At 39.8% G+C, this 115,291-nt stretch overlaps 1 protein-coding gene across 1 annotated transcript; it reads right to left on the bottom strand.

Moving 5' to 3' along the window:
• Nucleotides 1–23,664: 23,664 nt before the first annotated feature.
• On the bottom strand, nt 23,665–96,637 carry DNAI3 (dynein axonemal intermediate chain 3). The gene is made up of 22 exons (XM_065887658.1): nt 96,574–96,637; nt 96,129–96,167; nt 83,186–83,367; nt 82,488–82,592; nt 79,748–79,897; nt 78,496–78,695; nt 73,009–73,125; nt 63,163–63,353; nt 62,279–62,403; nt 60,098–60,187; nt 58,145–58,231; nt 57,197–57,325; nt 54,684–54,757; nt 50,071–50,218; nt 48,628–48,715; nt 42,333–42,463; nt 36,972–37,035; nt 32,515–32,645; nt 30,649–30,853; nt 28,926–29,017; nt 27,534–27,656; nt 23,665–23,808 (listed from the first exon to the last, which is right to left on the bottom strand). The coding sequence occupies exons 1-22, from the start codon at nt 96,635–96,637 to the stop codon at nt 23,665–23,667; spliced, it is 2,679 nt and encodes an 892-aa protein (XP_065743730.1).
• Nucleotides 96,638–115,291: the final 18,654 nt, after the last annotated feature.

Here is a 115,291-nt window from a genome sequence, read left to right as displayed (position 1 = left end):
AAATCGGAATGTATTTTTTTAAACTTTTATACCTACAGAATGTGTAATTTAAAATTATTAATAAAATTTGAGTTATCAACTTAAAGATGTAGCAGCCATTAAAAAAACTGACTCCTTGATGTTTTTCTAAATATTATTTAACTATTTCTATGCAATATACATTGATAAGTGGAACACCTTGTTATTTAATTTGAAAATTTACTTGTTAAAAAACCAGATAAATAACTATTTTTATATGAAATTTTCATTTTTAAAGCTTTGTATAACAATTCAGAAGAATCCCAAAAGAATATGTGACAGATATATATATATTGAGTAAACAGTCAATAGAAATGTACCTAAATATTTTGTAAGAAGACTGTCAGTCTTCTTCCTTTTGTTTGCTATATCATGTATATTGTATGAATTACTCAGTTGTTCCAGAAATGTAAAAGCTTTATTAAAATATATAACCTTGGTGTCATGCTATTAATTATTATAATGATTTTTAAGGGTCACTTATTTTAAAGTCATTCTTTTAAAGCGAACATGTTAAAGTATTGGACCATCATATATTATCCATAAAAAATATGTAATAACGTTTTTTTGTCCAAAATTGAGTTTTCCAGAATCTGCAGTACTTTAAGGGCCACACTTATTTTGTTACATTATTTTGAATGGGAATAGTTTTAAAGTTAATCTCTGCCATCTTAAGTAGAAAATACTAAACGTTGTTTAAGTCACTGTCATAATAAACCTCTTTTTTTAAAATTTTTTAAATTAATTAATGAATTTATTTATTTTTGGCTGTGTTGGGTCTTCATTGTTGTGTGCAGGCTTCTCATTGTGGCTTCTCTTGTTGCAGAGCACGGGCTCTAGGCACGTGGGCTTCAGTAGTTGTGGCACGTGGGCTCAGTGGCTGTGGCTTGTGGGCTCTAGAGCTCAGTCTCAGTAGTTGTGGCGCATGGGCTTAGTTTCTCCGCAGCATGTGGGATCTTCCCGGGCCAGGGCTGGAACCTGTGTCCCCTGCATTGGCAGGCGGATTCTTAACCACTGCGCAACCAGGGAAGCCCAATAAATCTTTTATTGACTCTGCTGTATTCAGAAGTGCTCAATAGGTAGATGCCTTTATTTAATATGGCCTTTTACTTCAAATCTATTTTGAGCTTCTATACCTCCTTTTTGTAATCTCGTGGGATCTTCCTGTACTGTTAGACAGTCAACTCTCATTCCTGACTAAGCCTGCCAGCCCTAATGGTTTTTAGGATTAAAAACAGTTTTAGTGCATGTACCTGAACAAAAATTTTAAAAAATTCAGGTAGATGGAAAATAAAAACTAAAAGTGTTCCTCTCTGACATCCACATCAATCCCACTTCTCAGAGGAAACAATCACTTTTTATTCTTTAGGTAGCTTCCTCTGTTACTCTAGGTTTACTGCTGCTGTTTGTTGATTTGTCATTTAAGCGATATCTGTTGGTTGTCCATTATGAGTGATAAGCAATTTGTCTCACTCCATTCCTCCTCCCCATTTATTCTTTTAGTTTTCCTTTTGGTTTCCTCTATAACTTTGTTATTCCTTGATCCATCAGTTTTAAACAGTATCTCTTGACTCCATACCATTGTGGAAATGACCAACCCTGTACTTACTTTCCAAATCATTACTGCCCTTTACCTTCAACTTCCATAAGTTATACTATTAGTTTATATAATCAATCATTAATAGATGTGTATTGTTTTGGGGAACTATACTTGACGTATGTTTTTCCTTTATATATTGATGCTAAAAACTATAAATCAATAACTAGCAGTTGTGCTAGATTGTGCAGAAGTATTAATGGGTAAACCAGGTGATTCTACAATATCTCTAATCTTATATTCTTAAGTCTATCTACTGATTTAAGCAGAATACAAACTAAAGGTCAAATGGATTATTTTACCTTATAGCCATCAATTTCTCCAAATCATACTGTGTGTTACTTGCTTCATAATTGGGTCATGGCTTTTGAAAATTTTAATTTTTCCTGGAGTAAGAAATTACCTTTTTTTTTGGGACAGAAGAAAAATACTTCCTTTACTATAATACTTGCTTTATCATTGAATTACCAAATTTGTTCAGAGTGCTTTTAGCTCTCATCCTGAAGTGTATTATTGCCTTTATTTTCTTTGACAGAAGAAAAATATTTTCTTTACTATAAACCCTGAGATCATTTTAAGCTTCTTAATCAGCTTTATCACACTTGGGCAAAGTGATTTTTAGCTGTTATCTTGGGATGTATTTTCTTTGCACTCCTATGTGCTACTTTTTTTGTTTCCTATTGTTTCGTGACTTTTTTTTTTTCTTTTGGTCTTGCCACATGTCATGTGGGATCTTAGTTCACTGACCAGGGATCGAACCCGTGCCCCCTGCCGTGGAAGTGTGTAGTCTTACCCACTGGACCTCCAGGGAAGTCCCTCCTATTCTTTCTTGTTTTCATTTTTTTTTGTTTTGTTTGCTGAAGTATATTTATAAGTAACCCCCCCCACACACACACACACACAAACCTCCCAAAACAGGGCGCATGGGAGATAAACTTTGAGTCCTTACCTGTCTGACAAGGCCTTTATTTCTTCCCCATACTTCACTTTGATTGGACTTGCAGTTCTAGGTTCAGACTCATTTACCTTTAAAACTTTGAAGACATCTCTCTATTATCTTTTAGCCTCCAGCTTTGCAGTAATCCAGGCAAGAAAGAAGGTGATTCAGACCAGGGAGGAAACAATAGAAGTGATTGTATTTTCAATACTTTTTGAAGTAGGAGCCAAAGAAACCTGCCAGTGCACTGTGAGAGAAAAGAGTAAGACCTGAGCAACTGAAGGATGGAGTCACTATCAAATGGGACTGACATGACTCTACTGCATTTTTTTAAATGAGTTCCTTGTAATGGATGTTGCTATTATGAATACAGTGGTTATGGAAATGCCTTATAAAGTCCTGTTAACTATAAGTACTAATGCTTCTGTACCTGGTGATGATGCCCATAGAGTCACTTCAAGAATAAAAAAGCAAGAAGACTTCATATATATCTAAGCAAAGTCCCACATCATAACTGTCTTTGGAAATTTTCAGATTGTGTAGCTTTATATTAGGGATCCTAAAGAAACAGGTTTGGGAGTAATACGGTTCCTGGAAGGAATTTAGTTCCAAACCACAGAATGGCTTTGAGGCTTAGGATTTTATAACTTTAAAGCATCAATTTTTAGCTACTTGGATAGAGATAAAGTTGTAGTATGTTTAATAATCAACAGCAAGTCCTAATTTGGGTCTTGCTGACCTGAGGAATCTGGTACAAAGAGGAATGCCCTTTTCTCTTTTCCCTGTCCAGTGTTCACTTTGAATTCAGTAAGGCTCATACGTGATTAAACATTGAAGTGCTATCATTCCTGATTCAAAGTCTGTGACAAAAACATCAGATTGTGCCCCAGCTTCCAGGAGTCAGACAGTAATTAGTCAGCATCGTTTCTCTGAAACTTACACAAAGGTAAATTCTATGAAAATAAAAGAGATTTAGAGGCTGAGCAGTGACAAATGTCCACAACAGTTCCCTAGGCTTCATCTCGCCCTGTTGCCCCAAATGTGCAGTCTTTCTCTTACCCCTTATACACAACCTGTCAGCAGTTCTGACTACGATATCTCCTGAACTGTGCACTTAAGATTGTCACTACTAACACCCTAGTCCAAGCCACCATCATCTCTCAATCGCTTCCTATTTCATCTCTTTGCTATCACTCTCTGCTCTCCACACCCACAATCCATTCCATCTATTGAAGCTAAAGTAATCTTTAAAAAAGATAAACCACATCCTTTCCTGGGCTTTTCCCCTTGCTCTCTGTGCTTCAGCAATACTGCAGACCTCATTTCTGTCTTAGGATCTTTGCACTTGCCATTCCCAGTGTCTGGAAAGCTCCTTATCTAGATCTTACTTGGGTGGCTTTTTTGTCATCTCACATCTCTGCTTAAATGTCAACCCAATCAGTAACTGCTTTGAGAATTGGGAGAGGAAGAAGATGGAGATTTCTGTTTCTTGTAACAAGTATAAAATAGTTAGGCTATTAAATGATTAAACTATAGACATTTATAACTTTGGAAAATGTTTCCTGCCTTATTTTTATCAAGACGTGTATCAATATCTGAAATTACCTTGTTTATTTGATTATTATCTGTGTCCACCCTTCTTGAATGTAATTTCCGTGGCAGTAGGGACCTTGTATATCTAGTTCATTGTCATAGGCCTAGGACTTTTAACATAGAAGATGTTCAGTTAATTATTAATAAATGAATGAACAAAAAGGGATTCTTAGAGAATACTTAGAGAACGCTTATCTTTTTTAAAAATTTATTTATTTAATTTATTTGTTTTTGTCTGTGTTGGGTCTTTGTTGCTGCATGCAGGCTTTCTCTAGTTGTGGCGAGCACAGGCTGCTCTTCGTTGCGGTGCAAGGGTTTCTCATTGCAGTGGCTTCTCTTGTTGCGGAGCACAGGCTCTAGACTCACGGGCTTCAATAGTTGTGGCACATGGGCTTAGTTGCTCCACAGCATGTAGGATCTTCCCAGACCAGGGCTTGAACCCGTGTCCCCTGCATTGGCAGGCAGATTCTTAAACACTGCACCACCAGGGAAGCCCTGAGAATGCTTATCTTTTGTCAGGAAAAGACGAAGGACTATGTGATGCAATGTCTCTGTAACATTTCAGATATTCACTCCTGAGCAATAAATCATTTGTGGTTAAGAAAGTAATGCCTTCTCTCTCTTTCTTTCTTCATTTCTCTCTTTCTTTCTTTTTCTTTCTTTTCTTTCTTTCTTTTTCTTTCATCTCTCTCTTTTTAAAATAATTTATGTTTCTTTTGGAACTAGAGTGGCATTGGGGAAATTAGTGACTTAAAGTTAGTGGATTGGTAATTTGGGGTAATTTTTTGTAGTAATTTTTTGCTGCAGAGCTCAGTAGAACCAATTATTTAAATGATGTGTGAAAAAGTACATCTCACCATAAGAAAGGAAGGTTTCTAAGAAAGCTTTTGCTAAAATGCATCATTTATTTCTTTACAGAAATCATGGTGAACAACATCCTCTTAATTTTTGTGCACTTTTTACTAGAACTAGAAAAACCTATTCATTTTATTAAAAAATATTTTCATAAAGTTGAATGAACCCTATAAATATTTAGAATTCCTTTTCTTTAATTAGAGAGAATAGCAGAGACCACTGTGGGAGCCAGGCACTACATTTAATGTTTTTATTTTTCTCAAACAAGTGCTTGTTTTAACTAAGTGAAAAAATGCCTAAATATTGCCCCTGAGTTGGGTTAACCTAATCCTTATTTGTTTGATAAGGCCATTGGCATGCTTTTAAGTCAGTTGAGTTAATCTTTCTTTTTTGGCTTAATGGAAGTATTATGTAGTGAAAACTTCGTGTTGGCCTCAATATTCTACATATTTCTTTGACTGGAAATTCTACTCTTCAAAATAAACTCTTCCAACGAGAGTTTAAGATTCCAACTTTAGAAAAGTACAACGGATATTAAATCAAGAAAAGGGAAAGTTATTTGCATTCAAGGTGTTTGTGAAAGTGATGAGCCTGCAGCTCACATTTTTTCACAGCAACAAGATACTGAACAGTGACCCCTTGTTCCTGACCTTTGTTCAAGAAAAGGGATCTCTTTGCATCTCTTCTTGCCTGACTTTCCCCCCTGTCGCCAGTGTAAAGCCCACATTTTAACCCAAGAGCAAGTTTGAATCATCAGGTAAGTGAAAACAGCTTGTCTAAACCAGGTAGATGAGAAATGTCAGAGCATGAAGTACCGTCTGTCCTAGGTTATGAATCTGTGTTTGATCTGTACATGATGTCAAAAGTCACCTGTAAAGTCAATCAATCTACACATAAAAGAAGGCACATTAGTATCTTTTCCCATCAACATTTTATTATGAACATTTAAAGTATAAAGAAAAGTTAAAAATTATACAGTGAACACACATATCTATCATCTAGAGTCTATAATTGTAAGCATTTTGATGTATTTGCTTGATCAAATATCCATGTATCCACCATTATCTCTCTTAATTTTTGGTACATTTTACAGTAAGTCACAGAATTCCTGTACATGTCACAATGTGTCATTTTGGACGCCACAAAAAATTGAATCGGAGATCAACTTTGTGTGATTATAATTAACCTCTAAACGAGTCATGGAATATGTGAATTCACTGCAAATCCTAGGTTTCATCATCATTAGAAAGATCAATTGCTATGAAAATCCTCTAAAAAGTAATGCGTACTTTGGATGTCTTGTGTTCCTTTCCACATTACTTTTAGCTATCCCAGACTTCCATCATTCACAGACAACCTCTACAATTTCTGCCATATTCAAGTACCATGTGTAATATTATTTTCTAATTTTCTCTAAAATTTTTTTCAATTAAATTTATTATTAAAGTAAAACTTCATATTGCTACCATAAATGGAAAACCAGTATCATTTGTCATAAACAAGTTAACTACATATATTTTTTCAATACACTAAAACAAATTCATAATGTACACCTTGGCATGCATACCACACTTAGGGCAATACTGAATTATAGTCCCTGTTCTATCCAATTTTCCTACCACAAATATTGGGACACGCAAAGTCAAAGCTGAATTGGAAGTTGGACACACAGATGACACCAGGCTGTTCTCTTTTTGAGGGACAAAAGCACCACATGCAGATTTGCCCGAATCTCACCTTGAGCTGGCAATGAGAGGGGTGAAGGGTTTCCTAGCAGGGCTAGGAAGGATCTGTCTGCAGCCTGTCTGACATACGACCCAAGCAGGATCCATTCTTCATGAGCCCTATGCTGTCAACCCCAGTGGTCCGACAGTACCCACACCAGCAGGAACAGAGCTAAAGTCCAATCCTTGCAGCCTGAGTTCCTACTCTGGGGACTTCTCAGCGCTGTGGCCCTGACCACATTTTCCATTTTGTTTCCTCTTACACGTTTAGCCCTCTCCTGCTAGCACACCTTCCTCTCGACTACCTCTGCTAACATAGGTGAAGTAGGAGACCGTCAACACGCCTATCTTTCCCTCCTGAAATTAGAGCCCATCAGATTCACTACTGATAAAGGCAAACTGGACAATGTGACTTGGGTCTATGGTAAACTGGGCTTCTTTCTACATCCCTGTGATCTGATTGTCCCCACCAGTCACTGGCAGCATTGGTTAAAATCAAGCCTCCCCTGGCAGAGGTAGAGATATAAAAACAAGTGCATATTACCGACAGGCTGGCTCTGAGCATGAGGGAACAGGGAAGCACCCAGCCAAGGAGGCTCGTGTCTTGCTCCACTCCCCACTCGGATAAGTCCATCTTCTTGTGACTTGGGGAACAGTAAATGAGGGGCAGAGAGAAGCTGAAGAGTTCCTCCCGTACTCTTTCCCCTTGAGAGGTGGGGAAGTTCCCTCCCTTTTATGGAAACAGGAGAAGAACAGGATGTTATCGCCCAACAATTACCTCCTATTGCTTCCTCCTCCAGTGACAAATGTCACAGGATGAACTTGGGGACCCTTGGTCAAATGGAGCAGGAAATAGAAACTCCGAACTGCATGTTGGCAGCCAAAAACAACATGTAAAGATTTTCCGGGTAATGGCTAGGAAGTTGCTGCCATTCAGCACCCTGGTTAATCTGCACAGTGGCCGAAATTCGGCATATTCTCGCCTCTCTTGATCAGTCCTTTTCTCCTCAAGGCCCTGAGGCCGTGTGCCAGCTCCGGAGCCTCGAGCCCCAGGGGCCCAAGCAGTCTTGCCCTTCCCCCCTGTGCCCAGAAGAATCTGGTTCCCCCTCCTGCTCTGCCTCCAGGGAAAAGTCACCTTCCATCTGGTCCTACAGGCTCACCTGGAAGTATGCAGTCTCCTCGACTGAGTAAAACACTAGGGTGTTGATGACAGGGTTTAATCTGTACTTTATTTTAAAATGACAGCGGGGGAATTCCCTGGTGGCCCGTGGTTAGAACTTGGCACTTTCACTGCTGAGGGCGGGGGTTCAATCCCTGGTCAGGGAACTAAGATCCTGCAAACCACGGGTGGGTTGCAAAAAAAAAAAGACATTACTGACTGTAAAATGAGAGCTTACTAAACCCCTTTTTAAACAATATGTATAAGAAAATATCAGAGGAACTCTTTTATTTTCTCTCAGTTCTTTCTGTTGACTGTGGGCTCCCTTGCTGCTGCTGTTACGCTTCCAATGTCACATTCACTTCTGGAAGATTGTCAGCTTTTGTATGAGCCGTCTCCCTTTCCCATATCTACTTACATCCTCAGCCATCACAGAAGAGTACTTAAGCCACTATCAGCTCTATCCTTAATGCATTTATACAGGGCCCAAGTCACAAAGGGCTTGGGTTTCTAGCAAATCACTTAATGGAAATTTTATGAAAGTCAGAATTGCATATGTAAATTAACATATGAAGGTCTAGGCTAGCCAAAACAACATTGAAAAAAAAAGAACAATGCTGGAAAACCAGTACTACCTGATTTTAAGATGACTTATAAAGTGATAGTAATCAAGACAGTATAGTATTGGCATCAGGATAGATGAATAAATCCATGAAACATAATAGAGTTCAGAAACAGACTCATACATATATGGCTGACTGATTTTTGGCAAAGGGAATCCAGGGGAGAAAGGATAGGTTTTTTAACAAGTGTTGTTGAAACAACTGGACATTCATATGCAAAAAAAAAATCCCACCTTCAATAATATATACAAAAATCAGCTAGAAAAGTATCATATATCTAAATGCAAAGCCTAAAAGTATAAAACTTCTAGAAAAAAATCTTGGGTTATGCAAAAATTTCTCAGGTCACCGAAAACATAATCCATTAAAAAAAACTCAAATTGCTCAACTGAAATTCATCAAAATTAAAAACTTCTGCCCCTTGAAAAACACTGTTAGAATGATAAGATAAACCAGAGCGGGAGTAAATGTTTGCATGTATTTGGTGAAGGACTTGTATACAGAAAACTCCCAAACCTGAACAGAAAAAGAAAAGAATGAGCAAACTATGTGGACAAACATTTCATGAAAGAAGATATGTGGACGGAAAAGAAACACATGAAAATAAGCTCAGCAGCATTAGTCATTAGGGAAATGCAAATTAAAACTACAGTGAGATACCACTACATCCTAATTAGAATGGCTAATTTTACAAGACTGACCACGCTGGTGAGAACGTACAGGAACTAGAACTCCCATCACTGCTGGTGGCAGTGTAAAATTGTTTGGAAACATTTGGCAATATCTTAAAAAGTTATATCTATCCACACCATATGATCCAGACATTCTACTCCTGGATATTTATCTAAGAGAAAAAAAAAAAACATATGTCCATAAAAAGGCTTGGACAGGAATGATTGTAGGAGAATAATTTGTAATGGACCCAAAGAGGAAACAACCAATCCAAATGTTCATCAAACAAATTGTGGTATATCCATATAATGGAATACAATTCAGCAATGAAAAGTAATGAACTATTGATACACACACATGGATGAATCTCAAAAGTGAAAGAATAAGACAAAATAAGTATATACCATACAACTCGATTTATATAAAGTTCTAGAAAAATACAAGTTAACCTATAGTAATAGAAATAGCAGATGAGCTGGGAACTGAGGGGAAGATGCTAGAGGGAGCTATTAAAAAGGAGCATGAGGAAACTTTGGGTTGATGGATGTTTATTTCTTGATTTTGGTGATCATTTCATGTGTGTATACATACGTCAAAACCTAACCAGTTGTATATTTTAAATATATACAGTGTGTTTCATGTAAATTATACCTTAGTAACACTGTTAAAGGTGTGTATGTGTGTATATTTGTGTATTGTACATATGAGATTCAAGTAGCACAGTATTCTGAGATTCACAGCGTAATATGGCCTGTGAGAGCAGGAACTCTGGAGCCAGTCTTGGTTTGTGCCTCATATATCTTGGAACAGTAACTTGATTTTTCTATGTCTCAGTTTTCTTGACTGTAAAATGGGGATGGTACCCACTACTTCACAGAATCGTTGAGGGGATTAAAATATATTAAAGCATTTAGGGGTTTCCCGGGTGACGCAGTGGTTGGGAGTCCGCCTGCCAATGCAGGTGACACGTGTTTGAGCCCTGGTCCGGGGGGATCCCACATGCCGCGGAGCAACTAAGCCTGTGCGCCACAGCTGCTGAGGCCTGCGCGCCTGGAGCCCGTGCTCTGCCACAAGAGAGGCCATGGTGATGAGGGGCCCACGCGCCGCAGCGAACAGTGGCCCCCGCTCGCTGCAACTAGAGGGGGCCCGCGCACAGCAGTGAGGACCCAACGCAGCCATAAATAAATAAATAATAAAAATAAAGTGTACAATTCAATGGTGTTTATTAAAAAATAAAGCATTTAGGAGCGTTTAGTAAGGGTTCATGAGATGTTAGCTATCGTTCTTAGTAGGATGGCATCAATGAACAGTTTTCAGCAGTAAAGACAACCACTGTCAAATCATAAAGGCCCTTTATAAAATATTCAAGTGATACAGACCTCTTAAAAAATGTCCCTTTGCTTCAAAAAATCTCGAGTGACGGGTATAATGGATTCAAGGAGATGAGCCATGTAGCCATTAATGAAGATTAGCTGTCTTCATTAAAGCGGAATGCTCACCCACTTCTCCTCGTCTCCTGTTCCACCCCTGAGAAAGATTTGGGATGGGGAGATGTCCCTGGATTATCCAGATGCACCCTAAATCTAAACACAAGTGTCCTTATAAAAGGCCTAGGGGGGTCTGACCACAGAAGAGGTGAAGGGCAGTGAAGGTGGAAGCAGAGCTGAGTGACGAGCTATGAAGGAGGGATGCCAGGAGGAGGAGAAGCAGGGTCTCCACTGCCTCCAGAAGAAAGCCGTCCTGTGAGACCCAGTTCGGACTTCTGGCCTCTAGAACCGTAAAAGAACAAATTTCTATTGCTTTAAGCTGCTAAGTGTGTGGTAATTTGTTAGGAAACTAACACAGAAGTCTACTTCGCAGTCTTTTGCGATTAAGTTTTGCTATTTTTAAAATTTGTTACTTGTTAATTGTTTTGGTTAGCTGTTTTTCTCTCAAAGAATGTTTTGCAGACTTCAGAGCAAAATTGTATGTTGAAAAATGTGATGAAAATATGAGTTTATCATGGCGTTTTATGACATAGGTAGTGGCTCCCTTACCTCCTAAACTCACCTGCTTCTTGCCTTCCCTGTCCCCACTCTCCCTGCACCAAGCTGCTGGGGCGTTGCTTCACTTCTGTCCTACATCTCTGCAGTGAAGTTCCCGCTCCAGAGAACTCCCTGCTTCCCTTCTAGCCCAGTGGTTCTTGGGATGAGAGGTGCCAGTTTTGCCCGCACTTCCCCCACAGGGACAGTTGCAATAACTGGAGACATTTTTGTTGTCACAACTGAAGAAATGTTATTTGCATCTAGTGAGTAGAGGGATACTGCCAGACCTCCCATAATACAGATGACAGCCCCTCACAGCAAGGAATTATTCAACCCCACATGACAACAGTGCAAAGGTTGAGAAACCCTGTTCAGCTCCTCCATCCCAGCTCCCCTTCACCTGCCTAACTCTTCAGGCCTAAATTTAGAAGGAGCTTCCTCAGAAGCAGCTAGAATAGATGGCTTCCTGTGATTGCTTGGTTCTCCTATGTCTGCTGCTTTTGACCAGTGATTCTTAACCCTGCCTGAGCATCTGTCCTTTTATAGTCACCGCAGGTCATTTTCACATGCAAGCCAGGCTGAGAACCCCTGCTCTAGGCTGGGGTTCTTCGGGCTAGTTGGTGGCAAAAATAAAGCAACCTGGGTATGTCCAAGCTTAGAATGCTGTTTTGCAAATGCTTGCAGGTATTCATTCCTTTCTAAGGCACATTTTGCTTGAGCAAGAGTTTTGATACTACAAAATAAAGTATTCAAAGTCATCAGAAATATTTCTCTAATATCTTTTATTCTTGCATGATATTTGTTTAAAGCTAATAGATTTTTTAAAAGCTGGCTTTGGGCTTCTCTGGTGGCTCAGTGGTTGAGAGTTCGCCTGCCGATTCAGGGGACACGGGTTCGTGCCCCGGTCCGGGAGGATCCCACATGCCGTGGAGCGGCTAGGCCCGTGAGCCATGGTCGCTGAGACTGCGTATCTGGAGCCTGTGCTCCGCAACGGGAGAGGCCACAACAGTGAGAGGCCTGCGTCCTGCAAAAAAAAAAAAAAAAAAAAAAAGCCGGCTTTGTTTCTTTTTAATAAGAACAGTTTGCTTTTAAAAATTCAGACAGTATGAAAAGTACAAAGACGAAAGTAAAAATTATCTGAACATCCGAAATATGGATTGGTTACATGTCGGTGACTATACTTTCAGACAACTCAGAGTCCATGTAATAGTTATGTAGTGACATATATGACATCTTACAAAACTGGGACCATATATGTAGTGTTCTATACGTATTTTTTAACTCAGTGTCGTATTCTGTGTATCTTTCCTGGTCGATAAATATAGTTATACATCATCTCAACATCGAGAAGAGTGGTTCCTCCGCTGTCTTCTTCTTTTACAAAACTGTTTGGGCTAGCTGTTTTAACCATATTAGCTTGGGTGAGGTATGGTGAGGGCAGACACAGATCAAGAGAGAAAAAGCACAAAGAGTTTCACCATTGTTACGCTCACGGTTCCGGGGAGTGAGGGGCGAGGCTGGGGGATGCAGCTACCACGCACGGCCGCTCAGGGGAAGCACTGGGGTAGGTTGTGAGACCCGTGGGCAAGAGCCTTTATTGTGATTCCTGCTGGAGGAGTGGGTGAGATGGGGTAGGCTGGCTTAGGACTGGCTAGGTGCATTTGAAAGTGGCACCCTGCAAAATTTGTGTTCACTGTGACTGTTAGAGCCTATTGTTCAGAGCTATCTCAAATCTCCTGATATTTTGGGGTGGACCAGGGTTTACCTGGGAACAACTGGTAGCCATTTTGTAGATGTCAAAGCATCAATTTACAGAAGTTAAAAGTATAATTAATACACTATCCCAGAGTCTTTCCCTTATGATATAAACTTTAGAATAAGCTTGTCTATGTCTACAAAGAAGCTAGCTGGAATTTTGATAGGAATTGCATTAAATCTGTATATCATTTGGGGGAGAACTGACATCTTTACTATGCAGGGTCTTCCAATTTATAAACGTAAGCCTATTTGTCTTCTTTGATTTATTTAATCAGTACTTTGTAATTTTCAGCATAGAGACCTCCACATTAGAGAGCAATTGTAAATGGAAATCATTTAAAAATACATCCTGTCAAACTGCTTTCCACTCCTCTGCTGTGCTGCTTTCTCTAAAACTTCACCAATACTGGGAATTATTAATCTTTCTTTCCTAACCAATGTACAGGCAAAGAAGTACATTTAAAAACAAAATTTTTACATTTAAAACCAAAATTTTAAAAAAATGTACTTCTTTTATTTGTTTTTTGGCCATTTGTATTTCTACATTTATAAATTGCCAATTTTCTACTTAGACATTGTTTTCTTATGAATTTATAAGTTATTTGTGTTTTAGAGGTACTGATCCACTGTCTAGTTTGTGTTGCAAATAATTTGTTTTGTTTTTTTTTTTTTTTTTTTTTTTTGCGGTACACGGGCCTCTCACTGTTGTGGCCTCTCCCGTTGTGTAGCACAGGCTCCGGACACGCAGGCTCATAGGCCGTGGCTCACAGGCCCAGCCTCTCCGCGGCATGTGGGATCTTCCCGGACCAGGGCACCAACCCGTGTCCCCTGCATCGGCAGGCGGACTCTCAACCACTGTGCCACCAGGGAAGCCCTTTTTTTTTTCTTTAAATAATTTTTCAAATTAAAAGATGCTTATTGAACTAATGCATGCTTGGGTAATTGTTACATAATTACACGGGAGTATACACAACTAAAAACAAAGTCAGCTGCATGCTTACAATTTGTGCACTCTACTGTTTGTAACACTTCAGTAAAAGGAGGATAGTAAGTAAAGAAATGCATGTTTCCTGTAGTAATTCCAACAATACAGAGGAATATGCAGTTGAAAGAATATTCGTTTATGCACCTCTTTCCCCTCTTTACTTGCTTAAAAGTAATCCTACTCACCAGAGGTTTGCACTACATATAGTTTGATATTTATTAAGGACATTTATCAAATTTTAAGGTGCATAGCACTTATTTCATTCTGTTTTCTATTGTAGTCATTTGAGTATATAGTTAATAGTCTTACTAGATTATATGTATTAAAAGCAGAGACACTATATATTATGCTTCTTATAACCCTTCCTTGAACAAAGTAGGGATAGAAATAAATAAATATACTATTTTGGAATAATTTCCATAATTACTGACACATTATAGGAAACTAACATTATTGAGGATCTACTATGCTTTGGACACTGTACTAGGAATTTTTTATGTTTTATCTCATTTAATCATCACAAGAGCCATATAAGGCGGTTCTTCCCGTTATCTGTAGCTATGTAACAAACCACACCAAAACTTAACAGCTTAACGTAGTGACAGTGTTTACTTTGCTCAAAAATCTGGTCTCTGGCAGATCTCGGCAGGGATAACTCCTCTCTCTTCCATGCAGCATCAGCTGCGGTAGTTCGTCGGCTCAGGGCTAGAATCATCTGAAGTCTCATACATTCACATGCATGGTGGTTGACGCTGGCCTTTGGGTGAAACTTTACCTGGGGTTGTTGACTAGAACATCTACATGTGCCTTCTCCATGTAGCCTGGACATCCTCACAACATGGTGGCTGGGTTCTGAGAGTGAGTGTCCGTCCAGTGAGAGTGGGCCAGATGGAAGCTATATCCGTGTTGCCCTGTATGACCTGGCCTCAGAAGTCATGCAGTATCATTTTTGCTGCATTCTATTCTTTGAGGCAACCACAAAGCCCCACCCAGTTTCAAGGGGAGGGGAAATAGAGTCTATCTTTTTTTTTTTTTTTTTGTGGTACATGGGCCTCTCACTGCTGTGGCCTCTCCCGTTGCGGAGCACAGGCTACGGACGCGCAGGCTCAGTGGCCATGGCTCACGGGCCCAGCCGCTCCGCGGCATGTGGGATCTTCCCGGACCGGGGCATGAACCCGTGTCCCCTGCATCGGCAGGCGGACTCTCAACCACTGCGCCACCAGGGAAGCCCCATTTTAGAGCATTTTTGAATTCTTGGTAGCTTTTTATCCGTGGAAGGGGAATAGCATTCTCCAGGAAGCTGAGGTAAGAGAGAGCACAGCACTTGTGGAGAACAGCATGGATTGCAATGTCTGGAGGGGAAGTGAGGGAAGGCAAACCTGTAAGATTGAAAAAGCAAGCAGGCTGTGTCATTAGCAGGCAAAGAACTTAGACCCTATCCCGAAGCCAATGAGGGCCAGCCATTGAAAGGTCTTAAGTGGGCAAGTGATGGGGCTCAGATTTGATTTTTAAATGACCACTTTGGCTTTAGTGTTGAGTACTTAAAACAGGAGATTTGGAGTAATATGTAAATCCCAATTCACCCACTTACTGAATAAGTTGGACTTTGCTTGGAATATAGTGTACTCTTTCAACCCATAGACCCAGGTAATTTCCAATTTAAGACAGTTTTCTTTCTTTTGATATCTTTAGTTATGGCTTTTTAAATTTTCCTAGTGTCTTATTAAATGTGCACAGATTTAAGCCCAGTTCCTGATTTCCAACTAACAGTTATGCACATGTGTTCTAATGAGACTGTCCTCTCATTCATCTGACTTCATCAGGATGGGCTAGGCTATGAAGGGGTAACAAATAAACCCTGATGTCTTGGTGGTTTGATACAATAAAGGTTTATTTCCTGCCTGTGGGAAGTCCGAAACAGGTTGAGAGACTTTTCTCTATTTTATAAATATGGCGTCTGATACACGTAACAGGGGAAGGTACAGTCAGAGGATTTCATGAGATGAGTTAAAGCAAAGCCTGGAAGTGGCTTCTACCATTTCTACCCACATCCTGTTGCTCAGAATTCAGTCATAGCCCCAACCTAAATGCAAAGGAAGCTGGAAAATATAAAGGTGCATGTGGATGTTTGACAAGCACTGGTGGTGTCTGTCACCCGTTTCCCGCCCAGATGACTATGAATCAATTAAAATTAAGATTCTCATAATGAACTGGTGCAGAATCTATTTGTTTCAAACTCTGTCTACAGTGTGTCATTTCTGGGGACTAGACCCTTCTGGATGCACAGCCGCACCACCAGGGCTCCCTAGTTAGAGCCCGGGTGTTTTTCTGGGGTTTGCTCACTCTTGAGGCTGGAGAAGGGCAGACAAAGAAAATTCTGATAGTCTCAAAAAATAAAACCCATGCAATTGAGTGATTGGCGACATGGCTCTCTGGTTGACGTGGATGGGGTTGAGAGGCACATACAAAATGTCTTCTGACCTCTTAAACAGGTAGCTCTCTTTCCTAAGATGATGTCTAATTTTCCCCTAAGTTTCAGACTTTAAGACCCATTTAATTTTTAAGCCAAATCAACTGGCTACTAATACAGATAAATTGTTTATATTTGGTGGGGTAAGAGAATGGAACATCTTGGTTAGCTAAATATTAATTAAACACTATCAGGAATTATAATGTAATAAAAATATACTACAGTAAACATAAGGAAACTTGTTTGATGAGTCACAAAATCACCTTACAATTCTGAAATAGTTCACTATCTATTATTATTATTGTACATATTTACGTTTAAAGCAATTAGATTTTACAAGGAACTTTCATATGTTTTATCTAACTATAATCTTCATGATAATTCTGTGCAGTGGGAATTATTATCCTTCTTTACTAGATGCAGAAATGGAGGATCAGAAAGATTATTTGCCCAACATTACAAAGGTTGAGAGCGGCTGAGCTTAAACTCTACTTGGCTGTCCCTATACTAATGACCATCAGAAATGATTGTTCGGGCTTCCCTGGTGGCGCAGTGGTTGAGAGTCCGCCTGCTGATGCAGGGGACGGGGGTTCGTGCCCCGGTCCGGGAAGATCCCACATGCCACGGAGCGGCTGGGCCCGTGAGCCATGGCCGCTGAGCCTGCGCGTCCAGAGGCTGTGCTCTGCAACGGGAGAGGCCACAACAGTGAGAGGCCAGCGTACTGCCAAAAAAAAAAAAAAAAAGAAAAAATGGAAAAAAAAAAAAAAAAAAAGAAATGATTGTTCAGGGGACTTCGCTGGTGGTCCATTGGTAAAGAATCCGCCTTCCAATGCAGGCGATGCGGGTTTAATCCCTGGTCGGGAAACTAGGTTCCCACATGGGGGTGGAGGGGCGGGCAGCTAAGCCCACACGCCACGACAACTGATCTCTCTCACGCACCTCAGCTAGAGAGCCCGCGTGCCGCAAACTACAGATTCCACGCACTCTGGAGCCTGCGTGTCACAACTAGAGAGAGAAAACCGGCACGCCACAGCTAGGGAGAAGCCCACGCAAAGAGCCCATGCGCCGAAACGGAAGATCCCGCATGCCACAGCTAAGACCCGACGAAGCCAAAAATATAGAATAAATTTTAAAAATATATATTAAAAAAAAAAAGAAATTATTGTTCCGTCCTGCAGACATGACTGTCTGAATCCTACTGATATTTGCATGGACCCTGAAATTGGTCGCTAATAAAAAATACCTAATAATAAGACATTTTTTGTGTGTTTTGTTGTCAAAAGTGTTCATTGCCAAACTAGAACACACTGAAGTTCTAGTTACTGGTTAGGTTTCTGGATAATTGAGATAATGTATTCTGTTTTTTTTTTTTTTAATTTGTTATATTTAGATCCATACAGTCAAGAAACTTCATTAAAAGTGAAAAATTGGGCTTCCCTGGTGGCGCAGTGGTTAAGAGTCCGCCTGCCGATGCAGGGGACACGGGTTCGTGCCCCGGTCCGGGAAGATCCCACATGCCGCGGAGTGGCTGGGCCTGTGAGCCATGGCCGCTGAGCCTGTGCGTCCGGAGCCTGTGCTCTGCAGCGGGAGAGGCCACAACGGCGAGTCCCACGTACCGAAAAAAAAAAAAATAGTGAAAAATTATTATCAGTTTCAGTGGTTAATTTAGCTTGTTTATTCAGGCTGAAATAAAGCAGACACCTGCCATATATTAGATTCAATTTAGAGTTGTTTTCTTTTTTTAGAGTGTTTTTTTAAAAAGAGAACTATTCTTCTTAAAAATATGGCTTCTAAAAAGGACTGGAAGATGTATCTTTAGTTGACAGGGAAGAATATGAAATCTATTTCATATCTTCTTTCCTTCTCCTCTTTAATAAAAGTATAAAAACAGTCTAGAATATCACATGTACAGGTGACTTAGAGAAACCTTATTTTCTGTCAAGTTTAGAATGTTGGCATTATTGCAGAGAAACACAACCTATATTATTTACCATACTCGCTGCATATATTTTTAGTGTCATATTTGTGAAAAAGAAAGCATTTGGAAGCAATTACACAATTTTTTTAAACCATCAATTGTCCGGTAGATTTCCATGGCTGGTTTCTTTGATGTTTGGGATTCTACTCTGATGGTGCAAAGTTGTTTTACATGAGCCTGTGACCCTCAAACAGTTCACCAGCCATGGAAGGAGTGAATTTATCACACAGGGTTTAATTTGCCCTTCACTGAGATATTTAATTTCTGTCGCGGGGGGCCTTGCTCAGTCACATAGTATCTGACCTGGCAATGGCAGCCTAGCAACTGGGTGCAGAGAAGCTACCCCAAGCAGGCTCTGGGGTGCAGGGCACAGGGAGATGTTAATTACTTACAGTGGTGGATTAGTGAGGCTGTGGAAGTGTGGCGGGGCCAATGTGTGCTAGAGTCAATGGCCTTTTCCTCCAAAGCGCACACACACAATGTGTTTATCTGAGGGCCTGAAAATACACTGGTTTAATTATGCAACATTTCTTGGTGGGTAAAAAGCAGTTTGTACAGCTGAATGAATTACATTTAGGCTAAATAAATCAAGTCTTATTAGAATGATTAATTTTCAGAATAGTCATAAGCATTTTAGTTCTACAAAAAAGAAAGCTACCATTCAGATTTTAAATACTATGTCTAACATGTCTCGTGCTAAAATGATCATAGGCTAATATTAAACGAGGTGTGCAGAGCCCCCGCTTAGGTCATATTTGGGAGTGAGAGACATTCTCATTATGGTTAATAATAACAAAAATGGGGACTTCCCTGTGGTCCAGTGGTTAAGACTCTGCACTTCCACTGCAGGGGGCAAGGGATCAATCCCTGGTAGGGGAACTAAGATCCCACATGCTGCGCTGTGCGGCCAAAAAGTAAAATAATAATAACAAAAATGTGAAAATGAGAGATTATTACATAGGACAAAGAGGAAACACTATGGTTTCTCTGGTGTGTGAGTGTGTACACCTGACACCAAGCAAGAAAAAGAGGCACCATTTATTGAGCACCAACTATATGCCAGATGTTTTATATACATTTTTGTTGTAGGAAGTAGGTATGATTATTATCCCCATTTTACAGATAATGTAAACAAGACTTGGGGGACAGAACAGTTCGCTTAGGGTGAAGAAGCTGGGATTAGCACTCAGTTCTGCTAGGATCTCAAGACCCCTTTCTTTTCACTATACTGTACACCAGACCAAAAGACTTAAGCGCAGACAAAGAAGACTGGGTTGATCCACAATGCAGTAGGGGAAACGGCTAGAGCTGTGGGAATTGAAAGGAGACACAACTCTGTTTTCATTCACACCCAATATTCCTACACTTTCAGCCAGAGCTTCCCAGCTTGAGTCTCAACTGTGTTCTCTGCTGGGATTCAGCAGGTCTGACCTTGTCTGCCAAATGGAGGATCCAAGCCAGAGAAAAAGGCATTTGTTGGAGGAGCTGAAGAGCCTTGGAGAAACTCATCCCAGGGAAGGAGGAGGCAGCACAGTGAGTGTGCCCAAATTCCAAAGCCTCAGTGAGCATGCTGGGTGGTCTGAGACTCACCCTACCCAGTTCTCTTTCCTCCCCTCTCTCCTTCCATGGGTAACAGACCTGCATTGAGGTCTGAAGGCTCTCCCTGGCATCTCCTGCTCAGTCTCCCAGTAAATCTCTTGCACATCTAGTCCTGCCTTGGTGTTCGCTTCTTGCTGGAACTTAACTAACACAGAGGCACTGACCCAGAACCTTCCTCCATGTCACAGGCCATTAGCATCTCTAGCACATTGGGAAAAGGGAGTCTTGAGTGCCTGGTGGTTGTGGGCTTGTTTTTAAACATATGACTGTACTTTCATTCCTGGGACTACAGGACATACCTGGAGGGGCTTTGCAGAAGGATGAGATACCTGTTAAGCAGGGGGGGCAAGATTCCATGAAACATGGGCTATGGCTATGTGACTCCATTGGGTGCCATAGGCTGGTGAGATGACGAGACCTGGAAAAACTGAGGTTATAAACACACAATAAAAATATCACACTGAACTGATAATAACTGCTATCATAGGCAAGATGAACCCTACGTTTAGTTTCTATGGCAAGAATATTATAATAATATTGTGTTTATAAATTAGATAAAATAGTAGCAAAACATATTTACTGCTTGCTATATGCCAGACCATGCTAAGTTCTTTACTTGATAACCCTAAGGGAGATGCTTATTCAATATCTTCTATGCTAAGAAAACCTTGATTTTGTTTGAGACAACAATGCACCAGCCCCAGGTAACTCCTGTTCTCTGTAGTCCCACCTTCTTTTGCACTAAGAGGTGGCCACATCTCTGTCCAGGAGACCGAAGCAGAAGTCTGCTGGGGTTGGGAGGTGGGGGGCTGGGTTAGGAAACATGCTTCTCCTAGAAGATGACAGGGCAAAACTCCTTACCTTCTTCAGGTCTTTGCTCCAATGTCACCTTCCCAGTATGACCTGCCCTGAACACACTGTTCAACTATATACTTCAATTAAAAAAATAATAATAATAGGGCTTCCCTGGTGGCGCAGTGGTTGAGAGTCCGCTTGCTGATGCAGGTGACACGGGTTCGTGCCCCAGTCCGGGAAGATCCCACATGCCGCGGAGTGGCTGGGCCCGTGAGCCATGGCCGCTGGGCCTGCGCGTCTGGAGCCTGTGCTCTGCAACGGGAGAGGCCACAGCAGTGAGAGACTCGTGTACCGCAAAAAAAAAAAAAAAAAAAAAAATTATAGAGCCTGGTACATAGCAGGTACTCAAAACATTTTTTCTCTTTACCTTTGAGGGAACACGTGAAAATAAAACAGGGAAAATTGCTGGAGAAAGCACAGACCAGCAAGCACAAATGCCCTGGGACAGAAACATGCCTGGCATGTTGGGTACGTAGGAGTCTGGCATGATGGGTGGTGCGATGAGAGGAGGAGAAGGGGAGATGAAACCAGGATGACAGCGGGGAGGCTGACCACATGAGGGCTTGCAGGCCCAGGAAAGCTTTTGGCTCCTACTCTTACTCCAAGTGAGCTGAGAAGCCCAGGAGGAGCTCTGAGCAGAATGACAGCCTCTGGCTTCCATTTAAAACCACCACCTGGCTGCTGTTGAGAGAGACTGAAGGAAGAACCGTCAGGCCACTGTGAAAATCCGAGCTGTCGATGATGGTGGCTTGGACCACGGTGGTAACAGTAAGGAAGGAGAGACATGCTCAGGTTCTGGGTGTATTTTGAAGATGTAGTCAACAGAATTTGCTCACAGATTGGGCGTGGATTGTGAGAGAAAGAGAGAAATGAAGGATGACAACAAGGTTTTTGCCCAAGCAACTAGAAGCAAGGTGATTGGGAGGATTGCAGGAAGCATGGGTTTTGGAGGGAAATTCAGGCACTCAATTTTGGACGTGTTTAAATATGAGATGCATATTATACACCCAAGGAGAGACATTAAGTACTCATATGAATATACGGTGCTTGATTTTACGGGAAAAGCCCAGGCCAGGGATAGAGGTAGTATATAAAGCTACGAGACTGGATGGATTCACCTAAGCCATGGGTGTGGATTTAAAAAAAAAATAAGGAAAGAAAAAAAAAGTTCAAATACAAGGATGAGCCATGGGACATTCCAGTAATGACAGTGACATGTGCGGGGCACCACCACCTTACATGCAGGTGCTCATTTGCCCTTATAAAATGTTACAAGGTAAACACTCTCAACCTGACTCCATAGACAGGGAATGTTTTACAGCTATGCGTCATCTGTCCAAAGGCACACAGATGGTTAAGAGCTACTACCTACCTGACTTCTGTGTACATAGCTTTTTTTTTTGTTTTGTTTAATATTTACTTATTTGGCTGTGCTGGGTCTTAGTTGTGGCACGCGGGATCTTCTTTGCTGCATGCAGGATCTTCAGTTACGGCATGTGAAGTCTTAGCTGCGGCATGTGGGCTCTAGTTCCCTGACCAGGGATCGAACCCGGGCCCCCTGCACTGGGAGCGTGGAGTCTTAGCCACTGGAACACATTTTACCTCCTCTAGCAACGTATAAACCTTGGCATCATCCTTTGTCTTCCCTTCCCCACCCAATCAGCCTTTCATTTTTTATTTTCACATTAAGCTTCAGGACAGGGTGCCCTAATCTTTTACCTTGAACTATTACAACTGTCTCCTAATAGGATTTCCTGCCTTGAGACTCTCCCACTCTAATCCGTTCCTTATCTTCCTGAGTATAAAGCTGATCGTGTCACCTTCCTGCTTAGCCCTTTCATTAATTCCCCAGTATCTGCAAGCTCTAATCCAGCTTCTTTAGTTTGGTTTCCGGGAGCCTTACCATCTGGCTCCAAGCTGCTTCTCCAGTCTCATCTCCTGCCACTCTCCCCACCACCCACCTCTCACGCTAGTCACTTTCCTGTGACGTTGAATCTGTTACTGAGGTACATCAGGCTCCTTCACAACTCAGTTTCATACGCTCTTTCCTTTTTGTGTCCACACGGTTAAACCTTCAGTACAATATTGACTAGAAGACACGACAGTGGGCACCATCTCGTTCCACACTTCTGAGGAAAACTTCCAGCTTTTCACCATTAAGTATAACGTTTGTTGTAGGATTGTTTTAGCTACCCTGCATCCGATTAAGGAAGTTTCCTTCTTTTTGTAATTGCAAAGAATTTATTATCATGAGTGGATGTTGACTTTTAAGGAATGTTTTTCTGCATTTTTTTGGTATCATAAATTCCCTCCTTTAATCAAACATCGATTTATTTTCTATGTGTTATCCATTTCTATGCGTATATTTCTGGATTCCATCAGCTAATATTTTGTTGAGCACATGGCCTGACGATCTGTGCAGTGGCCCAGTGGGAGCACTTTTTGGTGAGGTGACCAAAAGCAACCTGATAATTAGGAGCAAAGTTTGAGCTCCACTCCTGTCTGGGATTAGGGGCTCTGAATGGATGTCAGGTGAGGACTGAGGGTGGATGTCTGAAGCTCTGTATTATTACAGGAAAGTGAAAATTTCATTATCAATAGCTTTTATATTCAGTACAAAGTTTAGTACATATTCAGTCCCAAAACGGAAACAGATCTTATTGTTTAATTCAAAAGTTTTAATAGCAGTGAAATAAAAGCTTGATATGCGTAAGTAAACCTTTTTCACATTTAGTTTTGCTAGTTCACCTTACATAAAAAATGATGAGTAAAGAAAAGCCCCACAAAGCCCTCAAAACACCCCTACAGAAAGCTTTTCTATATCATTTCCATGTTTGACATTGTCTCTTCCACTTTGATCAGACCAAGATTGGTGAGGATGTTCTTTTCCAGTTCCAAATAACTCTCGTAGTCCATTTTCAATTTGGCTTCCAATTGTTCTTTTGACTTCTGATACGTTTCCTAGGGGGGGAAAAAGCAAGTCATTCGTATAAAACTCTGGCAGCTAGAGATACCAAAGGCTGGGAAGGGGCTATTTTTGAAAGTCTGGCCTGGCTGCTGTTCTCTGGAAGGGCTGTGAGGGGCAGAGGGCAGGGGGGCATCTCTTGCACAGTCAGGAAGAGAGGCTGCTGGCTCTGAAGGGGAGGGGCAGAGATGAGCGGAGCGGTGTGTGCGGACTCCAGGCGCCTCCTGGTGGTGGGGCTGACCCAGTCTGCTGATGGACTGGATGTGGGCTCTCGGGGGCAGGGGCAATCCAGGCTGGCCTACGGGCTCCTGCCACTGATGCAGGGAGGAGCACATTGAGAGGGGAGAGAATAACAATGAAGGGCATTTATTCAGCTAATTTACCCAACACCACTTGCTGAATAATCTGAGTCATCTGTTTTGTTCTTTGATCTGTCAGTGTTCACCTGAGTACTGCTCTGGTTTAACAATTGGGACATTTTAATTTATTGTAGTATATGCTGGGGCAGTCATTACGATTTTTAAGATTTTGTTTTTTCTCATCTGTGTCTTCTTTCAGAGGAACTTTAGGGTCACTTCATCTTGGTGTATCATCCTGTGTTGCTTTTGTTTTCTCTCCTCTTGTCCTGTCCCAATCCTAATGTCTTCCTGTGCCTTCTGATGCCTTGTCACAAAGCCCTGTCTTTGTGGATTCCATCAAAGGGACCGGAACTATATGTTATTCTAGTTTCTTTAGAGAATAATTTGCAAGAGGTATTTTCCTCTTTTGAATATTTACAATGACTGATGTTCTCTTCCCCTTCCTCTGCCATATTCTTTCCATATGTTTGCTTTTTCCCCCTCTCTTAATATCTCTGCTTTCTCAGATTCCTCATGTCTAATCATTATAACTCCTTCATAGCACGGTGAGGATTAAATGAATTATTAAATATGGCAGGTCCTCAGAATGGTACATGCACCCAGTAAGCACTTGTTAGCTACAATAACCAATTCACAAAAAGAGCACGACTTGATAAGGTGAGAGTAGAAAAGTGTTATTCTTCTAACCTTTGTCCTTTACAACATATGTGACAGATTCCATAGCACTTCCTATCATTTTTAGGTATTAGAAAGAGTGTCGTTTTCAGGTATTTGAAGACTCAGGCCAGTCCAATATCCAAGTGAAGGCTGCCCCTTGTGGCCCCCACTGCAATGCCCCCCTGTGCACCTCCAGGCTCTTTCTGTAGATTGCCTCACCCAACTTAGAAAGTCCTTTGGGACACCTGATTTGAGCCTAGCTACTTTCAAGTTTCCACCTGGCCCCAGGAAAACTTACCACCCTCACTCTGCCATCAGTACAAGTTCATTGCCCCTGGTCCTCTCTCCACCCATCTGTCAGAGCAGTTTAATCCAATCTTTTGCCTGCAGACTTTCCAACCATAGGAGTCAGGTCCCTGTCCCTGAGTTTCCTAAATTCTCCCTGGACATTCTGCTCTGGTCCCTTGGTAACTCCTAGCTCTTGGATTTCTGTGGCTCAGGAAGCCTCCTGCCAGGTGTACGAGGCCAATGGTCCATCCTGGCCAGCAACCTATCTCTAGCAGTGCTTCTCTTGAAGGTTTCCTCCCAGAGTCTGGGTGGTGTTGCAGAAGTGGGAATGGGGAATACACAGCGCTCCAACACCTCTCCAAAAAAAAATCCCCTTTTCCAAACTTCTTCCCCATAATTCTTGCCTCCCTTGTGTAGCCTGGAGTGTGGGTCATTGACTAGGGGTTGCAGAATTCTTTTGAATTCTTCCGTCTTCTCTGTCCCATAGAGATGACATAATGAATCATATGGAAACTGCTACTTTTCTCAGTTTCGGGTCTCCAGCCAGTTAGGAAAATTCCCATTTTGTGTGCTGTTAGAGCTATAATTACTATTATTTTTCAATAAGTGAGCGGTATCCAGATTCAATGTTTGCAAAGAGACGGGTATATGATTTCCCTCACATGTGTGGGTTGAAGTGCACAGCCTAATCCCTGCCAGTCGGGGGGCGTTCATGAAAACCAGCCTTGCTGGACGGATGTGTGATCGTCCCCTGCCCTCGGTAATGATATTAATAGTGGACACTTCCTATCTGCCAGTTACTGGCTAAGTGCTGTAAATATTTCAACTCGTTTAATCCCCACTGCAATCCTCTGAGGTTGTTAGTTTGTTCCCATTTCCCCTATTATCAGCAGTTGCTTGTAAGGAGATACTTCTGACTTAACATTAGTTATTTTTCCTTGGTGACCCTTTTCATTTTCTAAATGTAGCAGAGGAGCCCTTTTAAATGTATTCACTTATCCACAGTCTCTAGTTCCAGAGAAAACTTGACAAGTGGTAGCTCTACTTTAAGGAGGGTACTATGTCAAATGGAAATGAAGTTACAAGAAAGTGGAAAAGTTTTGGAAACTCAAAAGCATCATACAATTCCAAGATATGATTATTATAATATTCAAGATTTTTAAAAGTACTTCACATTGTAAATTATTTTTGGATTATCCACAATTCTAAGTGGATAATTAGCTGTCACTATGTTATTGAAACACTCCTAGTAATCGATGACTGCTGGTGTAGGAAAGGGTGGCATATTATCTCCCACGGCAGAATTTCACCCAGTGTTTGTGGTTGTGCAAAAGAACAGACCAAGACCAATTTTTTTTTTTTGTAGCAAAAGAAAACAAAGAAAAGTTAATTAATTGGTGTTCTTTTATACCTTGTCACCACTAAACAATGTTTTTAAATGATGCTCCCTCTGTTTTTGTTCCACTAATTCATATATATCAATGGGATAACGTTAATCTATTTGCTAATGCAGTACATTAAAATATTTCCACATGCTTGTGCTTTTAATTGAGACCTAGGGTCTTACATGAGTAATTACACTGGAGGAGGCTATATATTTGGCTATAAGGAAACGACAGGCGGTGATGAAATTGTTGGTGACAAAAGGGCAAGGAAGGGAATGAGCAAGAGATAAGCAGAAATATGGACTGAGATGACCTCAAGTGAGAAAGACAGAAGAGCTGAATTCACAGAATATTTCAAGGCCCCAAATTCCAGGGGTCAAGGGAAGACCAACAGAGTGATGGAATTCACGTCAAACAGAGAGGCTGAGGAAGAGGATGGGGGTTTCAGAGACTTAGGTTCCTTTTTGGTAAATTTTTTTTTTTTTTTGCGCTACGCGGGCCTCTCACTGTTGTGGCCTCTCCTGTTGCGGAGCACAGGCCCCGAACGCGCAGGCTCAGCGGCCATGGCTCACGGGCCCAGCCGCTCTGCGGCACGTGGGATCTTCCCGGACCGGGGCACGAACCCGAGTCCCCTGCATCAGCAGGCGGACTCTCAACCACTGCGCCACCAGGGAAGCCCTGCACTGTTTTAATGCATTATTCACTAGATGTTAAAATTCTATGAAATGAAAGCATTCGAATTTGAATCTTTGTATCTATAATTGGTATTTAGATACCACTGTATCTAAAGGCCTTTGAAATATAGAAAATTTCAGAAACTTAAATTGGGTAGAATCTCACTAGGTGTGTCCAACTGGTTGTTCTGACTCGTAGTAAGCTAGGAAATCAGAGAAATGCCCCCTGGACTCCCATCAGAACAAGAGAAGAATGTAAAAAGGCATAATTTTTCTATTAAAATTGTGGAATAGCCAAAGAAATATATTCTCAATGACATTAGAGGAAAGCAATTTTTGTTTCTGAAATTTAACTTACAACTTTTTTCTTCGCCATTTCCAGCTCCTTTTCTTTCTTTTCTTCTTCCCGAATTTTTTTGCGCTGTTCTACATATTCCAGATGCTTGACTTCTCTTTCAAAGTAGTGGCTTATACTCGATACCTGTTAGAAACACAGGCCCATGAGAGGGGGACCCACATGGAAGCCCCCATGTTCTTCATGAGGCTCTGAAGAATTTCTGCTGCTTGTAAGTTATTAGCTAGATTACCTGCTGCTTGTAAGTTATTAGCTAGATTACCTGCTTTGAGATAATGCCCACAGGCCCACTATCAGAGGAACTAGCTAATTTGGGGGCTACTGGGCTAAGGTTTAGGGGCCTGCAAATTGAGGGATGGCAGGAAAGGAGTGGGACTGGAAGGAGAGAGCTGCAAAAAAATTGCAATTTTGTAGGAGAAATATTCAGGGATTGCTCCCACCCCTCTTCTTTCCTTCTCACTTTTAAGACGAAGGAAAGTTTCACATCATCAAACAAACTTGGAAAACCCAGATGAGGATGTCAATGGAAACCGTAAAGGGACTGGAAGCACAGCTGAGTTCCTGGTCCCCTGGAGAGTTTAGCGTGCGGACGTTAAGAAATGAAGCAGGGAAGTCAGCAGAGACCTTGGGCAAGGCCACCAAGGGAAGGAAAGTTTTTTGCCTACCACTAACTAGGGTGATGTTGTTGGGACTTGCAACAGATTGCAATCTATATGTTTAATGTTGGTTGTATACATATTTATGTATTTCTACATATTGATCTTCTTTTTATAACCTAATTATTAACACTGCTTGAAACCCTTGGGTGGGGTGCATGGAGTGGCAGAATATTGCCACTTCAGACCTGCTGCCTGCAGCACACCAAGTTGGGGAAGGATGGGTGGAGGCTGGCAATGGAGAGATGCATAAAAATGTCAGCTGGGCCCTCTGGGAAGGCTATCACTGAAATAAGGGTCCCACGCTTAGGTTACAACGTGAAAATAACATCTTATGATTATGAATCCCCAAATCAATTCCTCTCTGAATCTGGGCTTCATTTACTTGGCCTTTCTTTTGCTGCATGCTTGTTTTTTTTTTTCCCCTAGCTTTAAACCATTTATCTCATAAAACAGAAATACATCCCCTTTTTAAAAATTTTTATTTTATATTGGAGCATAGTTGATTAACAATGTTGTGTTAGTTTCAGGGGTACAGCAAAGTGATTCAGTTATACATATACTTGTATCTATTTTTTTTCAAATTATTTCCCCATTTAGGTTAACATCCCCTTATTTTTGACTGTATGATTCTTTTGTTCTCTTAAAGAGTAAAAATGCTGTCATTTCTGAACGTACTTCTAAAACATGCCTCAGCAGTATCTGATCACATAAATCCTCAAAGCCAAAAGTTACTAACCTCATTGGTGGAAGGGCGACTTAGTGTCCAAGGAATTTCCAATATATGCAATGTTCCATAATAATCAGCTATGGCTATAAATTTCTGCTTAGCTGAAAGATTAAAAAAATGTGGGAGAAAAACAACTCTGCAATCAGAAAGCCACTTTAGAGGTTAAACATGTGCTGTGTTTTTGTTTTGTGATTTCCCAAAGGACCTGTTGTGGTTACAATGATCCTGGCTGAGACCCTGAGTCTTTGTCAGCCACGCTGCTCACCCCCAATCCTGTTTTCTCAGCCTCTATATAAGGAGTGTGGCTCCTAGCTGAGATTGACCCTCTCTGACTGGATCCACTGGGCAGATTTGAAAAGAAAGCAGGGACAATACATGGAAGATTTTCAAATTAAAAATCATCATGCCAATTTTCACCAAAGACATAGTAAGGGCTAAAGGATGCCGTTATCCAGATGAATTTCAAAGACACAGCCAGAACCAGTTTTCTTATTATAAAAACAAATTGCTTCCTTTGATCATTTAAAATGGATATAAAACACGAATGTGTTTGAAAATTTTAATTTTCTCTCTCATCAACTTTTTTCTTCTCATTTTCAGCAGGTCTGGTTCAAATTGCTAAATCCTAGACTTGTAATCCCTGGAGGTATACAAAAGCAATGTTTTGTAGCAAAGATGGGAAAACACACTTTGGTGACACATACGGCCGAGTAGTATTAGTCAGACTCTGACACTCTTAGAGATTCTGAAGACTGTGTTTCTAAATGTAATGTTTCTTCTGAGAAAGAAATGAATAGAAAGACAATTTTATGCCTGCACATCTTTGGAAACAAAGGGAAAGTTCTTTGAAATGGAGCAAATATACACTGAATTTGGGTAGGAAGTATTACTTGGGTGAGACAGAGAAATTGGGACAAAGGATATAAATTACTTTTCCATCGACACATTCTTAAATTTCTGCTTGCTCTGTTATACATTATTTTTTTCCTCTTAATGAGTTTAAAAGTTGTAGTTTAAAGAGATATATGACCCCGCAGAGTCATTTGATCTCAAGAAGGAAACTGCTTGATATTGTCCAGTGGAGGGCCATAAAGTGACAAAATATTGAAAATTTGTGACATAATGAAAAATTAAAGGTACAGAACTTATTCTATTTGGAAAAGAAGCAGCAAAAAGTAGCAAAGATTTAGGGTTCACCCTGTGATTTAGGGACCCGGAGAGGGTGAGAAGGATGCTTTTTTTTGCGGTACACGGGCCTCTCATTGTTGTGGCCTCTCCCGTTGTGGGGCACAGGCCCCGGACGCGCAGGCTCAACGGCCATGGCTCATGGGCCCAGCCGCTCCGCGACATGTGGGATCTTCCCAGACCGGGGCATGAACCCGTGTCCCCTGCATCAGCAGGCGGACTCTCAACCACTGTGCCACCAGGGAAGCCCAAGAAGGATGCTTTTTATTGTGTGGTTTAAAATCACCCTCTGCTTGACATACTAAAATGTGTCTCAGAAATAACTGTTGATGAAGAAAATAGTGAGAGAAACTCAGGTTGTATCCAGAATTTGAAAAGGGAAAGGAAGGGGAATGATGGGAAGGAAAGAGAAAGGAAGGGAAGAGATGGAATGGGAAGAAAAATCTTGAGAAGAAACATCAGAGGCTTTCCAGTTGAATGTCAAAATATTCCTAAGCTAGCCCCAAAAGGCAAAATGACTTAGCTCATTCAATCAGAATTAACATACCAGAAAAGGTCCAGGGTTTGATGTATGTGATCATAGTTACACAGATGTTTTGTGACTGGGCTGGTTCGTGGGTTTTCTCCAGAAGGTCCCAGATATCGATGTATCCATCTTCTCGGCCAATGTAAAAGACTCCAGGCCTTGTCAGGGACCAGTGCCCTGAGGTGTACCTTTTTGGTGCACAGGATGACTGAAGGAGGGGTCCAGTCTAAAAATAAATTAAAAAAAAAAAAAACAAATTAAAAGCTTTTGTTGTTATCTGAGAGGTATTCACAATGATTTTTTAAAAGTAAAACTCAGATGGCTATGATTATATAAAAGATCAAACCTTCCAATCGAGCTGTTTATGGTTCTAATAATCCAACTGCTGCTAAATCCCATTGCTCTTTCTATGGAGATTGATGGACACTGGATAAGTAAAGATTATAAGCAAATTTTGCCTATATCTTTATTTTCCTGTCAGGTGCCTGCTCACCATGGAAATAGCTCTGGTGGGCAGGAAAAGGGAATGAAAAGTCAATTCTATCTGTGAGCTGCATCCAATGGCTTATTAATATTATTTGGGAGAGATTCTGGACCACCAAAGCAACATAAGATCATCTTATCTTTTCTCTATTTTGGGGTAATTTGCCTTCTTTGGGAGGTTTTCATAGAGACTGAAGATCAGAATGTGCTCTCTTCCTACCGTCATGCTCCGCCTGGGCTCATTCACCTACTTACATCTGCGGGACTAAACTAAGTCATGGAGCTGCTTTCCACCTTCCCATACATGTAAACAAAACCTTCCTACAGGGAACAAAGAAGGTCACCAATTCACGGACTCCTTAGAGGCAACAGGCCAAACCTGTTCTTGCTCGGCTCCTTCAGTTTTGGTGGATAACCAGGTTCCTGACCCCTGCGTGGTCTTTGGACAATCTTGCCTACATTTCTTTTGTCTTTCTCTTTAACTGCAAAACTAACGTTTGCTTGTTGTAAAAAAAAAAAAAAAAGAGCATACAAAAGTACATTGTTATAAAGTAGAAGTCCTTTTGCGGATGGACACTTAAGGAGTTTTCAACTTTTTTCAATGACAAACTTGTACATATATTCACACACATTACTTTTTTGAGTATTCCTGTAAGTTAGAGTCCCAGAAATAAAAGGAAAAAAATGTTAGGTCAAAGAATACATATATTACAGCTCTGAAATACACACACACACACACACACACACACACATATATATACATACTTTTTTACAGATTTTGATAATTTTCTTAAGTAGCTCATGAGAGGGACATATCCTACTGATTTTCCCATGCCCTTGCTTCACTAGATTTTACCAGTCTTTCTAGCTTTTGGCAGTTTAGCTTCTGTCTGCCTGGACCCAGGCCGTGTCCTAACCAGGACCACTGGATTCTTGGCACTGCCTCACCTTGACCCATGCACGTCTCTGCCTGCCTGGTGACGGACCCCTTAGCTTTCCTAGTCCCACTTTCTGAGCCCAGTGCAAGAGCAGTGACAGACCCATTGCTTCTCCTTCAACTTTGTGCCATAATCAGCATTCCATCTTGTATTTTAAAGCAGAGGGAAAAACATAAATCAAGGGAACTGCCCATGATATACACAGTATTTTGAAGAAAAGACTGTTTGGTTTCAGAGAACAAAAGACTTGTAAATGTTTCCTTCCCTCAGGAAAGAAAAGCAAATGGTCGTGTTTTCCAAAGGCTTGCAGTGGTTCTGCTGACAGGCTGGGGCCCAGGCCATCTGTTCCAATTTCTCTAAAAAATGTCCCAAAGGCATTGCTATGTCAGAACAGTCTGTTTTTCCTATTGTTTTTCTCAATAACAAAGGACCACACACCCACTCCTCCATTTTGCAGGCAACTTACCATAATACCTTCTTTCCAGATGGCCACATTCCAACCGCCAACAGTGAGGATAATGTCCTTGTAAAAAGGTGATCTCTGAACGGTGTGGACACCTCCATCATGGACTGTGTAGAGGCTCAAGGGCTTCTTTGCTGTTGGAGTGGAAAAGGCCATTTCACCTTTTATAACACTGTTTACATTCCTGCAATGAAGAACGGGCAGACTTCCGATGGACAGATAGATCCCGATTAATGAGGTCCAAGAGTGGAGAACCAGAGGTCAGTTGTGGTGAATGGAACTGTCAAGGACAGCTCCTCCTCTTTTTTAAGGAAAGTCCAGGGAAATTCCCATCAAGGCTACTTTTCAGGCTCAAAGGAACACTTCCTGTTCTTATTCATTCACTCATTTATTAGTCTATCAGTTAGTCAATAGTATATATTGTTAGTCAATAAATAATTGTGGATTGTTTGTATGTACCAGGTACTGTAGATGGATGGGTAAACAATGGTTAATAAACAAACATGATCTGTCCTCTTGGACCTTACAGTCCAGTGGAAAGACAGATACTCAACAAACAAATCCCAAGGTATATAATAAAAAAAAAATGTGAAAAGTATTATGAAGTAAAAAGTATCACAAGAAAGAATAACAAGGGACATTCGTAATTTAGGCTGAATGGTCAGAACAGGCTTCTCTGAAGATGAGTCATTTAGGCTTGAGTTCGTCACAGGAAGATTTTGGTGTGAAGTAGCATTCCAGACAGAAGGAAAAATACACACCAAAGTCCTGAGAAGTGTTTAGTGCATTTATTATTTTGAGGAAGGCAATAGGACTGGAGTCTGATAATCCCAGGGTGAGACATAGGAAACAAATGGGGACCAGGAGAGTCCAGACCTTGCAAATCTTCGCTAGGAAAAACATTTAGATTACATTCTAAGTGTAATGTTTTTTAATGAGCCCTTTAGGCCTAGAAGACTATCTGATTGACATATGAAAGGATTCTCTGGTTGCTGTGGCGGGAATGGATCAGAGGCAGGTAAAAGCAAAGAGGGGACACCATGGGAGGTTGTTGCTGTAGTTCTAGTGAGAGAGGATGGTGACTTGGATGAAGGTGCAATGAAGGAGTGGATAATCAAGAAACATTTGCAAGCTAGAGTTGACAGGAGGGGTGAGAGATGAGTGCTGAGAATGGCAGCCAGGTTTCTGGTAAGAGCAACAGGCTCTCTGTACTTTCCATTTATTGCAACTGGGAAGATTAGAGGACAAGCAGATTTGGATATTAAGATGAAGGCTTCCCCGCTGTCTCTGCCCCAGGCACCAGGGTCCTTCTGCTCCCCTGGTCTGCCTACTCAGCCATGGCTTGGTTTTCCTCTCCCCGGTCCTGGCTTTGGAGCTGGCTGCTCCTTATTCCTTGCTGCCCATACCCACAAGCCCCAGGGATGGCCATAAAAATATGTGCCTGTCCAGGCCAAACCACAATGTGTGCCTATTTTATACTAAAACCACGAATGTACTCTGAAACTTATCATATTAACAGCTATGTGAAGGTTGGAACTTTTTTTCTCAGAACAACAATGTAACATTAAGCAGAAAAAAAGCTACCATAATCTTGTAAAAAGCTGATACAGTGTCAAAGAGATACTTGTCCACCCATGTTCATAGCAGCATTATTTGCAATACCGAAAAGACAGAAGCAACCCAAGTGTCCATCAATGGATGAATGGATAAACAAAATGTGGTATATCCATACAATGGAATCTTATCCATCCTTCAAAAGGAAGGGAATTCTGACATACGCTACAACAGGAATGAAAATTGAGTATATCATTTTAAGGGAAATAAGCCACTTACAAAAAGGCAAATACTGGGACTTCCCCGGCAGTCCAGTGGTTAAGACTCTACCTGCCAATGCAGGAGGCACGGGTTTGATCCCTGGTTGGGGAACTAAGATCCCACATGCCGTGTGGTGTGGCCAAAAACAAGAAAAAAGGCAAATACTGTATGACTCCACTTACATGAGGTACTTACAACAGGTACATTCATAGAGATAGAAAGTAGACTGGTGGTGGCCAGGAGCTGAGGGGAAAGAGGAGTGGGGAGCTAGTGTTTAACAGGTACAGAGTCTCAGAGTTCTGGAGATTGGTTGCACAACAATGTGAATGTACTTAACTCCCCTGAACTGTACTTAAAAATGGTTAAGATGTTAAATTTCTTGTTTATGTATATCTTTATATCAATGTGAAAACTATTTGAAAAAAGTGAATACAGTAAAAATAAATAAGTTTAAACATAGCTCTTCTAGGTTAAAAAAGACCAATTTTCTTCTAACCAGAGCTCCATCTTGAAGACAGCACAGAAGCCTTATTTCTAAGGGCCCCTTGAAGTGATCTGGAGGATTTCTGGGAAGGCAGGAGACCCCTGGAAGCTAGCAGCTTTCTTCTTGCTGTTGGTTGTGTCCCTCAGATCCTGGTTTTGTGCTTGGTGAGCCGGGCTTTCCTACACCACCTCACTCTGGCGAGCAGGGCTATCCAGGAGTCTAGAAGCCCTCTGCAAAATGTAATGACCACCAGTGATCGGAATATAGATAGCCATCAAGATTTGTACTTTTAACATGTTAGAGGTTCTCAGCCCATATAACTTTTTCTTCCTTTTGTCCTTTGGAAGTCCTTAGAGCCATTCAGCAGTAAATGGAGCTGTCCTTAAGTTATTAAATGAAATTCCAGAGCCCCCAGCCAGGTTATTATAAGAAACTTACAATAAACAAAACAGTAGTTTACCAGAGTCATTATCTAATGAAGGATTTAGTATACTGATATGGTTAAGAGCACAGACCGTCTGGGTTCAAATCCAGTGTTGCTGTGAGGAGAGTGATGGAGAGTATTGAGTGCCTAACACATGACGTGTGCCAATTTGTGAGTTGAGTACATGAGATGATTATGTTAACCGTCATCATCATCAAATACATCAGCCTGTATTTCTTGGCTTGTCACTTAGATCATCTGTTTGATGTGGACTTCTTCATCACACACAGCTCAGTCAGGGTAATCTGTCTTTCAGAAGTTTCTTCTTAGAAAAGGAAATTCTCCTTTCTGCCTTGTTGTATATTTGAGATAAGAACATGGGGCTCCCAGCAGATCAAGAGAAAATGGCCTCCAGTATTTGCCTCATCTTTACCCAGGAAACCTCCATGGTGTTTATGAAAGACATCAGGCTGGTAGCTTCCAAGGAAAACACTGCCAGTTCACAGAATGTTAAGTAGGGCATGCAATTTACAGTTCAGCATGTCTACACATTGACTTTCCCTGAACTTCAACCATTATCCAATGGAAGTAACAGTGTCATTTGGCTTTCCACGTTACAAAATACTTGACTGGTAATTTTAAAGTATTAAGATGACTTAAAAATAGCCTTTAAGTAGGTGGTTAGAGCTATTTCTCGGTTTTTTGGAATGAATTACATGTCAAGAAATTAACAGCAACTTCTCTTTTTCTTTCCCACTCACATCCCACTGGTCACAAAGTCCTGGCGTGATGACTCGTATGTCTCTCTCTCCCTCTTGTATTTCCTCTGCTGGACATCCTTGTCACCCTGCCTATACATCAGTCCTCTCCATCTCTCATCTAGGCTATTGCAACTGGCCATCCTACTTCCCACCAATTAATTAACCCCTGCTCTCCTGACAGAGTGATTTTCTGATTATACTGGTGGTACTAGGATAAGGTCCACAGGTTAGTAAAGCACTCAAGGCTCTTTGCCATCTGGACTCAAATGTCCTTCCTGGCACCTCTCCTGCTGCTGTTGCCCTCTCTGTTACCATGCTTTGGCCAGAAGATCTCCCTGTTTACTAATTGTGCACTGCTCTTCTGAGCTTCCATGTTTTTGCACTTGTTCGTCTTTCTACCTGGAATGCCTTTCTCCAGCTGGAAACTTGCAAACCACCCACCTGGGCGTGTCCCTCACACCTCTGTTCATCTTCCCAAGAGTCTGGGCCCCAGGAGCAGGGGAACACATGGGCACGACCAGTCCCAGCCCCAAAGGAGGGCCCTAGAGTTAACTTCTCCCATACAGGGCTGAGGTCTGCAAGATCATGGTAAATTTAGCTTATAATTTCATGCTGACTCAGAATTTCCACATAGCTGAGCTACTGGGCTGTTGAATTATTGAAACAGCATGGTTATTTTAAAACTGAATTGTCCAAGGGTCTCCGTAATTTAAGTATCAATACATCAGTGCTCCTCAAATTTCAGTGTGAAAACAAATCTCCTGGAGAATTTTATTAAAATCTGTATTCAGATTCAGCAGGCCTGGGGTAGGATCCAAGATTTTGTTTTTCTAACAAGCTCCCAGGTGACAACTGTGCTGCTTGTCCGAAGCCCTCACTTTGAGTAACAAGTGTAGAGTCAGAACCTCAGGTGCCCTCTCTCGCATTAGCAAGGACAGGGTTACTCGTTAATAACAGAGCAATCATCAAAACTTACTCATAAATCGGCCAGTTTCAGGGTCTCTTTCCATTTTCCAATCTGTGTATATCACGTCACCTTCCTAAAAATATTACAGGTTCCTGATGAGACAACTTAAAAGACAAAAGTCCTCTTATTCATGTGCTAAGACTGACCATGACCCAAACAAACACAAAGTAACAAGTCAATTTAATCAAACAATAATTTGGTGCAGTGTGGGGAGGGAAGGCTCAAAATGATTACTTGATTTTATATTAAACAAAAAAATGAATTTGTTGAGTTTTTATCTACACACATCGATGGGGAGAACACAGGCAATTACGAAGCTATTCTAGGTACACAAGTTCCAACTGCTGGGTTCCCAAAGTCGTTGTTAACAAAAAATTGTCCCAATAGACTGAAAGCTCCAGAAGGGGAGGGATCTAGTCTGCCTTATTCAGTGATTTGTTCTCAGCATGTTACAAAGTCAGTACTTAATAAATATTCATGGAATAAGAGAGAAAGAGGGAATATGTATGGTACTCATCATCTTTGAAAGTTGAGAAGAGGAAACATCGAGTTCTAGCCAAATGACATAACAAGTAATATGTATTCCAGTTCTACTTATGGCCATTTTAAGGAGAAGAGAAAGAAGAGGGAGCTGGTGTAAACAAGAGGCAGAAATTGCCACACAAAGGGGAAAGACAGACAGAACCAGTGAATGAAGAGGTGGGAGAGGTTCAGAGAAAAAATGTAGTCCCAGGCCACCATCTTATAAATGTAAAACCCACATGCAATCTCCTAATCCCAATGTTTTTTTTCATTAAATAATAAGAGGAAAACACAGAGAAGGGTATATATTAAGATGAGTTAAGAGGACTCAGAGGAAGGGATGGATTGGGATACATAGGTGAGAGAGAGGAGATGGGAAAACATTTGATTTATGCAAAGTGAAGGACAATCTCATGGGACCAGGGCCACTCATTCATTCACTCATCTGTGCTTTCATTCATCCATGTCAACTCATTTAACAAACAACGACTGTGTGTGGCACCGGAAATTCAGAGTCTGAAGACAAGCCCTCCCTCCCCTCTTGGTACACAGTCTAAGGGAGCAGACAGCCTGGGATGCGTCTACTGTACACCTCTAGCCCATCGCCTGTGGCACATCACCCTTGGAGTTACCATTTCCTGAGCACTCAGTGCTGCTGGAGTTGTTAGGAGCTTTATGTACATGACCCCAGCCCTTACCAAAGTCCTGTAAGAGAGTTAATATCTCCTGGTTCTCACAGCTGGTATGTGTAACTCAGAAACTGAACCGAGTCACGGGAATAATTTGCACCAGGTTAATAAATATGTGTTGAGTGATGATTACATCACCAGCCACTTGGCTAGAAGCCTTAACATCCCTCTCCATCTGGTTACCTAGTTCCGACAATTTCACTGCCCCCATGCCTGTGTGACATTCTCGGCCCCACTGCTCAGACCCTCTTCACCACTGGATGGGTCCACCTGAGATCACTGTCTACCAGGCCTCTCTGCCTACAGGGCTCCACCACTTCCTCCAGCTTCAGCCCTGAGCCAGCCAACCTAGATCCCAGAGAGGCATCCCTTAAACCCTCTATCCAAAGTACAAGGATCAGTCAGCCACGTCAGGGGTTGGCAGGAGAGCGTCCCACTGGATGGTCAGCCCCGTGAGGGCAGGGAATTTTGGATGTCTGTTCTCTGCTATATTCCCTGGGCCAAGAACAGTGCTTGGTATATATTAAATGTTCAGCAAATATCTGCTGAATAATGAATGATATTCACTCCAAGGAGTGCAAGGACTTGAAAGGCAGGAAAGAGTTTGGTAAGAAGAATGAGAGAAAAAATCAGAGCAGACAGAGAGAGTGAGTAGACTGGTGCAGATGGGGGTGGAGAGAGAGAAAGGGGCCAAATGATGCAGAATCTTACATCATTTGGTATAAGGAGTTTGGATTTTTCATGTGTCACTAAGTAGTCACTAAAGAGGAGTTTAAGCAGAGGGTGTCATGCTTTAATTTCTGCTTTAAGATTTTGTGGTTATTTCTCTTTCTAAAGCTATCATTCTTGGCTTGCAAAACTTTGGTGTGCACAGAGACAAATATTATATGAATCCACTTACATGAGGTACCTAGAACAGTAAAATTCATTGAGACAGAAAGTAGAATGGTGGTGCCAGGAGTGGGAGGCAGTAGGGAATGGGGAGTTACTGCTTTAATTGCTACAGAAGTTTAATTTGGGAAAATGAAATAGTTCTCAAGATGGATGGTGGTGATAGCTACTCAACGATATGAATGTACTTAATACCATTGAACTGTACACTTAAAAATGGTTAAGGGGGACCTTCAAGATGGCGGAGGAGTAAAACGTGGAGATCACCTTCCTCCCCACAAATACATCAAAAATACTTCTACATGGGGAACAACTCCTACAGAACACCTACTGAATGCTGGCAGAAGACCTCAGACTACCCAAAATGGTCTTGGTGCTCCAGCCGGGTGTCAAGCCTGAGCCTCTGAGGTGGGAGAGCTGAGTTTAGGACACTGGACCACCAGAGACCTCCTGGCCCCACATAATATCAAATGGTGAAAGCTCCCCCAGAGATCTCCATCTCAACGTGAAGACCCAGCTCCACTCAATGACCAGCAAGCTCCAGTGCTGGAAATCCTATGCCAAACAACTAGCAAGACAGGAACAGAACCCCACCCATTAGCAGAGAGGCTGCCTAAAATCATACTAAGTTCACAGATACCCCAAAACACACCACCAGACGTGGTACTGCCCACCAGAAAGACAGGATCCAGCCTCACCCACGAGAACACAGGCATCACTCCCCTCCACCAGGAAGCTTACACAACCCACTGAAGCAACCTTACCCACTGGGGTCAGAAACCAAAAACAATGGGAAATATGTACCTGCAGCCTGTGAAAAGGAGACACCAAACACAGTCAGCTAAGTAAAATGAGAAGGCAGAAAAATACACAGCAGATGAAGGGGCAAGGTAAAAACCCACCAGACAAAACAAATGAAGAGGAAATAGGCAGCATACCTGAAAAAGAATTCAGAAATGATAGTAAAGATGATCCAGAATCTTGGAAATAGAATGGAGAAAATACAAGAATTGTTTAACAAGGACCTAGAAGAACTAAAGAGCAAACAAACAACCATAAACAACACAATAAAAGAAACTAAAAATTCTCTAGAAGGAATCAATAGCAGAATAACTGAGGGAGAACACAAAAGACCCTGAATAGCCAAAGCAATCTTGAGAAAGAAAAACGGATCTGGAGGAATCAGGCTCCTTGACTTCAGACTATACTACAGAGCTACAGTAATCAGGACAGTATGGTACTCGCACAAAAAGAGATATATAGGTCAATGGAACAGGATAGAAAACCCAGAGATAAAACCACGTACATATGGTCACGTTATCTTTGATAAAGGAGGCAGGAATATACAATGGAGAAAAGCCAGCGTCTTCAATAAGTGGGGCTGGGAAAACTGGACAGCTATATGTAAAAGAATGAAATTAGAACACTCCCTAACACCATACACAAAAATAAACTCAAAATGGATTAAAGACCTAAATGTAAGGCCAGACACTATAAAACCCTTAGAGGAAAACATAGGCAGAGCACTCTATGACATAAATCACAGCAAGATCCTTTTAGACCCACCTCCTAGGGAAATGGAAATAAAAACAAAAATAAACAAATTGGACCTAATGAAACTTAAAAACTTTTGCAGAGCAAAGGAAACCATAAACAAGACAAAAAGACAACTCTCCAAATGGGAGAAAATATTTGCAAACGAAGCAACTGACAAAGGACTAATCTCTAAAATATACAAGGAGCTCATGCAGCTCAATATCGAATAAACAAACAACCCAATCCAAAAATGGGCAGAAGACCTAAATAGACATTTCTACAAAGATATACAGATTGCCAACAAACAGGTGAAAGGATGCTCAACATCACTGATCATTAGAGAAATGCAAATCAAAACTGCAATGAGGTATCACCTCACACCAGTCAGAATGGCCATCATCAAAAAATCTAGAAACAATAAACGCTGGAGAGGGTGTGGAGGAAAGGGAACCCTCTTGCACTGTTGGTGGGAATGTAAATTAATACAGCCACTATGGAGAACAGTATGGAGGTTCCTTAAAAAACTAAAAATAGAACTACCATACAACTCAGCAATCCCACTACTGGGCATATACCCTGAGAAAACCGTAATTCAAAAAGAGACACATACCACAATATTCACTGAAGCTCTATTTGCAATAGCCAGGACATGGAAGCAACTAAGTGTCCATCAACAGATGAATGGATAAAGAAGATGTGGCACATATATACAATGGAATATTACTCAGCCATAAAAAGAAATGAAATTGAGTTATTTTTAGTGAGGTGGATGGACCTAGAGACTGTCATACACAGTGAAGTAAGTAAGAGACAAACAAATACCGTACGGTAACACATATATATGCAATCTCAAAAGAAATAAAAAGGTTCTGAAGAACCTAGGGGTAGGACAGGAATAAAGGTGCAGACGTAGAGAAAGGAGTTGTGGACACGGGGAGGGGGAAGGGTAAGCTGTGACAAAGTGAGAGAGTGGCATGGACAAACATACACTACCAAATGTAAACTAGATAGCTAGTGGGAAGCAGCCGCATAGCACAGGGAGAATAGCTTGGTGCTTTGTGTCCACCTAAAAAGGTGGGATAGGGAGGGTAGGAGGGAGATGCAAGAGGGAGGGGATATATGTATATGTATAGCTGATTCACTTTGTTATACAGCAGCAACTAACACAACCATGTAAAGCAATTATACTCCAATAAAGATGTTAAAACAAATAAGAAGGAAAACTTATGGATTATGCAGCCAAAAAGAAGGTTAAGATGGTAGATTTCATGTTTATGCATATTTTGTCATTATTGTTATTATGTTCAGTTGTTATTTATCTTTTGAATTGAGTGAGTTTTTCACTCTCTTTCCTACTAGATTGTTCTGGCCTAACAAAGCAATATATTTTCTTAGTAAATCTCTAACACTTCACATGGTTTCTTCCATACGGTATAGGTGTTTGATAAATATTTGCAGGCTGATCAAAAAATTATTAGTAAAAAGAATCATACCTAATTTTATAGACTTTTCCACTTTTGTTCAGGAACATCTCAAATATGAAGCTATGAGGCACTGAGGTTAAAACTTTTAAATGCAAGCAAGCGTATAAAAATATGAAAGCAGTATAAGTATTGTAAGCCAAAGGATAGAAGACTACAAAAAATATTGTGAGTTCTCAAAAGACAAACATACTGTAGAGGTCATAATCACTTATTTCAATGTAACTTAGAAGCAGATAATTCCAACTCACCTCTGTTCCCACAAAGAACTTGGTGCAGAAGTCATCTATTGGCTTGAGATGATTGCCCAACCCACCTTCCAGATTCTGGTATGGGTTCATTTCTCCTGCTTTCATTGCTTTGCTTTGGGCTAACATTTTGTCTTTTGGAGGTGTATGGATAGAAGAAACACATATTTACACTGAAAGATATTCTAAAATATAGTTAGTCTGTATTCTCTGTCCTTTGTGACACATATCCGCCCCATTTCCTCCCCAGTGTGGTGGGCATAAGTCCAAGCATTTTTAGATTTCTAATTTAGCAGTAGAATGCCTTTTTCAAACCAAAGTTTGTGTGGACTCCCCTGCCTGTAAAACTGATCAAAGCTGCACTGCTCTGGTTGAAGTGTTTCATGGGTGGGAAAGGGAAGATTCCTCTGCCCACTTTTCAGGGGCTCTAAAAGTTTCCATAACACAGTTTGAAAACCAATTCTACATCATTTACATCATTTCAGAATTATTTACAGTATATTGGACACAAAATACATCCTCTGGGTTAAATAACACCCTTGATTTTCTTAATAAGTCATTGGTATTTCTCTTGACTTGTTAACACCCTTGATATTCTCTAATGAGAAACTCATGTCATTTTTATTCAGTTGGCATCATATAGCAATTTTTCAAATAATTTAAGGTTAGTCTCTCAAGTACCCCCAATTTTTTAACTTCTAAAAAATAAATCCATCTAAATGTGTTACTTGTTTGTTATCAACACAGCGTATGGAACACAATTTAATGTTTGCTGATTAGTTCAGGTTTATTATTTATGAACATCAATGATGGTGCTATATTACAGCTATCCATGCAAACAGTAAGAGCACAGTTAATCTGGGGTCTGAAACTCAAATGTTATCTGGAACTTCTTTCTTTTTAAAAGTATCTGGTGTCAGTCAGATACTTTTGTTATCTAAAATGAATAAATGTTATTTGTTGAGATCTGAAATTAATAAATGTTATTTGAAGCTTTGGAAAAGAGAAAAGCATGAATAAAATAACAAAAATCCTTCATTATCATATTTCCCAGAGGTAACCACTATTAAAATATTGGTATTTTTTTCCCTCTATTACTTTTTGGTGAATATATATAGACTATTTTTTAAGTGAGTATTCTAGCTTTTTATCCTGATTTTCTATTCTCTTAAAGATATGTCTGGGGCATTTTCCCAAATCATTTATTTGTTTTTAAATGTGATATTAAATTTCTGGGAAAGATCATAAAGAAATATAAGCTCACAATACTTTACTCATCACACCTCCTTAATGCATTCTCTGGGTTGTATCAATCATGGGAAAATCAACTAACAAACATATACATGAAAACTAAGACAGGAGAAGAAAACTTCAGCTATACTAAAAATATACATTGCATTTCAAAAAACTTTTGAAAGTAATTCCAGACAAAAGTAAAAGATAATCATCATGATTTAGTAGGTACAGTCAACCAACACTTCCTTTGGGATCTACACGTTTTGAGCAGTCCCTTTCATATTGGGTAAGACATTAAAAACAAGTACCAAAGTAAGCCAAACATGGAAGCTTTAAATAGCTGTATTATGAAGTATCATCAACATTTTAAGAAATAACTAGGCATATTCAATCACATTGTTCTTACTAAAAGATATTATTCATAATACATTTAGCAAGAGCAAAAAGGCATTTCGTACCCATTTAATACATAAAATTAAAATCATTAAAATATTTATTTCAAATTCTTCACTCTCATTTTTGTCTGTTTTTCTCTTTTTAAAATCATGTGCATATCTATTTACAATAGCCCGGAGATGGAAACAACCTAAGTGCCCATCATCAGATGAATGGATAAAGAAGATGTGGCACATATATACAATGGAATATTACTCAGCCTTAAAAAGAAACGAAATTGAGCTATTTGTAATGAGATGGATAGACCTAGAGTCTGTCATACAGAGTGAAGTAAGTCAGAAAGAAAAAGACAAATACCGTATGCTAACACATATATATATGGAATTTAAGAAAAAAAAAAAAGTCATGAAGAACCTAGGGTTAAGACAGGAATAAAGACGCAGACCTACTGGAGAACGGACTTGAGGATATGGGGAGGGGGAAGGGTGAGCTTTGACAGGGCGAGAGAGAGTCATGGACATATACACACTAACAAACGTAGTAAGGTAGATAGCTAGTGGGAAGCAGCCGCATGGCACAGGGATATTAGCTCGGTGCTTTGTGACAGCCTGGAGGGGTGGGATAGGGAGAGTGGGAGGGAGGCAGATGCAAGAGGGAAGAGATATGGGAACATATGTATATGTATAAATGATTCACTTTGTTATAAAGCAGAAACTAACACACCATTGTAAAGCAATTATACCCCAATAAAGATGTTAAAAAAAATCATGTGCATAAATATGTTAGTAGAGTAGAACGTGTATAATTTGTAAATAAATACATGTTCACTGGGGATATGTGCTCAAAAACGTTTCCTGAGGGGGTGCAAGATAGAAAGATTTGGAACTCTCTGGCCTAACAAGGGGAGCCAAGAGCCTGATCCAGGGGTCACTACTGATAATGAAAAGGAAAAGGCAAATGTTCAATGCATTGTAAACAAAGACTTAATTACCCTGTGTGAGAGACCGGGCATGGCGGCCTTGGGAGAGAGGCAGGGATGACTCACGTTATGGGTTCTGTTCCAGACACACTGACGTTGTAGGATTAGGTTGGGTTCAATCCCAAGAGATGGTGAGAGGTGAGACTTAAGGATTCTCATCAGAGGTGAGAGAATACACTGTGTTACCAAAAGGAGAGTGCGTAAAAAGGAAAGCACACAGCTGAAGTTAGAGTTTGAGGTATATTCATGATGAGAGGGCAGTAAGGTGAAACGGAGGCAGGAAAGAGGAAAGAAACTGAAGGAGGATCAGGAAAATCACAAAAACCAAGGTGTGAGCTCCAAGAAAAGGGGCTTAGTTGATAGAGTTTAATGTGATGGTCAAAGAGGATGAAGCCAGAGAGAAATGTTATCATCAACTGCATTTACTCAGACTTGACCGGAATAACTTGGATATTTATTCAATTCAATGTCATCCTCATGGGTCATGGATTTTCCATCACCAGGAATAGTAATAATAATAGCAGCTAACATTTACTGAGTGCTTACTACATGCCAGACACTAAACTGTGTGGGCTAAACCATTTCATTCAGTTCTCACAATAACTCCTGAGGTGGTAAAGCATTAATCCTCCTCCCTGGGTGAGTAAACTGAGCCTCAGAGAGATGCAGTTGCTTGCCCAAGGGCTCACGTATGTTAGCTAACATTTATTGTGAGTTGATGATGGGCTGTTCTTAGAGCTTTACATGTATTAACTAATTTTATCTTCACAACACTCTAAGAGGTAGTTACCTTTATTATTTACTCCCCTTGTCTTCATCTCTCCCTTTTCAAACAGGTGGGGGAAAAAAAAGTAAGGCACAGAGAGATAAAGCCATTCGATCTGTTCAAATAATAATTTGTGGCTTTGTGATTTAAACCCAGACTCCAGAATCCACATCCTAAAGTATTCTGACACATTGCTTAGAAGAATATAATGGAGGCTTTGAAGATAATTCCCAAAGAGGCATTCCAGAACCATTTAGAGCAAAGGTTTGTATGGAAACACAAAAGACCCCGAATAGCCAAAGCAATCTTGAGAAAGAAAAATGGAGCTGGAGGAATCAGGCTCCTGGACAACAAAGTAATCAAGACAGTATGGTACTGGCACAAAAACAGAAATATAGATCAGTGTTACAGGATAGAAAGCCCAGTGATAAAACCATGCACATATGGTCACCTTATTTTTGATAAAGGAAGCAAGAATATATAATGGAAAAAAGACAGCCTCTTCAATAAGTGGTGCTGGGAAAACTGGACAGCTACATGTAAAAGAATGAAATTAGAACACTCCCTAACACCATACACAAAAATAAACTCAAAATGGATTAAAGACCTAAATGTAAAGCCAGACACTATAAAACTCTTAGAGGAAAACATAGGCAGAACACTCTATGACATAAATCACTGCAAGATGCTTTTTGGCCCACCTCCTAGAGAAATGGAAATAAAAACAAAAATAAACAAATGGGACCTAATGAAACTTAAAAGTTTTTGCACAGCAAAGGAAAACATAAACTAGACAAAAAGACAACCCTCAGAATGGGAGAAAATATTTGCAAATGAAGCAGCTGACAAAGGACTAATCTCCAAAATATACAAGCAGCTCATGCAGCTCAATATTGAAAAAACAAACAACCCAATCCAAAAATGGGCAGAAGACCTAAATAGACACTTCTACAAAGATATACAGATTGCCAACAAACAGGTGAAAGGATGCTCAACATCACTGATCATTAGAGAAATGCAAATCAAAACTGCAATGAGGTATCACCTCACACCGGTCAGAATGGCCATCATCAAAAAATCTAGAAACAATAAACGCTGGAGAAGGTGTGGAGGAAAGGGAACCCTCTTGCACTGTTGGTGGGAATGTAAATTAATACAGCCACTATGGAGAACAGTATGGAGGTTCCTTAAAAAACTACAAATAGAACTACCATACGACCCAGCAATCCCACTACTGGGCATATACCCTGAGAAAACCATAATTCAAAAAGAGACATGTACCACAATGTTCATTGAAGCTCTATTTGCAATAGCCAGGACATGGAAGCAACCTAAGTGTCCATCGACAGATGAATGGATAAAGAAGATGTGACACATATATACAATGGAATATTACTCAGCCATAAAAAGAAACGAAACTGAGTTATTTGTAGTGAGGTGGATGTACCTAGAGTCTGTCATACAGAGTGAAGTAAGTCAGAAAGAGAAAAGCAAATACCATGTGGTAACACATATATATGGAATTAAAAAAATAAAAAGGCACTTCCCTGGTGGTGCAGTGGTTGGGAGTCCGCCTGCCAAGGCAGGGGACATGGGTTCGTGCCCTGGTCCGGGAAGATCCCACATGCCGCGGAGCGGCTGGGCCCATGAGCCATGGCCGCTGAGCCTGTGCCTCCGGAGCGTGTGCTCCGCAACGGGAGAGACCACAACAGTGAGAGGCCCGTGTACCGCAAACAACGACAGAAAACATGTGGAATGTTTTAATATTGCTTTGAAAATGTCTATAAAAATTCAGTGATTCCACTTTTTTTAGCATGAGGTCTTGGGTTGTATCTATGAAACACACAGCTTCAAAGTGAATTTTGCCCAAGCTGGGTATTAGTTGTATAATATGTTTTTCTTCGACGTCCTATTATTTAACTGAACATTGAACAATTTATAAATGTAAATCCTTTTGATAAGGCAAATGTTTGAAAAATACTTCAGCTGCTAGTGATTCTCGTACATTTTCATTATGCATTGCTCTCCAGGTGGGATATTAATCCACAACTTTATTCAAACAGTTTTGACAGCTCACATGCATACCCTTCAATTACTTCAACAAAGGTGTATAGGTTGAGATATATTTAAGTCAAGGGGCTTCCCTGGTGGCGCAGTGGCTAAGAATCCACCTGCCAACGCAGGGGACAAGGGTTTGAGCCCTGGTCCGGGAAGATTCCCACATGCCGCGGAGCAGCTAAGCCCGTGTGCCACAACTACTGAGCCTGCGCTTTAGAGCCTGCGAGCCGCAACTACTGAAGCCTGTGCTCTTAGAGCCTGTGGTCCACAACAAGAGAAGCCATGGCAATGAGAAGCCCGCGCACTGCAATGAAGAGTAGCCCCTGCTCGTTGCAACTAGAGAAAGCCCGCGTGCAGCAATGAAGACCCAACGCAGCCAAAAAACAAAAAAAAAATCAATTGTTCTTTCTTTCCTCAGTTTTCTCATGGTGTTGTATAAATATTAATTTTCCTGTTCTATTCTGATTGAGAATGGTAATTTGTTTCTGAGCACTTCATAACTTAGTTTGCTAGACTTGAGATGCATTCCATTCTGTAGAGTTATTCTTGACCACATACATATTCATTAAGTGAGCTTTGTTAAATTTTTTAGTGTAATAAATTTTCAAAAATATATGAATGTACTCAATAACTGTGAAATTGAATTGAATTGAGTTCTGTCAAGTCTTTTGTTGTGTATAGGCAGTTTTAGTGTGTTGGCTATAGCGATTACAGCCTTTGTAAAGTTCCATATTGGAGGGTTTGCTTTTCTGTATTTTTTTTTTTTTTAATTAGACTATCCTAGCAAGTATTCACCTTAGACGTAAGGAACTACTAACACCTGAACTTCATTAGATGCCTTTTTAATAAGAAAAAGCAGTTACCTTGTGCTTTGTAAAGAAGACTGTCTCCACTCAGGCTTAACTTGGTTGGGCAGTGGTCTAAAGTTGTTTCACCTTTAGACAGTCTTATCTTTTGAGAGAACATACAAGAAAGATTATTTCCATATATCCTTAAATTATCCATGGCTGGTTTATTCTTGCTTTTCCCTTCTGCCCCCAGATCTCTACGTCCCTACTTTCCTCTCCTTCTCCCTTCTCCCTTCTCCCTCAGATTCTGATTGCTTTTCCCCAATGGCAGGCACCTAAACCACAGTTTCTAAAACCAGGCTACTGAGGGGAGCTTGTCTGGGGGCTCATTTCCAAATCCCAAAGTCTCATGTGTTGTTAAACTTCTGAAAATGTTTTGTCTTCTATTCCATAAAATCTCATTGTTGGTTTTAATATAAAATAATGGCCTATTCCCCTGTTCCCTAAATCTTTTAGTTAAACAAAGCTCCAAACAGTTGTGCAGGGACCTTGCATTCCCCTGGAGCTGTCAAGTCCCTTCAGGGACACACATGCCCCTGAGTTCCAGGATGGCCCTGAGTCTGCTCCAGAATGGGAAACTGTCACACTTTACATTTTCCCCTCATGTCTCCCTCCTCACTTTTCTCCAACAGGATGTTTGTCCACATGCTATACAATTATTCTCAGGTGAATTTTTGTTTGCTTGTTTCTTTTAAAAGTATCTACATCTCAGTAAATCCTACCCTAGAAAATTTCTAATCCTATTTAATTTCTAATCCTAGTTACTTCAGGAATATTCTCACCCCTCTGTGCTCTCTCTTCCACTGGGAGCAAATACATGATAATGTAATTCTAGTGATACTTGTAAATCAGAGGAAAAGAAAAATATTAAGTTTGGAATTAGAATTAAATATTCCAAAGAAAAAGAGCCATCAATGTCAGAAGTTCATTCATACTTTTCACATACTTCCCATCCACAGCCTTATCTTTCTTAAATTAAAACTACTTTTCTTCAAGCTCTGCCACTGAAGATAACTACAAATAATTTCTCTTTCAATTATTTGGTCATAGGTATTACAATACAATTCTACTATTGATATGCAAAATACGTAGAATTTTGGCTACAGGAGGGGTAAAATTAGCTTTCCCAGGCTAACCTAAGAGCCTACCAATTTTTAAGCAACTGCTATACAAATGAATAATTATTACACAAACCACTGGTAAGTTGTGGCTTGCTTATACATGAACAAATATCAATCTTGAGTTCACAATAACTGTGATTTCTGCCTTGACCTAGGCAGACCTTATAATAACTCTCACTGAAGAACTGATTGGTTGAATGAATATAAGTATTGTAATGTCCTGTGTTAATGTGAGCTGCTCTACTTTTATAGTGTGTGTATATGTATGTATGTCTATGCATATAAACCATATAGTGTATATAAGCAAATAAAATGGACGAAATCCCATGTTACTTACCTTAGAAAGAGGTTTCCAGGAGAGATTTAGATGCAAAAAAGTGGATGGTACATCAAAAGGAACTTCAATACTTTCTTCTTTCTTTTTCTCTGTTGGTGGTTGAGGGGTTAAGGCTTTCTGAGGTCTGATATCCCAAAAACATATTGTGCTTTAAAAAAAGTTTACAGTTTAATTTTTAACTAAGTACAAAGAAGAGATGTAACCTCAGGACTACCATTCTTGCTGCTACACATTACCGATGTGATCATGGCTATATTTGATATCTCTGAATTTAAGATTTTTATGAAATAGGACTGTTTTGCATTGAATATTTTGGGGAATTATACCATTTATAGGGTTATTTAATGACTTTGCTAGTATTGAGACTAATATTATACATGAGAGCTGAGTTTGGAGATCGACACAATCTTTTTTTAAAACAACAGTTTTATTGAAATATAACCCATATATCACAAAATTCACCCATTTAAAGTTCTCAATTCAGTGGTTTTTAATATATTCATTGAGTTGTGCAAGACATTACCACAATCGATTTTAGAAGATTTTCATCACCTTCCAGAAAAAAACGTGTACATATTACCAGTAAGTCCCCATTTCCCTTAATCCCTCCGACTAGCCCTGGGCAACCACTAACCTACTTCCTGTCTCTACAGATTTGTCTATTCTGGACATTTCATATAAATGGAATCATATAGTATGTGGTCTTTTGTGACTGGCGTCTTTCTTTTAGCATGTTTTCAAAGGTCAGTTATGATGTAGTATATATCAGTACATCATTCCTTTTTATTGTCAAATAATATTCCATTCTATGGACTATACTACACTTTATTTACCCATTCCTCATTTGATGGACTGATGAATGAATAAATTTGGGTTATTTCCCCTTTTTGCTATTATGATTAATGCTGTTATGAACATTTGTTGGTAAGTTTTTGTGGATGTAGGTTTTCACTTCTCTTGGATATATATTTAGGAGTGGAATTGCTGGGTTATATGGTAACACCTATATTTAATCTTTTGAGGAACTGCTAGATTGTTTTCCAAAGCAACTGGATCATTTTTGAGGATTCCAATTTCTCTACACCCTCACCAAATGTATTACTTTTTTTTGTCTTGAGGATTCCAATTTCTCTACATTCTCACCAACATTTACTATTTTTTGTCTTTTTTAAACTTTAGCTATCCTAGTGGGTGTGAAGTTGTACCTCATCAAAAGTGATTCTGATTTGCATTTCCTTGTGCTTTTGGGGTAATATCTAGGAAATCAGTACCTAATCCAAGGTCATAAACATTTACATTTATGTTTGCCTATGTTTTCTTCTAATAGTTTTACAGTTTTAGCTCTTATATTTAGGTCTTTATTTCATTTTCAATTAATTTTTGTATAGAGTGCGAGGTAATTATTTTGCAGGTGAATACCCATTTGTCCTAGCACCATTCATTGAAAAGACTATTCTTTCTCCATTAAATTGTCTTGGTACCCTTGTTGAAAATCAGTTGACCACAGATATATGGGTTTATTTCTGGACTTTCAATTCTATTCCATTGATCTATATGTCTATCCTTCAGCCATTCTCAGTACATGTGTCTCTACAATGGTAACTGTGCAGAAAGTTTAGAGATTAAGAAGTGTGAGTCTTCCAACTTTGTTCTTTTCTGTCAAGACTGTTTTGGCTATTTTGTGTCATTGTGGTTTTGATTTGACAGCTAATGATTTTGAGCATCTTTTCTTGTGTGTATTGGACATTTGTCTATCTTTTTTGAAGAAATGTCTATTGATAATCTTTGCTCATTTTTAAATTAGATTATTTGTCTTTTTATTGTTGAGTTGTAAGAGTTCTTTATATAGTCTTAATAGAAATCTCTTATCAGACACATGATTTGCAAATATTTTCTCCCATTGTATGGGTTGTCTTTTAAATTTCTTGATAGTGCTTCAAAAGCACTATCAACTTGAATTTTGATGAAGTTCAATTTATCTTTTTTTATTTTATTGCTTGTTTTAGTGTTTTATATATATATATAACACATACACAGAGTTGGATTTAATGTGCTTTGTACATAGTAGGCATACAGTAAGTGTCGTTTCTCCCTTATTTCTCCTTCCTCACAGGTTGATTATGAAAATCAAATGAGGGCTTCCCTGGCGGTGCAGTGGTTGAGAGTCCGCCTGCCGATGCAGGGGACACGGGTTCGCGCCCCGGTCCGGGAGGATCCCACATGCCGTGAAGCGGCTGGGTCCGTGAGCCGTGGCCGCTGAGCCTGCGCGTCGGGAGCCTGTGCTCCACAACGGGAGAGGCCACAACAGTGAGGGGCCGCGGCATGTGGGATCTTCCCGGACCGGGGCACGAATCCGTGTACCCTGCATCGGCAGGCGGACTCTCAACCACTGCGCCACCACGGAAGCCCTAGAGTGTTATTTTTAACACAATAAACTTGGTAAAAATTTATAATGATACTTGTTCAGTACTTCAGTATATAATGTCTTTGTAGTAATTATGTGAAAACATAATAAGAACAGCAAAGAATATGCCACATTAGCTCCATAATTTCTGTCACTTAGGTTATGAGTAAACAGATTAATAAATTTAAGATATTATTAAAGAATTTAGATGTGTAAGTTAAAGTATTTAGATAAACAGATGGTAACTTGAGACTAACAAAACTTTTATTCATTTATGTGAATTAGTTAATATTATTTATTCATTTAATAATGGATAAATAATTAAAATTAATAAAAATATTAATCATATTAATGGTCAAAACATAAATCATTGGTAGAATACCACAGATGACATAACAAAATGTTTTAAAATATAATTATAGTTGGTTTAAACCTGTTTTTCCAAATTACATAGCTCTTCTTGAATCTCATTTACAGCATTAATTTTCATTATTTGTAAAATGGTTTTGCTAAATACAGATAGCTTCAATTGAACTTTCTGCATCAATCAATCACACATCTTTAATTAGCAGAACCCTATTTTATCTTATTCTGTATTATAAGACCCTTAGTATGGCTAAAGTATAAAGACTAGAACTGATGAATTTTCTGGATAGCTAAAAATGGGGCTTTCTAAATGCATAAACTTTTTTTTACTTTAACAACTTTTGAAGGAACTATTTCCAGAATATTTCAGAATATTTCCAAATTCAAGGGCCATCATTATAGACAACAATCAAGGACCTGTATCTTCAACATATAACATGTAATATTTTAAGTCTGTTCAGAGCTTCTAAATGTTCTCCAAGGCCACTGAAGAACAGTATAGCTTTCCATTCTGCTGTTTATAATCAACACTATACCATAAGCATCTTTCCATGAAATAATAATACAATCTTAATTGTTGCATAATATTTCATATGACCCTGTAGGTGCTATGTGTTGTTTTTGCCTGGGCAGCAATTCCCCCCTCCTTTTTTAGCAAGAGGCTTCTAATTGGTTTTTTGAGAACTGCCCCTTCCCCGTTGCATGCAGTCAGGTTGGAACTGTCATTCAAGGTGCTCTGCCATTCCTTCCCTGGCCAAAGGTGTGAGTTCATGATGTAACAGAAGCCAGTCAGACTCTCTTCTGTCACTCTGAATCTTGAACGGTGACACAGTGGTTGGAACCGATCCATTCAGATGGTAGGGGCTGGCCATTCATTCTGGCCACTCACTAGGTATACAGTGAGCTATAGGTGACAATGTATTTGCCTTCAAAGCCTCATTTCCTCTATCTATACGTATTTTTCAGGGTTGAGAATATAAAAATAGTTAACCTGCTAAAGCACGTAGTACAGTATTGGCATAAACTTCCAATAAATTTATTTTATCCCCTTAGGTTAACTATAGTTAATTTCTGTTGCTTGCACTCACAGAACCTTACCTAATATGTGCCCACAGCGTTAATCATGTCTCCCCAACCCCCTGCCCATGGCTGCTGCTAATGTTACTTATGCCTTCACCTGCCACTCCACAGCTGCTTCTGCTGCGATCAGTGTCTAAAACTTACGGTGTCATGATATCTATTGGGGTCAAAGCTACTTGGAGTGGTAAAGTTTTGCCAGTATTTGGATGCTAGATAATAGTATTGCCCTTCTTGCCCTTCTTACCCTTCTTATGTCTTACTTCACTCTGAATTTTCAGTTCTATAAATTGGAGGATACAATTTTTAAAAATAAACATTCTTCAACATAGTTACTGAATTACTTATAAAAACATTTGTAATAAATATGCAATAAAAAATGTAAAACTCTTCCACTTTTTAAAAGAAACTTTCCCAATTAAACGTTGTCATCTTCGTAATTGTGAGATAAAATTGAATGTAAACAATACATATTACAAATTTACAAATATGTGAATATGAAGAAACAGAATAACTATGGATAATGTTATACAACATTACCAACCATGAAACCTAGTTAATTCTTCTTTTTACAACATATTCGTATCCACAAAAAGATTTTTCTAAAACCAGCAACAATCTAACATTCTGTTCTTTAGTTATATTAGGTTTAATTGTTACAACAAAGATTATTTAAGGAACAGAAGAGGACAATGACTTTATAAGCATCTAAAAAAAGAGTATATTGTTTGAAAACATATTAGGTAATGATTAAAATAAGACATACCAGTCTGCCGAACAAGTGACAAGTTGACAGGATATTCCACTTCGATTTTCAAAGGCAGATCCCAATCTGTTAATCTATTTTTAAAAGTGCTGGAAGTAAGTTCTGTGTACCTAGGACAGTAATGACTTTTTTCTCAAAGATTTTTACACTAAATTTTTTTTTCTCCTTTGCTTTAATTTTTATTAAAAGAACAACACAAACAGAATTTGGAAACTGGAAAGTTTCAAAATCAAATATAATTCTGCTATACATATTTTCCAGCCTTTTTCTCACAGAAACGTTTTTACATTTTAAAATTAGTTTTAGTTAGTATGCCTATAAATTTCCATCTTAAGATCTTTCAGTTAATGTAATTTGAACATTTACCTATGTAGTCATAAATCATTCTGTTTTTTAATATATAGATGATGTATCATAATGTCATTACCATTATTATTAGAGATGTAGGCACTCTGTTTTTCACTATTAATTGTGGAGCTGAACATGGGAGCTTTTATGAGATCGTTAAGCAGGTAAGATCAATAGAAAAGAGACTTGGTGTTAAATTAGATACCTACAGCATGCAGCGAATGCTGGGGTGCCTGCATTCTTTTAGTAATTGGTGGCACAACTCTGCGAGCACACAGAGGAGTCCAAGGAGGGTTAGTGGCTCCTTAGAGTCCTAGAAGGTCCAAGATTCCAACCAGCTAGCTCTCAAAGGAGGTGGAAGGTTTTGTGGCAACCTATGAAGGTGCTACTCTCAAATCAATAGGGAAACATGACTTTCCCCAATACCCTACCTACTTGGTAGGACTGATGAGCAAAAGGTCAAACAAAGGTGGGGGTTCCAGCAGCAGATAAACAGTAAAAGTAGGGGTGGAAGGAAGAATACAGGCACAGCAGTGGTAAGGCCTGTTGGCATCACGGGAGCTAGGATCCTAGAAACCTGGCTGACGCTGCTGTGGCATGAGCCCAGTCAGGATCACTTAACAGCTGCCAGCTTCCACTGTGATTGATAAACAATCCAGAACCCATCTTTCCTCTCCCTCTAGTAAGGCTTCCCTGTTGTAGGAAGTTCAAGACTCCAGAGTTGTGCTTGCTCTGGAGTTTTATGTTTTAATGATTTCTTAAAAAAAAACCCACAATCATATTATAGTTTGGAAAATAGAAGGTTTTAAAATCAAATATAATTCTACCTTACATTCTTTTCCAGTCTTTTTCATGGATACACTTTGACATGATTTGTCAAGGTATGCATGTGATTGTATGTCTTAGAACACAAATTGGATTCTTTCTTTGCATAAATTTCCCAAATTTGAATTACTGGTCAAAAACTTTGAAAATTTGGATGATTTAAGAACCACATTGACTAAATTGTATTCTAAAACTTTTATGTTGGAACCAGTAATGTTGGAGTTTATTGATTTCACCATTTCATCCTTTCTAACATGGGAAATTACTAGAAAATTTCATTTAAAAATTAAATAGGTCCAATGGAAAAGAAAAAAATCAAATAGGTCCAAAATAGTACATTATTGTTCCTTTATTATTAATTTCTTTGATATTAGAAAGTCTGAATAATTTTCCTGTTTATCTACTAATTGTTTTTCAGTATATGTCTTTAGCTTATTTACTGGAAAATTTGTATTTACCATATTTGAGGCAAATATTTTTCTTCATTTTGCTACTTGCTCTTTATTTTGTAATTTAAAACTTTACATGTATATGTTTTGAATTTCTTTCAATATTAATTAGCTTAGAAAACTACAGAATCCAGAAATACGATATTCTATTTTGATTTGTTGTATTTATTTTGGTCCATTATAACTTTGAAAAGTAATTGTGCTTTTGCATAATCCATTTAAATATCTTGAAGGGCTAATCACCCTTCATAACTCTAAGTTTTCAGAATATTCTTTGATATTCTGACCTTTTAATTTCCATAGACTCTTAGTTCCTTGAGGGAAACATTTGGGAAGCTTACTAGTTTTCAAATTCACAAACAGCAGCCGTTGTGGGTCAAGTAAAGAACCACAAAGCCATATTGCAGCACAGATGCTAGGCAGTCAGCTGGGCTCACTCACTGCACAAATAGTCTTCCCCTACCAGTCTCATGACGCACTCAATTCAAGACTGCCTTGCAAAATGACGCATTACTACATGTCACAGATCTTCAAGGTTATATGCTCTAAATAGTTGAAATCATAAACTTTAAATCTGCAAAGGCTAAGGGTGTAAAATATTTGCACTCTATTTTTACAACCTTCACTTTCTCCACTGTTGTATTATATCAGTGCTAATACCACCTACATTTTTTATTTTTATAAACCACTGAAGTTGACACATTGGCATTATTCTCATCCCTAAGTCTGATCTTGGTCTGTCAACAGTGACACAACTGTGTGATGTGTTGTTTCTGGTTATTTCACAATTAAAATGCAAATGAATTGTTGACTTCAAACATCCTCTTTGAATAAAATTTTCTAAAAACTTACAAGCCAGCAGGAGAAAAGTATGAGGCCATCAAGACTCACCTCAAATGTGTCAGGCAGCCAATGTATATCTGTAATAACTTTTCTATGTCCATTTTCTATTGAGGAGACGGCACAGTGTCTGATATACATTGCTTCTGTATTAGTCTCTGGTTCAAGGAGAAACATAGGCTGTAAAATGTTACAAGAAAGTTATGTGCTAATTTCAGAGAGCTGATGAAGCAACTCATACTTTACTTATCATTCCAATTATAATCAATAATTTGGAGAAATACCAGTTCAAGGAAAAACACAAATTAGTGTTTCTATGTATTATATAGTTAGATAATAAGATTATCTTCTTTCTACTTCAGTTTAGTCTAAGATTTTCTCTCTAAACTTTTAACAAGAATGACTGACCCATTCCCTAAAGAACCAATGAGATCCCATTTTTGAAGGAGTATTTCTGTGAGTGCACAGAAAACCACAGCCCATGGTTTCTTGGTCAGAGACCTGTGGGAGCTGAGGAATCTCTAGACCTCTTGGCAGGATCCACAGCTTCACAAATCATAGTGTCTTATTACCCGGAAGGCTTTTAACCCCTTCATTTTATACACGAGAAAATTGATGCTTGCTGAGGGAATGGGGGACATATCCAAACTCACAGGACTGTGATCTAAAGCCTGGATGCATGGTTCTTCTATCCAGTGCTCTTTCAACTACATCACTTTAGGCAACCCTTGGCCCCTCCATTTTATTTCACAACAATAACAACAAAAAAGAACCCCTGGAATAGACAGTACAACCTGTTTAGTGGTGTTTTAAATCAAGGGCCTATATAAAAGTGATTCAAAATACATCCACAGCAGGTGTGAAGACTTAGGAAATAACACTTTTTTTTTTTTTTTTTTTTCTAGTGAGTCTCTGTTTAGCTTGGCAACCCTGTTGTGTACTTTTTGATAAACTCCTGAACGGAAAAAATTTGCAAGTGAAAAGTTACAAAAAGCTAACCTTGAGTGTGACGTTTTTACTTCTACTACCACCTGCCTTGACGTTTTCTATTCGATCTGCATGTGCGGTAATATCCCACATGACAATCTAAAACAGAAATAAATGTTATTACAACATACTTTCAGGAACTAGCAAATTGCATCTTGAACGTTTAAAAAAACCTATTGGTATTGCATGCACTCTGATAAATAAACCACCTTGGGAGGATAATCAAATTTAGCCTACATCTTAAGTAAGTCAGCAACTCTTATTTTTTATCTTTATTTATTTATTTTAACATCTTTATTGGAGTATAATTGCTTTACAATGGTGTGTTAGTTTCTGCTTTATAACAAAGTGAATCAGTTATCCATATACATATGTTCCCATATCTCTTCCCTCTTGCCTCTCCCTCCCTCCCACCCTCTCTATCCCACCCCTCTAGGTGGTCACAAAGCACCGAGCTGATCTCCCTGTGAGTCAGCAACTTTTAAAGCTTATATAAAAAATGTTTTCTTCACTTTATTTATTTATGTTTTTGGCTTTATATATTTTTTATTTATTTTGAGGTACACATACATTTATTAATTTTGTTACTCTTAATTTGTTCCTACTTCTCCATCCTGTTATTCAGGATTTTCCCCTTCTTAATAATGTTTTCTTCTCTTTAAAAGAATTTTCAGCACTTTGACTTTTTGCGCTTGTGTTAATAAATGCTAGTGGGTTTTTTTTTTGCTTTTTTGTTTTGCTTTGTTTTTTTTAAATCCAAGATAGGCATAATGCAATTCTCTCTGCTTTGGGAAGAGTTCTTCCTCTGTTTTAGGGAATGTGGGGACAGTTGCTTTAGACACAGGAGAAAGCAGTCTGCTCTCCAGAATTAAGTACAAACACCCAAAATTGTTCAAAAGGCTAGGAAATGACGATTTCTATTTAATTGAATATTATGGCCAACTCTGAATCTGCATATACACAGATGGTCATTTTTTGAAAAATCAGAACAAAGCAGAATACGCAACACTAAATTAGAATAATTTTCAATGACTGAAAGTCATTTCAGTACACTAAAATGTAAACAAAATGTCAGGATCACAGAATTGTGAGTAATTTTATTTTCAGCATTTGCTTTTCTAAAATATTCTAAAACAAAGTTGTGTCACCTTCTCAATGAGTAAAAACAGCAATATTTGCAGGGCTTGGAGGATGTACTCTGGCTCCTCACTAGATCACCAGTTATTGTTGAATAAAACCGAGGGAAAAAATTAGTTTTCTTAGATGTTTTTGGTACTGGATAAGTTGGCACGGATGATGCAGACATTTACATTTCAACTACCTAAAAGTTTTCCTAGCCACACGATAAAAAATCATTATACCCTGGTAATGGTCAAACTCACTGTGTCACAATGAATTTAAACTTTGATCATAAAATAGCTATAAGATTTTTGTTTTGCTCTGTTGGAGAAACAGGCAATTGGAAGATAGAATCTAAATTTTATATAAATTAGATAACTTAAAAGAGAAAAAAGAAAAAAGAAAATAGGATATCAAATTATACACACATAAATTCAGTGATATAGGTATGTTTTCCAGAGAATTCTGTTTAAATTCTGGATCATTCCCTAACTCCTACCTCTAGGGAAATTTCAGAAGAGGGCTCTTGACCAAGAGGTATTATGCTTATGGTTTTTGTTCTTCCCTGGAATCTTGTACAACGCGTAGTTCTATCCCAGCAACACAAATAGATCTGACCCGGTTTTCTTCCAGTTGTCATAACTGGGTTACCCTGTGGACATCTTGAGCCCAGATACCATATCGAACACATCTTCATACCCCAGTTCCTGGCATGGTGACTGCCATACAATTGACATGCCTTCCCTCTGCTGAGTTGAACCCTTAAGTTAAAAAAACTACCAGTCAAAATGTGTTACAGAATGCTGTCTAAATTAATAAAGAACTGAAAAAAAAAGCCATATGTACCTGCCCGTTTATGCACCCTCCAGCAATGATATTAGGGTCACTTGGACAGAACTGGAAGCAGAAGATGTCATCTGGGCTTTCCAGCATTAACTAAGGCAAACCCCCCAAATTCAAGAGAGAATGAGAAAATCTATTAAGATAATGGCTAGAAATAATATTAATAAAGTCAAAAGTCTAATTTTATAGCTATTTATAAGAAACATGCACATGAATTCCATTCCCAGAATTCTACCTCTGGATTGGAAGCTGCTTTTGCTGAATTTTATTCTGGACATTGATCATGCATATGAGAGCAGGTAGTTTCTCAAGGAAACCCAATCTCCCCTCCCCTCCCCTTTGTGGGTCATTGCTGGGGCATGTTATAATTTTTTATAAATAAAAAGACTATGAAATCAGTGTTTCTGAAAAGCGTGGAGAGCAAGCTCTGGGGGCCAGGATATTTGTATGATTTTTTCCCTGCTGCATATACCTAGTCTGGCACAGAGGTGAGCACTCAAAAATAAAATGTGTTGAAAAAGAGAAGACAGCGACCTTGCCAGCGGTAATATTACAAATTTTAAAATAATACAGAACCCATAAGGTAAACAAAATCAAGTGCCTGGAGGGTAGGGAGGAAGTCCTACAAGGAATACACCAGTGTGAAGAAATAGATATACTAACCATAGTTAGCACCTGAGCTACTGTGTTACCACCGAGCTAAACACTTGCATGGTTGCCGTTCTTTAAACATAACAGCCAAAAATACAGGCCCCAGAGGCCATTGGTTTGCCACCACTGAGCTAAAGATTTCAAATTGGAATTGAGGTGAATTATTTTGGTTTATTTGGTACTTTGTGGATTCTAGAGAAACCTCTACTTTTGAAAATGAAATCTTTTAATACTTTCCTATAGTTTTGATTAGAACAAAGACAAAATTAATCATTTGTATCATATCTTTAAGAAATTATTTACATGTCTTTTTAAAGCTATTCTTCAAAATAGAGGAAAGGTTAAAAAATTTTTTAAATAAAAATAAATAAATAGAATATAATTAACTTTATAAGTATATTTAACAAAACTATAAATTTTATATGGAATTTCTATCTTAATAAACTGATTACTGACTTCCTTAAGAAACTAAAATAAATAAATCACATTTCTATTAAAAAAAAATAGAGGAAAGGAGAGTCTTTCTTTCCTCTTCCTATTTGCCTGGAGGTTCAGCCACACTTCCATGGCATGGAGTGAAGAGTAGTTCTACACTGCTGGAAAATGATAGAAAACACCAGTGAGAGAATGGCACCATACTTGTGGTAAGTAGGCTGACAAGGAAGAATGACAGATCTGTCATTTTGATCTCTGTATCTATAAAAAAGCATCTAGACTCTATAACAGTAAAACTGCCTTAATTCAGATGAATTAGGGAAGAAGGAATAAGAGGACACTAGGGTTTATTAGGGAAAGCCTTAATTATACAATGCTTTATAAAAACAAAATATTATTATATTTAAGTACATTGAAAAAACTTAATCTAACACTATAAAGCACCCTCCCCCTAAGCAGAACTCATCTTGAGCAGATATCGGAAATTGAACACTGTGGGGGCAAACCCACACACACACATGGACTGCTGTGTGCTTTGGTTTGGTTTTAGTTGAGCTGTTTAAAAATTGGGAGATCACACACAAAATTGCTGGATTCTCTTGACAAGTGGGACCACCTGGCAAGGAGAGCAGAAGAGTAGCTGTCCCCATGGATGGGCTGGGTACCCTCTAGGGCCACAGTCCCCACCATTCCCCACTGTTTCCCGCACAGTCATCTTTACTCATTACCATCTCCTACTGGTGCTCCTTGGAATCAAGGAAATCCACGTGAAACTAAAATCTCTTTGCATTTGAACAATTAGTACCTAAATAAAGTCCATAAAAGAGTTTGCTCTTTAAAATCAATTGGACATTCCTCTTACAATGTTTTTTTTTAAATAACATGTTGATTTGTTCAATATATCTTTTCAATAAACTAAGTGTAAACTTAAATTTTGCTCAAGTTGAATGATGACACATTCTGAATTGAAGAAAGCCTAGCTTTATAGGGGTTTACAACATTAAGTGATTATAAAGTATTTTGCAATTAAAACGGCTAAAGATATGTGAAAGTAGTAGTTAAAATTTTTAGAACATGTGGATGACTCTCTTTCATTACCTGAGGCTGTATGGGATCAGAGAAACTCCAGAAAAGAATCAGTGATGGTTGCAGCAATAGTTTACCAGAAATGTGGACCCTCTCTTCAAAGGAGAGTCGTACAGCCACCGACACAGCTATTAGCCCTGATAGAAACACAACTAGAAATTAAAATCTGCAGCAACTGTGCATGGAGAAGTGTTTTTAGGTTTTGTTTTCCTACACAGTCACTGCTCATTTCCATTTTGATGAAACTTGTGTAAAAATATTCTACAGGAGATCAAGAGTGTTTTTAGAGCTCTACTGTCTAATACATTGGTTGCCAGTAGCCACGTGTTGCTTATTTAGCACTTGAACTGTGGCTGGACCAAACTGAGATGTTCACAAAATAAACAGTGAACTTTGAAGACTTAGTAAGAAAAAAAGATGTGTTGTGTTTCTTTTTTTGTTTTTGTTTTTTGTGAGGAGAGAGCCAATGCTGGGCAGGAAAGGAGGAAGAAAGAGGGCACAGATGGCTCTGTCCATGGATCCACCCTCACACATTCCTATCCCCTAGGCTGCTGAGCTCTTTAAAGGAGGTGTATCTCCTATCCCGCCCAGTAAGTTGAGAGTCAGGGGGAATGAAGTTCCAGATTTGGTGTCGCACCAGCTGGGTGACCTGAGCCAGTCACTTTCCTGAGAGCGCTGGTCCTCTCCTTATAAAGTAGAGACCACAATGTGGTCCCACAAGGTAGCTGGGAGGACATATGATGGAGAGAAGGTGCAGAAAGTGCTTGGCAGGTGCCTGCACTCAGGAATGGAAGTTGTCTCATGGAAAGTGAGCTAGTTTGCAATTCTACATATAAAAACAACAGATTATTTCAATGTCATCCCAGAATGGAATCCCAGTCATGATTCTGCCTCACCATAGATGATCGGATGCCAGGAGACACAGGTGATCATCTTCTCCGTTAGGTTATGCAGGTCAGTAAAGGACTGGTACTCTTTCAGGTGGGTATCAGTCTTGTCCCCAAAGGTGCCTTCTTCTTCTGCCAGGCTTTTCCAGTCATTAATAAATGTATTCATGATTTCATTTTGCTGCAGGGCTATTTCAACACTGTTTTGTAAAAGAAAAAAAAAGGAATCAAGATGCTGGATTTTAGTATTCAGTGATACATCTTTCACCAGCTCCTCTTGCGTCATTTATACTGAAAGAAAAAGTATTCTCAATTGTATTTGGTAACTAATGATTAATCCTGTGTGAAATAAATGACTCAAGAGAAAAAAAATTCAAGATAGTGTGCTACTGAGAACTTCTTCGAGTGCCAGGAAGCTGTTAGCTGACAGCCTCTAGCATCATCACAACTTGCCTCAGTTTCCCAGCCAAGGTCATGCTCTCTCTCAGTCAATGACTGAGCATGGTGGGGGGACCTGCAAGATGGCGGAGGAGTAAGTCGTGGAGATCACCTTCCTTGCCACAAATACATCAAAAACACATCTAAATGTGGAACAACTCCTACAGAACACCTACTGAATGCCAGCAGAAGACCTCAGACTTCCCAAAAGACTAGAAGCTCCCCACGACGTACATGGCCGTGTGGCCAACAGCATCTTGGTGCTCTGGCTGGGTGTCAGGCCTGAGCCTCTGAGGTGGGAGAGCCGAATTCAGGACATTGATGCACCACAGACCTCCCAGCTCCACATAATATCAATCGGCAAGAGCTGTCCCAGAGATCTCCATCTCAATGCTAAGACCCAGCTCCACTCAACGACCAGCAAGCTACAGTGCTGGACACCCCAAGTCAAACAACTAGCAAGACAGGAACACAACCCCACCCATTATCAGAGAGGTTGCCTAAAATCATACTAAGTTCAGAGACACCCCAAAACACACCACCAGACATGGTTCTGCCCACCACAAAGACAAGATCCAGCCTCATCCAGCAGAACACAGGCACCAGTCCCCTCCACCAGGAAGCCTACACAACCCACTGAAGCAACCTTATCCACTGGGGGCAGACACCAAAAACAATGGGAACTATGAACAAGCAGCCTGTTAAAAGGAGACCCCAAACACAGTAAGTTAAGCAAAATGAGAAGACAGAGAAATACGCGGCAGAGGAAGGGGCAAGGTAAAAACTCACCAGACCAAACAAATGAAGAGGAAATGGGCAGTCTACCTGAAAAAGAATTCAGAGTAATGATAGTAAAGATGATCTAAAACCTTGGAAATTGGGGGCTTCCCTGGTGGCGCAGTGGTTGAGAGTCGGCCTGCCGATGCAGGGGACACGGGTTGGTGCCCCGGTCCGGGAGGATCCCACATGCCGCGGAGTGGCTGGGCCTGTGAGCCATGGCCACTGAGCCTGCACGTCCAGAGCCTGTGCTCTGCAACGGTAGAGGCCACAACAGTGAGAGGCTTGTGTACCGCAAAAAAAACCCCACAAAAAAAACCCCTTGGAAATCGAATGGAGAAAATACAAGAAACGTTTAACAAGGACCTAGAAGAACTAAAGAGCAAACAAACAATGATGAACAACACAATGAATGAAATTAAAAATTCTCCAGAAGGAATCAATAGCAGAATAATTGACACAGAAGAACGGATACGTGACCTGGAAGATAAAACAGTGGAAATAACTACTGCACAGCAGAATAAAGAAGAAAGAATGAAAAGAATTGAGGACACTCTCAGAGACCTCTGGAACAACATTAAATGCACCAACATTCGAATTATAGGAGTCTCAGAAGAAGAAGAGAAAAAGAAAGGGACTGAGAAAATATTTGAAGAGATTATAGTTGAAAACTTCCCTAATATGGGAAAGGAAAGAGTCAATCAAGTCCAGGAAGCACAGAGAGTCCCATACAGGATAAATCCAAGGAGAAACATGCCAAGACACATATTAATCAAACTATCAAAAATTAAATACAAAGAAAAAATATTAAAAGCAGCAAGGGAAAAGCAACAAATAACATAGAAGGGAATCCCCATAAGAAGGGTGTGGCAGGACATATATAAAATGATGAAAGGGAAAAATCTACAACCAAGATTACTCTACCCAGCAAGAATCTCATTCAGATTCAACTGAGAAATTAAAACCTTTACAGACAAGCAAAAGTTAAGAGAATTCAGCACCACCAAACCAGCTTTACAATAAATGCTAAAGGAATTTCTCTAGGCAGGAAACACAAGAGAGGGGAAAGATATACAATAACAAACCCAAAACAATTAAGAAAATGGTAATAGGAACATACATATGGATAATTACCTTAAATGTAAATGGATTAAATGCTCCAACCAAAAGATACAGACTGGCTGAATGGATACAAAAACAAGACCCGTATATATGCTGTCTGCAAGAGACCCACTTCAGTCCTAGGGACACATGCAGACTGAAAGTGAGGGGATGGAAAAAGATATTCCATGCACATGTAAATCAAAAGAAAGCTGAAGTAGCATTCTCATATCAGACAAAATAGACTTTAGAATAAAGACTTTTACAAGAGACAAAGAAGAACAGTACATAATGATCAAGGAATCAATCCAAGAAGAAGGTATAACAATGGTAAATATTTATGCACCCACCAGAGGAGCACCTCAATACATAAGGAAAATGCTAACAGCCATAAAAGGGGAAACTGACAGTAACACAATCATAGTAGGGGACTTTAACACCCTACTTTCACCAATGGACAGATCATCCAAAATGAAAGTAAATAAGGAAACACAAGCTTTAAATGACACATTAAACAAGATGGACTTAATTGATATTATAGGACATTCTGTCCAAAAACAACAAAATGCATTTTCTTCTCAAGTGCTCATGGAACATTCTCCAGGATAGATTATATCTTGGGTCACAAATCAAGTCTTGGCAAATTTAAGAAAATTTTAATTGTATCAAGTATCTTTTCCAACCACAATGCTATGAGACTAGATATCAATTACAAGAAAAAAATCTGTAAAAAATACAAAGACATGGAGTCTAAACAATACACTACTAAATAACCAAGAGGTCACTGAAGAAATCAAACAGGAAATCAAAACATACCTAGAAACAAATGACAATGAAAACACAACGACCCAAAACCTATGGGATGCCACAAAACCAGTTCTAAGAGGGAAGTCTATAGCAATACAATCCTACCTCAAGAAACAAGAAACATCTTAAATGTACAATGTAACCTTACATCTAAAGCAATTAGAGAAAGAAGAACAAAAAACCCTCAAAGCTAGCAGAAGGTAAGAAATCATAAAGATCAGATCAGAAATAAATGAAAAACAAATGAAGGAAATGATAGCAAAGATCAATAAAATTAAAAGCTGGTTCTTTGAGAAGATAGACAAAATTGATAAAACATTAGCCAGATTCATCAAGAAAAAAAAGGGAGAAGACTCAATTCAATAGAATTAGAAATGAATAAGAAGTAACAACTGACACTGCAGAAAAAACAAAGGATCATGAAAGATTACTACAAGCAACTATATGCCAATAAAATGGACAACCTGGAAGAAATGGACAAATTCTTAGAAAAGCACAACCTTCTGAGACTGAACCAGGAAGAAATAGAAAATATAAACAGACCAATCACAAACAATGAAATTGAAACTGTGATTAAAAATCTTCCAACAAACAAAAGCCCAGGACCAGAGGGCTTCACAGGTGAATTCTATCAAACATTTAGAGACGAGCTAACACCTATCCTTCTCAAACTCTTCCAAAATAAAGCAGAGGGAGGAACACACCCAAACTCATTCCTTGAGGCTACCATCACCCTGATACCAAAACCAGACAAAGATGTCACAAAAAAAGAAAACTACAGGCCAATATCTCTAATGAACATAGATGCAAAAATCCTCAATAAAATACTAGCAAACAGAATCCAACAGCACATTAAAAGGATCATACACCATGATCAAGTGGGCTTTATCCCAGGAACTCAAGGATTCTTCAATATATGCAAATCAATGTGATAAACCATATTAACAAATGGAAGGAGAAAAACCATATGATCATCTCAATAGATGGAGAAAAAGCTTTCTACAGAATTCAACACCCGTTTATGATAAAAACCCTCCAGAAAGTAGGCATTGAGGGAACTTACCTCACCATAATAACGGCCATATATGACAAACCCACAGCCAAAATCATTCTCAGTGGTGAAAAACTGAAACCATTTCCACTAAGATCAGGAACAAGACAAGGTTTCCCACTCTCACCACTATTATTCAACATAGTTTTGGAAGTTTTAGCCGCAGCAATCAGAGAAGAAAAAGAAATTAAAGGAATCCAAATTGGAAAAGAAGTAGGAAAATTGTCACTGTTTACAGATGACATGATACTATACAAAGAGAATCTTAAAGATGCTACCAGAAAACTACTAGACCTAATCAATGAATTTGGTAAAGTAGCAGGATACAAAATTAATGCACAGAAATCTCTTGCATTCCTATACACTAATGATGAAAAATCTGAAAGAGAAATTAAGGAAACACTCCCATTTACCACTGCAACAAAAAGAATAAATACCTAGGAATAAACCTACCTAAGGAGACAAAAGACCTGTATACAGAAAACTATAAGACACTGATGAAAGAAATTAAAGGTGGTACAAACAGATGGAGAGATATACCACGTTCTTGGATTGGAAGAATCAACATTGTGAAAATGACTATACTACCCAAAGCAATCTACAGGTTCAGTGCAATCCGTATCAAACTACCAATGGCATTTTTCACAGAACTAGAACAAACTATTTCACAGTTTATGTGGAAACACAAAAGACCCTGAATAGCCAAAGCAGTCTTGAGAAAGAAAAATGGAGCTGGAGGAATCAGGCTCCCTGACTTCAGACTATACTACAAAGCTATAGTAATCAAGACAGTATGGTCCTGGCACAAGAAAAGAAATATAGACCAATGGAACAGGATAGAAATCCCAGAGAAAAACCCACGCATTTAGGGTCAACTAATCTATGACAAAGGAGGCAAGGATATACAATGTACAAAAGATAGCCTCTTCAATAAGTGGTGCTGGGAAAACTGGACAGCTACATGTAAAAGAATGAAATTAGAACACTTCCTAACACCATACACAAAAAGAAACTCAAAATGGATTAGACACCTAAATGTAAGGCCAGACACTATAAAACTCTTAGAGGAAAACATAGGCAGAGCACTCTATGACATAAATCACAGCAAGATCCTTTTAGACCCACCTCCTAGAGAAATGGAAATAAAAACAAAAATAAACAAATGGGACCTAATGAAACTTAAAAGCTTTTGCACAGCTAAGGAAACCATAAACAAGATGAAAAGACAACCCTCAGAATGGGAGAAAGTATTTGCAAACAAAGCAAATGAAAAAGGATTAATTTCCAAAATACACAAGCAGCTCATGCAGCTCAATATCGAAAAAATAAACAACCCAATCCAAAAATGGGCAGAAGACCTAAATCAACATTTCTCCAAAGAAGATATACAGATTGCCAACAAACACATGAAAGGATGGTCAACATCACTAACCATTGGAGAAATGCAAATCAAAACTACAATGAGGTGTCACCTCACACCAGTCAGAATGGCCATCATCAAAAAATCTAGAAACAATAAATGCTGGAGAGGGTGTGGAGAAAAGGGACCCCTCTTGCACTGTTGGTGTGAATGTAAATTGATACAGCCTCTATGGAGAACAGTATGGAGGTTCCTTCAAAACCTAAAAATAGAACTACCATCTGACCCAGCAATCCCACTACTGGGCATATACCCTGAGAAAGACATAATTCAAAAAGATTCATGTACCACAATGTTCACTGCAGCACTATTTACAATAGCCAGGACTTGGAAGCAACCCAAGTGTCCATCAACAGATGAATGGATAAACAAGATGTGGCACATATATACAGTGGAGTATTACTCAGCCATAAAAAGAAACAAAATTGAGTTGTTTGTAGTGAGGTGTATGGACCTAGAGTTGGTCATACAGGGTGAAGTAGGTCAGAAAGAGAAAAACAAATACTGTATGCTAACACATATATATGGAATCTAAAAAAAAAAAAAAAAAGGTTCTGAAGACTCTAATGGCAGGACAGGAATAAAGACTCAGATGTAGAGAATGGACTTCAGGACATGGGGAGGGGGAAGGGTAAGCTGGGACGAAGTGAGAGAGTGGTATTGACATATATATACACTACCGAATGTAAAATAGATAGCTAGTGGGAAGTAGCCGCATAGCTCAGGGAGATCAGCTCTGTGCTTTGTGTCCACCTAGAGGGGTGGGATAGGGAGGGTGAGAGTGAGACACAAGAGGGAGGGGATATGGTGATATATGTATTCGTATAGCTGATTCACTTTGTTATAGAGCAGAAATTAACATAACATTGTAAAGCAATTATACTCCAATAAAGATGTTAAAAAAAGACTTTAAAAAAAGGACTGAGCATGGTCACTGTGGGCACAAGGGCCTGCCAGTTCTGTCCCTGGCAGGACACCTCTAACAGGTCATCTTCCTCTGCAGCTCCCTGTTGTGTTGGCTGAGAGTTTGTCTGAAGCTCTCCCTGTTCAATCCTGCTTCCCTTCCCTTTATTTTTCACAGTGAACTTCTCAGTAAACTTCCACTTTGAACTTGATCTCATTTGCTTTTTGAAAACTCCAAACTGATAGAAAAGGCAATTTTCTTAGCCATATTCAGTACCAAATGATCATGTATACTAATTATTGTATTTAAATATATATAATTATTATATTAATATATATAATAATTATACTATATACAATTTAAAACAACAAATAAGAGATTCTCAAGGGGAGATTTGGAATTTAGAAGTGTGTGTGTGTGTGTGGTGGTGGGGGGTGGTGGTGGTTTTAGCTGTCACAGTGTCTGGGAGGTGCTAATGTTTTTAATTCTATTACTAAACCTCCCACAATGCATAAGACAGTCCCTAAAATGAAGAATTATCCTGCTAAAAATACTAATGTTGCTCTTTTAAAAAACAATCTTGGTGCTCTTCTTAGTCTAGGGAACTTGGCTTGACAAGTTCCTGTTTTATAAGTTACTGTAATGTTTATTGTCCCTTTATATGTTTAGGCTTTAAAGCTCAGCCCCCTCCCAAGGCCTCTAGGAGCTTTCCCATAATTAGAATGCCACCCAAGGTTTTACCCTAATGACTGAAAGTCTAAACAACTTGGTTTTTAAATAAATATAGTAAGTTGAAAGTGGTTTTCAATTATGAATTTCCTAAAATAAGAAAAAAACTCTTTATTTAGATAATTAAATATAAGCAGTAAGTATCCTAATAGATATTCCTAACATATTAAATAAGGGTACCATTTAATACCTCTGTCATTAATCATTACACTACCATTCACTGTGTAATTGAATACTCTTTGGTCTAAATTCTTCTTGTACTTCATCTTTCAAACTAGATGCATTTCCTTGGACCGGCAGCATCAGCATGACCTGGAGCTGTTAGAAATGCAAAGCAGCAGGCTCCACCCCAGACCTACTTAGTCAGAACCTGCATTTTAACAAGATGCCCAGGTGGTTCATATATGCACATTAAAGTTTGAACAACCCTGTGTTTGAACAACCCTGAAAAACCCTATGAACAACCCAGAGCTTCAAGGTTTAAGCCCAGTTTCAAGTAGAAGCATTCGTTAGCATTTTCAAAATCATTTCTTTCTGTTTCAGCCTGAACTGTCTTCACAAGGGAGAAGTGAAGACAGCACCTTTTCTCTGGTTTCCTGTTTCTTGATTTTGGTGCACTCTCCCACGTGGTTTCTGAGAGAGATGAACTGGAGGCTAGCAAAGCTTGTTGTCTGAGTGAAAGCCCATGGGTATCACTGTTTTTTTAACCCCCAAACGAACGTTTCTTAGTTGCTTTGAGAATCCTCTTGAAGTTTCTCTCTCTCCTCTCAGATCATTTTCTTCTTTTGCAAATAATGCTTGCCTTAGGTTTGTTCTGGACAAAATTCTATGAGAAGGAAAGAACTCATTTCTAAAAGAGCTCTCTTCCAGAACAAAACAAGGCTTATTCTAATCTTAAAAAATTAAGTAAACCTTAAACAGTTCTAGAGTGGGAAGCATGGCTGTGATGTAGATGTGGTTTCTTATTTATTCTTGGCCAATGCTGTTAAAATTCCTGTACCAATTTTCCTCTTTCTTCTTATAGTTCTGGCTCCTCCTTCCCACATCTCAAGGAGGGAATTATGAAGCTGTTCACCATCCCTCTCCTTATAAGCTTGGCAATTGAAAGGGAAGAATAAAAGCCCATGTCTAAAGATAATACAGGGACTTCCCTGGTGGTCCATTGGCTAAGAGTCCATGCTCCCAATGCAGGGGGTCTGGGTTGGATCCCTGGTCAGGGAACTGGATCCCACATGCATGCTGCAACTAAGGATCCCCCATGCCCGCATGCCGCAACAAAGATCTGGCTTGCCGCAACTAAGACTCGATGAAGCCAAATAAATAAATATTAAAAAAATAAAGATAATACACAATGTAGATAATTGAGAATTGGCTATAGACCATTTATTCCCTTGAAATTGATTGTACAGAGACAGACTTCTCATTTTTAATGTCCTTAGGAAAAATTTTAATAATTACTTAATTTTGATATGAAGAAAAGAAACCTCAGGTTTTCTGGTTTCTTTCTAATTGTCTACACAGGAAAAACTATAGCACACATGCTGTAAGTGAGTGGCAAATAGTTAATAAGCTCTCTTTGAATAATTAGTGAATTTTTGAACCAGATTCTCTCTAGGCATAGGTAACAACTTTTGAGAGTTGTTGGAATTTCCTTTTCTTTTTTTTTTTTTAACATCTTTATTAGATTATAATTGCTTTACAATGTTGTGTTAGTTTCTGCCGTACAACAAAGTGAATCAGCTATATGTATACCTATATCCCCCTCCCTCTTGGGCCTCCCTCCCACCCTCCCCCATCCCACCCCTCTAGGTTGTCACAAGGAATTTTCAAGACATTTAATCTTAAAATGTTTTCTTAAAAATAAAAATAAAAGAGCTTAACTTGGGCTGTAAATGAACTTGTCTACCAAATCTTTAATTTTGGGAAGAAATGGTAACCAATCGTACAACTGGTAGACATGTCCACCATTGGCTCCACTTACCTGAACTCTGATATCGACTTGATGAGACCTTCAAACTCTTTCTCTGGTTTAGAAGTCCCCAGGGTCTGCCTAGGGCCTGAATATGAGTGTAGGGGACATTTTAAAGACACCTCTCTTTCAGGGCCAGTAAGAGTGGCAGCAACACAGGAATTAGAGATAAGGGTGACATATCCAAAAATTACGTCTGAACTGACTTCAGATTCTTATTTAAGAGGTATTTTTGTAAATTCCTATCGTCATGGTAATGCTCATCCTCAATATCCACAACATCCTCACCTTTGTCATCCTGTAAAAATCAATGAAGCTAAGAAGCAGACTGAGGAGTGAAGAAAAAGACTTAAATAAGGGAAACCATGGTAAACAAATGTTAATTTTCCGTTAGGAGAACATCCTCACATGTTCAACTATATACACCTTCCAGGCTGACACTGTTTGGTGTGGCCCTAGCTTAGAAGGTCTAGCATGTTGCTCAGCAATAGAAGGGAAAGACTGAGAATCTGTAGAAGGTGTCACATGCTCATGTGTATCTGATAACTGTCTTCATACTTTCTATCTGTACACCAGGTACAGAGTTGTTTTTTCAGACCTATTACTATAAGTAAACATATACCTTTTATGTTTTTTTAAATTTAATATACAATTTTTACCTTATAGACACATTGTTAAGAAACCCAGTCAAAGTCTTTGATTGTCCCAGTGCCTCTTTTTCTTCTTCCGAAAATTCTCTTGGATAATATTGTGTAGTAGCATTTTTGGGATATGTCCTAATATATTGAAAGAAATCGAATACCAAAAGTTAGACCAAAGACAAGCAAATATAGGTCATAACAGGGCCAAGATTTTTCTCTGTGACAATATTAGGATATTCTTTTATACTTAAATTCTACATATTGAATTTTTTCTTTATCCTAGACAATTGATGTTGGCTGCCATTCTAAGTATGTGTGAATTTCTCTTTGACATAATCAACAAGCTCTTTATTGTAAAAAAAATATTTAGCTATCATTTCAAACTTACAGAAAAGTTGTAAGAAGGGTATAAGAAATTCCCATACATTCTTTACCCAGATTCATTAATTATTAACATTTTGTCACATTTGTGTATCATTCTTTCTTCATTTCATTAAATCAGTCTTTCTCAACCAATGCGATCCTGTTCCATCTTCTCAATCCAGGAATACTTGGTAATGTCTGGAAACAATGTTGGTTGTCACAACCGGGAAGAGCCTGACCCCTGGTATCTAGGTACATGTGCTCTAACTTTAACATTACATTTTCATGGTTCCTGATCCTTTGGGATCTAGAGGGTAGAGCCCAGGGATGCTAGAGTGCATAAGGCAGCTCTCCCACAACAGAGAATTATCCAGCCGGTAGTGTTGAGGTTGAGAAACTCTGCTCTAAATACACAAAACCTGGAACAAGTTACATTTTGGCAGTAATGGCAGCACCATCTCTGGGAGAAAACTTATTGCATCCAGTCCACTCTCAGTGTTCACCTCCACCCTTGAACACAACACATTGTATTGTACCTCTGGGCTTTGTGAGTCTCACCCACTAGACTGAGTGAGCTCCTTGATCTTAGGGTGTGGGGCTGTAGAAAGATCATATGGCAAGTCCTTAAGAGAGTGCACTCTGGTGACAGGCTGCCTGGCTTTGAAGCCTGGTTCTATCACTTACTAGCTATGTGACCCTGAGCTAATTATTTAACCTCTCTGTGCCTGGCTTTTCATCCCTAAAAGAAATTCTGAAAGTCCCTAGCTCACAGTGTCATTGTAAGGATTGAATGTGTTAATAGATGCAAAGCTTTTAAAACAGTGCCTAGGACATTTTAAGTGCTCAAAAAAAATTAGGTTGTATTTAACCTGTGTTGTTGAACAAATGTCAGGAAAATGTCTCTGAGAGGCAAGTATATTAATGGAGAGTAATCAAACAGAGCGGTAAAGAGAGTTTTGTTTATACTTAACTGAACAATTCATTCTTTTTTTCCCTGCCTAGATCAGTATCCATAGCAGAAGACAGAGTGATGGAAAGAAAGAATGCTGGTGCTGGAACCAGAGACTTGGGTTCAGATCTTAGCGTCACCTTTAATTTTCTATCCCACACTAGTACCCACCAGGTAGGATTAAGTAAGAAATTATATGGTGCCTGGTGGTTTCATCAAAGTAGCAATATGACTGAGTCACTCTTACTTTTTAAAATGTGATTTGTTTTGTTGTTTCTCAGCAGATCTATTCATTATTGCTTTAAATATTGTTCTAAACATTGAGCTTTCATTTTTAACCTCTTTTTGCCTTAGTTTCCTTATTTGTAAAATGGAGATGGTGCCTACCTCAGAGGGCAGTTGTGAGGATTAATTGAGTTGATATGTGCAAAGTATTGATTCTCAGAAGAATGCCTGGTATGTGGTAAGGACACTGTAAACATTTGCTTTCATTGTCATTACTCTTTTTTTTTTGCCGTACGCGTGCCTCTCACTGTTGTGGCCTCTTCCGTTGAGGAGCACAGGCTCCGGACGCACAGGCTCAGCGTCCATGGCTCACGGGCCCAGCCGCTCCGCGGCATGTGGGATCTTCCCGGACCAGGGCACGAACCCGTATCCCCTGCATCGGCAGGCGGACTCTCAACCACTGCGCCACCAGGGAAACCCTGTCATTACTCTTTGAACCTCATCTTTGATTTTGTTTTTTTACTTCTTCCATCACAATCATATATCCCATCTTTTCCACCTAATTTCTGATCTTAGTAAGTGGTACCAGCATTCTCCCAAGTCACCTGGATTTGAACCATTTGAATTCCCTTTGATTTACTCCCCCCCACCACCCCACTTTGTGGGTCAAGACCTGCCGCTATTTCTCACCTATTCCCTCCATCTACATAGAAACAACTGTTCATCATTATCAGTCAACATTCATTGAGAGCCTAATAAATCTAGAGTCCTGTGGTTAGGGTCCTTGTTGTTGGAAGTTCACTCTCCCTTTCTGAGTCTACCTCGTGAGTCTACCTTGGCTGACTCATTCTTTTCACTTTTCTGCAACCTGGTAGAAAAATAGAAATCTCTAGTTGTCTTGACTAAGAAATTTTTCTCAAAATCTAAGTTTCTTTTGTACTAATGAATCACCTCTCTCTTTCCTGTCTTACCCATACTTCTTGGTGTTTAATGATCTTTGATGTCCTAATTCTCTGCCAAGACTTGACTACCAGTCCTTGTCTTTCTCTTCATCTCTTTTGGTTTGGCCCGTCTGTCTTCTGCCTCCCCGGTTTCTGACCCATGTCTCGTCCTGACCCCTGGTATCTAGGTACATGTGCTCTAACTTTAACATTACATTTTCATGGTTCCTGATCCTTTGGTTCACAGAGATCTGAAAAGCATGTTTTGTACTATGGTCCACACTGAGGACCCATGATTCTCCTGGTCACAGCCTCTCTCACTGTATATTTCATGGCTCTTCTCTAAACATTGAACTCAAGTCAGTGACTCTGCACATTCTTCCTTAACGTGATCATTCTCCTCCTCCTTCCCTTCCTTGGTTCCTTTTCCCCCTCCATTTAATAAATATGTGCCAGGAACTGTCCTAGGAGTTGGGGATATAGAAGTAAATAAAATAGACAAAGTTCCAGTCTATGGAGCTTCAGTTCTAAGTTGTGGTGAGGCGAAGGTGAGAGAAGAGAGACAATGCTTGGTGAGTTCAAGGAACAAGGAAGCCAGTGGGCCTGGAATGGATGAACCAGGGGAATTGTGGGAAATGAGGGTAGAGGGGCAGATGGAATTTAGATCACATGAAGCCTTGTAGGTTCCTTCAGGATGGGAAGCCATAGGAGGGCTTTTGTCAGTGACATGATATGACTTGCATTTTAACAGGATTAGTCTGGCTCTTCTATGAAGAACAGAATGTAGGAGGGAAAGGATGGATGGAGAAAGCCCAGTTAGGGTGCATTCCAGTAATCCAGGCAAGAGACGATCGTGGCTTGAACCAAGGTGATAGCAGTGAATATGTTCTGAAGATAGACCCAAGAAAATTCAAGGTTTGGGGTCTGAGTAATTACAAGAAGATCAGTGCCATGTACTGAGATGAGGAAGATTCAGGGAGTTTCAGGTACGAAAATAGAAAATCAAAAGTTTGTTGCTGGGCATGTGAACTTTGAAACACCTATTAGATACTTAAGGAAGCAGATGAATAAATGAGTGTAGAGTTCAGGGGAGAGACTGAGGTTGAAGGTATAGATTTGGGAGCCACCAGCAAACAGATAATAGGTAACACCACAGGAATGAATAAATTCACCCAGGGATTAAGCGTAGTTAGAGAAAACATCAAAAGGAGTTAGCTTTGGGGTCCTTTAATATTTAGAAATTGGAAGGAGAAGGATCCAGTAAAAGAGGCTGAGAAGCAGCTGCCAGTGAGTTAGGAGGGGTACACTGAGTATTGCCCATAAGCCAAGAAGGAGAAATAGTCAACCATGTTAAATACTGATGAGAAGCGGAGAAAGAGGGTGTCTGAAAATGGGATTAGGCGATCAGACCACTGCAGGTCTTTGGTGACCTTGTTAAGACTAGAGTGGGCTCAAGGCAGAATGGAAGAGAAGGTGCAACTAGAGAATGTGAAAAACTGCTGTGAGGAGTTTTGTTGTTAAAAAGAAAAAGAAAAAAAAAAGCAGAGAAAGTAGCTAATAGCCAGAAAGGTTGAAACAGTTTTTTGTTTGCTGGCTTTAATGATGGGAGTTACAGCATTTTGTATTTATACGTGTCTCCTCTTCACCCTCTCTTCTTGGTTTGCTGACACCACCTTACTTTACCTGGTTTAGTTACAGTAGATTCCCATTTGGCCAATCTCCTCAACTCCAGGTTTTTTTTTTCCCTCTGCACTCCAATACATACTGCCTGGCTCATCTTACTTTAATAACTTAAATCTTGCCTCTCCCTTGCTTCAGACCTTGCCAAAATTCCCTATTGTCTGCCACAGAGAATCTGCTTGTCTCTGCTGTTCCCTCCACGCTACCCAGGCTGGTCTCCTTGTGGCCCTATGCAGACTCTGTTCATCTCACCCCCTAGATGTTCAGGTCATTTAAAAAAATCTGGGATGTTTTCCCTTTCTCTATGTCTCCAAATCATACTCAACATTTGTAGCTTATCTTTTATAGATCTAAAATTATTTCAAAGTAACTTTTCTTAATCCTAAAATATATGCATAGATTAGCTAAATATGTCTTCAGATTTATACAACATTCAAAGCCGAGCTCAAATCCCCAAAGCATTCCCTCAGCAACCAATTTTACATCAATTAATTCACTGGATAAATTTTAATTAAATTACAAATTTAATTAATCATTTGTAGTCTCAAAGTGCTCAGGATCTAAGGCAGACAGGTGAGCAGATGAATAAAATATGGGTCATCAGTGCTACAATAAAGATACCTCTAAGCTGTAGTGGGAACCCAGAGGAGAGAGTGATCAGCTCTACCTGGAGTTTCTAGGAAATCACAGAGGAGGGGGTACTGAACTGGAACTTAAAGGGTGAAGAGGGGTGGGTAAGGTAGTGAAGGGCATTTTATGCAGAGGAATAGCAAGGGCAAAGGCAGGAAAACATGGGAGAGCAGGTATTCTGGGAGCTGGAAGTAGCTCATAGGCTAGAGCACAGAGGGCTTGCTTGGGAACAGGGCTGGACAGGCAGACAGTGCCTTGTCATGAAGGAAGGAGGACCTTATATGTCATCCTAATGGCTCTGGATGACATGGGGAGACATGGAAGAGATTTGGGCAGTAGTGAAGTAAAACAATCTAATTTGGTACGTAAGAATGATCACTTAGGCAGTAGAATAGACAAGTTAGAAGGCAATGGTCATATTTCAGATGAGATGACCAGGTCCCCTTCTCTGAGAGAAGTACTATTGTTATTAACAGCATTGCTCATTTTCCCACTTCATAATCTTTACAGTCTTATATACTTGTATTTCATTTTCCTAGTAAGATTGTTAAAAGGCATTGTTGCCTATAATTAGATCTTGAGCTGAATTACTCTGTGGGGATCTGGCATCACTGTCAATGCATTTCTATTATACAGATCTCTCAAAGTAATCATGGATGTTGCTGGATTTTACCACAATTGCCTTTGAAAATACATATAAATTCATCGCATACTTACCATCTTGTCTGAGTACTTGTGTCCTTGATTTTGGGGACTACTTGCATGCCAACATCTCTCTCAAGTTGCTTAAGGGTAAAATTTTTATCTGGGTAGGCTGTACATTCAATATAGGCATCTTTTACGCTGGAAGCATTCTGGTCACTGAACTTAACTGGGGCACCAAATTCACTTCGTTTTCGAGAAATCATATATGTAATCTGCAACACATGTAAGCAGTACAGGAAACAATCGAGTCTCTGGAGAAAAATGATGTGTGGCCGATAACACTGGTGCTCTGCCCACATCCTCTTGGACCCCTTTGTGTACTTTCTGTGCACCTTTCCAGGTCCTTTTGCTCTCTGTTCCCACAGCCACCAGCCACCTACCTCTCTTCTGTGGAGGATGCTCTAGAGCTACCAGGACCACTTTGCCTGAAGGTACAAAGAACAGGAAGTGACTAGAAGTTTATATCCAGGCCAGCAATGGACTGGTGGGAGACATATGGAAGCCCATCTCTTTTGCTTCCGTTTGGGACAACTCTGAGGTATAATTTACACTCCAGAGTTCCCTAGAGGTGCAGGCTGAAGCCTTCACTCTGCCAGACTTTTGCCTGAGAGTGCACCCTTGCAGGGCTTCTGTCTCGGTCCTGCTGCTTTCCTATTCTCTTATGGGGCCCTTTCATAATAAATCACTTGCACACGATTGCTCCTCTCAGGGGCTGATCTGGGAATGCCACTTAGTTAGTTTTCTAGGGCTGCTGTAACCACATACCACAGACTAGGTAGCTTAAAACAACAGGAATTTATTCTCTTGGTTGTGGAGGCTGGAAGTCTGAACTAAGGTGTTGGAGGGTTGGTTCCTTCTGAGGCGGAATCTGTTCCCTGCCTGCTCCCAGCTTCTGATGTGATGGCCAGCAATCCTAGGTGTTTCTTGGCTTGTGATACATCACTCCAATTTCTGCCTCCGTCTTCCATGGCGTCCTCCCTGTGTCTCTATGTTTTCACAGGAGCGTCTTCTTATAATGACGCCTGCCGTATTGGATAAAACTCCCCTCATTTCCTTTCTGAGGTACTGGGGTTTAGGACTTCAACTTATCTTTTGGAGGGAGACACAGTCCAGCACATAACACCCCCCTAAGACAGTGACCATTCTTCTATCAAAAAAAGCCATATCCCTGCAGCAAACACAGCAAACCACACTGATCCCTCGGGGATACGTGTTGCTCAGCTATAGGGAGGTGACGGCTAGACATCATATTCAAGCTGCTTACCTCTTTTGTGGATTCTTTAACCGATTCTTCCTCAATTTCTTTTTCACTGCCCAGAGAAACCCATGGTTTAGAGATAGGTGGCTTATAAATATACATGTCTTCAGGAATATGTTCTTTACATTCTTCTTGCTCTTCTGGAACTTCTGGAGGCTGCAATAAAATAAATAGGCTTCTAAAATATATTACCAGGGCTTCCCTGGTGGCGCAGTGGTGAAGAATCCGCCTGCCAATGCAGGGGACACAGGTTCGAGCCCTGGGCTGGGGAGATCCCACATGTCGCGGAGCAACTAAGCCCGTGCGCCACAACTACTGAGCCTGCGCTCTAGAGCCCGTGAGCCACAACTGAAGCCCGCACGCCTAGAGCCCATGCTCCACAACAAGAGAAGCCACCGCAATGAGAAGCCCGCACACCGCAATGAAGTGTAGGCCCCGCTCACCCCAACTAGAGAAAGCCCTCGCGCAGCAACAAAGACCCAACGCAGCCAAAAATAAATAAATAAAATAAATAATAATAAAAGTTTCAAAAATAATATATTAAAAAATAAAATAAAATAAAATATATTACCAGAAAAAACCTATGGCTGCCAAAGGGAAAGGTGGGAGGAATAAATTAGGAGGTGGGATTAACATATACACACTACTGTATATAAGATAGATAACCAACAAGGACCTACTATATAGCACAGGGAACTCTACTCAGTATTTTGTAACAACCTATAAGGGAAAAGAATCTGAAAAAGAATATATATATACATATATACACATATGTATATAAAACTGAATCACATTGCTGTACAGCTGAAACTAACACAACATTGTAAATCAACTATACTTCAATTAATAAAAAAGAGATAAGTTCAGCAAATATATATACATATTACCAAATTTAGGTTATAATTACACATGTATATTTTGCAATAAACTTTGCTTTTATATAAATTTGTTAAGCTCTTATTATTTTTCTTCTTTGTTGGTTCATGCTTTTCAACTATGAGAGGGAAACTATGTAAAAAAATAAAAGGGAAGAATGACAAAAAAGAAAGAGATCAAGGATATATATATATATATATATATATATATATATATATATAAAGAAGATGAAAGAATCAAGAGGGGAGAGGAAAAAAAGGAAAAGATGTGTGGTAAGAAAAAAGCATTTACTGTATGCCTTTAAGAATATGGAATGCTAAAACTTGATAAAATATAAAACTAATTTTCTCTGATTTAATGAAATGTTTTTCTGATGACAGGATTATATGTATGAATAAATATGATATCCATTAAATTATAAAGAGCAAATGTTTTTTAAACCAAGATGTCCACAAGAAGATATACAGACAGATAAAGATATAGATACAGGTACATATATAGATATATAGATGTTCACTGCTACTTTATTCATAATAGTGAAAAAATGGGCAACCAAATGAATATCAATAGGGAAAAGGGTTGATACATTTTGATATAGTCAGAAGATAAAAATCTCATAAAACAGTTGCAATGAACAAACTCAATCTACATGTATATGATTTTAAACATATCAACATGAATAGGTCCTAGAATTTTACAATTTGGTGAAAAACAAAAGTTGCAAAACAAGTTGTATAATATAATTTTATATAAAATTTAAATGAATAAAACAATAAAATGTATTATTTGTGGAGCATACATGCATGGTAACAGTATGAAACCATGGACAGAAGACTATATAACAACCTTAGAATAATAGTTCCTTATAGAGAGAAGTTAGAAAAATTGAATTAAGGAGGATGTAAGAGGCAGTGAAACATTATCTCTTATATTTTCTTTCCTTTCAAAAGAATTTGAAGTAAATATGATAAAATATTAACATTTGTTAATTCTGAGTGGTGACTGTATAGATATTTGTTTCATCATCTGTGCTTTTCTATACACTTGAAATATTTCACCATAATAAAAAAATTAAAACACAGAATAAAGCAATCATAAAAATAAAACTGAAAATATTAAGGCTAACTGAGAAATTATTTCAAATGTAAAAAGTGTTCGATATTTTTAAATTCTATGGCTTTCCTTTATTTTTCTTGCTTATTGGACAACCACACAAACCCCTCTGTCTCCCTCAGTTTGACCAAACCTCCCCATGAGGATGCCAGACCGGAAGGCAAGTGTCAGAAACCTGTTGCCTTTCATGACCACTTTGAACGCAACATCCCGAAGGTGAACTGACTTCCTTTCCTTGGAAACTACCATTCTTTTATATTCTGCTTATCTTTGACACCCTGTTCCCCTCAATTGCCCATTGACCAAGTTGTCCTTTAAAAATTTTGCTTTTAAATAATCATAGCAAAAATTTATGGAGCACTTAGCTTTGCGCCAGGCACTATACAAAGGGCTTTACCTGCATCAGCCCATGTAATCTTCACAACAGCCCTATTGGTGCCACCGTTTTGCAGATGAGAGGTTCAGTAGCTTACCCAAAGTCATGGTGATGGCAAGAGAAGAAGCAGGAATGTGGGCCAAGGAATGGCCGAGAGCAGTGGTACTCCAGATTTGTTGTTTCCAGTCCCACTGGGTAAATGAAGGGCAAATAAGTAGAGTATCTGCTACCCTGAGTTGTCTGAGTTAGCTCACCCTTAGCTCACCTACTCTAGGCCCCAGGGAATCAGAGCTGAATGAGAATAATCATGACCATGTCTGGGGTTCCCCCAGAGGTACTGCTTCCTTCTGACAATCAACAGATTGCTTAGGGTGTGCTTACATTTAAATAGTTTTCCTTGCCCTCTTCAGTTCCAATAAGATAAAAGTTAAGTCCATATTTGAAGTCTTTGTCGTAAACAAGGAGAAGCTCATCTCCAGGATATTCCTACAAAAATATAATCAAAAAAGAAGGTTAATGTTCAGTAGTCACTCAGTTTATTCAGATTTGACACAAATTAATATTTCTTTAATCAATCAATCATAGAAGATAACCATAGTGCTAACCTATGGTTAATAACCCCAAATTGCAAAGTTATTTTATTAACTTACAAATGCTCTTAAAACACAATGCGTCCAGGGAAACTTACCATGCAATTTTATTTCTAACAGGAAAAAAAGGAAGCATTCCTTTTATTTGGTATTGTGCTCTGTAGCATGTTTGCGGACAAATCAGGACTAAAATTATGAATTAAACAATTAAAGCAGTATGGGAAAATAAGGGTAGGTTCCCTTTCTAGCTAAAATTGGGCAAGGATGAGCTTTTCTGGGTGTGGAGTAAGACAAAATGTCACAGATAGGAGTTCGCTTTTCACAAAGGGTCATCAAGAAGGATTCCCAAGGAGGGATGGGCAAGCTAGCATTTGCCCAAAGTAATGGGAAATGCCAGATTTGAACTCAGAAATCTCTCCAACTTTTGTGATTATGTATCAGGAACCTCTTGAGGTAGGACTGAAAAATAAAGAGGGATACTGTACTTACCTGAATAATTTTTTTGACTGGGTAGAAATCAGACACTGCAGCTCTGTTTTCAAAGTCTGAAAAAATATCTTCTTTTCTGATAAGTTTATAAGGTTGTTCATCTGTGACATCTTCATCTATTCTGCAGTTAAATATCTCCTGGGTCTTGTTAGTTAACACTAAAGGATAAATTTCTGGATGACCTGGGAAAGGCAAAGTGGAATTTGGACATTAAATATAACCATTTAAAATATTAACACTAGGAAACATTCAATTGTTTGCTTTAAATAATTGTCTTGGTTAAAATTTTAAAAGACTTTAAAATCATTGTTCATATTTTTAAAGTAAGTTTATCCATTATAAAAAATGTCAACAAATGAACTTATTTACAAAACAGAAACAGACTCACAGACTTAGGAAACAAATATATCGTTACAAAAGGGGAAATGTGGCAGCAGGGAGGGATAAACTGGGAGTTTGGAATTGACATATACACACTACTATACTTAAAATAGATAACCAACAAGGACCTACTGTATAGCACAGGGAACTGTACTCAATATTCTATAATAACCTCAATGGGAAAAAAATCTGAAAAAGAATAGATATATGTATAACTGAATCACTTTGCTGTACACCTGAAACTAACATAGCATTGTAAATCAATTATACTCCAACATAAAATAAAAAAATTTTTAATGTCAAAAAGATAAAAAGATGAAAATAACAATTCCCCATAATTCTATCTCTCAAGAGAGAACCTCTATTAATCGTTTGCTCTATTTCCTTCCAGTCACTCCATATATAGTATCTTAAATGAAATTCTAAATCCTGCCTTTCATACTTACTATTATGTCACTAGAATTTTACTATGACATTATATAATTTTTCTAACGCATCATTTTAAATTAATGTAATTCTATAGCATAATTTTTAACTTCTGTTGTTGGTAAGCATTACATTTTTTCTCATTTGTTTCTAGTGATTATAAATAACTCTACAAACAAATATATAGTTTATAAACTTTTATTACATTTCAAATTATTTTCTTAGGTTTTAAAAATTTTTTTGTGTGTGTGGTTTAACATTATATTTTAAATCTGAAAGAAGACAAAGGTCAAATTCTCAAAACTAATACTTAAGATCTAATGAATAACAAAAGTATAAGAACCAAGACAGTTATATATGATGAGAATGTACAGAAATGGCCTGAAGGACAGTTGAAATAGTAGTTCATATTTTTTTTTCAGTTATACATATACATGTATCTGTTCTTTTTCAAATTATTTTCCCAGGATAGGTTTTAAAAGTGAAATTAGGGCTTCCCTGGTGGCGCAGTGATTGAGAGTCCGCCTGCCGATGCAGGGGACACGGGTTCATGCCCCGGTCCAGGAAGATCCCACATGCCACGGAGCAGCTGGCCCCATGAGCCATGGCCGCTGAGCCTGCGCGTCCGGAGCCTGTGCTCCGCAACGGGAGAGGCCACAACAGTGAGAGAACCGCGTACCGCAAAAAAAAAAAAGTAAAATTATTTGTTCAAAGGTATTATCACCACCTTAGGCTCTATCAAACCTGTATTGCTCTCCTAAAACACCTCCTCCCTCACCCTGCTCTCTCTCACCAGGTGACCCTGCTTCCTCTCACAGAGGAAATTCTGTGTCTGTACAGCAAAGAATCCTGTGAGGTCCCACAGCCCTGCCCACCAGCTCATCAGCACAGGCCCCGTCTTTCTGCCCTTCCCTCCAGTTCGAAGACCTGCCTGCCCCTCTCCACCCTTCTCAGCCCATCAACTCTTCCTCTCCCGTCAACCTTTCCTACCTCAGCATGTTTGATTTGCTCAATGGTCTCCCATTTTAAAGAAACCTTCCCTTGACCCTAGATAGGTACCTCTGCTCCCTAGGGCTCTTTTTCAGTCAAACTTGTTATTCAGTTCTTCATACTTTTTTAAAAAAATATATATTTTATTTATTTATTTTTGCCTGCATTGGATCTTCGTTGCTGCGCGCGGGCTTTCTCTAGTTGCGGCGAGCGGGGGCTACTCTTCACTGCGGTGCGCGGGCTTCTCATTGCGGTGGCTTCTCTTGCTGAGGAGAACGGCCTCTAGGGCGAGCGGGCTTCAGTAGTTGTGGTGCATGAGCTTAGTGGCTCCGCGGCACGTGGGATCATTCTGGACCAGGTCTCGAACCCGTGTCCCCTGCATTGCCAGGCAGATTCTTTTTTTTTGCGGTACGCGGGCCTCTCACTGTTGTGGCCTCTCCCGTTGTGGAGCACAGGCTCCGGACGCGCAGGCTCAGCGGCCATGGCTCACGGGCCCAGCCGCTCCGTGGCATGTGGGATCTTCCCGGACCGGGGCATGAACCCGTGTCCCCTGCATCGGCAGGCGGACTCTCAACCACTGCACCACCAGGGAAGTCCTGCCAGGCGGATTCTTAATCACTGCGCCACCAGGGAAGCCCTAGTTCTTCACACTTTAAAGCTACTGACTTTCCAATTAGGTTGTATTAGTAAACCTGGAACTGGGGAGGAAGGTGAGGTAGGGAATCCCTCTTCCCTCCTCTGGTTCCCCAGTCCCAGAATTGCCCTCAAAAGAGGAGGGAGGGGAGGTTCAACAGGCTTCCATTCCTGTTCTTCCTGTCCCTTTGCCCCCCACCCCAGGTCAGTCCTGGGCAGCAGCAAGCCCTGGGACAGCAGATGGAAGAAGACAAGGTATCGTTTTGCCTCAATCTTCTCTCTCGACCCTACTTCTCATTTTCTTATCCTTTTTTATCACCATCAGCTTCTACCACCCCAGGTTCAGTTCTGCATTTATCCCCAGAACTCCCTCCCCCAACTCTATGCTCCGGGGGCCCCAGAACCCACTCGCATCCTCTCCGGGCCCCCCACACCTGGATGTCCCAACATCCTCCCTCCCACTGCTCAACAGGTACGTCATCGAGGGGAAAAGTGCATGCAGCCTCTCAAGTAGGAATTTTGAGCTTATTTTCCCACAGAAACATTGACCCCTCACCCTGGAAGCTCTATGATATGATTATTCAGGTGATTACTAGTGACTCTATGCATAACACTGATTATGTATGGAAATATATTCCAAATTGCAATCCATTGGCATAATAAACAAACATTTGGAATACAAGCGGTTCATAAATTAGGGACAAATTGCCCATTTTTATCTCTCCTTAAAATACTAACCCTAACACCGGCATGTAGAGGATGCTCAAAGGCAACTGTTTTTTTTTTGTTGTTGTTGTTGTTTGTTTGTTTGCATCAGATCATATTTATTGTGGGGTTAGGGGTGGGGATCTTGGGGTTAGAGTGCAGCAACTGTGGCTGGCGGGATAAGCCGCTCTCGATGTGCCTGCGGGAGCTGTCCGGGTGTCAGGGACGGGATGGTCCAGGGCCAGAGGGCACGCAGGATCCCAGGGGTGCTTATGACAGGAAGCAGTGTGCTGGCATCTGGGATGCGGGTCTCCAGAGCTTCACACACAGTAGGCCCCCAGCACGTCCTCTGGGGGGACCTCAGGGCCCAGATCCTGGTTGCTGGTGAGGCGGAGGTGACGATGCAGGGCAGTCACAGCCTCGGCGTCTGCCTCAAAACAGCTGTTGACTTGATTCACATGCAAGTTATCCTTTAAAATCACACTGCCAGCCGTAATTTGTAGAGTGTCCGATGCATAACAGCCCTTGGAGTTTTGTCTTGGAAAACCACTAGGTGGAACTATGAGACCCACACTGAGCTGAAGCCAAAAAGGCGGTGGCCGCCCTTCATAAACAGAGGTGCTCACAAAGACCAGAAAGCTTCCTACCCTCCACGAAACTGGAAGGACACTGACAAAGATGGTGTTCTATGTCACCTGCTCCCACTAAACATACTTCAAATCCTACTGGCTGGATATTTGTCAAAAAAATAATCCTTTTACACTAATTGGGCTTTTTCATGGCAACTTTAATAGAGGATCTAACATTCCTTTATCTAGAAGTTAGCAGTAGTAGTAGCCTGCTTCTGGCTGGGGTCGGGAATCGGTAATAACTGCAGGCAACTAGCAGCCAATAGACTACACAGAACGCCTAGAGTCTAGTACCTCCGTGCCCTACCTGAACAATGGCCAAACTAAACAGAGCAAGGCCTGATGCTACTGGCCATGCCAAGGGTCTCTGGCTAAATTCAGTGTAAGAATTGTTGTTATTTAGGCTTTGAGGCCTGCACTGAAGATAGCACTGTAGGTATATAACAATGAGGCTCTGGTGATTAGCGATGAGATGGGCTCTGGGCTCAGTTGTGCCTCCAGCAGAGTGGTCCAGGAGGGTGAGAAAGATGTTGGAGCAGAGGAGAAGGGCTGCAGGGACTCCTGAAGCTTACAGAGGTCAGGAGTGCCTGCCATGAGTGCAAGACCTACTGGATAGGGGGCCAGGCCAGTGCAGTGACTGAATAACAGTGTGAGTAAATAACAGCATGTTAATTATAGTAGCTTCTGTGAAGCACCTACTGCCAGACGCTATTCTAAGCACATTACATGGATTATTAATTCATTTACTCTTCATAACAACATTCAGACGCCGCTCCTGTAATTGTCTCCTTTTTTTTTTTTTGCGGTACGCGGGCCTCTCACTCTTGCGGCCTCTCCGTTGCGGAGCGCAGGCTCCCGACGCGCAGGCTCAGCAGCCATGACTCATGGGCCCAGCCGCCCCGCGGCATGTGGGATCTTCCCGGACCGAGGCACAAACCCGTGTCCCCTGCATCGGCAGGCGGACTCCCAACCACTGTGCCACCAGGAAGGCCCTGTCTCCATTTTTTAGCTGAGAAAACTGAGGCCCACAGAGTCCAAGTAAGGTATCCAAGGTTGGGGGCTGGGAGTTAGAAATACGGGAGCTAGGATCCAAACCAAGGTCCCTGCACTGTAACTAGCAGGCCATACTTTCTCTCACAAGTGTGAACACAGGGTGAACACAGGGCTTCCCTGGTGGCGCAGTGGTTGAGAGTCCGCCTGCCGATGCAGGGGACACGGGTTCGTGCCCCGGTCTGGAAAGATCCCACATGCCGCGGAGCGGCTGGGCCCGTGAGCCATGGCCGCTGAGCCTGCGCGTCCGGAGCCTGTGCTCCGCGACGGGAGAGGCCACAGCAGTGAGAGGCCCGCGTACCGCAAAAAAAAAAAAAAAAAACATGAACACAGCAGAGGACAGGAGATGGTCCTCCTCCACCTTCACAGATAGTCAGGGAGGTAAGAGAGATACACTGTATAGGATGCAGTGAATGACAGTTATTCACTTGGTAGAGCAGGAGCCAAAGACAGACTCAAGCTCCGCACAACTAACTAGCTCGGAATCTTGCTGCGCGCGCAAGGAAGAGGCCGGTGCAATATAAATCACAGGTCACACATCAGTTGTCCTGCATATTGAACCAGAGTATGTAAATAAGCCCCGTGCATTTCATCTTTTAGCATTTTGGTTGTTGTTTACTTAAAAAAAAAAACAGTTTTATTGAGATATAATTGATAAATAATAAACTGTATATGTTTAAAGTGTACAATTTGATAAACATATGCATTTACCCATGAAACCATCATCACAATAGAGATAAAGAACAAATCTATAATCCCCAAAAGTTTCCTCTTGCCCCTTCTTCCAGCACCCCTCCTCACTCCCAGGTAACCACTGCTCTGCTTTCTATTGCTATAGATAAGTAGTTTGTTTTTTATGGAATAGTTATAAAACTCACCTCTCTGGGCATCTGCTTCCTCATCTGAGGAATGAGGTAGTGATACCTACCGCATGAGCTTGTGGCAGGAGTTAAATTAGGTAGTCCATGCACATTTCCTTAAAAATTGCACAACACTTTTTGTTTGTTTGTCTTCTTTTGCTCAGCACAATTATTTTGAGATTCACTCATGTTGCTGCACGTAGCAGTAGCTCATTCCTTTATATTTCTGACTAGTATTTCATAAAAGAAAAAATGAATTAGGCAAAGATTTCTTAAGAGTTACAGTTTGGGGTGTTGTATCTCAGAAATCTTTGCTAATCCAAGGTTACAAAAATTTTTCTCCTATGTTTTCTTCTAGAAGTTTTACAATATTTGGTTTTATATTTAGGTCTATGATCCATTTTGAGATAATATTCGTATATAATGTGCGATATGGATTGAGGTTCACTTTTTTTGCATGTAAATACCAACTGTTCCAGCATCATTTGTTGAAAAGACTATCTCTTCTCCACTGAACTGCCTTTGTACTTACTTTTGTTGAAAATCAATCGACCATATATACGTGAATATAGTTTTGGACTCCTTATTCTCATTCACTGATCTATTTCTCTATCTTTTTTTTTGGCCGCGCCGTGCAGCTTGTGGGATCTTAGTACCCTGACCAGGGAATGAACCCGGGCCCTTGGCCGTGAAAGTGCGGAGTCCTAACCACTGGACCGCAGGGGAATTCCCTATTTCTCTATCTTTATAGTGTTTTGTTTTTATACTAACAACAGTAAAATGCAAACCTTCTTTGAGACAGCCCTCTGTAAGGAAATGTGCATGTACTACCTAATTTAACTTCTGCAACAAGCTCATGAGGTAGGTATCACTACCTCATCCTTCAGATGAGGAAGCAGAGGCCCAGAGAGGTGAAGTTGTTTGTGGTCACACAGTCATTAAGTGGCAGAATTATGATTCAAACCACATCTGTTTAATTCCAAAAACTGTGCTATTAATCACTTGTGGTAAACAGAATAATGTCCCCCCAAAGATATCCATGTCCTAATTTCTGAAACCTGTGAATATGTTGCCTTACATGCCAAAAGGGACTTGCAGGTATGATTAAGTTCAGGATCTTGAGATGGGAAGATTACTGGGCTCCTGAGGTGGGTCCAATGTAATCACAAGGGTCCTTATAAGAGAAAGGCAGGAGGGTCAATGCCAAGGAAGGACATGTGACACGGAGGCAGAGGTCTACGCCGGAGAAAGATTAGAAGATGCCATGCTGCTGGCTTTGAAGACAGAGGAAGGGGCCAGGAGTCAATGGACACAGGGAGCCATTAGGTGAAAAAGGTAAAAAAACAGATTATCCCTTCCGAGCCTCCAGAAGGAACCAGCACTGCCAACACCTTGACTTTACCCCAGTGAAAGTAATTTCAGACTCCTGATTTCTAAAACTGTATGATAATAAATTTGTGGTAATTTGTTATAGCAGCAATAGACCATTAATACACCACAGATACTCTAACCTGTATTAAAGTGTGACTTATAATTTGGGTAAATTATTTAACTTTTGGGAGTCACAGCACCTCCATCTTGTAATGGCCACAGCAATGTTATTTCCTAGAGCTGAAGGGATGAGAGGAGTATGCAGGGCACAAAGCTGTTGCTCCATAAATGTTAACTACATGTAAAAATCATACCTCTTCTCTAGAAACCTCCAGACGTTGCCTTAATTAGGAGACAGTTTTTAGCTAGTCTATTGCTCCCTTGGTTCCTTGGTAGGAAAGGGAAACCTAGTCCTCTGCAGCATAACAGCCACAAGTCCTGAGTGACAGCTGACAATGTCAGACCCCACATCAAGGAAGTCAGAGGGTCCTGGTGTTGCCTGAGGGGAGTCTGGGGGTAGAGAGAGAGGCTGTAAAATAAGGGGATGCTAAGTCAAAACCTACCCTCAAGTCTCACTACAAAGTGCTAAGATTTCCTTCTCTTTTTTTTTTTCTCCTTAAAGAAACATACTCACATCTATTTTTCAGCCCATTTACTTTCAGCTGAAACCTCTCCACCATGCCCCATTCTCAGGTCCATGGATTTGCTTACCAGTTAATTATTTAATCAGGAAATATTTACTACGCAGCTACTATGTGAAAAGCATGGTGCTAGTGCCAGGGTATACAATCTAGAGGGGGAGACAGACATTAAATAGATAAATACACTCAGAAATACATAAGGACAAATGGTGACAAGTGCTATCTAGGAGAAAACAGGGTGAGAGATAGAACTTAGAACTAAGGAGGGTGGTAGTGCTGGTGGTCTGTCTAAACAGGAAGAACAGGGAAAGCAATTCATTCATTTATTCAATCAATCAATCAACAAATATTTATTGAGTGCTTATTCTGTATCAAGATAGGCATTGGGGTAGAGGGGTGAACAAGAGTTTCTGTTCCCCTGAAGCTTGTGTGTGTGAAAAAAAGAGAGAGAGAAAGAAAGAGAGAGAGCGCACACACAAGGGAGGGCCAGCATGGGTAGGTATGTAAACAGCTACGTGTTATAAATGCATAAACAAATAAATATGCTCCATCCTCATTCATAAATTTTATATTTGCAAATTCACTTGCTAAAATGTATTTGTAATCCCAAGATCGATAGTTGTGGCACTTTCACGTTCATTAGTGGGCATGCTTAAAGTGACAAAAAATGTGAATTGCCTGATGTGCACGTTGCCAGGTAAGGTCAAACAAGATGATGCTCTACCATCTTCCGTGTGCTCTCATACTGCAAACAGTGTCTTTCCACTGTCTATATAGTACCACATTTTTCACATTTTTGTGCTTTGTATTGGTGATTTGCCTATTTAAAATGGTCCCCAAGCTTACTGCTAAAGTGCTCTCTAGTGTTCCTAAGTGCAAGAAGGCTGTGATATGTTTTACAAGAAAACATGTGTATTAGATAAGCATCAGTCAGGCATGAATTATAGTGCTGTTGGCTGTGAGTTCAATGTTAATGAATCAGCAATATATATTAAATAAGTCGTCTTTAAAGAGAAACACACATAAAACAAGGTTATGTATTAATTGGTTAATGAAATGTTGTGACCAGAGGCTTGGAGGAACCTAATCCTGTATTTTCCCTAGGAGCAATGGTTCAGTACCTGCTAACTCAGCGTTTGCAGCAAGTGTATAGAACTTCCATGAATAATGAGAATTGACTGTACTTTAACTTCAGAATTATAAGTGCTCTGAAGGCAATAAAATAGGGTACTAGGTGAAAGAAATGCCTTCAAGGAAGGCCTCTTGCAGAGATTAGATTGGAGTCTGCATCTGAATGATGAGGTAGGTAGGAGGTAGGTGCATGGAAGGCTTATCCAGGCATTGGGAACAGCAAGAGCAAAGGTCCTGAGGCCGGAACAAATTCACTATGTTTTGTGCTAAGTAAGGCTGATGAGCTGTAGATGGAGGTGAAGGATAGAGAGACAAGGTCAGAGAGGAAGGTGGAGCCAGGACCACTATAAGGACAAAGAAAAGCCATGGGAGAGATTAAGCAGGAAAGAGGCAAGTCAGAGGGTTTCTGTGTGCAGAATGCATTGAAGGAGGCTGAGTGGAAGCAGGGATACTGGTTAGGGATTAAGGATCTAAGCTAAGTGAGGGATGTGGAGGCTAAGGTTGCTGATGTGGAGATTATGTGAATTGAATGGGTTTGAGATATGTTTTAGGTGTTGAATTGACAGGACTTGGTATGGCTTAGATGCAAGGGAGGAGGTGTTGACGGGAAGAAGGGTCAAAGATAGCTCCCAAGTTTCTGGCTGGTGCATTCATTAAACATTTATTGGGCAGCACACCCAGTCCCAATGCTATTTATTGTTAGCTAACATCCTCCCACCACCTCCCTGCCTTCACACACCACACCTGCAACCCCTTTGCTCCCTTGGCCTGGCCACCATCATCTCTTTCCTAGATTGTTGCAATAGCTTCCTAACTAGTCTCTGCCTCTGTCTTTGCCCCTGCAATTCCCAAAAGAGTAGCCAGGGTGGCCCTTTAAAAACATAAGTCAGTTGTTTTTGGATAGAATGTCCTATAAATATCAATTAAGTCCACCTTGTTTAATGTATCATTTAAAACTTGTGGTTCCTTATTTATTTTCATTTTGGATGATCTGTCCATTGGTGAAAATGGGGTGTTAAAGTCCCCTACTATGATTGTGTTACTGTCGATTTCCCCTTTTATGGCTGTTAGTATTTGCCTTATGTATTGAGGTGCTCCTATGTTGGGTGCATAAATATTTACAATTGTTATATCTTTATCTTGGATTGATCCCTTGATCATTATGTAGTGTCCTTCTTTGTCTCTTGTAATAGTCCTTGTTTTAAAGTCTATTTTGTTTGATATGAGAATTGCTACTCCAGCTTTCTTTTGATTTCCATTTGCATGGAGTATCTTTTTCCATCCCCTCACTTTCAGTCTGTGTGTGTCCCTAGGTCTGAAGTGGGTCTCTTGTAGACAGCATATATACGGGTCTTGTTTTTGTATCCATTCAGCCAGTCTATGTCTTTTGGTTGGAGCATTTAATCCATTTACATTTAAGGTAATTATTGATATGTATGTTTCTATTACCATTTTCTTAGCTGTTTTGGGTTTGTTATTATAGGTCTTCTCCTTCTCTTGTGTTTCTTGCCTAGAGAAGTTCCTTTAGCATTTGTTGTAAAGCTGGTTTGGTGGTGCTGAATTCTCTTAGCTTTTGCTGAGGTTTTAATTTCTTCATGAAATCTGAATGAGATCCTTGAAAGAAATTAAAGATGATACAAATAGATGGGGAGATATACTATGTTCTTGGATTGGAAGAATCGACATTGTGAAAATGCCTATACTACTCAAAGCAATCTACAGATTCAACGCAATCCCTATCAAACTACCACTGGCATTTTTCACAGAACTAGAACAAAAAAAAAATCACAGTTTGTATGGAAATACAAAGGACCCCGAATAGCCAAAGCAAACTTGAGAAAGAAAAACAGAGCTGGAGGAATCAGGCCCCCTGACTTCGGACTATACCACAAAGGTACAGTAATCAAGACAGTATGGTACTGGCACAAAAACAGAAATATAGATCAATGGAACAGGATAGAAAGCCCAGAGATAAACCCATGCATATATGTTCACCTTATCTTTGATAAAGGAGGCAAGAATATACAGTGGAGAAAAGACAGCCTGTTCAATAAGTGGTGCTGGGAAAACTGGACAGCTATATGTAAAAGAATGAAATTAGAACATTCCCTAACACCATACACAAAAATAAACTCAAAATGGATTAAAGACCTAAATGTAAGGTCAGACACTATAAAACTCTTAGAGGAAAACATAGGCAGAGCACTCTATGACATAAATCACAGCAAGATCCTTTTTGACCCACCTCCTAGAGAAATGGAAATAAAAACAAAAATAAACAAATGGGACCTAATGAAACTTAAAAGCTTTTACACAGCAAAGGAAACCATAAATAAGATGAAAAGATAACCCTCAGAATGGGAGAAAATATTTGCAAATGAAGCAACTGACAAAGGATTAATCTCCAAAATTTACAGGCAGCTCATTCAGCTTAGTATCAAACAAACAAACAACCCAATCCAAAAATGGGCAGAAGACCTAAATAGACATTTCTCCAAAGAAGATATAGAGATTGCCAACAAACACATGAAAGAATGCTCAACATCATGAATCATTAGAGAAATGCAAATCAAAACTACAATGAGATATCATCTCACACTGGTCAGAATGGCCATCATCGAAAAATCTACAAACAATAAATGCTGGAGACAGTGTGGAGAAAAGGGAACCCTCTTGCAGTGTTGGTGGGAATGTAAATTGATTCAACCACTATGGAGAACAGTATGGAGGTTCCTTAAAAAACTAAAAATAGAACTACCATATGACCCAGCAATCCCACTACTGGGCATATACCCCGAGAAAACCATAATTGAGAAAGAGTCATGTACCACAATGTTCATTGCAGCTCTATTTACAATAGCCAGGACATGGAAGCAACCTAAGTGTCCATCGACAGATGAATGGATAAAGAAGACGTGGCACATATATATAATGGAATATTACTCAGCCGTAAAAAGAAACGAAATTGAGTTATTTTTAGTGAGGTGGATGTACCTAGAGTCTGTCATACAGAGTGAAGTAAGTCAGAAAGAGAAAAACAAATACCGTATGCTAACACATATATATGGAATCTAAAAAAAGCAGTCATGAAGAACCTAGGGGCAAGACGGGAATAAAGACACAGACCTACTAGAGAGCGGACTTGAGGATATGGGGAGGGGGAAGGGTAAGCTGGGACAAAGTGAGAGCGTGGCATGGACATATATACACTACCAAACGTAAAACAGATAGCTAGTGGGAAGCAGCCGCATAGCACAGGGAGATCAGCTCGGTGCTTTGTGACGACCTAGAGGGGTGGGATAGGGAGGGTGGGAGGGAGGGAGACGCAAGAGGGAAGAGATATGGGGACATATGTATATGTATAACTGATTCACTTTGTTATAAAGCAGAAACTAACACACCATTGTAAAGCAATTATACTCCAATAAAGATGTTAAATAAATTTTAAAAAAGTAAGTCAGATCATGTTACCTCTCTGCTTAAATACCAACAGCTCCCCATCCTAAAAGCCAAAATCTTTACAATGACCAGCAAGGCTTTTAGAGATTCTTCCTCCCCACCCTCACTGTTTCCCCTCTGTTTCTAAACATGAAGTGCATCATCTAAGGCAACTCTGAGAAAAAGTTTCAACAACAACAACAAAAATAAAAGTTGTTGGAATAAGATTATTTAACCTCTAAATGTAGGAACCATATTAGTTCGGTTGTTTAAGTTCTAGTTTATTTGCTTAAAAATCAGCCTCTTTCCTTGAAATAGCGGAACCCCACCGTAGCGTACAGATAAATATTGCCCATGATCAGAGTTTGAAAAATACTATTATAATAAAAGTAATGACTTGCAGACAACACACTTTACAGTTATAAAAGGTCTCTCAATAATCATACAATGTTGGATTTTTAAGGGACTGCTTGGTCCAAGTCTATTTCTCAGTTTGAAATTCTCTCTTCCACTCTTACTTTTTATTTTTTCTTTAAAAAATTTATTTTATATTCCAAATGACATGATGTAACTTTAGTCCATGCACATTTTGATCAATCATTTCAATCTGTAATATTCTCCCTTGCTTATTGCATATTAAAATGTTGTAGAACTGGGGACGTAAATTCTAAATTGTATTTCCACTTACCCATGCTCTCCATATTCACAGGTTCTGCTTCTTCACTAACTAGAATATAATAAAATGATGTCAACTTTACATTTTTGAGTCGAATATGTATCTTAGTTTACTACAATCTTCTACCAAGGCTTAAAACATAAAACATAAGGCAAATACACAGTGAAGACTTAAGCTATTTTATGAATAATTAAATAGAAACTGAATAATTGTCTTTCTTACAGAATTATCTCATAGTGATATATTTGCTATGACATTTATTATATGACATTTAATTGATATTGTAATGAAATGAATAAAAATAATAATAAATCCCCGTGTTTTGAATTCCACTTGTGTTTGACTTTATGACAGCAAAAACATTTATTTGAGACATAAAACCATGATCGTTTTGGCTGCTAATATATATACGAATACTAAATCCATAAATATCCCATTGATGAAAAAACAGTCCTACCAGGTAACGTTATTTTGGTTTTGCCACGTTTTGAGCGCTTTTGTTTTTGACGTTTTGGAGCCATGGCTCTAACTTAGGCTGCATAAAGAGAGAATATCATTAGTAAATTCTGGTTTACAGTTCCAAATAGTAAGCATTATCATTTAGTAAACATAAGAATATGTTTTCTAAGTTTTGCCCTCAGCTAAATCAACATGTATCTTCACAGAATGGGTGTTCTGTGACCACAGGTTTATTGCAACAACAACGTTCCTAATGAGATCTTGCCATTCCAGCAGAGCCATTCAACTGAAGCACAAGGAGGTGACCTGCCAACACTTCAAGGTTTCCGCCACAGGCCCTGCCATGGAGCCACAAGAGAGGACACTGGATCCCCTGCCTCATGCTCCTGTTTCCATTCCAGGGAGCTGTTTTGCACTGTCCTGTGCCTAGCTCCCTGTCAGGTGACCCAGCTAAAAACACAGGCTTAAAGTCCATGGGCAGACACAGACTCACCATGTGCACATACATACATTTAAATGACATAATTTTGTCCTAGCATATGTACATGTAACCACTGTGTCCTAATTTGCCCTGTCAGAGAATACCTCCAAAGGTTTGCTATGGAATTACTCATCAATTCTGACAGGACATATTATGGCCAAGATCACTGCCGTGACACTAAATCCTTGTCTCCTCAATGGTCACCTGTGTCCCATCTTGTTAAATGATTAGGAGTGTGATTTCACGAGTCTGACCAGCAGGGTTTAAAAACAGACTCTACTTTTATTTAATATACATTTTTTAAATTGGGGTATGGTGGTTTTACAATGTTGTGTTAGTTTCTGCTGTACAATGAAGTGAATCAACTATATGTATACATATATCCCCATATCCCCTCCCTCTTGGACCTCCCTCCCACGCTCCACACCCCAACCCACCCACCTAGATCACCAGAGCACCAAGCTGACCTCCCTGTGCTATACAGCAGGTTCCCACTAGCTACGTATTTTACACATGGTAGTGTATATATGTCAATCCTAATCTCTCAGTTCATCCCTCTCCCCCTCCCCCTCTGTGTCCACACATTCATTTTCTATGTCTGCATCTCCATTCCTGCTCTGCAAATTGGTTTATCTGTATCATTTTTCTAGATTCCACATATATGTTTTAATATATTTGTTTTCTCTTTCTGACCTACATCACTATGTATAAGAGGCTCTAGGTCCATCCACATCTCTACAAATGACCCAATTTCATTCCTTTTCATGGCTGAGTAATATTCCATTGTATATATGTACCACATCTTCTTTATCCATTCATCTGTCGATGGACATTTAGGTTGCTTCCATGTCCTGGCTATTGTAAACAGTGCTGCAATGAACACTGGGGTACATGTGTCTTTTTGAATTATGGTTTTCTCAGGGTATATGCCCAGAAGTGGGATTGCTGGGTCATATGGTAGTTCTATTTGTAGTTTTTTAAAGAAACTCCATACTGTTCTCCACAGTGGCTGTTATCAATTTACATTCCCACCAACAGTGCAAGAGGGTTCCCTTTCTCCACATCCTCTCCAGCATTTATTGTGTGTAGATTTTTTGATGGCCATTCTGCCCGTGTGAGGTGATATCTCATTGTAGTTTTGATTTGCATTTCTCTAATCATTAGTGATGCTGAGCATCTTTTCATGTGCCTCTTGGCCATCTGTATGTCTTCTTTGGAGAAGTGTTTATTTAGGTCTTCTGTCCATTTTCTGATCGGGTTGTTTTTTGGATATTGAGCTGCATGAGCTAAAAACAGACTCTACTTTTTACCAGCTTAGTGACCCTAGGTAAATTATTTACCTTCTAAGCCACAGTGTATTCATCTGTCTAATGGGGATAATAATAAAACCTACCTCACAGGGTAGGTAGGGTGTTAGGAATTGAGAAAAATTTGCATCATCATCAACTCAGTCATCTGAGACTGGTTTGCCTCATTATAATAAGCCAACCCCAGGTGGGATATTATTTCATAGCCCACAGTCAAAATATCACACGTATTGCTTTATACCTAGTCCTTTGATTACTAAATCTTGACTAAAGTGTGGGTGCGTGTGTCTGTGTGTTTGTGTATATACACTTTTCCCTTCAGATTTTTCACATGTATTTTTTCAAATGGCAGTAATGATTTTAGTAATAATATTCTCATGTTTATTGAATACTGCCATGTGCCTGGCACAGCTCTAACTACTTTACCTGCATTCTTTATTTAATTTTAACCACTCTTTTAGATAGGCATTTTATTAATACTATGATATTCATGCTCATTTTATCATGTGAAAACAGAGGCCCCAAGAGGTCAGGTGACTTGCCTGAGGGTATGTGCAAACTGCGGATGGTGGAGTCAGGGTGTGATCCCAAGCAGTCTGGTTCCAGTGTCCATGCTCTTAACCTTTGTATGAGACTATCCCTTGGATTTCAGTGATAAATAGTTACTGTGTTTCATTACAAATGAAGCTACTTAAAAGTATTGTCTTTACCTAGAAAGGTATGATTTTATTATTTAATCAGCATTTTACGATTCTGACAGTTAAGGAATTTCTACTTTTTAAACGTTGTGCAATGGACGGCTCTGATCCAACATTTCAGCCTCTCAAGTGTCCTTCATCCCACTTCCCAGACTTGGTGTAATTTCAAACCTTGAAACTAATCTGTTTTCTCAGAAGGTTCTTTATCAATGTACCCATCTCCACATTCTATTTCAGCTGTATTTGACTTAAAATACACAAAAACACTGTGAAGCTCACCCAAACCCACCCTACATGTGTGCACACACACACACAGTCACCCCCCACCACTATTTATTCCACAAATATTTATTGAGTGACTATAATGTGCCAGAGGATTTCCTAGGTGTTAGGAATACAGCTGTGAAAAAATAGGCAAAACCCCTGCCCTGATAGAGCTTATGTCCTAGTGGGGAGAGAGCAAAGAAAGAAGCAAAATAATTGGTACTTCAGATGGTGATAACTATTAAGGAGAAAAATCAAGTAGGAAGGGAGAGGGAGTGTAGGAGTGGGGAGGTCACAATCAGGTCAGGTCACTTAAGTAACGTTGGAGCAAAGACCTAAGAGAAGGGAGAGAGCCAGAAATACAGATATCTAGGGAAAAAAACGGTATTTCCAGGCAGAGGGAATAGTAAGTGTAAAGGTTCTGGGGCGAGTATGCTTGGCACTTTTAAAAAAACACGAGATGGCTGGAGTCGAGTGATTGAGGGCAACACTAGTAGGTAAAGTTGATCAGAGAGGTAAAGGGGTATGTATTACAGTAAGTCCCCGACATACGAACGAGTTCTGTCCCAAGAGCGCATTCTTAAGTCCCATTTTGTTCGTAAGCCCAACAGAGTTAGCCTAGGTACCCAACTAACACAATCGGCTATATAGTACTGTACTGTAATAGGTTTATAATACTTTTCACACAAATAATACATAAAAAACAAACACAAAAAATAAACATTTTTAATCTTACAGTACAATACCTTGAAAAGTACAGTAGTACAGTACAAAAGCTGGCATGTTCGCATCTTTGAAAGTTTGCAACCCAAAGGTTCATATGTAGGGGACTCACTGCAGTCAGCTTTGCTGTAGTAACAAATGCCCTTTAACTCTCAGTAACATGCAACAGCAAACATTTATTTCTTCCCATGTTCTGCATTATGGCTGTGGGTGAGTTCCTCCTTCAAGTCTTATTCTGGGACACAGGCTGAAGGAGCAATGCCTATCTGACACACACTACTTTCAGGGCAGAAGAAAAAGTGAGAACTAAGAACCGTGTGATGCTTTCTGAATCTTCTCCTTGGCACTGGCACACTGTCCTTTTATCTGCTCACATTCCATTGGCTCAAGCAACTCATACAGCCAATCCTGATAATGGGAGAAGAATGTATACTTGCATAGGAATGGGTCGGAATGTGCGATCCTCTTAAAAGGAAGGTTAGGTAATAAGGGCAATTATGTAATATACCACAAGGGAGCTATGTCCTGGATAAGGACTTTGGGTTTTACTCTGAACGAGGTGGGGAGCTTTGGATGGTTTTGAGCTGGGGAGTTACTTTACTTGACCTGACTCACATTTTAAGGATCACTATGGCTGCTGTGTCTCGAAGACTGTAGCAAGGAAAGGGCTGAAGCAGAAAATCCAATTAAGAGACAAGTCAATAATCCAAGAGAGAGATGATGGCAGTTTAGATAAGGGAGGTGAGAGTGGGATGGAAAAAGTGATTGGATTCAGGGTATATTTTGTAAGTAGAGCCAACAGGATTTGCTGATGACATGGATGTAAGGTCTGAGAGAAAGAAAGAGATCAAGGATGACTTCAGTGAGTTTTGCTTAAGGAAATGAAAGTATGGGGTTGCTGTTTATTGAGATGGGGATCCCCTGGGAAGAACAGATTTGAAAGAGAAGATCAGGGGTTCAATTTGGGGCATGTTAAATTAGACCATAAACTGGACTATAAACTCTGGAAGGATGGGGGTTGTGTTTTCTTTCCTATTATTATAACCTCTGTACCTGACAAATGTATCAATACATACTGAGAAAAATTGTTAACTTAATGATTCCCTGGTCCTCCCTTCCCCCTTCCACTCTTAGTTTGTGAATTTCCAGTCTGAACAAAAGGCTTTTGCCTAATGGCCTGTGGAATAACCTGTATGCATGCTTTATTAGTTTTCTATTGCTGCTGTAACAAATTATCACAAACTTAGTGTCTTAAAACAACACAAATTTATTATCTTATAGTTCTGTCTGGCATGGATCTCAGTGGGCTAAAATCAACATGTCAGGGCTTCCCTGATGGCGCAGTGGTTAAGAATCAGCCTGCCAATGAAGGGGACATGGGTTCGAGCCCTGGTCTGGGAAGATCCCACATGCCGCAGAGCAAGTAAGCCCGTGCGCCACGACTACTGAGCCTGCACTCTACAGCCTGCGAGCCATAACTACTGAGCGCATGTGCCACAACTACTGAGCCTGCGCTCTAGGGCCTGCGAGCCACAACTACTGAGCCCGTGCACCACAGCTACTGAGCCTGCACTCTAGAGCCCGCCAGCCACAACTACTGAAGCCCGTGTGCCTAGAGCCCATGCTCCACACCAGAGAAGCCACCGCAATGAGAAGCCCATGCACCCCAATGAAGAGTAGACCCCGCTCGCTGCAACTAGAGAAAGCCTGCGTGCAGCAATGAAGACACAACACAGCCAAAAATAAAGATAAATAAATTAAAAAATAAATCAAATCAAAACAACGTGTCAACAAGGCTGCATTCCATTCTTTTTAGAGGCTTTAAGGGAGAATCTTGCCTTGTCTCCTTGCCTTTTCCTACTTCTGGAGGCCCCCAGCATTTCTCGGCTTGTAGGTCCTCTTCCTACATCTTCAAAGCCAGCAATGGTGGGTTAAGTCCTTCTCACATAGGGTACTCAGATCTTCACTTCTTCCACCCTCCTCCACTTTTTTTTTTTTTTTTTTTTTTTGTGGTACGCAGGCCTCTCACTGTTGTGGCCTCTCCCGTTGCAGAGCACAGGTTCCAGACGCGCAGGCTCAGTGGCCATGGCTCACGGGCCCAGCCACTCCGCGGCCTGTGGGATCTTCCTGGACCGGGGCACGAACCCGTGTCCCCTGCATCGGCAGGCGGACTCTCAACCACTGCGCCACTAGGGCAGCCCCCCTCCTCCACTTTTAAGAACACTTGTGATTACCTTGGACTCACCTCGATAATAAAGGATAACCTCTCTATTTTAAGGTCGGCTAATTAGCAATTTTAATGTCATTTGCAACCTTAACTCTTCTTTGCCATGTGTAGTAAAATATTCACAGGTTCAGGGATTACCAGGTGCTGCTTTAATATATAGGTATCAGTTTAACACAATCATCCCAAGAAATAGTCAAAATAATCACATGTGCCCAGTTCTTTTCAAATGTTGCAATTAAATGATGTGGGTAATTCGGTTATTTCCAATTTTGGGGGAAAACAAAGTTAATTTTCCAGCAGTATATCAGGTGACAAAATTGGAACAAACATTAAATGTGTGGTGCCTTACCAGAACAGTTCATTTACTACTTTCACAAATATTAATTCCCGTGTCTAAAATATTGACTGGTGACCAAGGAAGAGGGAAGATCAGGTTGTTCTACAGGTTCTTAGAGGTTCTAATCCTTCTTAATTAAAAAGCACAATATCTAAGTTGCTAGGTAGATGGAAAAACTCATTAGCTGAGGTCAGCCTGGGAAAAGCAGTCTAAACTAAAAGAAAATGGCTAGCTTGGGAGTACCTACCTTATACTGTATTTGTGTTTCAGGCAAAATTTTATAGTTTATTTTAGTAACTGCACATAACAAAAGCCCTACCTACATTGTGTCTAGAAAATAAATCACTTTTAATTACAAATATCAAAATCAAATGAATAAGGCTTCCCTGGTGGCGGAGTGGTTGAGAATCCACCTGCCAATGCAGGGGACACGGGTTCGAGCCCTGGTCCAGGAACATCCCACATGCTGCGGAGCAACTAGGCCCGTGAGCCACAACTACTGAGCCTGCACTCTAGAGCCATCGAGGCACAACTACTGAGGCCCGCGTGCCTAGAGCCCGTGCTCTGCAACAAGAGAAGCCACCGCAATGAGAAGCCCACGCACTGCAACGAAGAGTAGCCCCTGCTCGCCACAACTAGAGAGAAGCCCACATGCAGCAACGAAGACCCAATGCAGCCAAAAATAGAAATAAATCAATAAATAAATTTATTTAAAAAAATCAAATGAATAATGTAGTCCTGCATTAATTTCAATAAACACACTTAACTATTCAAGGTTTATTTTTTTGTGCAGATTTTCCTTTTAAAAACAAATCCCAAATAAAAGATTTGAAATTACAGCAGGTCTTACTAAATATTTTTCATAAAACTAATGGCATACTTCATGCAGTGAATGTGCTATATTATATTTTCCAAAATTTTCCCATTAAATTGACTGCTAAAAGGTCATGAAAGATTTTCAGGGAATTCCCTGGTAGTCCAGTCTTTAGGACTCTGTGCTTTCACTGCGGAGGGCCCGGGTTCTATCCCTGGTCGGGGAACTAAGATCCCACAAGCTGTGTGGCACAGCCAAAAATAAATTGTTTTTAATAGAGATATCACTTTACTAAGATTACTCTGAAATGCTCATTTTTCCTTTTCCAAACTGAAGTAAATTCATTATGATTAAGAGTAGCAGAAGAGATACTTCATCTATTCTTAAAATAAAGGTTATGGGGCTTCCCTGGTGGCGCACTGGTTGAGAGTCCGCCTGCCGATGCAGGGGACATGGGTTCGTGCCCCGGTCCGGGAAGATCCCACATGCCGTGGGAGCAGCAGGGCCCGTGAGCCATGAGCCGCTAAGCCTGCGCGTCCAGAGCCTGTGCTCCGCAACGGGAGAGGCCACAACAGTGAGAGGCCCGCATACCGCAAAAAAAAAAATAAATAAATAAAGGTTATGCCTACTACAGGGGATTGTACTACAATTGGTTTTCAAAGCCACCATAGCTGATTGAATTTCAAAACAGAATTTATGAAAGATAATACTTACAAATATTTAAGCATTCCATTTAAATATTGTTGATATTAAAACCGTCTGTTTTCTTTGCAAATTAACTCACTCATTCCAGAATACCTTTTTTGCTAGCAGTGTACCAAAGGACACATTTTTTACCTTCCACACTAATAGCAAAAGACGTTAGGGGGGTAACAAAAGAAATGAGTTCAGTGGGCCCTCCTCCACATCTGCGGGTTCCACAGTCTTGGATTCAACCCACCTTGGATCAAAAATATTGAGAAAAAAATTCCAGAAAGTTCCAAAATGCAAAACTTGAATTTGCCATGCACTGACAATTATTTACATATAATTTACATTGTATTAGGTATTATAAGTGATCTAGAGATGATTTAAAGTATGCAGGAGGGTGTGCATAGGTTATGCAAATACTACACCATTTTATATAAGCATCCTCAGATTTTGGTATCTACGGGGGTCCTGAAAGCAATCCTATCCCCGGGGATAATAAGGGACACCTGTACTGGGTAAATGCTCCGTGTAACAGTTCAAAACCTGTAATGCCACTCCACTGACTATGAGGGACATTGCATTCAGAGCTGTCCATGACCTGGTTCCAAACTAACTTTCAAGACTTGCTTGTGACTGTGTTTTCTTACGAGGCTTCTATTATTCAGGAGGATAACTACTGCAGATGAAGGGACAAGTGATGCGAATTATAACTGACATAAAGCAGCGAATTAAAGTTATTAGCTTCCTCTCTTCACTTTTCTGTTGTATTGCACACGCCTGTTTACATGTTCCCATTTGTTACCCGTATGCGTGTGTGGCTTACTCCTAGCCACGAGATCTTTAATTCTAAGACCTGTAGCACTGGTACCTTATCTTCACCTAACAACTTCCTAAGAAAGTATTACTTCCTTGAGTCTTCTTCAATTAGCTGACCTTGTCTAGGTGGCCATCATCCTCTTTATCTTCCCAAAGTATTTGTAAGCTCATCATGTTTGCCTCCCATCTTTTTTTTTTTTTTTTAAACAAAGATTTAAAATAAGATCCAAGACTAACATCTTGGGATTCTTGTAAAAATGTCTCCAAGAACTGCTGCTTCTTGGTCAATCTCCACCAAGACCCTGATTAAGTTTCAAGGTTCTCCTGAGTTCTTCCGCCATCTTCTGAGAAGTACACGACACCCACTCTCCAGAGATAACTGTTCCTACGATATTTGTTAGTCTTCTCTTCTTGTTTCTCCCCTTGTAACCTACTCCCATTCTTTTTTAAGATTAGATATTTACTCATTTAAGTAGATGCTAAATCATCACTTTTCTCTTTGAAATATCCCCTAAATTCCAAGCTCCCTTCTCCCATAGCATCCTCTGGCTTAGGCCTTCAACATGTTATTCTATACCAGGAGTTCCTAACTATTTTGTGCCATGAACCCCTTTGGCAGCCTGGTGAAGCTGCCAAATAAAAGCATGGGATTACAAGGGAGACAGATGATATTGAAATACAATTATCAAACTATTTTAAAAATTATGAAATAATAATGTATGTGCTTCTTTATTAGTAAATTAAATAAGATATAGCAGTGGTTCTAATTACTGCCTTAATTTTGAAGAAGTGATGAGCATAAATAATATATCTGTAACATCCATGATATATGAAAAGAGTTATAATTTCTTTTGGTGACAAAGTCACAGGTTCCGCTTATACTACTGTGGTTTGTTACCAAATGCATACATTTCAATTAGCAGTTAGTAAAAATAAACATGTAAGTTTTTTCTAACCACAGATTTCTCTCCCCCTACCCTTTGACAAGATCATGAACATTTAGCTTACCTTCCTGCCTCTGTTCCAACCAGAACAGTCACCCACAGGGCATGCCTTCAGAGTTCTCTTTCTAAAATGCAGATCTTAACAAGTCACTTTCCTGTATACTAGGGAATACAATGTGGGTCCCTATCATCCATAGAGGCATTCTCCTGCAGTAGTACAGAAATGGAATTCATTTGAAATGCAAATTTCCTGGACTTCCACTGCAATTGTGCAGATCTGGGTGAGCCTGGAACAGTGCATTTTAAAAATCACTGTGAGGAAGTCTTGCACTCGTGGTCCACAGACCAGACTTTGCAAAACAGGATAGAGTCCAACCTTGTAAGCATCACCTTTAACAGCCTTCACAGTCTGCCTCGCCACACCTACCCTTCCAGTTCTACTCCGGCCTCACAGAATTACTATGCATTCTCCAAACCGAGGGGGAGAATGCCCTTCCTTCCCCACCCCTCCTGCTTCACACGATGCACGCATTTCTCTGCTTGCTTAAACCTTGCTCGTTCTTAAAGGCTCAACTCCAATATGACTTTCTGTCTGAAGCCTCTGCAACTTTCTCACCCAGGCTGATACAATCTTGTTTTCCCTGACAATTTCTAATCATGCTGCACTATAGTAAATTATGCCAGGCTTCTGCAAAGGCAGAGGGCCCCAAACTCAGAGCTGCCTGAAAGATAGCTGTGCGTTCATTCAGCACTCAGCACACACGTGGAGAAGGAGAGAGAAATTACTGAGCAGCAATCAAGTCCTGCAGGTCAATAAGGAATAAGACAAGTCCTCACTTTCAAAGGGCTAATGTTCCCCTGTTTATCTTCTTCACTCTTCATATACTCCAGCCCTTTCTTAAGTCCTGAAGTCATCTAATTACTTCAGCTCACATTAATCATTGCTTCTTTGATGTCCTGTACCAGGATCATACTGTTTTCCTTTTCATCCCTCCCTCCCTCCCTCCCTCCATCCATCCATCCAGTATTTATTGAGTTTCTACTATGTGTCAGGCAATGTGATAGGCACTGGGAATGTAAAACCTGTGAACAGGTACCTGCCCTCAAAGCTCTTAGAGTGTCAACTGCTCTCTCGTTGATATTTTTGTCTCCTGGCTAGGCTAGAAGTTCTTTGAAGTCAGAGAAAGTTTTGTACATTTTTGTAGTCTTCACTGCATCTAGTACCTCGCTGGCACAGCGAGCGTTGCAAACGCCTTTGAAAGATTAAGTGAAATACTTGTTTTCCTGGCCTCCTTTCCCACTCAGAGCTCTCCTTACCTGATACTGCTAAACTGAAGCGAAAAGAAGCCTCTTTGCAATACCCTGGAGAAAAATTCCTTCGGGAGCTGGAGATGGGATTTTGATTCTCCTCTCACAGAAAAACAAGTCCCAAGAACACAAACGGCAGTTCCCCCGGCAGACTGTTGCCGTAACGCATCCGTTGCTAAGAGAAAAGAGGCTAGTCCTCTGCTGAGATTGACAAAGCAGCCTCACCAATAAAATGCCCGCTTCCTAACAGTCTCTTCCAGAGTAGGCTTGTGATTGGTTGCTATGATGCTGACACGAACTGGTACTAAGTCCCCAGTTTCCCCCTAGCAAGGGAGTTGTATCGAGGGCTGCAGCCTGGCCTGACTCCAGGGCCGTCAGGCTTGGTCCATGCTTCGCACCGAGAGCAACCGTAATCAAAGGAAAACCCTTCTAGGGTGTGGTCTCCAGCAGCAGAGAGTGAGGGTGAGATAAAGATTTAGGGCTGCTGCTCTGTTTACCCCAGCTACTACCCGGGGCCGTCCCAGGAGCCTGCCCTAGATTCCCGTCTGAGAGAAAATCCGGTCTGATTGGGTGTCGTGATATCCTAGAACTTTTAATGTGTTACATTTTTTTCTTGCTAATATAACTTTTGTATAGAGTTTGAGACAAACTGGCAGTATGAATCTCAGGTAAGAAGATTAAATCCCTCAGCAAAACAAAAATTAATTTTATCTATGATTATGGGTCCTATGGGATTCTTACAGTCAAGCTCATCTCCCTCCCCTCCTTTACAAAATAATTAAAACTGCCTAATTTGTAATCTGGAAGAATTTAATAAAGTAATTCAATTGACTGCTGTAATTGATCTCAATTAATTTTTTACACCCAATTTAAACGAAAATATTTGGCAATAGGCTTACAGATTCATAACATATCTGAAATTTAGTGACCCTAAATAAGATGATTTTACATGGTGTGTAGGAAGATCATGTACATTCTTTCAAATATCTGAAGAATTTGTGCTTGCAAAATACTAATAAATTTTACTAAAGAAATCATTAAAAAAATAAAACTGGGAGGAGGATTTATTATTGTGACATTGTGAAAACCTTTTCCCAGGCTCTTCCACTTTCTGACACCGAAAGGTTTTCCCCTGGCCTCAGCCCTGAAGTCTTCTTTTCTTAGTCTTTGCACTCTCCTGGTGGCATCATAGCTATTCCCCTTAGCTTTAACCATCCTCCAAACAGATCGGAGACTTCCATTTCTATACTCTCAGCCTAGTACATCTCTTAAATTCCAGTCTTGAAATTCCACTGAATTTCTTGGATATATCCAAACATGTCTAGCTTAGTTCATGGTGTTTAGTAGTTGCTAAGTAAAGATATTGAGTGAATAAGTGAATAAAGATATTGAATGAATAATTACTATACCAGAGGTATCACAGTTTCGCAGAAGCAAAAATCAACTTATTATTTTTCATGTATCTTTCAGGTATCTTTGGGAAACTTTTTTAACTTCTTTGTTTTCTACCTTAGGTAATAGTATCCACTGTCCATTATTTTGCAAAGCAAGAAATCTGAGTCATCCATGATTCCTACCACCCAGTCAACATGTTACTAAATCCTGTCATTTTCCTTTTCTAAATTCTATCTCAAATAATTCATTTCTTCTTAGCGATCTTCACTGCCTCTGACTTATTTTAGTTGGTAATAATGGTCTCCTGACTTGTTCTGCCTCTTCCTCTCTAATTTATTTGCTACGGTGCCATGGAGTGTTCTGAAACAGAGATTCAATCCTGTTATCACCCTGTTTACATATTTCAATCTGGCATATGAAACCCTGTACAAATAGGGTTCTGAAGGATAACTTAAAGAAATCTGGAAGATAATGAGTTATGTTTCTAACCTCACTTCCTGCCTCTCGCCTCAACTCAACCCACGTTTTACCGTGGTGTTTCTCAACTGAACCCCTTAAGAGCTGAGAGGCATGAAACCATAGGGGCTGGCGGTTCATAATAGGCTGATAGTAAGAGGGCTTACAGCTTGAAATAGACTTCTGCAACTGAGATATTTTTGTTTCATACAAAGAATTCATGAGGTTTTTGTATTCTGCTCCACAATGTGTTCACGTTTGTTTTCATTTTTTAATATGTCTAAAATCCTTATTCAATTATATCTCAATAAACTGGGGGAAAATGTCTAAAATTACTATTAACTAAAATTGACATAAAATTGAATAAACTCAAAGAAGCCCCAGGCAGGGCTTCCCTGGTGGCGCAGTGGTTGAGAGTCTGCCTGCCGATGCAGGGGACACGGGTTCGTGCCCCGGTCCGGGAAGATCCCACATGCCGTGGAGTGGCTGGGCCCCTGAGCCATGGCCATTGAGCCTGCGTGTCCGGAGCCTGTGCTCCGCAACGGGAGAGGCCACGACAGTGAGAGGCCCGCGTACCGCAAAAAAAAAAAAAAAAAAAAAGAAGCCCCAGGCAGCTGTGACAAGCTCATCCTGTGACTTTCCACAGCTCTGCCCAGGAGTTTGAGTGTCCCAGGATGAGAGGTGGTGGAGCTCTGGTTATGCAGAGCCCTTGACTGCTCCTTAAAGATGCCTTGCCCTTTAATAGCTGTGCATCTACTTCTATGTCTACCTCAACCTCTAATGCCTTCCTTCATCTTCATTATTTGGTGAGCTCCTATTTTTCACGACCCAACTCAAATATCATCCTCTCTGAAAGCCATCCAGACACCCAACAGAATTAGTCATTTTTTTCTGTTTTTCCATTATAGCAAGTATTACATTGTGTTGCAATGGCTTGTTGATATGGAGGTCCCCCCCACTGGATTTTAGGGCAGGGATGGTGTCTCATTCCTTTCTAACTCCATTGTTTAGCACAGTATCTGACATGGGTATTTAATATATGTTGAATCATTTAATTGATTGACTGTTCTTGATAGCAAATCTAGAAAAAGCTCTCTAAAAAAATTTTCTTCGTATTCTTCCAAAGAATTTCCTTTTCTTAAAAAGATTCATAATCCATTGCAGTCAGATTTAAGGAAGTAATATTATGCCCTTGTGATTTGGATGACAAACCAAATCATCCTTACAGACACAACAAAGGGATGTCCATTTGGAGGAATGAGTCATAAATCCCGATACCAAGAAAGTTAGAAATCAAATGGAAAATGTTTAGCAATTTCTTCATTTTAAAAATTCAAATTATAAATGAATGACCCAACATCTGTTCTTTCATGGGAGTGGTCAGAAACAAAACATCCCCATGGTGGGTAGTGAACACTTCTATACTCTTCCAGGGGATGCTGAGTTAAATTTGCCTGAAATTTGAAGATATTTTAAAATTATTTTTAGTTTTATTAGTTGGGTGAAAATGTAATGAGTCAAGAAGCTGTTACTGAAGGTACTTCTCTGATGATTTAAGGACATCTTGATAAGTTTTAGATTGGGTTTACAGAAGGGTAATCTGACAAATTAAATATGAGACGGCTTTTTACTATTTATTACTTTAGTGCTTGACTCCCTCACCCCTTTTAAGAATTTTTTTAAATAAGAGTTCAGAAACTAGGGCTTGAGGACCCTGAATAGGAGTCTTCATGTCTTTTGTTTGTCTGCAACAGTATGCCTGGGAGCGAGAGAGGGTGGGAGAGAAGGAAGTGTCTCTGTTTGAGCCCCAAGTTGCTCGGATTATGACATGTTTGCACAGTGCTTAGGGAAACTATCATAACCTACTACATGAGGAACTGAGGAGCATCCCAGAAGAGAACTCAGCTTCAGAAATGAGAAAATAGACAAAAAAGTCTGACCTGGGAACAAAGCGTTAGCTATTGGAGGAGAGGACCAATTGTGGCAATTCTAGATAAAAACATGAACTAAAACTTCAATAAGAAATGCAGGGGGGGGGGCTTCCCTGGTGGCGCAGTGGTTGAGAGTCTGCTTGCCAATGCAGGGCACACGGGTTCGTGCCCCAGTCCGGGAAGATCCCACATGCCGCGGAGCGGCTAGGCCCGTGAGCCATGGCCACTGAGCCTGCGTGTCTGGAGCCTGTTCTCCGCAACGGGAGAGGCCACAACAGTGAGAGGCCCGCGTACCGCAAAAAAAAAAAAAAAAAAAAAAGAAATGTGGGGACTTCCCTGGTGGCGCAGTGGTTAAGAATTCGCCTGCCAATGCAGGGGACACAGGTTCGAGCCCTGGTCCGGGAAGATCTCACATGCTGTGGAGCAACTAAGCCCGTGAGCCACAACTACTGAGCCCACACACCACAACTACTGAAGCCCGTATGCTTAGAGCCCGTGCTTTGCAACAAGAGAAGCCACCACAATGAGAAGACTGCACGCCACAACGAAGAGTAGCCTCCGAAGGCTTGCCTCAACTGCAGAAAGCCTGCACAGAGCAACGAAGATCCAATGCAGCCAAAAGTAAATAAATAATTAATTAAGTGATAGGTATTAAAAAAAAAAAAGAGCCAGTGAAATATCAGTTCTACATGTATAATGATTATTACCATTAGGACACTTTAAATAATACTGTCCTTAAAGTTAGAAAATTATGTTGGAGCCTAAATTTGTCACTTTCTGGATAAGTAACATCAGACAAGCTATTAAACTCTCTATACCTCTGTTTTACATCTGCAAAATCTGGTATAATAATGCTTCCCTCAGAGGCAAGTCAATAAAGGGCAACCACACTGCTGCCGTAAATGGCATTCTTCAAAAGAGATGAAACTTCACCGTAGTGAATTGGAAATACGTTGTCAATTAGTTCAGGTTTCCACAGGGGACTTTGTACATACCAGGAGAGAGATAAAATTGATGCTTCCCTCAACCAAGTAGCCAGTTTCAGATTTGAAATAAAGTGTATGTTGAATATTTTTGCCATATGAGGGTACAAATTACAAGGTTTAAAACAAAAGGCAATGTTGCCACCCCTGAGTTCAGACAGTTTTAATATTTAAATTTTGAACAGTTCAATATGTTCCCAATAACAATTTATTTAGAAATAACTAGTTTAGAAAATTGTGTTTAATACGTTATTCCAAATGTACAGAAAGAGTATACACGTTTGTTAGCGGAAATCAGTTTTTCCCTATTTCCACTAGATATATGGTAAAATAAAATTTTAAAGAATATTAGTATGAAGGGATGCCAGATTATTAGCCTATCCAGACTACCCACAGATCTTAATCTGTTCCTTCCCCACAGTACTGCCATTAAAAAGCCAGCACAGTGCCTCAAACATGGTACATGCTCAATGAACAGTTGTTGAATTAACATTATCTGAAATACTGCTCAAAGTGAATGATAGACATTGCCTCCGCCATTTGGTGACAGTTAAAGATAGGTTTGAATACTCAACTGTCTGCTAGACATTTCCACTCAGATGTCTAACACAGAGTTATCCAAAGTGTGCCCCTCAGATCAGAACCAGCCAGGAAATATTTGTTACTAGTTTACCCCTCCACGAAATGTTTGCTACTTGTCTGCAACAAAAGAAGTACAGAAATTGAAAACGCTTAAAGACTTTCTAGCATTTTTAATAGAGTAACTGTTTTATGTTACATATGAACAAAACTGGTTTGTATTCTAAATGTCTTTATTGCATTTTCTAGCAATTTATTTGTACTGTATTTCACATAAGCATCAGTCTGTGAGAGAAATGGAAACAAAACCAAATCAAGTCGCCTCCAACGGACAGTCTGTGAAGCACTTAATAGACATCTCAAACACATGTTCAAAACTGAACTCCTGATTCTCTCCACTCACCTGCTCATCCTGCTGTCTTCACCTGAATTGATGGCCACTCCATTTTTATGGTTACTCAGGCAAAAACCCAAGAGTCATCCTTTGACTCCTTTGCTTCCATCTTTCATCCTTTTGGGATATATTTTCGACACTGCAATCAGAGGGATACACTCGTAAAACATAAGTCAAATCATGCCAATCACCTGTTCAAAACCCTCCAAAGGCTGCCATTTCACTCTGTGTAAAAGCCAAAGTCCAAAGTCCTTGCAATGGCCTACAAGATCCAGCTTAACCTGGCCTCTGTTACTAGGCTCATTTCCTACCACTCTTGCCTGTGGCTCACACCTCTGCAGGCACACTGGCCTCCTTGGGTTACTCGAATACACTAGGCAGGCTCCTGATCCGCACTGGCTGTTCCCTCTGCCTGGAACACTTAAACCAGATATCCTTCATGTTTTTGCTAAAACGTTAACTTCTCAGTGAGGCCTACCGCCACCATATTTAAAATGGCAACTTCTCCTCATCCCCTTTTCTCTGGTTGATTTTTTTCTGATAGTATTTATCACCTTCTAAAACACTCTATAATTTACTCATTATAGTCATTGATTGTTTTTGCCCGCTAAACTCTAAACTCTACAAGGTCAGAAGTTTCTTTCTTTTTCATTGCTGCATCCCCAGTGCCTAAATCTATGTTTGCCATATAGAAGGTGCACCATGTACTGTTCATTAAATAATTTGGAACAAGCACTTTGGGGAGTAATTTAGCAGTAGCTATTAAAACTGAAAATGTATATATCCTATAATCTAGCAATTCTACTCCTGGATATTTACCCTAGAGGAACTCTTACACATGTGCATGAGGAAATGGTTCACAGATGTTCACTACAGAATGTTTTTGTAATGGCAAAAGATGGAAACAACCTAAATGTCCATTAGTAGGGAAATGGATAGAATGCTATGGTGTAGTCAATAAATTGCCATAAAAGTGCTAAAATAAATAAACTTGAATGGATATAGCTCAGAACCAAAATGGTGAGGTAAATGTTGAAGACTGTGCAGAGCAGTGCCATCTTTGTGAACAAAAACATGCATAAACTATTTCTGTTTATTATGGGTACATGTATGTAAGAAAAACATTACAAATGAACTATTGAGATACCAATTCATGACAGAAGGTTCCATTAGGGGAGGGATTGTTAATTTTACAATGTTTTATTTCTTATAAGATAAAAAGACTGGAAACAAAATAAAATGTAAAATTTGTTGCATTTGAGGATATTGAGTGAGATTAATATTTTTTTGTACTTTTCTGTATTTGAAATTTTCTCAGTTAAAAAAAATTGTCTTCTAGACTTCAAGATCTTTAAGAGCCAGAAGTGTGTTTTATTCATATTCCTATCCATAGTACCTAATACTCTTACTAGAATTTAGGAGGTCCTCAAGAAATACTTGAATATATACGTATTGAAAAGAGGAGGAATTAAGGGGTAAAGAAGATGAGTGGCACAGATGTAAAAAGAAAGGTAAGAAATCTTTTGGATTGACACAAGCATGACTTAATACTCATGCTACCTAAGACTCTCAGCTGCCCTATGTTACTTTGAAACAGACAGGATTTTTGAGACGGCAAGAAGTTAAAGATGAGAAAAAAGCTCTCTTCCATCCATCAGTTACCAAGAATGCTGTAAGGATTCATTGGTTATTGTAGTAGTGTTTCCAAATTCCCAAAAGAAATCAATCTTTGAGATTCAGGAACAAAAAGAAAAAAAAAAGGAATTCCTGAAATAATAACTTATTTTGCATTTTTCATAACTTTTTTTACATGTTTTTAAAATATAATGAGTAAACATAATAAGCAATTTATTATTATTATAGGGTTATACTAAAAGTTCCAGAAGTTTCTTTCTGTTTAAAAAATATAATAATAAAAGTGTCTTTTATTATTTTTATGAACCAATATATTGGACAAGATGGTATACTTCAGTTATATACTATCTGTTATAGATATTTCATAATAAAAATCATTAAAAGAGGGAAACATTAATGCAAAATAAATTCTAAATAAAAATCAATTTTAAAGACAAAACGTAAAAATATTTAATATTTTAAAATTTATTCTTCGAATGACTATTTTTATTTTATTTGTTTTAGGATCATTCTTTTTTATTTAAATAAATTTATTTATTTTTGGCCGTGTTGGGTCTTCGTTGCTGGTAAGAGCTTTTCTCTAGTTGTGGCGAGCAGGGGCTTCTCTTCGTTGTGGTGTGCGGACTTCTCATTGCGGTGGCCTCTCCCGTTGCGGAGCATGGGCTCTAGGCGCGCAGGCTTCAGTAGTTGTGGCTCAAGGGCTCTAGAGCACAGGCCCAGTAGTTGTGGCACAC

Source organism: Phocoena phocoena, chromosome 1, assembly GCF_963924675.1.
Source record: "Phocoena phocoena chromosome 1, mPhoPho1.1, whole genome shotgun sequence".
Taxonomy (NCBI): Eukaryota; Metazoa; Chordata; class Mammalia; order Artiodactyla; family Phocoenidae; genus Phocoena; species Phocoena phocoena.
Note: the sequence above shows the minus strand (reverse complement) of the source record. Positions and strands in the feature narration are given on the sequence as shown.

Coding starts and splice junctions, on each gene's coding strand:
- DNAI3 (XM_065887658.1), bottom strand. CDS start 96,637: ATGGCTCCAAAACGTCAAAAACAAAAGCGCTCAAAACGTGGCAAAACC. Junction 96,168..96,573: donor AACCAAAATAACGTTACCTG/GTAGGACTGTTT, acceptor ATTATATTCTAG/TTAGTGAAGAAGCAGAACCT. Junction 42,464..48,627: donor TCTTCTTTACAAAGCACAAG/GTAACTGCTTTT, acceptor CACCTCCAAAAG/ACAAAATGTTAGCCCAAAGC.